Source organism: Xiphophorus hellerii, chromosome 4 (genome assembly GCF_003331165.1).
Source record: "Xiphophorus hellerii strain 12219 chromosome 4, Xiphophorus_hellerii-4.1, whole genome shotgun sequence".
Lineage (NCBI taxonomy): Eukaryota > Metazoa > Chordata > Actinopteri > Cyprinodontiformes > Poeciliidae > Xiphophorus > Xiphophorus hellerii.
Window position 1 is genome coordinate 1,854,640 of NC_045675.1, and position 144,179 is coordinate 1,998,818.

Here is a 144,179-nt window from a genome sequence, read left to right on the forward strand (position 1 = left end):
AGAGAGATGGAGAGAGAGATGGAGGGATGAAGGTGAAGGTGGAGAGATGGAGGAGAAGGTGGACAGAAGGAGGAGTTTTCCTCACAAAGATCCAAACTCATTTTATTTCTCTGTTAAACAGAAAAATAAAATTCATATTATTTATAAGAATGAATGAAAAAACTGTTTAGTGTGGAGTGTTGCTAGATTACACAGTCAAATATTAACAGTAATAATTTCGGTTATTTAGTTTAAAATGGGGTTTAGTCTTTCAAAGTCACATTTCTACTATGTTATTAATTTATAAATTAGTTTCAAAGTAAGTATTTAGTTGCAAACTAAATATTTAGTTTGCTAAGTAGATATTTAGACTGGAGTCAATTATTTAGTCTGAAAACTTTTCGTTTTTCTCTGACAGGCTAAATAACCCAAATAAATTTTTGACAGTGTAACTTTGCAAACTAGATAATAATATTAGTTAAATTTGAATTTTAGTTGTTTTGTTGTGAAGTAACAAAGCGTGTAAAAGTTAAACCTCCTTCCTGCAGCGGTGATCCATCTGACGTGATGAAGCTTTAAATTTGTTCCAAACTGAAGGTTTTAATGGCGGATCGACTAACTGTGTGCGACTCTCATTAACGTCCTGAAGAAACTCCGGTTCTGTTATCGTTTCCGTCCGTTTGGGCCGAATGTTTCGCCGATCGGATCAGCAGATTTTATTCTCCCTGCAGAGAAAATAATCAGACGTCTTTATAAGTTTATGTTTATGCTCCGCGGGGAATTACTCAGTAATGTGATACAGACATAAACTGTAATTATTTATGCTGCTTGTGTTTTAAATAGATCCAATCTTTGGTTATTTAGCGCCTGCTGTTTAAAGTTTCCAGTTAATTATTCTGCGGTTAATAAAACGTTTCTGATCTGGATTCCTGGAAAAACTCAAAAAGATGAATCCTGACTGGAAGCAAGACGATACGGGGAATCAGTACAAGTGTTTTCTTTAATCACTTTTCTTCTTTTAATGATGATGAATCACAGCTGAGTAAAAATCCAGCATTCAGTTTCTCAGCTACAAAATCACAAAGTTACTGAAAAACAGAAAAAAATAGTTTTAAACAGTTTATTCTGTTACAGTTGGAAAACTGGAGACCTGAATCCCTTCACAAAGGACAAACCATTTAACATTATAAAAAAACTGCCTTTGTTGAAGGCATCCAGACATATTACAGGAAAATTAAGTGGAAGAAAAAAGTGTGGTAGAAATGTAAAAGTATGCACTAATTTGCAATAATTGCTGCCATCTTCATAGTTTTTCTTTTCCCATAAAAGGTTTCCAAATGGTTTCCTTCCTGTTTTGTTCCTTTCCACTGTCGCCTGATGCTTCTTCAGGTTGAAGATCATAAAATGAAAAGAATCAAACCTCCTGGCTTCTTCACTGGAAACTTGATTCTGATTGAACCAGAAGTTTCCATACTGCGAATAAAAAGAATCATCCACAAATATTTTATTAAACTTGAAATAAGACAAAACTAAGTTATAAAGTATCTTTCCAGGACAATATATGATCTTGTTATAAGTAAATAATTCCTTAATATTGATTAAAAACCGGATGAGAGCGATAAGTCACTATTCGGATCATTTCTAACGATAGACAGGACTCTTTCCGTAGAAAAACGGATAAAATAATTTTTTTCCTGTCCTGTTGAAACAAAACGCTGTGAGACTTTTAGCAGATAGAAATAATTTTGCTGATTCTGAGTGAAAACAAGAGAATTTTGTTCTGATTTAACTTCAGAGAGTGAGAAGAAATGATGGACTTATCGTTTGGTTTTGGGTTTTATTTAAACGTATCTTAAAATAATCTTTTCTGCGAAGCGGCTCCATGTAAATAATGAGAACTGAGCTGAAGCGGTTAAAGTTTGCAGCTCTCATCTTCACATCAAACCCAGCGGCTCAAATTAACTCCAGCATCAAAGATTGTTTGAACTACAACAACAAAAAGGTCCAAAATATTCCCTGCCTTTGATTAATCCTCAATCTGCTCCCGAAACATCTCTGCTCAGCTTCCAGGAAGGAACAAAAGGTTTTCTGCTTTTTAAGATGATTTTCCTCAATCGATCAGGAGAGCAGAGACACTTTATTTCAGGTTTACACCTTAAGCTTTTATTCCAGTTTCATCTATTTTGTTTCTGCTGCAGCAACAATTGAAAATGATTTTTTCCAACATCAGCAGGAACCTCCACATTAACAGCTTATTTCTGAAAACATCTTATGGAGATGAAACTTATTTATCTTTTAAAAAACCAAACACTGAAGACGAGGAATAGAATCATTTCTTTGTAAATTGAGTTTTGAAATAACCAAAACACCAACAAAGTGTAAAAACTTTCAGTCAGGAAGAAGAAATCAGCTTTCTTAAATATTTTACTGCATTTCTAAAAATATTTCACACCGTTGAGTTACAGGCTTTTTATTTTATGTTGATAAAGTATTTAGGGTAAATGTTTGTTCTTGTATTTCCTCCCAGATCTTCTTCACTTCCTGGCTTCATGATGAAGATTATTCGTGACTAAAAGTTTTATAATTAACGATTAAATTTGGTGCGTCTGGCAGAGAAACGTTAACTCAGAATAAACGTTAAACGTTGTTTCACGAGTTTCGTTGAGGATTTAATCCATCAAACTGCTGGATTGATTTCCTGTGGAAGAGAGTTAGCAGCAATGAAAACAAAATCTCATTTAAATCTCAAGATTCTGATTTTTTTCTAAGAATTTTGAGTTTCCTTTGAATTCATTCTCACAATGTTGACTTTATTTTTCTGAGAAATGTTTTTTTTTTTCAGTGGCCCTAATCCTCTTCCATACACTGAACTCTTGTTTAATTTTTACAGATAAAAATGTATAAATAATGGTTAAACTATTTTGAAGTGAATAATGGGGCTATTTGTCAGTGTGGAGCTGATGGAGGAAAGTCAGATGCCCGCAGCATTGAGCCTGACTGAAGCAGTGAGGCTGAATAGGAAACCAACCTTGAGAACCTGGCAGCGTTTTGCTTCCTCTTCCTCTTTGTGTCGGTTATAACTTTCACATAAAGCCTGGTATTAAAGAGCCACTTTAAAACCCTGAGCCTCCCATCAGATTCATGTTTGGCGTGTTTCTGCCTCCTGACCTCTTTCCTTCCTCCTCCTCCAGGTTCCAGCAGCCGTGACCGGAAAATGATCTGAAACATGTTGGGTTCATAAAGGCCTTTTGTTTCTGACTGTCTTAACTCAGAAAGCCGTCAGTAAACTAAAAGCTAATGAGGATGACATTTTGCCTCTCTTCTTAGAAAACGTTTTAGCCACAAATTGATTTTCTCACAAAAGCAGATGGAGAAAATGTTCCTGGTTGTTTTTCCACTGCGGCGGTTTTCATTCAGGGCCGAGGAGCCGCGCCGCGCCGCCCGTCTGGACTCTAATTAATCGTCTGAAAGCCCTGCAGACAAAAGGAAACTCAACCTGAATAATTAATCAAAGCAGGTTTAGTTGTTAGTGCGACCATGACCAGCAGTGAGGGTGAATTAGATGATTAAACGCTTCATAAGGTGTGGAGGTAAAGATGAAGAAAAGCTGCAGGTTTGTGGATCAGGAGGGGAAGACATGAATCCTGGTTTTACGTTTTATTAAAGTTTTATGTGCAGACCTGAGCTCTCCGCAGGCTGTAACCTTTAATTATGACTTTTTTATTTTATTTCTGGTGATTATTGGAGGATCATCCCTGACCTCAGCTGAGCCCGTCGTCTAAAAGTTACCTCTGTCATGAATTATTTTACAACTTTTATCCAGAAGGATGCAGTGAAGTAAAGTAGGACTTTAGAAAAGGAGCAATAACAAGGCTGGCCTTCACAAAACATTCTGCTGAAGTAAGTTAAGGTTCAGTTTCAGCATCCAGACTTTTATTTTCACAGACAAACGATTAAAAAGTTAGTAATAAATCCTAGAATCAATCTGGAAACAGATAAATAAAACCAACCCGGTTAGCAGGAACCAATAAACCGCGGTGCGTTGGCTGGAGGACAGAAATGCACGAAACACACCGGTTAGTCCCGTTTGTCTTTGCACCAGTACAACCAGTCCAACTGGAAGTGGAAACGCTGTCTTTAATATGCTGGAGCATAAAATAGTGCAGTGTTTCTAAACGTGGGGGCAACAGCCCTTCGGGGGGCCGCTAGAGGGCGGTGAGGGGCCTCAAGTAGTTACTGATAAGATAAAAAAAAATAAAATGCAAAAATAAAAACCAATCAAATCTCAGTGTTTTCATCATAATTTCTATTATGATAAAAACATAAAAGAAGATATTTTTATTTTATTTTATTTTGTGAAATATAAGTTAAAGTATTTGATATAAATTAATTCTGATGCTCATTTTCTGTTTAACGAGAAAAAAATGGAAACTTTTCTGACAAAACAAATAGTAAAAAAGGAACCCACACTGCTGTAAAAACAAACTCTTCAAGCTGCTTTGCTTTTGTTCTCGGTAGCAAAAGGAAACTCCGATAGCAATCTGCAGGTAGCTCATGAAATTTGAAGCTAACTAGTAATTTCCACTAGCTAATTCTAAGCTAACAGCTAATTGTAAAAGCGTCTAGTTACCCAGGTGCCACTGCTAATGCTAAAAGCAACTAGCTTCCTAATTACTAATGCTAAAGACTTTTTACATGGTTACTAATGCTAATAGTTACTAGCTACTTAGCTGCTAATCATAGGTCTCTACCTGCTAATGTAACATTTTACAAAGTGTCTTATAGCAGCATTTGTTCTCTCTGTAAGTGAAGTTAATGCTAAAAGCTACTAGCTCCCTACTTGCTAATGCTTAAGGCTGGTTGCTACCTATTTCTTATTTCTAAAAGCTAATGGCTGCCTAGCTGCTAATGCTAAGTAAGTCAACATTTAGCTAGGTGTTTGGGCTTTGTTTGTGTTTAAGATGTATTAATCTACCGGTCATTTTGTGTTAAAGTAAAATAACTGAACAGTTTCTACCTGTTGGGTTTTTGTTTTAGCATCAAACCTCCTAAATTTCACCTGCTGGTCTTTAAATCTAAATAAATCCCCTTATCGTTTTGGATGTTAAACTGGTACATTTGTCAAATTAATCCTAAAACTGACGTTTCACATTGTTCTGTAGTGGTTTGTATCGGCGTGGTGGCGCTATTATTATTATACAAAAACATTTAATACATGGTGCACTTCAAGTCTAAAGTTGTGCTTTATGGATCCATTTGACATTTTGCCTCTTTTATATTTAAGAGGATTTTCTGCCCTCCAGTTCCTCTGTAAAACGGCCAAACTTCGGTGAAAGGAGTCTGAAGCTGCAGGTGGATTTCCCCTCTAATGGTCCGGTGAAGGGCATATTTGTGTTGTGTGTGATTCTCCATCCATGACATCCTCCTCCGTCCTCGGCCGTTATTTCCCGCAGAGTTTCTCCTGCCGCCGTGAGCCGAGGAGAAAACTTTGATGTTCGCCGAAGCGCCTCCACTTCAAAGTTCCACGGAGCGGGATTAACTCAGGAAGGAGATTACCGTAATTGGGGACTGTGGAGGTGGAACAAAAGGTTATTCTCTCTCTGTGTGTGTGTGTGTGTGTGTGTGTGAGAGGTGGATGCTGTACAGTGAATTCACTGAAAACACACATTCATGCAGGATGTTACAGGAAAAAATCAGGTTAATCCAGCAATTCTATAAAAAGCCCCTTTGGATGACTTTCCCAGTTTGTATTAGAAACATAACGAGGCAGAGGACACTGTGGAGCGGCTGTTTATTTAGGAGAGATAAATACCTTAATGGTGCATTAGCGCTTGGCTCACAGCCGTCACAGTCAGCTCGGCTGAATTATTTCTGTAATAATGATTAAAAAAGAATCCCTGTTTAGTTTGTGTTCAAAGTTCCTGCATGCAGTGCTGGAATCTGCATAAACAATGTTTTCACCTCAGCAGAGAGTTTGACGTTTCTCACCTCCTAGTTGTTCTCTAATTGTTATAATTTTGTAGATTTTGCGATTCTCCATCTTATATTAGTTCTGCGTTGATCCATCCATCAATCTGTCGTCTGTACTTGCTTATTAAAGGTGCAGAAAAAAATAGATTTTATTGAGAATCGCAATAAATTCAAAATACTTAAATATCGATTTCAAAATGCGGTTAAGTTGGTCGTCTTTGAAGCTCCTACTTGCGAGTCACCTGCATCTCGCATTTCTCGTTCCCTCGAGCAACAAATACCAAAATAACTCCACAGAACAGAAATCCTCCAGACCACTAGGGGGAGTCAGCCAACTGATCATACGGGACTAGACTCTCAAAAAGACGGGACACAGAGGTGAAAGTTGAAGGAAGGAAGAAATTACTTCATGTTTTTCACAACATTATAGAACAGCAGCATGTATGCGTTGGTTATGACTCCCATGTTTTTGCTATTTGCAGCTTTTTCCCTTTTGCTCTTATTGGTTTCAGTTTTTTCTCTCTTGCTGTTTGTAGATTTTTGTTATTTTCTCTAACTGCAGCGTTTTTCTGTTGCTTTTTTTCTGTGTGTGTTTGGAGTTTTGGAGTTTGCTTTGTTCATGTATTTTGAACCTGCCGGCCACCATAGAAACTCTTCCATTTTTCTTCTGCTAAATACAGAACAGGAAGTTAATTTGTTTTCTTACAGTTTGTGGGAGGATTTAAGTAGATTTTTTTTATTTGGATCAAAACGAAGAGCATTTAGAACAAACTTTAAAACTTTGATCAGTTCCAGACAGCGTCCTCCTTACCTTCACAGGACCATGGAAAAATGAAGTAAACTATAAAAACCTGGTGTAGGAAGTGTGTTCTGTATAGAGACGATACACACCTGTAAATTATGATGTCACCAGGTGACTCTGAACCATCCAATCAATGAACAGCTCGTTAGAACAAATCAATCCATTGAGGCGCCAAACTTTCTCCAGCTGAACAGAAACTGAAGTTATTATGTTTGGACCTAAAGAGGAACGATCTAGAGTTATAGATCTAGAGTTATAGATCTAGAGATATAGAGTCAACGCACAGCTTCAGTTATTACAGATAGAAACTAGAGATCAGGTTGACCTCTGACCTGAACCTTCAGAGACACATAAAGACGGCTCCAAACCCGGCCTTCTCTCACCTGAAGAACATTTCCAGGATTCCAGGACTCATAAGTGAAACATTGATTTGATTTCTTGGATTTTGATTAAATGTGTTGTTTATTTCTCTTTCATTTGGTGGCTGACTGTAGGATGTTTCTATGATGCAAAGCAGGTTGAAATGCGTTGCTTCTGAAAATGTGCTATAAGAATAAACCTGATTAGTGTGAAATGTTCATGTTTGGCTCCTGATGATGAAACAAAATATCTCCTTCCTTCTGTTCTTGTTGGTTTTTTGCTGCTGTTTGTAAAAATATTGGTTCTCATGTATTGAACTGAGTCTGGTTGTTTCAGACTCTTAGAGTTTAAAGTTTAACAGTTTAACTTCTTATAGATGCTGGAAAGATTTTGTCAGAGCTGCAGATCTTTTAAAAGTTTTTACCTTCCTGATAAAATGTCTGAGCCTCTGCTGCTGTTTGGAGGTTTGATAAGGAAGGAGGCGAAATCCCAGAATATTTCGGAGCGCAGAATAATCTCCTCATTATCGCTTCATTTTCTGAGCCCTCTGAATCTGTGCAGTGAGCTGTTGAGCCAGCAAATGAATAACGATTTCTAATTGTTGGACTGGCTGCAGACATTATCAGCTGGTTGAATTCCTAAATGATTTCTGCGCTGCTCGATTTCCACCCAATGAGCTGTTCATGTGTGAAAACACAGAAAACCAGGTAGTGGTTCTGATTCGCCCCTCGTTAGCGCCAGCAGCACCAGCTCAGTGAGGCGGAGCGATCCGATAAGTCAGAGTCTGGAACCTGGATGGAGAGGAGTGGAAAAACAGTCTGGATCTGAATCCTGTCGGCTTGTTTAATATATTTATAATAAACTGACTGGGAGAAGCTGAATTATTAGAAGAAGAAACAAAATCTTTTAATTTAATATTAACAATAACCATCTGGGATGTGAAAATCACAAGAAAACCTTTTTCCTCACTAAATGACTTTATTCCCATATTATACCTTCACTGTTGTAATATTGTGACATTTTTTGGTACCATAATGACATTATTCTTGTATTTATGCAGCTTTATACATGCATAACATTACAATTTTTTTCTGTTTATTTTGAAACTTTATTTTTATATTACAACTTTATTGCTGTGCAACTTTATTCTAGTGATATTATAACCTTATTCACATTTTTTTTAAAAAGCTTCTTTCTCAAAATGATTTTCTCGTAATTTTTGTGACTTTATTCTCATAACTAATAATTTTCTTTAAAAAAAAGCTTTTTTTCTCATTAAAACAATTTTCTTGTAACTTTATATCTTTATTCTCACAATGGTATGACTTAATTTTTTATTTATAAAAAATAATAAAATAATCTCCTGTCTGGCCATTACACTCCATCATAGTTTATCGCCTTGAAAGGTTTAATTTAAATTCTTTGATCCATTTAAATCTGACAAAAGCAGCAAAAACAGAAGAAATCTGTAAGAGGAAAGCAAAAGCTTGAAGCTTGAAGTTGAGGATGTAAAAGCAGCAGAATAACTTTTTAATCAGGCGCCTTTCCGCCACACCGGAAGCTGATTCCCGTGTAATGGCGCCGCCGGAGCGATGGATCCTGGAGGCCTGCTGACCGTAAAGGTGAGACGCCGACACGGACTGAACAGTCAGCACAGCTCGGAGGAATCACTTAGTGAAGCTGTTCGCCGGCTGACGCCTGTGAGAGGCTGCGGAGGGATTTAGACTCCCGGCCTATTTGAGATTCATAGCTTTGGGATTGGACTTTAAAAGCAGGAACCAATTCCGGCGCCTGTCTGCGCCCCGTCCTCCGGAGACCCGCTGACGAGTTTGGCCTTTTCAAAGTCCGGCGTCACAAATCAAGACCCAAAACAGCCGAGAAAGAGAGACGGAGGTTGTCTTCATCAGAGGGAACCATAAAACACAGAGGGAGCTGGATGAAGTTAATACATGTTAAATCTGGACTTAATACTTTTCTCCCTCTCACACTCATTTCAGGCTTTTGCTGCAGAAACTTTCACACCTACTTAAGAAAGTAGCAAATCATAAAGTTCATAACTAATGTAACAGAGTTACAAATGTACTTTTAAAAAAACATTATTTCTAATTCATTTTATATTGAGTATTTGTGAATTTTTATGTCATTCAGTTGTTTTTACTTGCCGTTTTATTATTTTTGCCTGCGGGAATCACCTTTGTGCCTCTTGGGCTTCCGTAGCCCCCCTAGCTTCCTCCTTCCGCCTTTTTTCTGCGCTGCTGAAGGTAAAATGTTTGTTTTCTACATGGTAGTAGTTGTTCGTGTTGAGTTCTCTTGCACATTCTGTTTATTGTTGTTTGTTAGTGTGTTATGTAGCAGTTTTGACCGTTATTGTGGGTTTTTATAAACAATTTTATTATAATTTTCTTTTTTATTTTGGCGCGAACATGCCTGTGCTAGTCCTGCGCAGCTCGTTGAACATTGAAGTGCAGGGAGATTTCTAAATCTAAACATTTCCCGTCATACATGAACTCAAATATCACAAATATTTCTAAATTCATCCCAGAAAAAATTGACGAGTAAAAATCTAAATCTGATGGCTGGTTCTGAAGCGATTATTTGGATCAATCGATTATTGAAACGATCGTCAACTAATTTAGTAATTAATTCAGTTCTTTGTTTGCTGAATAAGAGAAAGCTTCACTATAAGGAGCAGAATGTTAAATATAAATGAGATAATTTAGAATATTTCTGGCTATTCCGGCTGACCTGCAGCTTTTCAGCTACTTTATTTTTGGCTTCAGTCAGATTTTATTCCAGTCCTGTTTCTCTCTCTGTGTGGGAAGCTGCTGACGGGTTTTCTTCTCCTCCTTCATGTTGTGCTGCAGCCAGACATCTCCACTGCTCATCTTTACACAAAACGCAGATTCCATCTGTCCTCGGCTTTTTATTACTGTCATCATTTTAAAACCGACGTGACAAAAACGCAAACATAGAAAGATTCATATTAAAATCTGACTTTCTATTTAAACCACAACCATAGACGATGAAACAAAAATGTATGATTCTGTAAATGTTAGTAACACTTTACAGATTGGAGCACAAAAAAAAAATCACTTTTTTATTTACAAAGGAATCAGGAACAAGCTGAACCATTTCTAATCTCACTTTTAGTACATTATCTGTTTAAAATGTGAGGAAAATGGAGATTTAATTAGTGAGACTAAAAATCTCACAGATCAAAAAGAAGGAAAACTAAAATATCTGCAGACCCCACACATGCTGGACGCAAAATGTTTAAATTTTTACCTTCAGACTGGCGCTAGAGAGGACTACCAGCAGAAACCAGTTGCCATGGAGACAGTTTCTTCCCAAGTCAGATTGATACCATGCATGTATGCCTTCCTCTCTTGCAAAAACACTATATATTCATATATAATAGAAATAGGTAATGAACAAAAATGTTATAATTAGCTAGTGCTTTGTTGCTCCTGTAAGGGAGACGTGTTATGCTGTCTTGTCAGAATAGATCTATACAAACGCATTCATTAGAAAATCATTCTTAGAGAAGGAGTTTTCAGTCTGCTCACTTCTGCCTATTTTGACCTCCTATCAGAATGGTCTGTTTTAGGGGCTCTGTCACTTTAAATCCAAATAATCTGCTGCTGGAACTCAGCTTGTGTTGCTAGGTAACGGGCGGAACTCCACTGGGGTTGCTAGGTAACGGCGCAGTGCTTGTAGAATGTGACTCAACAATCAAGACGTCTTTGAAACGGCTTCTTTTCAGACACCAGAAAACATGAACTTATTGCCACAAAATGTCTGGATGTTTTTTAAGCTGCTTTTAGAATCTGCTGAGAAACAAACAAATAAAATAAAAACGTAAAAGAAGTGAATTTTGCATAATATGTCCCCATAATGTAATTTAACTTCATTTAGTGTTGGCTTGTTACCCACATGTATCTGCAGTTCACCATCATATAACTATGCAACAATTCAATGCCGACATTCAGTACATATTTCTATGTAATTAAATAAATTCAGTGTCTTTATTTTAGCTTTAACATCTCCTGCTGAACAACATCGTTTGGATTCTCTGTGGCGCTGAAAGCATTGAAACGAAACCAAACAGAATAATTTGAATGGAAAGATTAAAAACAGCAGAGAGGCGACGTCATGATCACTACTTCACTCTGAGAGTCTGAGCTGTTCTGCACATAATGCAGAATTTATCTTGTGCTTTTTACAGCATCTTTCTACATTAAAGGAATTTCACACTTTGTTAGGATTTGGCAGCAACATTTATCGAAGCTCATGATTGTTAGCGTCATTAACTTTTTACCATCGATCCAAATTGAACTGGTCAAACTGGTTTTTATCAGAGTTTATGGAGGGCAAAGCTTGAACAGTTTATACACTCCAAAAACACAAAACCTTACTAAAATTTGGTCCAGTTTCTAGTGCAAATATTTTGGTACACTCAAAAAAAGACAAAACCAAATCATAAGTAACTTTTCAGCAAGATACAGGAGCTTCTTTTAAGCCACAATTCCTTAATATTGATTATAAAAAAAAGTACCAGTTCCATTTATAATGGGACATTTTATGGTAGCCCATTGCTGCCATAAAAGAAAAAATCAAAGCCCAACAAGAAGTCATAATTTCAATTTTCAAAGTCATAATTATGAGATAGAAAATTATAATTATAAAATGCAAAGTCATGAGTGTGAGATCCCTTTTAGATATTCCATATTAGACAGATAAAATGGAACGCTGTGTATATCTCAGACAGCATGCTATCTGGAAAAAGAGAAACCGTTTTGGAATGTTGAAATTATCACTTTATATCCCGTAGTTATGTCTTTGGATCTCATAATTATGACATGAAAGTCACAATTCTGACTTTCTGTTGGGATTTTATTTTTTCTATCATGGCAGAAATGGGCTTCCATACATTTTTCCATGTAATAAGTTAAATGATCTGCTGACTACTTCTTCAATAATATTAACTTTCTCTTGACTTAAAACAAGCGCCTGTGTCTTGCTGAATAGTAACCAATAAGTTAGTTTTGTCTTATTTCATCAACATATTTGCATTTGAAACTAAACAAAATACTTGGTAAGATTTTGTGTTTTTGCGGTGTACATCTTTCCTGCTGATGTTAAATCTATAATCTGATGGGAAGTACATTTATCTATCTAGTTTTTAAACAAATACTCTGAAGGCTGTGCTGCGTGTTTGTATTCAGCTCTTCTCTCCCACTGCAGGTCTTTTTGGATTTTTATGTCTATAAACTGAATTTTTTGCCCATTTTTCTTGGCAGGATGTATTTGAGTCTCTGGCTGAATCAGATTCTGGAAAGAAACAACAATCCTGATGATATTATCGAATTAAAGCAGAAATTCAGAGAAAAGCACAGTTCTCCTGCTCGTGTTTATGCATTCGCTTCGACTCCACAGCAGGGAGTTTTTATTAATATTGATTTTTTTAAGCTTTTTCTCTTAAATGAAAATTCCCCTTGAAACTTATTCACTTTGCATTTCAATATTATATATTTCTCTAGAGTTCTTATATTGGGTTTTATGACTGCAACGTTTAGGGAATCATCTTTTAGTAACTTGCACTTTATGCACCAACACTGTGAATTTGCCGTTTTCTGCGTATTCTCTGGTATATTTATGGTTAAACTTGAGCATTTAGGAATAAAGCCGTGAACTTTAACTTACCTACAGCCGGCTGTCGCTCTCGCCCTCCATCCACCTCTCAGTTTCTGTAAAAAGCTGTACCATCTGCCCTGCTGTCCATTAAGAAGCATTTTATACCGCTGCACTCTTCCCATTAGTGACCTATAGTGGAGGATAAAGTCCTGGCGTCAGGATGTGCAGACGGTTTCTGCAGGAGGGGCGGCAAGATTCTCTCACCGTCCCAATTAAACATCTTAAACCTTTTTCTCTACATTTCGCTTAGTTATTTTCTTTGTGCAAATATCTTTGTACACTTGAAATAAGACAAAAATAAGTTAAAGTAACTTTCCAGCCAGATATAGGAGCTTGTTTTACATCAATAACTTCTTAAAGTTGATAAAAAATTGGCAGATTATGAAAAAAATCTTGTTTCATCAATTTTAATTACTTACTTAAAAGTCTGATGACGTGTTGGGACTGTTGGAGATAGAAAAACAGGAAGAGTACTGCAGAAGTGGCAGAGCTTCACATCAGGACTTTGCAGCTCCAGTTCCTAAAAATTACACCTCCTCCGAGTCCCTTTGTTTTAGCTTTAATATGGAGACGGGAGAGTATTTAGTGACTTATTAGACTGTTAAATATTCCTACAGAAGAGTCGCCCTGCAGGGCTGTTAGCGTCAACTGGTTGCTAAAGCAGAAAAGACTCACATCCATGTGGAATCATTAACTTTACATGTTTGTCCATAAAGCCTGAAGAGTTCCTCCTCGTTCTGGAAACAGAATGAGGTTTAGAGCGAATCATTGGTTTGATTCAGAGCAGAGAGGAGAACCACAGAGCTGGAGGTGGAGCAGATGATGGAGTTTTAGTCTCTAGTCGGAACGAGTCCGTCGGACCTCAGTGTGTTTTCACAAATGTTTACTTTGTTCAAAATGAACTCTGATTTGTTTCTCTCCTTGGCGCAGTTTATTTGTGTAGATGTGAACAAAGCAATCGCTCCAGGTTGCAGAACAATCCTAGAGACCATTAGGAGGCGATTGTCTCAGTTTCAAATCAGCTTTGAGCGATTCATTGAAACAAACTAATAAACGAAGGCCAGCGTCTTTTATTAAAGTTCCAACTCTCCACAGGTTCTCAAAAGTCTGATCGGTTTACTTCCTAGATCATTTAAAACCCAAAAGCCAAATAATGGCATGATTAAATTCTCCATGTTTTCTACTGGATCAGAACACAGAATCTACTTCCTGTGTTTCCGTTTGGTTCTCCACCAATAACAGACTGAACGCTCTCAAAAGGTTTAGCTTGTTAGAAACCAAAAGCTACTGGAGTCATTTTAGTGGGAGATTTTAACATTATGAGTCCATGTTGACATGAATCCTTTTCTCTAAACACAGACCTGCACACGCCGCCTTGATCCTGAGTATTGAGTGTGAATAAATAATCGTATCTCCTGTAAACCATCATAACCGAGATACATTTTAGCAGACTGACACTAAAAGAACGTTTAATTACAGAAAACCAACTTTAACATGTTTAAGGTGATATTTTACTGCCTTTGTGATCAAAAAAGGTCTAAAACTATTTTAGAAGAAAAACCTGAAATGCATTTTTAGTGTTTTCACAGCTGAATATTACAGCTTTCTGTGTCGTTGTGAGGCTGAGTCTGATCAGGAGTCATTTTAATGCGTTGCAGCAGAGACTCGTCTAAAACATGCAGGACCGTCCACCTGACTGTGGTTCACCATCAAATATTCAAAAGACGCTTTAAATAATGAAAAGCCTCTTTGCGAAAGGGGCAAAGAGGCTGAAAAAAGCACAAAATATGTTTCCCATCATGATGATAAAACTGCATTTCAACATTTTGCCCTTAGATACATTTGACATTGACATAGAGATTATTTAAGGTTATTGTTTTAGTCTTTCTGCTTTACAAAATATGTTGAGTAGAAACAAACATGACGACAGAGGATAATAATAGTTTATCAGTGCTGAGTGGATCAGTTTGCTCAGTAGTTTTAACCTGCAGCGTCTCTGTTAGAGTGGAACATGAAACCCAAAAATCTGCTTTTTTTATTTACACTGATTCTATCATAACTTTAAAACATCTTTCTTCTTCTTCTCTTCTTTTCTTGAGGATGAGTCTTTATTTTAGCTGCTTGGTAAAACAGTGAAGTGTTGAAACAGCTGGTTGGTGAGCCTGGATGTCTTTAATGTCTCAAATTTGATTTAAAAATGTTAATAAAATTTTCCTGTGGCAGAACGAAGAATATAGTTTTTCTTGCTGGACTTTTCTGTCAAGCGAAAGTTTGAGTCACATGCAAACATCCTCATTGCATTCTGTGACTGGAGGAGGTTTCAGCTGCAAGATGCTAACTGCTAATATACCCTTGTTAGCTAGCTGGCAAAAATCATGTGTACAACGGCAGGTTCACAGGTTTTGCTAAGCTTGTCTGTAAATTGTGCCTTAGATTAATAACTTTTCAGTCTTAAATTTAATTCAAAGGGGCATTAAAAGGTCATAAAAAGTCTTACATTTGAGCCAGCTAGCTTTTTTGTTAGCTAGCTAGCAAAAATCATGTGTACACAGGAGCGACTGTGGCTCTTTGGTAGAGTAGTTGTCTTGCGATCGGAAGGTTGTAGGTTCGATTCCAGCTTCCTCCTGCCACATGTCGATGTGCCTCTGGGCAAGGCACTTAACCCCAAATTGCCTACCGATCTGCGTATCGGTGTATAAATGTGTGTGTGTTAGTGAGTGAATGTGACTCTAGTGTAAAGCGCTTTGAGTGGTCAAAATGACTGGAAAAGCGCTATATAAGTTCAGTCCATTTACAAAGGCAGGTTCACAAGTTTTGCTAAGCTTAGTTGTAATGCAGAAAGTTACCCCAACCGTGGCCTAGAATAAAAGCTTTTTCAGTCTTAAATTTAATTTAAATCTGAGGCTGATTATTAACGTTAATACAGTTTAATGCAGATTCATTTCACTACAGTCACCCACAGATTCACCCTCTGAAAGCAGATCCAGACCAGGATTTTCTGACGTCACCCAGTAAACAAGATAATAACTGTGCAGGACTATAACCATGGTAACCGCTGTCTGTGTTACTCAACTGATTTCTTTATTTTTTTTAATTTTATTTATTTTGTTCTCTGACCAAGAATCTGTTTAAAGAATAAAAGTTGTATTTAAGTGGAGCAGTAAAACCTGATGTGCTATTATCTCGTCCTAACACTCGTCTTCCTCCGGCTCTGAACGCAGCGTCCAGGCGAGTTTCCTCAGGCCTGCCGGCTGATACCATCAGTGATTTATAGCTCTTTGTTGACGCCGGCTCTAATGGCTCAGTGCCACAATGAACATCTCACAGTTTCTCTACATCAGAATAAACACTGAGCAGCTCTTTTGCTTTATTAGTTTTATTTATGACATAAACAGCGACCGCCAGAACCAGCGTCAGTCAGCCTCATGTGGAGGCATGAAACTGTTGTTGTTGCGTGTTTGTTTTGCTTGCATGCTTTTAGTTTGAAATGCAACTCTGTCCCTTTTCTTGTCATCTTGTTGATGTAGCCAAAGGGGGGCAGCATGAGTGACAAAAACCAATAGGGAAACATCATCAAGGCTTAAATCCCAGTGGAGGGAACAGCTAGCTAAGAAGCTAGCTGTGCTAACCCTAAAGCACTAATCTTAAGCATTAGTTCTGTCAACATTAAAGCGCTAGGCTAACATGCTAACATACTAAATTCAACCATATCGATGCCCACCATGTGTCAGTGAAACATGTCCTACTACGTAGTATATCACCATCAACAGGGTCAGATTTGTTATTGCAACCCCACCTGAGCGATTAGGTGTTGCTAACTATGCTGCTAATTTTGGTTTATTAGCCACAGGAGGGATTCAGTCAGAAACACGCAGAAGATTTTAAACTGTTTGCAATGCATTCTGGGTACGGGATTAACTATGGCAACACACCTGAGGAAATTTAGGAGAGGAAACAGAACTGCTGCATAAACAGACTCCAGTCACTTCAAAATAAGAGCATGAATGTAAATGTCTGACTGCTTGAATAATCATCAGTCGATAACCAAAAATTCAACACAGATGCTAAACTTTATTCAACTGAAAGATTAACAAACAGGCAAGAGGATTACCACAAATTACCACCATTTATTAAGAAAAAATTAAATCCAACATTTCTGAGTTTTTTCTTGCATTTTTATTTTACTTTGGCGCTCAGGAACTCCCTTGTTTTTTACTAGGAAATTTCAGAGATTAATCTAAAAATTTCTGATTATTTTCTTGCAAATGTTTGAGTTTTGCAGCCAAATAATTCCCTTATTTTTTCTAGAAAATTTATGAGGCAGAAATACACTTCTTTTTTCCCCTTAACTATATTAGATTAATCTCACAATTTTTGAGTTTTTCATTGCAAATTTTTTACCTTCGGAGCTCAGAAACTCTTGTTTTTTCTAGAAAATTGTGGCGATTAATTTCAAAATTTCTGAGTTTTCTGGCGAAAATTTTCTCCTCCCTTTTTTTCCACCTGCAGAGGCCCTAAACCGCAGTTCTAGATTTCATCTGTAAGACGGAACTGCATCGGTGCGATTAGAAAAGACGAGGTTTTGTGTTTCTGTTTACTGTTTTCCTCATGTATAGTAGACTGAGTGGGAGGGTGTGTGTGTGTGTGTGTGTGTTTTATATGTCCAAGGTTGTATGAGTGAGTAGGTGTTGAGGAATGTGAGAGCAGATGGAGGCAGATGGCGCCTCACGCTGCAGTAAAACTGCGTCTCGTTAAATCTGCCAGTTTCATCTGCCACCAGGAAAAACCTTTAAATGTCCCAAAATACAGAAAAACACAAAAAACGCAGGAGGAGAAGAAGAACGAAGGAGGAGCCATGACAAGATAAACTGGTCGGTCCGTCCGTCCGTCCATCCATCCATCCATCCATCCATCCATCCATCCATCCATCCATCCATCCATCCATCCATCCATCCATCTCACCAAATACCCATTTGGTTCTTACTAATCAAGTCTTATTCATTTTATATTTTATTTTTTTTATTTGTTATATTTTGTTTACATTTAAATTTTATGCTTTACTTTTTTCTTATTTGTTTTACTGTTAAAAGTATATTTTGATCGGTACTGACCCGATGAGGCTCCTGTTAGCTGGACCCAGCTGGTGCTGCAGACTCATCAACGTTCCTCTCATCTTTCTGTTTTTCGGTTTTCCTGCTCAGCTCTTTGCTCTGTCAGGTATTTTAAACTCTGAGCTGTTTCAGAGGCGCAGTGACGTTTCAGAAAACTTACAGCAGCTGCAGTGAACCTCCAGTGCTGCTGCCGCAGGTCACCTCTGACCTCTGTAGACACGCCTCCAGAGCTTTGAGCTGTTTGTCCCTCAAACTGCTTCATTTGGACCAGCAGAACCAGGACACTGCTCCAAAACCTTCAGAGGAAAAATTCACAACACAAGAAAAACTTTTTACAGGTTTCAACCTGCATCAGTGGTTTGATGGTGATGAAAACTGTTTGGTTTAGATTCACTTATCAATAACTGATCATGGTTGGATGGATGGATGGATGGATGGATGGATGGATGGATGGATGGATGGATGGATGGATGGATGGATGGATGGATTGATGGTTGGATGATTTTTAATCGCTCCATCCTGTGAAAAACAATCATAAATATTATAAATTGATAATAAAAGCCCAAATAATAAAAAGACGTTCAGATTCCCAATTTTTCAGTTTTATTCTTTGACTAAATGTTCAAGTCAGACTAAACGTCATTAAACCCCAGAGACGCGGCTCTTAGTCTGAACTTTAATTATTTTCATCTTGTGAGTTTCTGAGGCTCCAGTGGCCATGAAAAGTCCTGCTGTAATTAAATAAACGGCTGTTAAATGTTCCTGATTTTGATTTTTTACATTTCTCTTATTGCTGAGTTCGTCTGGTTTTATGCTGTTTCTGAAAATAAAATCTCAAACACGTTTTAAATGATGCATATGATGAATTATTTTCAGTTTTCTGTGTTGGAGATGATCGATTCCACCTGTTCTGACCCGTTCTTAAATAAATGCTCAATGTTTCCTTCTGCAGACAATCTGCATTTTAACACTGATCTGATCTGAAACAATAGCAAGTAACTTGCTCTGCTGGTGATTTGCATTCATTGTAATAATTATATGCAGGATTCCCTCTAAGCGAATGCATAAAGCTTCATTTGAATGTGAAAGCATTGTGCTAAAGCTCTTTCATGAGCCGCGACGAGCCTCCTGCTGTTTCCTCTCAGTTTACATCAGAACTGTTGAATCACTCTGGAGTTCTGCAGGGCTCCGTGTTCAGCCCTCTGCAGTTCAGCTGCTGCGTTTCGTGGTTCGCTAGTTCTGTTATAGTTCTGTTTTAGTTCTGTTTTTATGTTGTTTGATGCAAACCCATGAGAAATTTAAAATGTTTGACTTAACAAAGGCAACAGGCGGAGTACATTCAGGCAGTTTGTTTTTTAGTTTGAAACCTTATCTTGCTTTTTTGTTTTTCTTTTAACCAAAATGATAAACTGGATAAGAAACGAGCAACTGACACACTTATAATCATGACAGGCTTTATTTTCTTGGAGATGAATTAGGAGTGAAACCATAAAATCCTTAAAGTCAGCAGAATGTTTTATATGAAGTTAAATATTTATCTTAAATGAATAAACTGAATCAAATCTAATCCTTCCTGGATCAGGACAGATGGAGCAGCTGAACACAGGAACGTTTCTCATGTTTTTGTTTCATTTTAAGCATTATATTGTTGCTTCAGTAGTAAATAACTTCATGTAAAAAGGTTTTTTTTGTCTACAACAGTAAAATATTTTTATTTGAGTTTTCTGTTATTAGGATTAATTATAATGCCTGAAGTTTTTTCTTGCCCCCTCTACCTCAGAGTATTTTTTTCAGTGTATTTAAACCCCTTCTTGCCTCTCAAACACAGTTTTCTATTTTGACTTTGCTTCTGGTTTAATGAAATGTTTCAGATGACATAAATGAAAAGTTTGCAGCAGGAAACTGAGGGAACATCATAAACCTGCAGACGGAGGATTTTGGCCAGTGAGTTCAGATGTTGATGTTTATCCAAAATGCCTTAAAGATTCAGATTTAATTAATTTATGAAATCAACACACTACATCAGTTGTATTTGTGTGTATTTGCCATAAAAATAGTAAATTTTCTATTTGTCCTGTTGTAAAACTCAGACATTCCCTCTAAAGCCTCATCAGTCTCCATCTATATTGAGAGTTTTGGCTCTAATAGAAAATTACATGTCATATTTGGCTGGATCCTCCTGAGACAGTGTCACATTCATGCATAAATAAGTTTGACTCCATTGCTCAGATCAAACCGGGAGCGAACGCAGCTCCGCTCTCCCAGCTCACTGCTGTGGCCTACATGAGGAAATGGCTGCCAATGGCTTGGCCCACTTTCCTGTTTATGTGGGTCTTGGTATTTTCCATGCAGAATGCCTCCTGGTTGGAAACTGAAGCTCACAGATGAGCCGCGCGAGTCAAAAGTTGACTGGAGGAATTTTTTGACTTGTTAATGGGGCCTTTGGGGGCATTTCATGGAATATGGATGATAATCTGATGCAAATCTAGGATAGGACGGCCGGCATGTCTTAGCAATTAGAAGAACTGTAAATGTTGCTCGAACAGAAACCGGAGGAAACGATCACAAACCGACAGTAATGAGATCCAAAGCCGGGCTGGAAGGTCGCGCCTCATCTCTACATCCAGAGATGTTTCCCACAAAGTTTCACCAGCAGCAAAACATTCTGGTTGTGCAGAATAATCAGAGGCAGATTATTACATTTATGAAGTTACAGCAGCAGCAGTGATCTGGGTTATTTAGTCTGTAATAAGAGACAAAAATGGGCAAATTTTTCTGTTATTTTTTCACCACTTTTACCAATTAGAGAGTTTACAAATTCATTAATTTATAAATATCAGCTTCAAAATAAATATTTAGTTAGTAAGTTAAACATTTAGTTTACAAGAAAAATATTTATAATATTTGCTTTTTAGCTAAACAATGAGATCTGATGAAGCTAAATATTTAGTTTGTAATATATATTAAACTAGTTCATAACTAATTACATATTTAACTCAGAGCAAAGTACAAATTACATAACACGCTAAATATTTATTGTGCTAAATACATAGTTAATTTCTAAGCTATATATTTAGCTTGCCAAATATTTACTTTATTTATCAACCTATTTTATGAATGAAATAGTTAGTCCAGAGCTATGTACTAAATATTTAATTAGCTCAGCTAAATGTTTAGTTAGCTCTCAAACTATTTAGGATGAATAAATATTTAGTTTGTAATATCAGCTAGCTCAGACCTAACGACAAATATTTAGTTTGGTGCTAAATGTAGTTTATGAACTGAATATTTATCTAGCTCTAAGCTAAATATTTTGTTAGCATGTAAAAATTTAGCATGTAAACTAATATTTAGGTTGGAGCTAAATTTAGTTTGTAAACTAAAAAGCTATCTTTAGCTAAAATATAAGTATTGATCTAATGTGTAAATATTTGAAATAATTACTCTGTAATCTAAACATTTAGCTTACTAAAAATTTAGTTTGAACCTGAAACATTCATAAATTAATGAATGACATGGTGAAAATGACGCCCCATTTTTTCTCTCCTATGACAAAATAACCCAAACTACTGCTGTCATGTGAAGGTCATGTGACTTTACAAACAGGATCCTGTAGATCAGCTCAGCTTAAGGAACCTAAAGTTTGGTTTGAATGTCAAAGTTTGATGTTCAGAAAAATTATTTAAATATTAAACGATTGAAAAGGAAATTAAAAACTTAATATCTGCCGTTTATCGCAGCCATTTCACCTTCAGCAGCCGAGAACTTTCAGAGACTTTTAAAGCCCTGATGCCACCGGGGCAGAGCTTGCTCTGCTGGCAGCGGGTGGCTGTGAGTGAATCTGCAGAAACTCAGAGATGAAGAGCGGCTGCTGAAGGAAACGGCTGGAGAAGGAAAGAAAGGAAACAGTGATTCTGCAGAAACATTCACAAATGAAACCCTTAAAAATACGAGGAAAAGTTTCAACTGTGGCGTCGCTCTGCGGAAACTTCTGATGAAACTTCAGACGTTCTTACAGAAGACGACACATTTTGTGGCCGTCGCTGATTTCATGTGGGTTTTATGAATAATTGATGCTGCGTCTGGCTCTCAACGTTTGCCTGCTATTTGAGTCGGATTCTTTGATCGCAGGAATCCCTCACACACACACACACACACACACACACACACACCCACACACACACACCTCTGATTAAAGACGGTTATTAGAAGCTCTACGGCACCATCTGGAAGCTTATAAAATATTGAAGGTGTGCCGGTCTGCTGCAGCCTGTACACACGCGGCTGCGCGGCGGGAACATGTTGTGTTCCTGCTGCATGCGGCGGCTCTTTCCGCAGCAAAACATCAACAAGGTGAGCGGCAGAAAGTTTAGAAAAACTCAGGAAGAAATAGATTTACTGGTTTGGCATAAACAAATGTCTCTCATGTGTCAAACAGAAGGTCTGGGGGCCAAATCTGGCCCGCCTTTGCTTTTTGTGTGGCCCTCTAGACTCCAGACACCAAAACACATCCGTCACTTCCTCCAGTTTTCTGTGGAAATTCATTCAAAATCAACAGAGACCTCCATGTTTTCAAGCTAATGTGACTTTACTGCAAATTTTCCACAAAAACAAAAACGTTGAGCTTCTTTATTTAAATTTTCATGTTTTATTCTAGCATATCATTTTATTTATTTATCTATTTCTTTTCTTTTTCTCTCTCTTTCCCAATTCTACCCAAAATGTTTGTAACCCTACATTAATAAAAGGCAAAGAAAAGAAAAACAATAATGCAAATCAGAAAATATCTGCCAAGATTAAAGAGAAGAAAAAAAATCACCAAATGTTAAACAATTTTATTGTTTTTGTTTTGACACCAGTTGGTTATATTCTGTTTTGTTTTTGTCCTGAATGAATCCATTTTAATGCATTCCTCTTGTTATTGTTTGTTTATTTTAGTTAATTTTTGTTGCTGTTATTCATTCTCTGGTTATTTGTTTTGTACTTTAACACCTCTTTTTAAAACTGTAATGTTTGTTTTACATGCAAATCTAAAATAAAAAAAATGTATTGGTGATGCTAACTCCCACCTGCAGGTGGCAGTGTTTCTCATTTCTGCTCCACTGTTGCTTTAGCTTTAATAGTCTGTGGAGAAACAAAAAGTCACATTTACTGTCATACAGAAGCGCAAATATTTTGAAATTAGCACAAAATCTTTGCTCAGAATCACAGAAACAATCATGAAATCCTGGAGGTTCAACATTATGTAATTTTATCGAATAGATTTTTGTGTCTGAATTGATGTAAATAAACACCAATTTAGCTAAAGATAGATTTTTATTTTGCAAACTAAATTTAGCTCCAACCAAAATATTTAATCTACATGCTAAATTTTACATGCTAACAAAATATTTAGCTTAGAGCTAGATAAATATTCAGTTCAGGAATTGAATTGAGTGCCGAGGCAATATTTTTATAATTTATTGGGTTTTATCAATACATTCTGGAACACTAGTTTCTGAAATTTATTCGTAAATATTTTTACGTTGTTTTAAACTCATAAGTTTGCATACGGTAAGATTACTGTGCTGTAAACATTTAGTAAAAGCCCAGATGATGACATCATGGCTTCTGGTCCAAAACTGGTGAAATAATGATGAGAAACATTTCTGTGGATGTAAAGCGACAGTTTTACACCAAACAGTTTGTTTTCTATCTGCTGCTGATTCCTGGGAATCATCAGAGCTCAGACAGGATCAGACATGAAGAGGAGCTTTAAATCCAGATTCACGGAGGAAAAGAAGCGAAAAGCAGCAGGACATAAATTATTCAGAAACAAGCTGGTTTTTTATAGATGTATAAAAAAAGAACAACTTTTAGTGAGTTTCTGTTCAGTTCTGATTCTCTAAGAACTGAAACTCAAGGTGATGACACTGCAGAAACATCCTATGCTAATAACCCATATGCTGCTGCTGTCAGTTTGTGGAGCTGCTCAGGACACACACCCACACACACACACACACCCCCACACACACACACACACACACACACAGAGGAGGTGAGAGCTTTCAGGCTAACATCTGGGATTAGCTTCAGGCTGGGTTGGGATGAAGTTTCATCAGGTTTGTTTTTGTTTTCAGTTTTATTTTTATTCTCTTTGATTCTTTTACTCGTTTCCTACAGAAATCAACATATTTAAAGTGAACATTTGCTGGTTTGTTTTACATTTTTGATAATAAAAATAAGAAAAAGAAAATGCTGATTTAAACTAGATTCAACTGGATGGAAACCTGATGCAAACTGTGAAGCACGGAGGTGGAGGTGTCATGGTGAGAGACCAAAACAACCCAGTAAATCCACAGAATTAAGAGCAGAAAAATCCTGACCTAGTCAAAGCCCAGATATTTATCTCATTAGGATACTTAGGCTGTACATTCAAGATGTTGTTGAGCTCAAAAAGGTTATTTTTATGTGTTTATATCTAAGAAAATTTTCTTTTTTCTTTCGTTTTCTTTTTAAAACCTAAAGGAAAAGGTTAGAGATTGACTTGAGAACTTTTTATTTTATATAAATTTAGGATGTTTGAAAGTTTTCTTCCAAATCGCTGATTTTCCAGGAGATTTCGAGTCGGTTTGCATGAACCGGGTCGGGTTTAGTTGTGCTAAATGCGGCTCAGACTGGAAGGATTTGAGTTTTTCTCTGTTTATTTTGGGTCTCCGTGTTTTCCTGTCTTCCCCCTGATTGTTCCCAGCTGTGTCTCGTTCCCTGATTACCCTCTGTGTATTTAATGTCACCTGTGTTTCTGTGTCGGGTTCTTGTCCATCCTGTCGTACCAGTTTGTTTCATCTGTCTTGCTGTCCCATCTAGTCTGTTGCTAGATGTCTACTAGTTTGCCAGTTGCTACCAGTGTTGCGCCTTCGCCTTTCCGCTCAGCTGTGCTGCCTGGACTTTGGATTGTTTGTGCTTATTTTCATTATTAAACCACCATCATTCATTTCAACCTGGTTCTGCTGCGTTCTGCCTCACCAGCTCTACCAAATATCATGACACAGACTGCAGAGTTTTGTGTTTTAATCTTAAACGCTCTGAAATCAGCAGACGAACAGCAGGAACCTGAAGTGTCGCCATCTGGGAAGTTAAACAACCTTTTATTTCTGCTCTCCTGCAAAATCTCCCGATTAAAAGCCGAGGAACATTTCGGATGTTTAAATCAAAAGATCCGACGCAGCTCTACTGTCGACCTTTTCACAGATTCATTAAGATCCGGGTTCGTCTGTTTTTCATGTTCAGAACCTTTTCCTCACTAAACTGCCTCCTGTCTGCGCTTTACTGCCGTTCATTAAACTGTTGAGGTGGTAAACCAGGCTGTCATGTTATGGGGAAGATGCTGTTTGACTTGGAGTTTTGAAGGAGAGCTGCTGAAATTTAAATTCTGCTCATGGCTCCCCGAGGATCCGAGCTGTAAGGTTAAACTGATGCAAGAACGAACAGTCGCTTGCAGCTGAACGCAAGAAAAAATACTTTAACTTCCATTTATGTTGAAGATTCACGGTAAAAATGGCCTTTTGGGTTAAAATGGCGTCAGTAAGAATGTTAATGTGAGGATAAAACATGCAGGTTTAGAGTTCTGATCCAGAACTGGACTGTTTTATAAGAGCAATGAGGAATCACAGGGTTCATGCAAAATGTAACATTTCTTATTTATCTACACAAATTGCAGCAAATATATAGTGATAAAAACATTTGTTTTGAGTTTGGAGAATCAGAAAACTTTAATTTGTTGGTTTGCGTCTCAACAATAAGTCTGCGTCTCTCCTTCAGACACAAACAGATTAATTATTATTTTCATTCAACCAAGAGGTTTGTTTCGGAAAATTAGATGTTTAATAAAACAGCTTATAAAGGTCAGTTTAAAAAAAGGAAAGTATTTATCTGCTGTTATTTGTGTTTTACTGAAAAACATTTTATTTTCTTTGGCAATGAAACTATAAAAACTGAGATTTTTGATTTTCTTACATCCAGGAAAGTCCAAACTTTTCACCACATGAGTCGAAATACTCAAAAGGTTTTTCATCAAGCAGGCAAAGAAATATTAGAAAATAAAAATAAAAAAACAAACAGAAAAATTGTCCTTTTTCCTTTACTTACAACGGCACATTAGGGCCAAAAAGAGCACATTTCTGCCAAAAAACTCCAAGAAAAATAAACAGAAAACTGAAAAATGCACATTTGCACATTTTTTCTGGCAAATTTCAGAAATTAATGTCAAATGTACGTAAAAAAAATGTAAGAAGTGAGTTGCTTTTGAATAAATTTAATAAATGTGTTAATAATCCCTCCCTCGATGTTTATTCAGGTTAGACAAACTGAGGCTTCCTGCAGTCAGAGAGGTCAAAGTTCAGCCAGAAAACTCAGAAACAAACCTGATTGGACGAACATCTGGAATCCACAAATGAAATAAAACGCTGATAAATGACCGAAAACAAAGAAACGGCAGATTGACTTGTAATTGTGCTTCTCTCAACGTGGTGATTGTGTATTTATTTAATAAGTTTTTATTGATCTGAGCTCTCCAGGCGCCGCGTCTAACAAGATTCAACAAGTTTTAATTGGTTTTTGAGCGGCTTTGGTGAATGTAGTACATTTCTTTGGTTCCACAGTCGCATTGTGAAGTTTTCCTTTCAGCTCCTGTCGGCCTTGGAGGTTGATTTCTCAGAAACATGCAGAGCCGGGTTCCTTTTATGTCTTCAGACGTGTCTGCTGTGGCTAATGCAAACATTTACTGTGTTTCTGTCCTGAGGCCATCTTTGCTTTGTTAAATGTTTCTGAGGAAACCGACCAACGTTTGTCTCAACTCATTCTTTCCAACAACAAAAGTTCAGACTAGTTTTCATCCTCAGGCTTTTTGCACAATAAAACAGTAAAAAGGGTTTGAATTGGAGCATTTAAAGTTTACACCATCAGAACCTGAAGCTGGACTGGCTTCCAGTTCAGAGGAATTAAACATGAAGCTGTTAAGCTTTTAAACCTGAGAGCTGCTCCAGCTGTAAGGCACGGTGGTGGAGGTGTTATGTTGAGGGTGTGACTGCTAATCTGCCTGTCTGCGCTTTTACATGTTTGTTATTACAGGTTTTCATGGTGAATGCAGAAGCAGGTTATGCTTATTACTGTTTAACTAAATCCTCAAATCATTTTTTTTTACCAGCTAATTTGCATAAATTAGTCATTAAAGCTGCAGCATGTAACTCATAGGGGAGCTACAATAATGATCTGCACAAATGTAAAAAAACAAACAACCAATCAGAGCCAGGAGGCGGGTCTTAGCGCTGTCAGTCAGGCTTGTGTTCACGCTGCTACATGCGCTCTGTTGGAGAAACAACTCATTATTCCAGGAAAACTGTCCATCTAAAGCTAACTAGCTTTAGCATTCATGGCAGAGTACACTGTGATGATGAACCAGCGAAATAAAGAAAGCGGTGGGATGTAAGCAGCGTGTACACGAGGACGATTGACAGCACTAAGACCCTCCTCCTGCCTCTGATTGGTTGTTTCTGATGAAGTGGTTTATTTTTTTCAGATAACAGCAGAATCACAGAGAGACGGTAGAGGAGACTGATCTCATATTCTACTGTCACAACATGCTGATAGTTTTAATAAATGTGTAAAAGTATATTTTTACATATGGCAGCTTAAAGGATATCTTTATATTTCTTTTCAAATGTTGACATTTTTGTGTAATTTCTGCAATATTTAGCCTAAAACCCTCTCAGTGCTGCCCTCTTTAGGTTGTACAGTGTAGTTGAATTTTATTATGTTATTAATCTCATCTTTATTAAACCAGTTAAACTGACTGAGAGCAAATTCTCATTTTCAGCAACGATCTGTTCAAAAACATAAAAATATAAAACAGAAGAAACATCATTAAACAAAGAAACACGCCCCTCCTTTCTGCCCCACACGTAGCCACGCCCCCAGCGTCTCTTGGCTCCACCCACTTTGACATTTAGGGGCGGGGCTAAGCTTTCAGTTACACTTTAATATCTGATTTAATGAAGATTTTAAAGTTATCTTTGATGTCCAGGATTCTGTTTTGTGCTTATTAGTGTTTAAAAAAAGTTTAATAAATACTTTTTACACAGATTATATGACAAAAATCCTACAATTGAACTTTTCGTTTTTAACCACATGCCTGCAGCTTCCACAAAAAACAACATAAAATATAAAATAAAAATAAACAGCCTTCAGTTCAGTAGAACTGTGTCAAAGTGGACAGAATAATAAAAAAGGGCTGAAAGTTCAGTCCAAGGTTTCCACCTTCCCCTCCGATCAGCAGGTTTATGGCTGAACCTTGGCTGGAAAGAGATTCTCTCAAACATAAAACAGATTTAATCCAGCCAGAGCTGCAACCGGCTGAAAAATGTCGAGTGCAGGAACCTTTCAGCAGACGTTAAAGAGTTTTTATGTTTGAGCCAGTTTATATCATTTGGATCCTCTAAGTTCTTGGAAAAATAACTGGTCAAATGCAACATCAGTTAGAAGCACAGGTCAAAGGTCAAATTCACTGGAAGTACTCAGAGTTTACATAACAGAAATGTTCAAGGTGTTTAATTATCTTCTTTATATTAAATAATGATTTTTGCTGAATTGAGTGAACTTTAAATATTTACCATTTCAGACAGGATTAACATAATGTTTTTAAATTTGCTGCAGGTGTAAAAATTCAACCCAATTATACAAACTCTATCTTATAAGCCTGATTAAAACTTAGAAAGCGGCTGCATAATCACCACCAAGGACACATGTTTGCATGAATGCAAAGGGTTCCTTATGAAAAGCTGGATGTTTTTTAAATATCAAGGCTCCAGAATGAAAAATGTTTCGATATTTTAAAGCAGCTGAAACTTATTTCCTCAGTTATAAATACTTAAGACCCATCATTGGGTCAGTAGTTGGAAACAAGGACACAGAACCTCCACTTCTGATCACTTTGAGTTGGAAAGCAAATAAATAAGAGACAGAACACAAGATTCAGTGACAGAAGTTGATATTTGGCCGTTAAATTGGACAACGTTCACAGTTAGCATCAAAATCAACAAACAAGTCATCTAGGAATTTGATTGGCTGATGGAGTCATGTGACACAAGTCAAAGGTTATCACATAAATAAACCTTTCTTAGCTCCAGTGGAAGGTCTAAACGTTGACCTCTGAACTATGACACCTTTGTTGAGTTTTTGCTCCACATCTGCTGCTGCTGATCCAGATGTTCTGACTGGACATTCTGGTTCAGGTTCTTAACGGTACCGTCCATTAAGAACCAGCTGGTCCACCTGCTCTGTTGGTTCTGTAAAACATCTCCTGTTTAACAGACCCGATAAGGTTCTTATGTTCCATCTATTTTTTTCATTTGATTTGATCAATAAAGTTAAAACTATTCAGCTCCAGCTGTTCAGGTCAGTACATCTCCACAACTTTTTGTCTTTGTGATCAATTTGAAATCCAGTTAATTATGTTTGCTTTATCATCAGGAGAAAATCAGGCAGTTTTATTCAATATTTAATCTTATTTGTCTCTTCAGCTTTGTCTTGTGGAATAAAAATGAGAGGCTTATTGTGATTTTTTGTAGTTTGCTTTAACTCTGGAGCTTTTGAAGGTATCACTGGTTCGTCTATAATTTGCCTCTGTGAGATGTAACAGTGAAGACTCTGTTAGTCAGGCTTCGAGGATTTTATTATGAACAAGCCTGAGTTACAGACCAGTGAACACGATCTGGGGAAATCAAACCAATTGAGAGATTATCCAGACAGCCACCGCGTCACTGGGGAAAGATTTGAGAAAAAAAAAATCAAATCAAGGTCTCAGTGACTGAATAAATCAGTTTACTGGAGGAATTAAACCTTTTTATTAATGAATTGTGTGTAAAATGAGCTTTCGGCTCAATCTTCCTTTGCAGAATAAGTTCCAGTCTCAGCTAGTGTCGATCATATTTTCTCTTTTGTTCAGAATCCTGTTGGCTAATTAGCAGCAACTGAAGGTCTCACACCGCCAGCAGGAGGCATCGCTGCAGGAAATCTGCTCCGTCGGCTTTGATAAATGTGTCGCCTCAGGGTTTACCTCCAGCCAATCGGAGCAGGTTATCATGAATGATGCAGACCAAAGGTGGACTTGTTTTTTATTATAGGTACACCTCACTGGAACCACTTTTCACCCTCTGTCTTCAGAACTGCTTCAATTATTCATGTCATTAATTCATGAATTAATTCCTCATCTTGAGAATTTCCTCAACTAAAATCCAGAATAAATTAGATTCTGTTCAAAAACACTTTTAACTGTTTAGACACCAAATGTACCTTTAAATGCATCAATAGACGCCATCTTGGCACTGCTGCAGAAGCTAATGTTTACAGTTTTTCTAAATATTTTTGTTGGGGTTTCAGCCAATCAGCACCAAGCAAAATGAATGGTGCTCCTGGATTGGTTGGTTTGCAAATGCCAGCCAATATCGTGCCAAATAGCATAGTACTAAAGTACAATGTTCAGTTGTGGACGTGTGAATCAATTCAAAAAAGTGAACTCTGGTCCGCCTATTCAACCGAACTCACTTCAGTTGAATTCATATGTTTGAATGCACATGTGAACGCCAAGCAGACTGCAGACCGCTCCAAAAGCAGTGCTAAAGACTCATGCTACTCCATTTTTGTTTATGTTTTGTGAAGAAGGAAGTTGAACTTGTCTTCTTTGGAGGTTTTCATGTTGTTTTTTTCTATAGTTTTTGGTGCAGTGCCCCCACAGGTCAGGAGGAGAACAAATTGTTCAAATGTTTGGATCATTTCACTCAGTGCAGTGTGAAAGTAAACCATACCAACTGAAAATGTCACAAATGTTGCAATTTTGGTCCCCAAACAGACCGAGTCTACTGGACTATATGGTCTGAAAACACCGTTAGAGTTTAGGAGCATCAAAAGTGTCAAAAGTCATTCAATGGCAAACCATTTTTACAGTTATCAGGTGTGAAAACACATTAAAACCTGTTAGAGGTTGTCCCCATGATTTTGCCGCTCTGGGCATTGAGCCACGTACTTATACATTTAACTTTGTATTTTCAGACTAAAATCAGTGGTTTGGAGCGTGTCATGGTGGCGTAGGGGTTAGCGCGACCCATGTTTGGAGGCCTTGAGTCTTCAACGTGGCCGTCGTGGGTTTGACTCCCGGACCCTGCGACATTTGCAGCATGTCTTCCCCCCTTTTCTGTCAGGAACTTTAAAAAAATAAGGGACACTAGAGCCCACAGAAAAAAAAATTGGTGGTTTGGGTTTTTTATATGAAAGTGTTTTAAACTGAGCTGAGCTTCGGGAGGTGACTCAGTTTTAAAACACTGTGAAATGCCTTTAATGTGGTTCAGTCAGGTGTGGACAGAAGTGTCTCTGTGGCTGAATAAGCTTGGCGGAGAGCGTGTCTGTTCGTGTTAGAGGGTGAATGTGCGCTATTGGCTCCTGTTGGGAAGCTCCGCGCTGCCAAACTCCCTGCATCAGAGCTGGGCGGAAGAGAGGGAGAAGGGGCGGGGCGAGGAGACAACAGAGCCGCTGCCATTGGTTGGTTTCTGCGAGGGGCGGGGCTTTAGGGACAGACAGGCGGTGCTTCTGCAGTTTGCCTCATTTCTCCAGAAGGAGCACAGCGGGCGGATCGGAGAGAGGTGATACTGACCCAATCTTAACGGAGCCTCAGACCGGGGCAGACCGCGGCCAGATCGGGGCGAGCTGGCACTAACTGTCCTCAAGAACCAGCGGAAACCGGATCTGACAGCTGCTGGCTCTGCCACACCGGCTAGGAGTCGACCGTCCGGGGCTGAACTCCGGGACGGAGTCGGCCTCTTTCCCCCCGGAGCTCCGCAGGACTTCGCGGGGGTTTGTGCTCCTTCGGCCGGCTTTGCTCGCGCGCCGCCTCCCTGGATGTGCTAGCATGACCGCATGAAGGCGGCTTTTGGGAACCTGCTGGAGCGGAGACCGATCTTCTGGATCGGAAACAGTGCTATCTTTATCTTCTTTTTATTTCCCGAGGTTTTTCCTGTGATTCCACATGGATTTTTGAACGTTTTACCGACCTCCTTGGATTAGCATATGGATATTCTGCGCTGAGGACACAAGTCGAAGGAACAACCTTGAGATTTTCAGGTGAGGTTGATTTTTTTTTCTTTCTGTTCAGCCTCCCATCTGAGCGAACAGAAAGCAGTTTTAGCCTCTTATCATTCAGGTGATGTGAGCTGGTAACTCTGCTGGTGATGTGTGTGTGTGTGTGGGTGTGTGTGTGTGTGTGGGTGTGTGTGTGTGTGTAAGGTCCATGTGATCTGTGTGTTTGTTGAGATCTAATTGAGCTGCATTCTTATCCAATGAACCCTGCTCAGTACTCCCCACGATCCCGCACATTCACGCGTCTTTATTTAGCTTTCTTTCTTCGGTCTTAAATTGGTGACTGATGACCCAGTTCTGTTTGGATTGAAGATAAATCCTGGGAATAATCTTGTACAGATTCCTACTTTGTTTTCCATCTTATATTAAAATACATATATTAAGTTTTCCAATTGAAATCGGCTGTATGGAGCAAAAGATCATCTTGAATATTGTAAAAAAAAAAAAAAACTACTATGAATTAATCTGTTGCAGTTTATATGATAATCCAGTACCACTGATTTTATTTTTTTTAATCCCGATGTCAAATCTATTTGTACAATCTGTGCTCACCCTGACTTGCTCTATATAAAGGATCATATTTTTTCTCATATTTAATCTAAGAATGTATTTTGTATATATTTTTAAAGCAGTAAGACATTTAAATGTTTCCAGAAATGACTGAAAATGCAGAACCGCACACAGATTGGGGCATTCTGAGTCATGCTGGGGTTTAGTTTGACCTCCTCAGGATGACTGGTCTTCATCTTCAAAACATGATAAATTATCTTGGACAAACTTCAGAAATAATCCACCTCTGATTTCTAGTTCTCAAGCTGTCAGTTTGCTTTGAAATCTTGTGTCCAAGTCTCTTCCACTCATGCATCAGTAATGGTCTCCATTCCCTCAGTCATGCTGTTTTTCCTGGGTGGAGACGGGCTCTCCGCCTTACGCTCCGTTACACCGCCACGTTTTGGGCCGAATCTTCCAAAGTCAGAACCAAGCAGAGCTGAAGGAAGCGGCTCAACACGGATTGAGGCAACTTGAGATTGATGGACTCTGAACGAAGCATCATCCAGTTGTCAGACTTAGGCTACGTTCAAATGCGACTCATGTCCGACATTTTCATGGATTTCTGAGCGACCCAATTCTGATCTTTTTACCAATTTGTATCACTTCAGTAAATCAGAAAGGTCAAGTTACATTTTATTCAGCTTTCACGTCATTAATGTGAGACATACGTCACGACTCTGCACCAGAAGAAGCTAGCTATTAGTTGTATTTGGGTTTTTCTTACCTTCATTCTTGTTACAGTCTTTTCACAATACGTCTGGCTCAAATTGGATTTTATTTTTTGTCCATACGCCACTTCCATATGTTGCATAAAATCAGATATGTGTCCAGTAGTTTTCAGAGAATGGCCATCTTGACTTTTACATCATTGACGTGAGACATGCGTCATAATTCTGCATCAGAAGAAGCCAGCAGCAGTAGATTCAGACGTAAACAGTGGCTGAAGCCATCTGAGCCAAAACCAGATGGCGGCGGCCATTTTTACTTCCATAAACAGCTGTGTGACGTCAGCGTTCTTCTTCTGCGCATGTGAGTTGGGGTCATAAACTGTTCACATAGAAGAGTAGTATGGCGGTAGTATGAACAACCATGCAAAAAATGTTATTTAAATTGAAAAGAAAATCAGAATTGAGCATGGAGCTGCAGTGTGAGCGTAACCTTAGTGTGACCTCTAATAGCGCTCTTGCTAGCAGTTTTGTTGTTTGTTTCAGTGTTTCCTTTTAACTGTAGCGAATCATTTTGGGTTGTTTTTGATGAACATAAAAAAATCATGGAAAGGATTTCCACCTGATTACTTTGCTTTATTTCAGCACCATGTAATTCTGTTACTTCAGTTTAAAGCAAATCTGTTAGCTCAACTTAACTTTTAAGGTTGATTCAACTCATTTACTATAGTTGGACCCAATTTAGTATAATTGAGCCAGCCCAACTAATTTGCAATGTTTTGGACCAAATAATTGACTTTACTTAATTAAGATGAATGCAAATTTAGTTGAAACCAACTTATTTTACAGTGGTTCCTTCACACTACTTCATTAAGTTGATCCAACTCATAAAAATTAAGTTAGCTCAGTCATGCTCAGTCATGCTTCATGCTGAAAGAAAGCTATTTAATCGTGTGGAAATCCTTTCCATGATTGATTTACGTTAATTCAGACATTTTTTTAAGTGCTATTAAATTAAGTGTTTTAAGACATCACTGGGTAAAAGGGTAGAAACAATTAAAAAAGGTACAACAGAATTGCATTTTCAAAATTGTTATCCATTTTCATTTACATGTGCAGTGCAGGCACTTTACTACAAAAGATATAAACTCTTTCAACATGCATTTAAGCTAGTTTAAATTAATAGTTTAAACAAAACCTTAACTGTCAGTTAATCTTAAAGTCATTGTTTAATTAGTAACAAGAAACTTCAAAATAGTTCAGCCTACCACAGTTCTTAAGTGCCAATCGTGCCCTGCAGAGAAAAACGAATAACACAGCACAAAAAAAACATTCCTAGATTTGCACAAACATCTGTAGTTTAATGTGTAACTAAAAACAACAAAAGGTTAAAGTTTTGTTTTTCCAGCCAAAACTGGGCTGTGTTGATCACTGTTGAGCACAGAAATCAAAATCCTAACAAAATAAAAAGTATCAGTAAATTTGCTCTTCAACATTGAGAACTGTAACAATTTAAATCTTGTTTTCGACTGCAGTCTTTAAAGACTGATTGGTCTTATGAAGCTTCCCTCAAGTTTGGAAAACCATGTAGCAAGTTGTGTTTTGAGAACTTGTGCTTTGTTGGATAGTTTGTTTCCATCCAATTGCAGAACAATTTTCTGCAGAACTTCAAAAGTGTACTTGAGCTCCTGAGGGTAGCTCAAGTTTAGTGCATAGATAAGACCCAGCAACATCACCACTGCAAAAGATACATCGCCCAAGTTGTTCATCACTTCCACCCCCTCCAGGATAATCCCAGCATCCACATCGCCAGGCTCTGCATCCTCTGGTCGAATGACGAAGATTCCCAACACAGTCTCGGCTACGGCCATTTGTGCACCTTGGTTAACGTCCTATGGGAGTTATGGTGGGATATTGGGGGGGGAGAGATTTCATATCTCATTAAATAAAAAATTAACGCTAAAATTGTTTCTCTGACTCATGGTAAAATACTTCCAACAACTAAGGTCCACCAAGGACCTGTCTGTGTTAATTGTTTTTCAAATTAACTAGATGCACGCCAGGAATATTCCCGCTTCTCTTGAAAAACAGCCCTTGAAGTTTTCCCAGGCACAAAACAGTTGTCCTGTGATCTTCCGTAATCTCGCTAGCATCTCGCGTGATCTCCTGATCTCACTAGACCCTCTTCGGCGGGAGATCAGTCTGACTAAATTCAATCACGTTTTCTCAACTTGAATACATTTTATAAATGCTAGGTTGTTGAATTTTATGTTTATCTGACATGATTTGATCAAGTTTGTCTTTAAAACATAAAATTATTTTTGTTAAAACAACATGTTTTTGTAAATGCAATGATAACCTCAACTCATTTTTCTGACACAAGCATGGAACAAGCAGAAAATGGTGCAAATGGTAGAGAAACGCTGATTAATTGCCAGCTAGCCATCACTTCATATGATGTTAGCACATGTTAGCCGTTGAATGAGTACATCAATTACATAAAAACGTGATCAAACATAGCAACATTGTTCGTATATATGCTGCCAGAAAAATTTAGTCTTCTTATCACTGCCACTGGAGTTTTCCCGGGCTTGAAAAACGATTGTCTTGCGTGATCTCGTGTGATTTCCCATGATCTCGTGTGATTTCCCATGATCTCGTGTGATTTCCCATGATCTCGCGTGATTTCCCATGATCTCGTGTGATTTCCCATGATCTCGCTTGAGTTCCCATGATCTCGTGTGATTTCCCATGATCTCGTGTGATTTCCCATGATCTCGTGTGATTTCCCAAGATCTCGTGTGATTTCCCATGATCTCGTGTGATTTCCCATGATCTCGTGTGATTTCCCATGATCTCGCGTGAGTTCCCATGATCTCGTGTGATTTCCCATGATCTCGCTTGAGTTCCCATGATCTCGCGTGATTTCCCATGATCTCGCGTGATTTCCCATGATCTCGCGTGAGTTCCCATGATCTCGTGTGATTTCCCATGATCTCGCGTGAGTTCCCATGATCTCGTGTGATTTCCCATGATCTTGCGTGATCTCGCATGATCTCGCGTGATCTCGCTCGTCGTCTTCAGCACCAGATCAGTCTGACTATAATGAATCATGTTATCTCAACATGATTAAATTTCATTAACGTTAAGTTGTTGAATTTCTTGTTTATCCAACATGATTTTATCACGTTTTCATTTGAAACATGAAATTATTGTGTTAAAAGTACATGATATTCTTTTGTTAATGTAATAACCCCCAAAGTTCATTTTTTTCTTTAGTTTTGTGTCCTAATCCCAGTATTAAAAACATGACTTTATCTTTAACAATGTTTTTAAGTGTAATTTAATTACGTAATCTAATTTAAAAACTGCATAGTCACAGATTTTTCTATGGAACGTAGCTCCAAATTATTTGTGGAGAATTTGCCTATATGTGGATTTTTGTTGTATATCTAAAGTATGTTTTAAAAAACTGCAGCTTAGGAAGCTGAAATACCAAGACACAATGCTACCTAGCGTGCTATTAGCCAATCCCGGAGCGCCATTCGTTCTCCTTTGTGCTGATTGGCCGTATCTTAAGAGCTAAAGAAGACAGTAGACGTTGCTGCGGTAACGCTGAGAAGGATTTCAGCGAAGTGGTTTTTTTTATGCTTTCTCAAAGAACTGGATTGTATCAGAACCTGCAAACTGATGTGATAAACAGTGTGAACATCTGTACAGCTGTGTATTGATTACAATTGTGCACAATCTGCTAATGTTGTAAAAACACAATTTGGGAAAAAATCACATGTGTAGACTTAGACTTAGACTTAGACTGACTTTATTGTCATTTTGCATACACAGGGTGAATACAGAACGAAATTTCGTTGCATACGGCTCAGGACAATGTTTTGAGCTTTCAATGTTGTTCATGCGATAAGTCATTAAAAAACATGCAGCGTCATCGTCATCCTACCACTTCCTGTTGTCTTCTTCATCATTTCTGCCAGTAGTAACATTTTGTTGATCACATAACTCCTGTGTTTCCATTGCAGTTTTGCTCATTTCAATACAGCAGAATAACCACTTCATTCAAGCAAAAAAATTTATTTATTTTTTTTATCACAAAGTTGTCATGTTTCTATTGTGCAAATTAATTTTCTTAATTCCAATCTGTGCAGTTTTATGGCCAATGGAAACTCAGCCTCTGTTGGCCTCTGCAGTCCTGATTTAACCGCTGCTTGTCCTTTAACGCCTGTTTGCTCAGTTTGCCATTTGTTGCTGTTTCCACGACAAACCTGCAATAATTAAATCAGCTGTTTGTCCCTTTTCTCCTTTCACTCCTTGTAACACCACTGCTGGAGTTTCCACCTCTGTGCCCGCCACAGTGTAGTTTAAATATTTATCAGTTGTTGGGATGTGTGCCGGAGCACTTTGCCTTATTTAACCCATCCAGGACGTGTAAAAAAAATAAATAAATCAGAGTCAGGAAATGGAAAAAGTTCCTTTTTGCATTTGCTCAAATCCTTCCAAGTGTGAGTCTGAAATTCCTGACGAGTCCCCAGAGTTTGGCCGCCAGCTGCAGCAGAACCATTTCACACTTCACCTCCAGCACTTGATGTCGATGCCGCGGTTGGCGAGGTGAGCGGAGGGAGGCGGCCATGCGTGTCGGGGAGCGCGGACCAGGCCGACGCCGGGCTTTCCGAGGCTCTCCCTGACATCCAGGCGTGAGTTTGCATATTAAGGTGATTTTATTTGCTGCGTGGAGACCTCTTCAGCTTAAAGAGCTTTTAGAAGATGTGTGTTGAGGATCTGTTGGTGTAAAAGGAGAATTAAAGCCCAGGCAGGAAAAGTCTGATGTCACATTTTTAAAGGAAGGATGGAGCTTCTTAATCCACATTTAGAGGCTTAAAGTTAAGATTTAAGATCTTATTCTGGATCCCTTGACTGCATGAAAGTCGTGTTTTATAAAAAACAGATAAATCTGGGATTAAAAATCTTGTAGTTGTGTAATTTCTGCCTTTTTTTCTGTTCTGATATATTTTAGAGCTTTAAACCCAACTGGAGTCAGTTTAGACGTCCCACATGCCGCGCCAGAAGGATTACAAAGTTTCCATCTAAGAAAACTCATCAGTTGCATCGAGTCATCATCTGCTTTCCCACAGAACATTTAACTGCTACATATTGTCAAAAATAAATTTGTTTCATGAAAACATCAATTTCGGGAAAAAAAACTTGTTTTTCAATACAAAATTTTGCCGATTGGATGAGTTTTCTTTTTTTTGCCATATTGAAATTGGTTTATTTTGCAAAACTGCAATGAAAACATTTTTTTTGAGTCACCGGATGTTTCCACTTTCAAAAACTATGAAGAAGAAGACAGGAAGTTGGAAGTTGGAGGATCGTGGTGCAGCATGTTTTTTAATGACTTATCACATAAACAAGGTTATTCACGTGTCATTTTAATGACATTTCATATTTAATAGAAACTCTGCAGTTGCGAAATTCTTTTTTTTGACATAATCGGAATATTGACAAAATTTGCTAATATTTGTAATGGAAATGCAAATATTAGCCGTTTTCCACCAATGTTTTTTATGCTCATTTTAACGTATCGCATTTGAAAAGGTTGATGGAAATTTGAAGTAACTTCCTGAATTTTGCAAGAAAAGTTTCTACGCTTGCCTGAGATTGACCAAGTTTGGCTTTTCCAAAGAAAGAGTTAAATTGCTAAAGGAGAGATGGAAACATGTTTGCTGAATAAGTTCTGATGTAGCAAACGCTGCCATCCACTGGCGGGTCTGTTCCTTACCAGAGCCATGAAAAATTCTGAAAAATGTCAGAGTCCGAACCCCCAGACATTTTGTCCATGCAAGTTAGCAACATGTTATAGACATTCACAGTGTCAAGATCTGAGGAAATTACGCTTTGCGAAGCCCATTGATTCACTCCAAACCAGTAGATGGAAACATTCCTGATTCAGTTTTTTTCTTTTTTGTAAGATCTTAAAAGTTTGGTCAGAATTTGCATGGAGCTTGGATGGAAACTTTGCTCCGGCCTCCTGGACGAGCCTGTAGCATCAGTAGAAAGTTGTGTCATCAGCTACAAATGTTCAAAAGACATGTGTGCAAGTTTCTGCAAGTAGTAAAATCCAAGTTTGTTTTTTTTTTTTTTTTTAAGAAATTGACATGTTTCCCATAAGCAAATTAATTTTCGAAATTCCTGCGATGGACTGGCGACCTGTCCAGGGTTTACCCCGACACTCGCCCGACAGCTGGAGAGGCACCAGCAACCCCTGACCCCAACGGGATATATATGGATGGATGGATGGATGGATGGATGGATGGATGGATGGATGGATTGATGGATTGATGGATTGATTGATTGATTGATTTTCGAAATGCCAAATTGTGAAATTATTCAGTGGAAATGGAGCTGTTGACTTGACAGCAATCCTTCATACCGAGTGTACATGGTGCGACAGTGGAGAGGAAAAACTCTCCTTGAACAGGAAGAAACCTTCAGCAGAACCGACTGTGGGTTTGAGAAGACAGAGCAGAAACAAAAGAGACAGAAAACTGACCCAGGAGTCACTTTCTATGTTAGTGAAAAGTTAATAACAGGAGAGAGAGAACCACTAGGTCATGGCAGCATTATGTCAGCCGATGCGCTCCTCCAGGTAGGAACCTCCGCCAATCAGAACACCAAACCAGAAGTAACAGCAAAAAATGCAAATTGGAGAGTAGTAGGAGAAGAAAGTGAGGACAAATGGTCCTCCTGGAGCCTTCCTGTTATCTTCTGACTTGTTGGCTATCTTCCTATTATCTGGATGCTTCTATTGCTGTCAGCTGATTGGCTGGTAAAGGTCACCTGACGACCAATCAAGCTGAGCTCCGCCCACTTTTAGACACCACCCAGTTTCCTGCTATGATTCAAATCCTCTTATATCCATCATGGAGCGATCAGATCAAAGCAACAAGGTTTTCCTTCCCTTTGCTTTAATATTTAAAAGTATTTTGATGAACTGAATGGAAAAGATGCACAGAAAGTGAAACATGGCAGAGATCAATATTCATTATTTGGTGATTATTGCAAAGAAATCAGTAAAACATGAATGTGTTAAACCGCCATGCTTTGGCTTATTCATCATAAACCTCATGAAAGCTGCATTAGTGCCTGAAGCTAACTCATATTTTACTGCTTTTCTGTGGATAAAGACTAATGAGAAACTAGACCTTGTCTGGTTTCCAGCAGGTAAATATTTCACTTCTGAGTTTTATGTTGTCAGTTTAAGCAGATGGAAGATCAACGATCTAAACGATTATTAATTTCTTTATTAATGTCTCTGTTAATCACAGCCAGTTGTTCGTTTATGACCTCTGACTATTTTTCTTAAAATCAAATTACAAATGATTGGATATATTGTTAAAAACTCGCTTTTTTCTCAATCGTCCCTTTTGGGAGTTGACCTGAATTCAAAGTTCAACTAAATTTGAACTTGTAAAACAAGATGGCCGACCCTGCCGATGTGAACAATGAAAAAAGGGAACAGTAAATGTTTGCAGGCGGGTTCTGTGAGCTGCTGTTAGCTTTAGCAGGTTTTACAGAGCAGCGTTTCTCCAACGCCGTGGTTTGTTTCTGCTTCAGGTGTTGAGTAAAAGTCGACGTTTGTTTCTTTAAGTCTGAAGTCGTGAAACCGAACCAATCTGGACCTTTTTCTGCTTTTCCAGGTTTTAGTTTGGTCTCGTTCTCCTCTGATAACTGACGCTGTATGCAGGTGTGTGATCCAAAAAGCTAACAGCACCCCTCCCCCCGCCTGCCACCTCCAGCCGGATGCGGTATAATCTGCTTCGGCACCGTTTAGCACGTTTGGGATTAGCGGGAATACTAACAGCAGCAGCAGGACGTAATCCCTGCAGCGAGGCGCTTCCTGCTGGGACCGCCGCAGCAGGCGGGGAGCCGGCTGGGCGGCGCATTTCTACACCCAGACTGAGGTAAAGACCTGGTGATGACGCTCCTGATGACCGGATGACTCACTCTGAGACATGTCATCATGGTCAGTGTGACCTGTTACCGTGGCAACGCGTGGCTGCAACGTTAATTAATCATGAAGAAGAGGAGAAAGAATCTGGAAGGTTCATTTAATACTGCAGCAGTTTCTCAAAAATCCTGGAAACCTTAGATATGGTTATGTTATGTCTTCATCTGACAGCAGGTTTCCATCCTGCTGCTGATCCGTTTCTGGTCCTGTTAACCAAGTAGTGGCAGCTGGGAGACGGTACTGTTAAACTGGGATCTGTCCATATTAAGGGGGCACCGATTTATCTGCCGGCTAATTTATTGGCGGCAGATTTCCTTAATTTTGGGGGATCGGTAATCAGCTGATGTTTATATGTGAAGGTGATGTTTTCAGCAAAGGTCTATAAATCCTCTCCTGCTCTGCAGTGACAGAGGTTTGACTGACGGACCGGCCCACCAGGTCACGTCTGCACGTTCTCAGTTAACAATATCCACCCCACTGTTACCAACTCAGTGACTTTCATGCTATATTTAGCAACAGTTCAGACAATAAAATTGGTTTCGGCCAAAATCGAAAAGAAAAGAGATTTTGTTTCCTAACTGGATGGTAAAAGATTACAGAACTGAAAAATGTTGAACTGGATGCGTTTTGCTGCATTTTCATTAACATGTTCTGCATTTCTTATTCTTTTATTTTATAGGAGCTCTTAATAAGTAAACAAGGATTTATTTCAGTAGGGTTAATAATTTACAATTTTACATATTTCGTATGGCTGCCTGCTATTTCATTTGAGTTTAAAATAAATAAACTAGAATGATGAAGCTAAGAATTAAATAACGTTTATTGCTTTAGATTTATTAGACACATTAGGTGTTTTTGTATCGGTATTGGATCAGTACCACTGACACCAGCGTGAGTGTTACTGAGTATTGGATCGGAAAGGAAATCAGTGGAAAATCACTAATGGGTACAGAGGCCCGCAGTGGCCAAAATACCTCAGGAACTGCTGTGTTGGCTGCAGACATTTGTTTCACGCGTAAAGACCAGGAGATGTTGTCTTTATGCTAAGATATGATATTTGTCATGAAGCTGAAAGCCTCATAGCTGTGGATCCATTTCAGTGGCAGAACAAGCTGTTTCTTTTTCTGTGTGTGGGGGGGTGTGTGTGTGTGTGTGTGTGCTATATCCTGCCACGCATCATCGGCATGCTGTTAGTGTTCCCAGATTGAGTAGGAGAGTCTGCTTTTACAACCAGAGGAGAGATTATATAACTGCCATTTGACTGCAGCATCACTTCATTGATCAGGGGAGATAATGTCTGGAATCACATTTAGAGTCTTTAAAAGCTTTTTAAGGCTCTACAGTCTGTCTGACCTTTGCAGGTGTCTTCAGCGTTTCTCTGCTTTAGATCCACCAGGAATCCTTAGAAATGAGTTTTAAGACCTGACGTTTGTTTTAAGACGACCTCATAAACCCCGACTGCTTTCTGGACCGGGATGGTCCAGGATATTTCCTGGATTTTAGCATCCAGATCAGCTCCTTCTTTGTCTTCTCCGTCTGCAGCCTGTAAACTCCTGTAATGACTTCTTCCTCCTCTATTGTGTGCGAAGCTGAAAACGAGCCATTAAAAAAAAAAGGCGATCAATAATCCAAAAGTATATCCGATACAGTTATGCAGCCTGCTTCTGTTTAATGGGCCTAATGTAATCTCTGGCTAATGCAGCTGATGGAGTTTTAATACGTTTTGTTCTGCCTCTAAACTTTTATGAATCGCATCATTTTTTTGTAAAACGTTTAAGTTGTTCTGCCTGCAACGTCTTAGGGAGGTTAACATGGGAGAGAAAAAACTCAGCATGTTTATCAGTTAATATCTGTTTTCTATTTAAAACATATTTAAAATACTGCTTAGAATCGTCAGTATGGAAATGGTGTCAGTTTATCCTGGTGCCTGAGTTTTTAGTTTGTATGCACGGTTTGCCATATTCCTGTCCTGGTGCAGGTTTCTATGTTTTGCTGATGACTGTTTCTTAATGTGTCTGCACCCATTTCAACTCAACTGTTTTGGCATTTGGAGTCCGTTTCAACCAAATAAAAACACACGATCTGGATTTACTGACCAATCCGGATTATTTAATGACCTTTTTAAAATGTAGCGAACATCATTCATGTAAAGTTTGTTTGAATTAAACCAAACGACGCACCAAGCTGAACTGATCATAAAGATCCCCACATATTCACAGATCCACATATCTACCAGTTTTACTCTGATTTTCCTGTAAAACATATTTGACTCAACCTGACTTTAGTTTTCTTGTTGCTTTGACTCGGTTAAGTTGAATCAACTTTAACTGTCAAGTTCAAAATACATAAATAAAAGCTGTTGCTTTAACTTCAGTTAAAGGTCTCTAGTAATTATGTTAAACTAAAAATGATTAGTTCAGAGACATTTTTAAAAGCTTCCCCCAACTTATTTAAGTTTTTACTTTATTAAATCAAGTCGCCTTCAAATTCAAACATCAAATTTTACATTTTTAAACTAATTTGTAAGTGAAATCAGCTTTTTAATTTTTTTGTAACTTTAAAAATGAACATTTTTTTTATTATAAATTATGTTATGGAGGTTAAATGAGATACAAAGTTTTATGGTATTTATTCAAGTAAGAACATTTTTCACAATTCATACAAAGTTAAAATTTTACAAATTTACAATTAATGACCCAAAATATTAGAAAATCATATATTTTTTAATAAGTTCAAAACCTTCTTTGTTACTGTTGAGCAGGTAAAACAAAAGTTAAAAAATACATTTTTAATTTTTAATTTAATGAATTTTGTGGCCCACCAGTAATTTAAGTGTAAAGTCTACTAACCTGGTACGTCAACAAGGGGAACATTGACTATGAATCTTTACAATCAAGGTATCAGAACCAGGTTCAACTCAGGAGGAGCAGGAGAACTAAACATTTATTACACATTCTGGCAATAACAGAACAAAACAGTCAATGTTTTCTTATAGAAGTCCTGAGTCAAGTTCAAGAGTTTTTCCCCCTTTGATTTGTTTTCAGCTCAGTTCAGTCTTCAGATCTGAATATTATATCGTAGCCACCCGGGTAGTGATAACATGTGACACAATGTGAATCCGCTCTTTTGGATCCTGACTCGCCGTTCTTCATGCCTTGTCTCTCAACAGAAAAAATACAACAACCAGAGATTCACAGCAAGAAAAAAAAAGAAATTGGGTCTCAAAAACTAATTTTGTCCTGGTCCGGGTACACAGGGGTCAAAAATCAACCATAGATGAAAACGAATTCTTGAAAAATATTCAAAAGAAAAAGAGTGACCACAAAACATTTCTTTTTCTTCTTCTGGTTGTTCTATCTGGAGCATATCACTGTAGCTTTAGGCTATTTTGAAGCCATTTACTGCCACCTATCGCCAATATGTTGTATTACAGGCTATAATTGATATTCGCTAAAATAACATGGGTTACATAAATTTTCCGGTTTTGGCCACCAGGGCAAAAAGTTTGGGATATGGAACCAGCGTTTCTGTGTTGACATCATCAACAAACCTACCTGACCTGTAAATAACAATAATAATAATAATAATGACAATAATGACACTTTCTCCTCCAGTGAACAAATGTAGGACAAGTTAGAAAGTGTCACAATATGTTAGTATTGATAGAAAGTCATTATTGTCTCTTCCAGACTTTTAATGACCATTTTGCTGTTGTAGTTGAGTGCGATCCGGTTTGAAGTGCTGGCCCGGTCCAGCAGGAAGCGGGCCGGCAGCTGGATGTATAAATAGCAGAATTAATGACTTATATTTGCTGATTATGCCCGTCTCTCCTTCCACAGCCTCTCTAATGCAGTTTCCCCTCTGCGCCTTCATCCATCCACTTTCTATCTGTGCTAATGGCTTCTCCATTAACCCCACCTGATGGCAGTGTGGGTAATTACAAACATATTTACGGCCCGTGGACACACACAATGAGAAATAAATAACGTGTTTGACCAAGCAGAAAGAGACATTAGGCGGGCGGGCCTCAGATTTAGCTCGGCGCGCTGCACTCACTCATCCAGCCTGACTTTGCTCTTTAATGGAAACGGTTGCCAGAAGGTGTAGCTGTCACGTCCTGAACGCTCTGTTCTCTGCAGCTGAGTATCTACTCCATGTTGGGCTCACTTTTTAATGGTCTTGTGCCTCTGCTGTGTTGTGTAACAGGATATTTAAAAATAAAATCGATGTGGACGGTGATGTAAGACGAGTGGCTCGCACTTTCCACCTTCATCCACCGCTTCTGTTCCAGCATCCAAGATGTTTGTGATGCTTGTGTCCAGGTTTATCTGCCAAGACATTTTACATCTGAAAAGTGATCAAATATCTACCAAAGTTGGTTTAATAATCCTGAAATTTGAGTATTTTGATAACCTGAAAAGGTGACCAGTTCATCAGAACTCCACTTCTGTGCATTTATGGTTCTGTTTGCCTAGAAAGTCCGGTTCATTTGGGACTAAAATCGCACTAAAAAACAAACTCCGGTCCGCCTTAAAACCTCGCTCTCTGCTCGGGTTGAAGTGGACTCTGCTGCGGTTTGAATGCATATGTGAACAGAGATCCCTCCAAAAGCAGGAAGCAGACTGCAGCACAGGGAACTCTGGGTAAATGCAACCAAAACAAACGTGTTAGTTTAGTGCTAGGAGGAGAAATGAGAAACAAGAGAAATCCTCCAACTGCTAAAGTCTGACACCACTCCATTCTGTCCTCCATTTGGTATTTATTGGTGTCTTTCTTCTTCAGAGGCTTTAGTGTCGTTTCCTTCAGTGGTTCTTGGTGCAGCGCCCCCGCAGGCCAGGAGGGGAACAGGTTGGTTTGACTCAGAGCAGAGAGAGAAAGAACCACAGCAGCTGGAGATGGAATAAAAGTTTCTGTTCTGGTTCCTAATGGAACCGAGTTTACTGGATTATCAGGAGGGAAATCAGCCTTGGTGTGTTTTCACAAAATGTTTCCAAAATTAAAAATGATCTCTGAATTACTTATACATTAACAGTAATTAAGCTTTTTAGTAATTTTTTATTCTTTTATGTTTTATAAAAGGCAGTGAAGTTGTTCTTTTCCTTATCCTTTGTCTTTTCTTGTAGGAATTTCCAGTCAGGTGCAGTTACTGGTGCTACTGGAGTCCCACAAGGCTCCAGTCCTGTTCCTGCAATATATTACTAAGTAATAAAAAAGTTGATTTTAGACCAGATACTTTTGCCTCCAGATTGCTAATCCTGAATTAGCTGCCTTTAAAACTCTGCAGAAGCATAAATCACACATCAGAGTAAAACTCTGAGGAATTTCTCATTTATTTACAGGAATTACATAGAATGAGGTTTTTTATACAGTCCAATAGTGAATCACAAACAGTTTTGTCTTGTAAAGTTTCCCCCTGTTGACTTTCTAACATCAGATTGGATGAAACCTGGAGTCTGAGGTGTTCATGCTGCTGCTGATCAGCTGTTCTGCTGGTTTTGGTTCAGATATGTTGCTACGGTTTTCACCTCTAAGCATTTCGTCTTTTCACTGCATGTCTGAGTCACCAGAAGGTAAAAACCCGGAGCCTGGACGCTGCGTTGTGTTCAGGGAGGAAAACCCACCTCAGGTTTGTGTTTTCCTGTTCGGCTGAACGGGAGTCATTTCCCCTCAGCTCTGACTGAGACCCGGCTCCTTTCCGCTGGTTGTTTGTTTTCTCTGAGTTTTATTTTAGCCTCAGTGAGGATTAAATGTTAACAAGCGTGAGTCAAGTGCTGCTGTTGGAAGCTGTTTATCGGCGCCTTAACGGCACGTTGATCTGCTGCGTGTCGTGAATCAGAAACTGTCCAATGATTCTTTATCACCAAAGGTTTTCTCTCAGGTTGGAAACATTATTTCATTTTCTGTGTAAATTATTGGCAGTTAGCCACATACAGGAAGTGATTACAGTTTTGGTTACAAAAGAAACTTCCAGAGTTTAAACTGAACTCTAATGTAATTTATTATAAATGCTGTTTGAAAGCCTGTTGCAACAAACCACTAATCAATTAATCGCTTGATAAATTAAAATGAGCTCCACAGTTTCTCTTCTGATGATTAATATTTTTTGATGATGGTCAGTTTTAGTTAGAGACTTTATAATCCATTTTATTTATGGTTTTGGTTGTAAGTGGTTTTTATTTCTGTTTTATTTATTGTTTTTGATTGCTGGATATTTAAAATGTCTTCCAGTTAAATCTTCTGTACAGAATTAAATTTTATTAGTTGCTTAATTAATGAAATACTGACCAACATTTTTATGTTTAAATGACGACACTTGGAAAAATGTAATGTTTGTTGTTTTTTGTGTTTTTATGATGTAAACAGTTTGTTGCTGAAATGTGATATACAAATAAAATTAGATTTTATTTCATTATTACAAAGTTATTGATATATTACTTTAAGATGGACTCAAAATGACAATATTATTCTTTATTACTGTAATTACTGGGGCAGTTTATCATCCAGCAAAATTTGTTGTTGTTGTTTTTTATTATAAAAATTTAACCCAAAAACTAACAGAATGTAGAAAAACGTTAAAGATTGTTGCTAAATATGTACAATAATCTTATGATTATCTTCTTCATGAATGTAAAACTAAATGTTTGTAGATTAAATTTAATTTCTTATTCAAAACACAAAGTATTTAGTTTTTTCTATGCATGAAAAATATATTTTAAAGACATTTTAAGTCTTAATTGGATGTAAATCAGGAGTTTTTAGACTGTTGAAGCCAGCAGCTGCAGGAGGAAGAGCGACCTTCCTCCTCTTCCTCGGTTTACCTGATGCTAATCAGACTGAAGCTTCGCAGCAGCAGCTGATCAGATTCAGCTTCCAGCTGCTTGTTGGCGACCAGCTGCTGCTTTCTTCCCTCCAGGCCCGGTTCTGTGTCCTGGCAGCACCTGTAGCTCATCACCATCACTACGCTGTAAAGTAAATCTCAGCTTTGTTGGAGGGAAATGCGTTTTGACATCTGATTCCACGTACGAGCGTCTGTGTTCCCTTCATCTCCAGCAGAACCAGTCATCCTGTTTCTGTTGGAGATGTTAAATTGGTACCAGAGGAAGAGGAAGATGTCTGAGTTACACCTGGTAGTGTGCTCTGTGTGGCGTTTTATTAATTATCTGTGTTACAATGTCTATTAATTAGGGGCGGGACTTTAACACATTAATTTCAATTAATTAAAGGCGCAGTACTGTGTTTTCTAGACTCATAGTGCCATTTTATAGCATAATTAAGTAACTATTCTAACTTCAGTCATCATAAAGATGCTATATATATCAAATATGACTTATAAGAAATTTTACTTCCTCATTTAACACCTTGAAATTGGGTCTCTGTCTCTTTCTGTAACTCCAGGAAGGCATCCCAACATGGCTCCTCTATTAACCCTTTAATGTTTTTACCAGCGTTGCTCTGAGAAGCAGCTCCTATAACGAGCTCAGCAGTCCCACCAGCTGTTTGCTAATTGCTGCTGGCTAGTCTGAAGGAGCTGAGTGAGGGAGGAGCTGCTCTATTAGGCAGAAGCTTGTTAGCTAATGGGAGGAGCTGCGCCTCAAAGGCGGGGCTAGATCCTCCCAGGAATGGTTGCCATGGAGATTATAGGATTTCTCAAACATGCATGAAAGAATCAAAGCAACACTTCAGGTATGTTTTTCATGCAGGGATAAAATTATAGCAGCTAATGCTAATGACTGTGTCCACAGTTCACTTTTAGCTCCTGAAACTCTGGAAAGTTGAACTTCACTCCAATCTGGTGGCTGAATAACCTGAATATCAGATTAAAAACATGAGATATCTTTGTAATTGAGCTCATATTCAACAATTTAGCAGCAAAGATACTTTGAATTGAAAATGGTGTTCATTTTGTTGATGTATGGTAACTTGATTTTAAAATGTAAATCTTTTCCAACTCTGATATTAATGTTTTAATGTGGTTAAAATGTTTGGCTTTTATTGCGTACAGTAGCAGATGATCAGGATTATTTTTCCTGAATGTCGGGAACTAAACGGGTTCGTCTGTCAGTGGAACAGGACAGGCCTGTCGCAACAAGCAATAAATCAATTACTCAATATCATAATACATTAAATTAACTCAATAATTTCCGCTTTCTTGATTTTTTTGTTTCTCTCTTTCTACCAAAAACTGAATAATAAAAGTCTAGTTCATTTTCTGAAGGACAGTTTTGTCTACAGAGATTTCATAGTTCATTTTGTTTGTTGTTTGTGTTGTTTTGTTTATTTATTTTGGATATTAAAATATCTTCCAGTTCCGATGTTAAATGTTTATTAGAGTTTGAAGCTTATTGATTTTTTAGGAGGTTTTCTTGCATTATTATGCCATCATGGTTATATTACTCAAGAATGGTCTGAAAATAACAATGTTATCGTTTATCAGAATAATTCCTGGGATAATTTATTAGTTATGGTGACAGATCAGATCTGAACTCTGATCGATTAGATTCATAATATTTTATTTATTATTTGCATGTGTTTAGTTGCTCGTCCAGCTGCGTGTCTCTGCAGCTGGACGAGACACGTCGTCGATCCGTTCCTCCCAACAGGAGTGGGGGTGTTTGCCCTGCAGGGTGGGCTGCTGACTGCGTGGCCCCCTGCAGGGCCTATGAATGCCCCGCGGGGGGCCAGGGGGGGCGGTGAGGTGTTTGAGCTGCACTGGGAGGGTCTTTAGTCAGATTCACATCAGCTGCTGCTGGACGTCGGCGTGAGAGGAGAAGCTGCAGCTCTGCAGGACCTTCAGCTGGTGAGGCGTCACTTTAACCCGCTCACTTTCTCCGTTTCTCTTGAATCCTCACTTTCTCCGTTTCTGTTGAATCCTCAGTTTCTCTGTTTTTCTCTTGAATCCTCTCAGTTTCGCTGTGTATTTTGGTGAGGAACAGGCAGGAATTAAGCTCAGACTGAACAGATCTGATCCAACAGATTCGGTTTTGTTGGGATTCCTCTGCCTCGTTTGGATCTGCAGAAGAGTTTAGATCAGATCTGAAGAGTTCTGGCTGTTCTGGAGTTCTGTTGTTTAATGTAACTTTAATAGCTGCATTGCTGCAACCAGAACAGGCAGAGGCGAAGCTGCTGCAAGCGGAGCAGGGCGGAGGAGAAGGCGAGTGGGTGGGGGAGGAGGTCAGAGGTCGACGGTGGTTTCGGAAAGTTACTGGGAGTGTCTGATCTGATGGAGAGATGGAGACGACTCAGGATCGGGAGCTGCAGAGGTTGTTTGGCCGTCTGAGCTGTGTGTGTGTGTGCATGTGTGTGTGTGTGCATGGGTGGGTGTGTGCATGTGTGTGTGTGCTCTGGTCTCTACATAATATTCACAGAAACGATAAACGTGGCACTGCACAGATGTTCATGCTGTGGTTTTCTGGTGGTTTATTTCAAAATAAAAGGCCAAGCTGCACTAAAAAACAGATTTTGGTTGAACTTTGGTTCAAAAAGTCGTTCTGATGCCTGAACAGGATAAGAACGTCCTGAGATTCTTCAGTTCTGATTCAGTCATTCTGTCTCTAATGTTTTTATCTGCAATTGTTCTTCCTGGCTGCAACGCAAACTGCCCCTTGGGGACAGTAATGTTTTGAGATAATCCACAGGATTGTTTTTAGGGATGAATGATATATCGGAACTAAAACCGGTTCTTCCTTCTCTACGGTTCTGTTCTGTTGGGTCTCAGTGGGTCACAGGTGTGTGACGGTTAGTTGGCTGGCTGGATATTCAGGTCAAAGGTCAGATATTTGGATGTGTTGCTGTGTTTATATTGGAGCAAACGGAGCTTGTGTTGGATGAGTTCTCTAACCACCTTATAGAATCAGGTAGTAGAAATAAAACAGAAATTAAATATGTAAATATTTATGTTTCATGGAGGATTCAGGTGGTAATAATGCATTTTAATATATTTTTTTCTAATTAATCGTCCATATTATTGTAATTGCTATTGTGGCGTCTAGAAATGGACCAAACGGTTCAGAGTGGTTCCTCGGACGTGTTTCAGCCCAGGAGGAGCGAAGCGTCTCTCTTCCTGTCTGTTTCCGTCTCCTCTGCTCTCGTCAGTCCGACTGGACGCGAACTTTGCTCCCAGCATGCCGGCGCCGGACGGGGCTGTTGGGTCCAGACTGACGGCTGCTGACGGATCAGCTTGAAACGATGCCGGTTCGCTATCTACCTCCAGGTGTTCAGGCACAGAATGGATGCTGGAGCCTAAATTCATCTTTCTGCTTTCTATTTAAACCATGTTTAGTTGTGAATGACTAAATGAATCAAAGACAAATTCCTAAATTATACGCACATCTATGGTAAATTTAAAAAAAACCCAAACTAAGGAGTTCAAACTAAGCACAGGAGGCGACCACAGCGGCCCTATAGGTGACCTTAGCGGCCCTGTTGGTGACCTTAGTGAACCTGTTGGTGACCTTAGTGGCCCTGTTGGTGACCTTAGTGGCCCTGTTGGTGACCTTAGTGAACCTGTTGGTGACCTTAGTGGCCCTGTTGGTGACCTTAGTGAACCTGTTGGTGACCTTAGTGGCCCTGTTGGTGACCTTAGTGGCCCTGTTGGTGACCTTAGCGGCCCTGTTGGTGACCTTAGTGAACCTGTTGGTGACCTTAGCGGCCCTGTTGGTGACCTTAGTGAACCTGTTGGTGACCTTAGTGGCCCTGTTGGTGACCTTAGTGAACCTGTTGGTGACCTTAGCGGCCCTGTTGGTGACCTTAGCGGGCTAAGTGACTTTTATCATCCAGTTTTTGGTAGAAAAAGAGAAAAACTGTAAAACATGGAAATGATTGAGCTCATTTAAATTTATCATGCGATTAATTGATTTATTGTTTATTGCGACGGGTCTAGTTACAATGATTGATGCTAAAGTTATTCCAGCACTAAATGAGACTTCGAACAGTATTGATTGGTCATCAGCTGGTCCAGGTTTCTCTGCACATGTTGCCGTCCAGCAGGTTTTCAGGCTGTGTGACAGAGATTGACCAAATGTGATACCTGGGATGAATGATGTGCAGAAAGCACATTTTGGTCGTTGATCAAAAACGAAGCGTTTGGATTCCTGCAGGAGGATGGAGAGTCTGAGTCGGACTGTACAGTAGCAACCAGTGTTGGTTTGGCTCCATGCAGCCATCATGGAGTGTGCAGAGTTTTAACACCGCCTGGCCCAGAGGATGGTGTGTGTGTGTGTGTGTGATGTTAATTAGCTAATTTAGATAATTTAAAATTAACTAAATTAGCTAATTTTAGCTAACAATTAGCTCATGCTGCTACTACTGAATGCAAACAGGCTAACTTCCTGTTTATTATAAGATAAACAGGAAGTGAGCCAGTCGCGGTGAAAACTTAAATTTACATGACAGATTATTCTTTGTTCTCAGATCTATATGCTCACATCAGTCTCACTGCTCGCTCAGGTTGGCAGCACAAATACAACGTCGCACACAGAAGGCTGTTCTTCTTATGGCCTGCTAATGCTCATGCTAACTAGCATCTGCCTCGGCTAGCTGCGTCTCCGGTAACGTAAACATTAGCTTGGTGGCGCGCTCCAGTCAGCCAGCAGCTAATGGTGTTTAAAAGTCCCAAAGCTGTTCGTTTTGTCAGGATTGTTAGTTTTATTTTATTTTCTCCATTGTTTCTGCAGTGAGAGTTTAATATAAAATATGATGAAATGCAGTTACTGTGTGCAGTTTAGTGATATGAATCACACTTCTCTATAAATCTGAATGTTTCTGAAGAGCAGTGTTGAGTTTTCTGTGCCATGCAGTCACAGCCATATGGTTACCTGAAAAGATAATAAATAGTTCAGTTTTATCCTTATCACAACAGTACCACGAAATCTGGTGATAAAACTTTAATCCATGTTTCCCATTGCTACTGTTTAGTGATAAAAATCACAGCAGAGCAAACAGTCTGTCACCAAACACAGATTGATTTTATCATTAATAAATGTTACCAAATAACACAATAACACACAAGTTTCAGGATCATATCCTCAGCAGCCGCTGAGTCGTCTTCATCTTCATCAAACCTTCCTGCAGGAGACCTTGGATTTATTCCCAATGGGAATTCAGCCACCTGAGCCTCTCCTGCTCCTGAAGGCCAAAAATATATATTTTTTCTCCTCCCCACATTTTCTTCTTCACATTAGCTAAATATGAAGTCAGACTCCGTCTTCAGAGAAACCAGGTCGCCCAGGGAAGCGGCTCATTTGCATGCTCTCTCCTGACCCAGTAAGTGAGGATTCAGACATGAAGGCACTCAGCTGATGATCCGGCGGAGCGCTCCGCTTCCTGCCTGGTGACGGTTCCACTGAGCGGCGGCGCAGAACGGAGAAAACCACAGAAATCACCAGGGAGCCTCATTACAACCCGTATTAATCTAATATTCATCAAACTGTTGTGTTCACTTAATTACCAACAGATGCATGCAGCGATGCTGGACCGTTAGAGATGAATGATAAATGCAGAATCACTATTTTATGAAGGTCTGACTCATCGTTCACGTAACCTCCTGATGAACAGACAGATTTTTATCAATTCCCAAACTAATGTTTCATATCTAATCAGTCAGAATAAAACCTTTCTAACTCATCTGGTAGAGACGTGTTCACTGCAAAAACACATTTTTAGTCTCGTTTCTGGCAAAAATATCAATTAAGACAAAACTAACTTAAAAGTTAATCTCGGGGGCGTGCTGTGGTGGCGCAGGGGGTTAGCACGCCCCACGTTTGGAGGCCTTAGTCCTCGACGCGGACGTCGCGGGTTCGACTCCCGGTCCCGACGACCTTTGCCGCATGTCTTCCCCCTCTCCTCACCCTCCTTCCTGTCTGCCTACTGTCTAAAAAATACGAGCCACTAGTGCCGCAAAAACTCTTCGGAGAAAAAAAAAAAAAAAAAAAAAAAAAAAAAAGTTAATCTCATTTCAAATGAAAAACTACTAGTTCCTTTGTCAGATTGTTTCATTAAAAACATGAGGAAAATATCTTGTAATAAGTGAAATATTCTGCTAATGGAACAATTAGTTTTTCATCCATATTAAGGAATTATTGGCCTTAAAACAAGCTGGTAATTCTTGCAGAAAACTTATTTTTGAGTTAGTTTTGTGTTATTTCATGTGGTATTAAGATATTTGCATTAGAAACTAGACCAACATTAGCTGGTAAGATTTTGTGTTTTTGCAGTGAAATTATTAAAACCAAAATAAACCAAAGTCTTTTCATCGTCTCCTTCCTGTTCCAGACTCCTGTTTCTGGAAGTCTTTCCTCTCTGTGTGCTTTCCCAGCTCTTTGAGCGTGTGTGTGTGTGTGTGTGGGTGTGTGTGGGTGTGTGTGTGTGCGGGCGGGGGTGTGTGTGTGTGTGTGTGTGTGTGTGTGGGAACAGATCTTCACTGCATGAGCGCGCCGCTCCACCTCTGCTCCCACTGCAGCTCAGGTTGGTGATGAGCGCGGCAGATTGGGTTTGCACCGTTTTGAAGCCCCCTCATCGTCTCCATGGAGACCATAAAAGGCGTCGGCTCGTCGTTTGGAAACAGGCTAATGAACCAGATGAGAAGAGCCGGCGCCGAGTCCGATCACTTGGTTCGGTCGGAAACAAAGAGGATGGAAGAGAAGACGGAAAGAAGAATCTGGTTTAGATCTTTGATCCAGTGGAAACGTGTTGATCTAACCGATGAATTATTAACACGGCTGAGCAGAAACTGCTTACATACACTGTAATTTTTACCTTTACTTGAGTAACTTTATTATGAAGTATTTCTACTCTTGAGTAAAATTTGTGTATTTTCTACCCACTGAATGAAAAACAAACATGTTTTAACCAAAAATCCACCAGACATAGACACACACACTGCAGCTTTTGTTAAAGTTTTATATTGAAAGAATCTGATTTGGAAACATTTTCTTTTGCATGATTTTGTTAATCATATGAATTATTGTCATTTTCATCCTTAAAATACCAAGATTTCCACAGAACTTTACACTTTGGTCCTTCTGATGATGTAGTTTTAAATATGAAATGATCATTTGATCAGTTACTCAGTACATAAGTAGACGACCAAATCCTTTTCTTCTCTTACTTGATTATATTTTTCAGGTATTCTGACCTTTGATAATTAAAAACTCATTGAATCCTGAAGTGGGTGGATAAAACTACAAACCTTTGAACCAAACAGACCTGTAGGATGCAGGTTTAAAGGGCGACTCATCACTTTGTTTGCTGATGTCATATTTTTACCTTTTTTTTTAAACCAAATTATTGTCATTTTTACAAAGTTTCCCGCAAAAGTTACAGTAGATTCTTGCTGAATTTTCTAAAGTTTGAGCTTCTTGAATGTGTGAATCTACACCCGGATGTTCTGTTGTGATCTGTACATTTTATTTAATTAGATTTTAGATTTTGACAGAAAGTTTTAGAGAAAAAATTAGAATTTTAAAAAATAAAACTGTTCTTGGTATTAATGTAACACTAATCATCTTAAAATGAAGCTTTTTATTTACTTAGTTGATGTTTTTATTCACTGGCTTGGTGATGACATAATAACTGTATGAAACAGAGACGTGAAGCTGATGATTGCTTGGCTGGAAACTCACTGAAACAAGCCAGACTCATGATTTAAAATAGTTCAGAACCGTCTGGAACCGTTCTCATGTTCTGCACAAGCTTCAGGTTTCACATATCAACAGTCAGAATGACTATAAAGGTTGAAGAATATCAGCAGTTATGGTTGGTTTAAACTCAAATATTAGATTTTATTCCAGATTTAAACGGGCTCTGATTGGACGGCAGGAGGTTGCGGTTCAGGAAGTGGCGTTTGGATTTGGGCGAAGTGAGTTTAAAGCGGGAACAGAGACGCTGATCCGGCCTCGGTCGGACTCATTTCCTCTGACAGGTCGGCTCACTGCCTTGGGGCTCAAACTGCGCTCTGTCCATTTTCATTTCACATGTGGAGCCGCGGCTCTCCCCCGGGTCAGACATGATCAGCTCACGCTCAGCTGCCAGGGCTGGCACCAAACTGGCTTCAAGACAGAAGCTCTTAAATACCAGAAGACACCAGCGAGAACTTTCCTGACAGTCCGTCTAAATGATGTAGAAACTTTAAAACGTTCCTGATGGAGCAGTGCAGCCTGGAATATTATCGGAGCAGGATTTAGGAGTTAAACCGCCAAGTCTCAAAGTTATCCACCTAAAGTTTCATATCTGTGTGTTTCTACTTATTTAGTTTAGATAATAATGACTCATCTTTGGTTATTAGGTGTTTGTTCAGCTCTGTTTGTCTTCCTGTTTCCATCTGAGCGGGGAGTCAAAGCACTGATTGACGAGGTTTATCTTTGTTTAAATGTCAGAGGTTGTCAATGTGAGACGTGTGTGTGTGTGTGTGTGTGTGTGTGTGCGTGTGTGTGGGTGGGTGTGCGTGTGTGTGTGTGTGTGTGTTCAAGCTGAGCAAACATCCAGCCTGTGTGTCAGGTTTCACCTCCACCTCCTCCTGTGTTAGTCTAACACCGCTGTGCGATGTTGAGCGCCGGATTAGCCCACATCCTGCCTCAATCACCAGAAAAGCTGTGGACAAAATATTCACTGGGAATTTAAGAGTTCAATCTAAAATATGATGCAGGTCATCGATGAAACGAAGGAGGAAGAATGTGACCGGATATAACCAGAGCAGAGTTTATCAGAGCATCGGAGTGGAGAGGCGTGTTGCAGGATGTGATGTCAGAGCGACGAGCGGAGAGACGTGTTGCAGGATGTGATGTCAGAGCGGAGAGGCATGCTGCAGGATGTGACGTCAGAGTGGAGAGGCATGCTGCAGGATGTGACGTCAGAGCGGAGAGGCATGCTGCAGGATGTGACGTCAGAGCGGAGAGGCATGCTGCAGGATGTGACGTCAGAGCGGAGAGACGTGTTGCAGGATGTGACGTCAGAGCGGAGAGGCATGCTGCAGGATGTGACGTCAGAGCGGAGAGGCGTGCTGCAGGATGTGACGTCAGAGCGGAGAGGCGTGTTGCAGGATGTGACGTCAGAGCGGAGAGACATGCTGCAGGATGTGACGTCAGAGCGGAGAGACATGCTGCAGGATGTGACGTCAGAGCGGAGAGGCATGCTGCAGGATGTGACGTCAGAGCGGAGAGACGTGTTGCAGGATGTGACGTCAGAGCGGAGAGGCATGCTGCAGGATGTGACGTCAGAGCGGAGAGGCATGCTGCAGGATGTGACGTCAGAGCGGAGAGGCGTGTTGCAGGATGTGACGTCAGAGCGGAGAGGCGTGCTGCAGGATGTGACGTCAGAGCGGAGAGACGTGTTGCAGGATGTGACGTCAGAGCGGAGAGACGTGTTGCAGGATGTGACGTCAGAGCGGAGAGGCATGCTGCAGGATGTGACGTCAGAGCGGAGAGGCGTGCTGCAGGATGTGACGTCAGAGCGGAGAGGCGTGTTACGCGATGTGTCTGTCTGTTTCCTCCTGACTGCCTGAAACTGACGGTGCAGGTGCAGAAACCTCCTCCATTACTGAGGCAGCCATGTTGAAACGTTCATGGAGACGACGGGTCGAGTGAATACTTGACCCAGATTCTGGATTCTGTGGGTGACGACGAAAAGAAAGGAAAACAACCCAAAAACACAACGTATATTTCTGCGTTTGTTAGAATCTGACAGATGAACCTGAAGAGATTGATGGAGCGACCGCAGCTACACATTTGGGTCCGAAGCGTCTGAGGGGAGCAGCGATGACCCGGTTATTCTTCAGAGCTCCGTCCAAACGGCTCGGTGTCGGCGGGTTCACGTTTGTTTCCTGAGACATTCTGAGAGGCCCCGATCTTTATCATAAAGATAAAACAACGTTTTCCTTTCTCTGATCCGTCCTCAGAGGAACCCGCTGGTGATCGCCGCCAGGAGTCGTGAGAATCGGCTCCAATTAATGAGAATATTTTAAAATCTTCATTGTTTTAACCTGGGAGGAAACACAAAGCCGCTCCTGCTCCTTCAACGCCGAACGCAGAGCTGGAGGTTTGAACCTCCTCCCTCTCCTGCCTCCAACCAAAGTCACAATCTCTCCCCAAGTCCCCGAACTCATCCCAAAATCCGTCTTATCTCCGTTCCTCCCAGTTTTTTATTTTTTCTTCTTCAGCTGTTTGAGCTGCTTTGAGAAATCAGAGTAAAAGAAACAGATTCATATTGAGCCGAGCTTCACTCCAACAGGCTGAGCAGCAGAAAACACCAGGAGACCAGTCTCACCTCACTGGTTCTAGACAGAACCTACTGCTTTCAAACATTTTACTGGTTTGGTGATTATTTTCCTCATGTTTACAGTTTAGAGTTAAAAATAGATAAATGAATCCCATCCGTCTGATAAAGAACCAAAAATTGTTTTCATTTGTCACATTCAGGTTTTGACCCTTTAATCTCCAGATGGCTGCTGGATGATTTATCAAACTAAAGTAATTTGTTCGCATCAGCGTAAAACATATAAAAGATATTTTTTAGGAAAAAAAGTTTTTCATCCAACTTTATGAAAGTTTCTGTTTTATGATGTAACCTTATGAGTTAATAAGGAGAACCTGTAATGAGCCAAAAAGCAGAAATAATGATGTTTTTAATGAAGCCTTTATAATTAGATTGATCAACTAATGTCTGCCTCTAGACGATCCTGCAGTTCTTCAGCTGCTGGCTGATCAAACTCCAACAGGGGAAGCCTTCAGTGTTCTCTGAATCATTGACTTTAATGATCAGAGTACATTCAGCTGCAGATATTACAAACAAGCAGAGCAGAAAATTAACACCAGGGTGGCTGGAGGATCCCAGTCTGTGACTGGGAACGCTGCCTCCGCCTCCACCACCTCCGGTCTGAAAGCATGTCACCCTCTGGAACCGGTTCAAAGCTGCCCTGTTTGCCCATTTAAAGGGGCAGATTTATGTAAAATCAACGTTTTTGAGCGTGCCATCGTGTTAAAATGTTTTTCCCTCATCAGAAACAAACCTTAAATGTTGCTTTGATTATTTTATGCATGTTTGCATAAAATAATCTCCATGGCAACCCATTCAGCTGTGCAAAACGCCTGGGTGGACCTAGCCCCGCCTTCGAGGCGTAGCTCCTCCAACTCTCTGCTCCTTCAGACTAGTCAGCAGCAATTAGCAAACACCTGGTGGAGCTGCTGAGCTCATCGTAGGAGCTGCTTCTCTGGTAAAAACGTTGCTAAAGGGTTAATAGAGGAACCATGTTGGGACGACTTCCTGAGCCTCATACAGAGCAGGAGCTTCTTAAAGAGACAGAGGCCCAATTTCAAGGTGTTAAATCAGAAAGTCCAATTTGTTTTAAGTCATATTTGATAAATAACTGATAGATTCTATGTTGCATGACTTTTGTGTTTATGATGTAAAGCACTTTGAAATGCCTTGCTGCTGAAATGTGCTATACAAATAACATTTGATTGATTGATTGATTGATTGATTGATTGATTGATTGATATAACATTTGCATAACAATATAATTACATGATTGTGCTATAAAATGAGAAAATGTTCCTGAAAAACTGGTTGATTCTCACTTGGATTGAGGTCTGAACTTTGACTAGGCCATTCTGTCAGATGCATCTGCTTCGATCTAAACCATCCGTTGGCTGTATTTTAGGGTGGTTGTCCTGCTGGAAGGTGACCTTTCACCCCAGTAACGGATCTTTTGCAGCTTTTCAGAATTTTTCTTCATAGTTTTCTTGTATTTCGCTCCGTTCAGCATTATGTTCTAAATAACCCCTAACTCGCACACCGGAGGAAAAGCTTTGCTGCCATTTTGTTTCCTGATGTTTGGAAGTAGAGTTAAAACTGAACTTCGTGGATGGAAGACGTTGGTTTGATGCTGTTTACATAAACTCCAAATGCTCCCTGAAATCCTTTCAGTTCCCTTTATTTTTTTAGAAAACAGAATCTCCAGCAGTGTGATCGGGATTTCTCCTCGTTTGAGTTCTATGATTTGTTTCGTGGTGCTTTGAAAATTCAAACATCAAAGCGTTGACTTTCAGACTGTCGCTCTGCAACTCACTAATTGGTTTCAGTTTGATGACGTCTCTTTGTTTCTAATCTCTCTGCCGTGTTTCCCTCGTCTGTTTCTGCCTGGTTAGCGTTTCAGCGTCTGATTTTATTTGTTTACATCAAAGACTAAAGAGAAATTAGGAAAAAACTGAACAAATGTGGCTTGTTTGGAGAGACTGTTTCTATAAAAATATAACAGAATCACTTTAAATTGCAAAGCTGCACCTGAATGAAGCTGGAACTCCAGGATGTCCTGCAACAGGAGCTCTGGTTTGGCAAACAAGGAATGTTTACTGAGGGTTGTTTTTTATTTTTTAACAAAAATAATATCTTAGATGAAAATTGGCAAGTTTGGATGCCTGATTATTAGAAAATATTAGCCTAATATTTCAGCCTCAGTTATTATTTTTAAATACACGTTTGGAATAAACACAAAATACCTCCCACCATTATGCAAGAGCTTACACTTAAATACTTAAATCAACAAACTCACTGAGCTACAAAGACAACTAATCTCAGTAAAAATGATGAAACTATTAAACTACTAAAAAGATAAAATTGTGATAAATATTCAAGAATAAAACCAACAGAATGATGTAAGTTGGTTGATTTAAGAGGAATTTGGAAATGAGGCCAACTAATTCAGATTAGTTTATACTTTGGATTCTGCACAGAGCAGCACCGAAATGTCTAAAAATCAGCATGAAATAAAATACAGAATTAAAGATGGCGGAGATATCACAGAGAAATGGTATAAACAAAGGCCGATGTGGGATGAAAAGCGCTTCTGTTTAAAAATATAAACACTCTAGGTTTCACCATAATGCCACTCACACAGCTGATCTGCGTCAAATTCTCAACCAGAAATAAGCCGAACATTTTTCTGTTTCTGGGGAATTTAGTGTTTCACATATTTTATTCTTTTCATCTTTTATTTTTCTGTCCAATAACCTAACAACTTTCTGTTTTGTTGTTTTATAAATATCTAAGTTTATTAATGTGAGAAAACTACAGTTATCTGTTCATTCAGTCAGTATTTACTCAGGTTTCCCTCAGAGTTTTATCAGCCTGGCGGGCCACCAGGCTGACTGGAGCCCTGCCAGACTGAGCGCTCCTTGTTTATATATTTTAGGATTATTTTTCTCCTTTTTAAGACTTTACAGTTGATGTATGGGAATGGTTAATAATGTCTTCAAATAACACACAATTACTTTGTGATATTTTCAAATTTCCTGTCAACCTTAAACATTTTTTAACTGAAAAACATGGCCGCTCTGGCACCGCCACCACCAAGCAAGTTTTCTCAGGGCATTAAAATGTTAAAATATAAAGTTTTTAAAAAGAATTCACCATTATGAAAGACTTCTTAAAATATGGCCGCCATCTTGATACAAAAGAAAAGATGACTGCTTACCAATTAACTTCAGATGAAGTCATTAATCTGTAACTTTAATCCGTAGTTTTTATCGTTGCATCATGTTGGTACCAAAAGCTGCAGATTTATCAGTGAAAATAAAACGAAGCTGCTTCTCTCCGGTTCAGTTTGCTGCCATCTGAAACAGAAAGAGCCGCCCCACACTGGGCCCGACCCGTTCCGTATGGGGCCCCTCATCGCCTCAGGCCATATGAAGCAGCTTTAATGGCTGCTGCTGTTTCACGCTACGAGCCAATCTGGCGGCGCTCCTGCAGCCATCAGAGAGCTGTTGGTTCACTACAGCAGCAATAAAAGCGTCCCGGACCTCCTGCGGTGCCGGATCGTTCCAGAACCTCCGCATCCCACCGCATTGATGCAGATCAGAGCGTTGTTTATCTCAGAATATGGATCCGATCTGGAGTTATCAGGGTTCTGACCGCTGCGGCGCGGAGCGGCCATCTGGACCGGAGAAACCAGAACAAGAACCTGCTTTTATCTGCCCCTCCGTCCAGAGAGCGTCTCCTCCCCAGACGTCGCTGCCTGCAGAATGGAAACGACCTTCGACAGAAACAACCAGTGAAGTTTGTTATGGTGCAGCTGCTTCCTTACAGCTGATGGCTCAACAAGATGGCTGCCGCTGCGCTCCGGGTCGGAACTGTCTGCAATTCCAGGACTGAGATGGAAAGTTTGGCGTTTCCAAACTTTATTCCTCATCTCGGTACCGACCCATTCAGAATGTTTCAGAATGATTTTCCAGCAGCTACTCATGCTGCATTCAGGTACAGCTGGGAAACTAGGCTTTTTGCAAAAATTAAAAATGCAAACCTTAGTTACTGTGATTTATTTTCTGGGTTTTTTTTTTGCTTTTACCTGCTCAACTATAAACATTTTTAATGAAATCTTTATATTATTAAAGATCTAAAAATGGCCTCAGATTGTTGCAGTTTCCTAGTTTTTTGGGTCAACGATTGTTTTCTGTTTCATTTTAGAAATTTTTACCAATTTTACTTGTGATTGAACAAAATCATTTCAAGCGCAGTAAATGGCCCGCGGGCCACATGTTGGGCCCCCTGCTGTAAACCCTGCTAACTTGGCCTCGCCTGGGTTTAAAATCTTTGAAGTCGTGGCGTTCTTCTTCTTCTTCTTCTGGTGACGTGTCGTTGACATGGCGGCGCGCTCCGGCAGCAGAATAAAGAAGGAAAGCTGATGGATGTTTGCTGTGATGATGAGAGGAGCAGCGGCTCCGTCTGCTGCTCCTCTCATCCTCTGAGGCCTTCACCGCCTCACATTCAGCACTTTTCTGCATCTTCTCCTGTTTTCCAGTTTTTTCCAGCTTTTCTTTTTAAACCGTCTGATTTGTGTCCGTTTCCTCCTGTGTGTTCTGCAGGCTGGATTTTCTCCTGAAGTCTTCGCAGAGGCTTTTCGTCACCGCTCATCGGTTTCCTCATGCTGGGATTTACATTAGTGAATCTGGTAAAGACTCTGTTTCTCCCTTTAAATTGGCTTCCAGGCTATTAAGGTGTGCTCTCACCGTGTTCTTATCATGTCGTGTTATTTGTTTGCTTCTCTTTTCTGCGTCAGCCGTTGGAGGAGTTGCAGAGGAAATTATTTATATGTGCTGGAGGCATTTTTTGTTGGGATTTAGCTCAGCGTCGGCGCCTCATTCAGAGGAGTGAGCTCTAAAAGAAGCACCACAGGCAGATCGATACTGCAGAGCTTCTCCTTTATGCTCTGAGGGACCATATTTGTTAAATGGAAGAAACTGGCTTCACACAAATCAGGCCTTCCAGGTCGGATTGAGACGCAGGAGCTCATTTCTGTGGATATTGATTTGTTTCCTGACAAACATTTAACAGGATTTGCTTTAGAAAGGTTATGATTTCAATCTGGTTTTATCCTGATCACAATATCTCTGTGCGTAGGATCAATACTTTAATCAATATTAGTCTGCTTTTAATCATATTTATGATATTTATATAAATAGTTAAATACTCTCAGTGGTGGGCACCGCTAGCTACAAACTTAGTTGTGCTAATGCTAAAGCGCTAAACCAATATGGTATTTAGAAGCTAATGCTGAAGTGCTAATGCTAAAACAATGGAAGACTGCTGAGTTACACAATGCTATATTTAGCTTCCCACCACAGAGTCGACCAATCACGTCTTGTTCTTGACTCAGTTTTCTTTTTTTGGCAATCTTTATTTATTCAACTGAAAGTTTACAAAACAGCTAAATAAATGAGTGTTTTAAAGATTACACAGAAAAATTAATTTAGGGGAAGCTATGTGTGCTAATCACTTTCAAAGTTAGCAAAAATGCTAAAGCGCTAACATGAGAAACTAGCTGCGCTGTTAGCAGGACTCTTCCATAACTGCATCCAGATCTAATTAGTATTTTTATTTTTTTACCTAAGAAGGACTTGATAAAAAAACATTTAAAATATTTTATTTAATATTTGTTTGTTTATTTAAGGATCCCTGTAGAAACTATTCTACAAACATCACAAAAAAAGACGTAATGAAATTCCTGAAGCCACAAAGTCAAAATCAAGCGTTTCAACAAATAAAACATTTAACAAACATTACAGAAGAACATCACGAAATACCTTCAAATGCAAAAATTCACCAATTTCAAAGATTAAAAACAAACTAAAACGATCTTTACTTTCGGTGTAAATTTACCCATTTATAAATTCAATATTATTTCATTATTAATTTTTTAAGGTTCTTTTTAAAATGTACATGATTACCTGGAGTTATGGTCGGCCTCCTGCTGAACCATGAAGTTTTTCTTTTCAGTGCCTTTTTATCAGCTCAGTAAACCAGTTTGTTGGTTTATTAAACATGTAGAATATGTGCGGTCCGGTTTCAGACGAGTTTCCTGGTTTCTGGTGCTGAAGCTGCTCTGACTGGAGCTGGAGACCCAAACTGCTGATGGGGGATTTTAGCCCAGTTGTCACCACTTCCCTCATCCTCCCCTCAGACTTTCACACCTTGCTTTCGATTAGCCGCCCCCCTCCCCCCTCCCCCGTCCTCAGCGCCGCAGTCTGCTGCAGCGGAGTCATCCTGATGAAGATCCGCCCTCCGAGTGACGGATCGGACCAACCCGTTGACTTCATGAGACAGAACCGGCTCATGAGTGCCCAGCTAACAAAGCGGCGCTAATGAAAACTCCCTGCTGGATGAAACCGAGGTCTGTCTGACCTGCGGTGGTTCTGCTTCAGTAAGCGGCGCCGCCAGCAGATAATAATCATAATAAAACAGCAGAATAACGCAGAGCTCAAGGTTTTCACGCCTCCAAAAACAAAAAGCTGCCGCAATAAATCAATTAATCAATTAATCGCATGATAAATTAAAACGAGCTCAGTAATTCCCATTTACATGATTTATGGTTTTCTCTCCTTCTTCTAAAAACTGGATGATAAATGTCTTCCCTGCTGGATTCTGCCTTTTTTGAAGAACAATTTTGTTTACAGAGACTTCATAATTCATTTAATTTTTTATGTCTGTTTTGTTTATTTATTGTGAATATTTAAAATCGCACCAATCTTTTAAAAGCCTAAGCTGATTTTGGCCGATACCAATTTTTTTTCTTCTGAAATGTTGCTAAATGGAGGAAGAAAGTTGCTGAGTTGGCAACAGTTGAGCAACTATTGTTAAGTGCAAATATGCAGACATGAGGTGGTCTGTCAGTCTAACCTCTAAAGGTGAAGCTGCAGACGACAGTCGCTGATTTTTAGACCTTTGCTGAGCTGAAGAGGATCGGCTTCATGTTTTCTCAACTATCCCGTCTTTTGAAGGACAGTTTTCTCTACAGAGACTTCATAATTCATTTAATTTGTTGTTTGATTTATTTATCTATTGGATATTTAAAATATCTCCCAGTTCCAGAGTTAAATGTTTGTTAAAATTTAAAGTTTCACATCTGTGAGAATGTGTTCTTGCATTATTTTGCCATTATTACTGTAATATTACTTTAAAATGTTCTCAAAACAACAACCAACAACCTTACTGAGCTTTCCTCCCATCTACCCCACTCCCATTCAGAGCACCTCTGACCTCTGACCTCTGCCTCTCATTGGACGGTTCAGACACACTGGAGGTCTGAGCTGCTGGAGGCTGAGGAAACCTGACTAAAATCTGACTCTGACTAACCGCTGTAACAAGGTAATCCCTGTTTCAGAAACACTCTGACCAAAGCTTTGATTTCTGGGACCGGGTCAGAACATTTCCTGAATCAAAACCCAAATGTTCAGCAGGGTGTTGAATATGTGTTGATCCTCAGTGAAACGGTCTCAGCTCCGGTAGAGGAGCCGCAGCCGGAGGGGAAAACGCTGCAGAGTCAGCAAAACAAAACCTCCAGGTCGGATTATCAGCTGAAACCAAAATCCTGCTCCCATCATGCTCTGGGGAAGGAACATGAACCACATGCTGCAGCATGAAACATTAACGTTACATTAGTTACAAACCTAATCTCAGATGTTCCTTAATAAATCATCACTGTAGACTCCAGAGGTGCTCATAAATACCAGATTATAAACCAATCCCCAGTTTGTTGTTATTATTTTTTTAAAGAACATGCTGTCAATCCTGTAAATAAAGGAGAAATTTTACCCACTGTTTGATTTCTGCCTTTGCAAAGATCTTAAATAAAAGAGTCAGAGTGTAAAGTGGTTTTTGGAGCCAGATGTTGTCGTTCAGCTTGTGGTCAGAAGGACTGGCCGTTTCATTTCTCATATGGCATTACATGCATTCATTCAACAGAAAGATGTTTTTCAACTATTTAATGTTCATATTTATAGTGAACAGAAAATAAAAACCTCACATTAAGTTTTAGAGAAATGCGGAGCGTTACATAAGACCACTCAACGCCTCGATGATGCAATAATTCATGCAAATTAACGAGCAACGAGTTCATATCTTGTGCAGCGTATGGAAAACCGTCAGAGTCGGCCCACATTTCTGTCTTTAAAAACACGGGTTTTATGTCACACTCTATATTTTCTGAGTTATTAGATATAAACTTGATCATTATAATGGCATAGATTCACCGTTTAAACTGTTTAAACTGAAACAAATGATTGTGCTGCGTTTGTGGCGAACTGAGACTTTTACTGACCAGTACTGATATCCAGTTAGTACTGGTTCCTGTGGTTTGTCCAGCAGCAGAAACGCATCCAAACCTGAGTGTTTTACTGGAGTGGGACTCATTTTCAGCCCTGGAGTTTCCTGTCTCAGACTGGCAGGGGAAACCGGCCCAAACGTCCCACAGGCCCACCAGGACATGATCCAGTACTCCCAATTAACCAAACTGGGCCGGTGCTTAGACTTTGTTTTTATCCAGCACTTAAAAAAAGAAAACATTGACTCTCCAGGTAGTTTGGAATCTGATGAGTTTTATGGATTTAATGAACAGGAAAAAGAAAAGTTCATTATTCCACCTGTTGATTCTGTTAACATCCATGTTAATAATTAGCTGAATTGTTGGCTAATTATCTTTTATTCACTTTGGGTTTAAAAACATCTGTTTCTTTGTGGTTTAGCACGATTTTGATAAAGACTAAAAATGTCGGGATGAATATTTCAGACAGCGCTGAAAACATAAAGCCGCCATAGTTATGCATAAATATAGTTTCCTGTAAGAACAGCAGCTAAATGAGAAGTGGTGGTAAAAAGGCCAGCCGACTGTAAACCGGTGGCAGATTGTTTTCACTGCAGCAGTTTTCACGCGGCTCAGTGTGCTGAGTACGGCCCGTCAATGAGTCGATCGGTCAATCAGCAGTAAACAAATCAGCAGCGTATCTGGTTATTGATTATCTGTCGGCTCACACAGACATAAACAAACTGTTTGGTTGTGAGACAAAAGAGTTTTGTTCTGGGGTCCAGAGGGGAAACATGGACCCGTTTCTGCTTTAACGGCCTGGAAACACCGACACCAGCCTGGCTCATCGGGCCCAAATGCTCCACAGTGTCACCTTGAAGTCTGTGGAAATGTGAAACTGGAGTCGATCTTGAATTGATCCTGACTGCTGAGTGTTGATGAGGAGATGAAATCCCTTCCGGTTGGTTTTCTGTAATAAAACCACTGATGATTCTTTACGCCGTTTACATTAATAACTTGTGTAAAGTTGCTCCAGACCTGATGGAAACGCGTCTGAAACAAATGAAAGGGGTTTTCCTGCTGCAGCGTTCTGGTCAGCCGCCATGATGTCTGATTGTTTCACCGTGGTTACACTGTAAAACTGAGTTAAAATCACTTCTAACTCAGAAGATCTTAATAATCCAGACGCCCTCCCTGCAGCGCCTCGGTTTCATTCAGACCAATAATCAGTGGACAGTAAACAGTTTGGGGTAAAGCTGATTGCTTTCTTAATGTCAGGACATAAACACTGAGAAATATCCGAACTTTCCCAACTAACGTCTCAGATTAACTCTCACCCTCCGTTTCCATGGAGACGATGAAAGCAGAAGTCGGTGCTTTTTTAATTGAATATTTCTGCTCATGTCGGCAGATTTTATTAATGTATTGGAATGTAATCTCTGTAAGACAGCAGATTCAGCTCAGACAGGATTGAATGTGTTTGCAAAAAAAAAAAGCACCCAACAGAAAATGTGACCTGCAGAGGAGGAGCAAAGAAAAATGCTGGAAATATTCAACCAGTTAGAAAAGTCCAGCATCCTCCCACTGCAGAACCAGTTAGGAGATGAGGCCCAACTGGTCAGGTTTTGGGTGACGAAGGTTTTCCCAGTGCAGAGTGTCGGCACAGACATCTGAGGTCCATCAGAGCTCCGTTGACTGAAAACGTTTCTCTTTTTATACACAGACATAAATGCACTGAATTACACATTTATTTGATAACTCAGCTCCAGTGCAGCAAACCGACAAACACCAACAGCTTCTGAAGTAAAAATAACACAACTCCACTGGAACAGCTAATGTAAAATAATTAATAAGTTCTCTACATGTAATAATAAACTGTCACATGGTTCAGAAAATGCAACTAGGAATTATAAATGTAGGAGGAAATAAACAATAAAGCATGACGTCACTCAGAGCACAGAGCATAGAAATACACTGAACAGATCTGCCCTTATGGATTGGGCACATTGTCACCAATACCCCATCTAGAATTTTTTTTGATATTGGGACCGATATAGATATTAATATCTGATTGGTGGAGGCTTGAAGTGATTATCTGCAGTTTCTCCGGTGCAGACGGCCGTTGGGCACCTGGTTGTGGATCTGAACTCAGAAAATCCGGCTGAATCTCCGTTTCGCCAGCAGCACATTGAGCTGGACCTTCGCCGGCTTCTCCATCTTCCCTCGCTGTCCTCTTCTTCATAGACAGTAAATGATGAGGCGCTCCAGAAGAGCCATCTACTACATTTGTTATGACTGGCAGAGAAATGAGGGGCGAAGATTGAAGGAGGGAAAAAGTGACGGACGGAGATTGAAAGAGACAACATGTGATTGGTACAGTGAGAAGCTCTCATTAATGGATGTCTGCTGCTGCTTTTCGACTCGCTCCGACCTCACAAACAACAACACGGGCCTCCTTCCTCCGCTGTCAGGGAGATGAATCTCCTGCTGGCGACTGGAAAGAAATGGAGCTCTGCTGGGGAAATTAAGTCACAGCTATACTTAATCATTTACCTCCACTCCTTGTTCTTGCCGTCTTCCTTCTCTCTGCTCTTTCCGCCTCTCTGTTGTCCTCTGCCAGCTGACAGCTGAGGTGAGGAATCGCTCTGGTCTCTAAACAAAATCCCGGAGCTCCCAGAAACTGACGCCTCTCAGCACTTTGTGACCCACATGAGCGGCGCTGAATTCCTGCGCATCAGCAGAGAGGAGCAGGACGGATTTCACTGCCTGCTGTTGCATAAGTGCTGCTGGAATGAGGAAAGATGGTTCATAACAACGAATGGTTGTGATTTTATGAGGCAGTCAGGACAGAAATATGGCACAACGTGGCTAATTCAGTTAGCTTACAGTTAGCTTACCCTCTGGGTGGTTAGCTGATTAAAGCTGGGAAAGCAAAACCCAGCAGTCCGTCCATCCACCTGTCCCAAATGAATTGATCCATCCATCTGTCCCATTTCAATCATTCTCCTGTCCCAGTTGAACTGAATCATCCATCCGTCTGTTTCCAGGACAGACGGACCAGTTAAAGCACCAGTTCGTTCTGCTTTTGTTCTTCCAGCTTCAGTAAAAACTCCTGTCATCTAAAACCTCTGAGACTCAGAGACACATTTAGGCCCAGAACGGAGAATTCTCCCTCTCTGTCCGTAACGGTCAACATTCAGTCCAAACCTTCGTTTCCATAGAGATTAAAAGCAATATCAATAGATCAGAGATGCAGATGATCGTCTTTATTGCTGATGACTGTGAACCTGAATGGATGCAGCATTTTATGGGTAAAAGCTGCAGAAGAAACATTCAGAACCACTGAGGCCAAAGTCTCAATATTTAACCAGTTAGTCCCAGTAACTAACCATTAGAACCAGTAATCTCTGCAGATCTTCACTGGGAAACCAAACTCCTGCATAATTAACACATAAACGTGTCTCACATCTGTCATAAATAACTCTGCACTATGGAGAAAAATGTTATTTTTTACATTTTAACCAGAAAAGCTGTTTGAATGTTGAAATATTTTATAATTAATTACTATTTTCCAATCACAAAAAACAAATTTTTACTATTTTTTTATTATTTAAATGGATTCAGAATACAAAATTAAAAAGCATTTAGAAAAGTGACAGAAACGAAAGCTGCGGGTCTGAAGTCAGCGTGAACTAAAATCTATTTAATTCTTTTCCTGATGCATTAAAGGAAAGTTTTTACCCAGATTAAGATTAATTTAAAATAAACGAGTGCATTAGGGAGAAAGCGAGTTATTTTTCCTGCATTTTGCAGCAGATTATTGATGACATGTTTGGGCGTGTGAACGTCGGCTCGGCGGCATCATGGCCGCCTGACAGCGGCGTCCTCAGCTGACCTCACATCAGCTGAGGTCAGCTGTCAGGCAGAAACTGGGATTTAAGTTTAAACATGAGGCAGATTCTGCAGTCATTCACGTTTCTCAGATTACAGATTAAAAACAATAGACCAACTTCAGCGACAAACTCTGATATTTACTGCTTTATGTCTGTAAATATCCAAAAACATAAAGATTGGAAATTATGTCTTTATTACTTACCTTTTGTTATTAAATAATTGCTAAAAAATGATTAAAATAAATAAAAGTAACTGGGAATGAAACTGAAATTAGATAAAAGTGTAATTAAAACGAGATTAAAATTTTAAAATGTAATTAAACACAATTAAAAATCACATTCAAAGGAAATAAAATAAAAGTTAGATGGAATTTAGATGAGAAATGTTGAAATAAAGTTTTAAAAATAATTTGAAAGTAAACAAAGCAATAATAAATTAAAAAAAAAAGAAAATAACATTAAATTGGTTTTTAAAAAATCTTACAAATCATTTCCTAAAAAAAACTAATATTTAAGATCATTTTCTAAAAAGATTAGAAGTTAATTTCTGTTAGAATCAAATTTTGTAGAAAATATCCCAGTTTGATTATTTAAAGCAGTAAATAAATATAATTGGATATTATTTTACCTGTAAAGGTTTCCACAATCATTTATCAGGAAACTTGACGTTCTCATCTGATCCACATTCACAGCATTTCATTCAGGCTGAGGTGTGGTCTTTAACTAGGCCGTCGGCACGCCTTTTCTCCTTTAGCCGCTCTGTGAACAGTTAAAACCCATCAGACTCCCTCATGCTGAACAAGCAGGAACATCGTTTATTTGAAGAGCTTTCCTCCCGCCTGCGGGTCGGTTTCCTTCTGTCGTCTTGATTGGCTTTTAATCAGAACCGACGCGTCTTTTTAAAGAGACATCGCTCCACCAGCAGGATCCACATCCTGACTGACATGTTGGCGTTTCTCCCGCCGGGCCGAGGCTTCCCTCCAACCCAAACACATTCCCACTTCGGACTCGGGCCAAGGCCGTCTGCTTAACCTTGATTTTTAAAATGACTGGAGGCAGCGGATTGTAACGGAAAATAAACTACATACATGCAGAACTCGTGAAAACGAACCCAGCGGTTTAAAAATGATAAGAAAACCTCCTGGTAGCTGCAGCTGCTGAGTGGACCGGGGTGTACTTACTTTGATCCAGTTTGTTCTGGTTGAACACGGTCGAACCTCAGATACAATCGGATCTTCGTGTCACATCTGTGCTGCCATCTTGTCGTCTCTCTGGACTCGTTTTTATCTCTCAACCAATCAGGATCCTGACAGCAGCGGTTAAAAGCTTCGAGTCTGTCCAGACGGATCATGGCGCTGCAGCCGCTGGGCCAGTACCGTCACGATGGCACCGGGCCACAATCAATGGAGCTCATTGACCGGACGAAGGGAAGCATGGTCCAGCCCGATGGTGCTGCTCTCCGACCCGATTCGGTCTGAGACGTTCTGGTGGAACGACGTCGTTCCCATCCAACAGAGAAACCAAACATCTGCTCTGGATCCGTCCAAATTCTGAATAGTTTGGATCCTCTGTGGAAGAGGAAGCTGTGGGCAGGAGGAGACGGAGCCGATGGTTCTTCAGTTTCCTCCTGCTTTGGCTTAAACACAAAGTTTAGATGTTTTATACAAAAGTTTTATTTTAGGGGATATTGAGGTAAATTTCAGATTGTTACTCCACCAATGTTTATGGATCCATTTTTATGCCAAAATAAACAGTCAGTCAAATCAGATAAACAGCTAATAATTATTTTAGTAATCAATTACTCAATGCTAAGGAAAGTAAATGGTGCTCCTGGATTGGCTGCCTTGGAAATGTCAGCCAATCGCAGGTCAGCTAGCATTAGCATCAGTATTTTAGCTTTTAAGCTGCATTTACGTTTGACTACTTTAGATATGCTCTGTTAAAAACTCTGTGAACATTTTGGAGTCACATTCCACATAAAAATATTCACATAGTGAACCGGAACAGGCCGATATCATCAGAAGCCCTTTGGGTTGTGGCAGAACATTTCGGACATTTTGTTGAATCCAGGAAGAAAGCAGGCGGTTCTGTCAGAAAACATCATGAGTGTAATTAAATTCTGCAATGAAACGTTTGGACCCGGTCAAACATGTCCAAGATAAAAATAATCCTGCAGATAAAAATGCTTTTCAGCTTCGTTTCTCCCATGTTTTCTGCTCCAGTTTGGAGCGCCGCCTTCATGTTAGCTTAGCTGCGTTAGCTGACGGGAATAAAGTTCGGAGGAGTTTGAAAGAACCCAAAGGAAACTTGTTGGACGGACAAAGTGTGGGCCGTGGGTGGTGCTGGACCTGTTTGTCGCTCCGGGCTTCTTGTTTCATGTTGCTCCCACTTTGAAGAGCTCATTTAAATCCTCTGTTTTCCTTTTCCAATATTCATTCGATTATGTGGGCGTTTCTTAAGCTAATTACCCAGAAACGATCCAATCCGGATCCTCGATCTCCCCGGGAACGCGGCGTTCCGGGGGGAATTTCAAGTTTCGTGCCAGAAAGTTTTAAAAGTCAGAATTCTCCAGTTTAGTTGGCGTATTGATCTGGAATGAAGGCGGCTTCGTCTCCAGGACGTTATGGATCCAGCAGCTAAACGCACAGCGGCTGATAATAGATTCCCGATGCGACCTCTGACCCTCTCTGCTCCTGAAACCGATTCGCTGTGGAAGGAAGTGGAGTGTGTGGGCAGCCGGAGCGCAGCGGCACACAGAAGAGCTGCTGTGTGTGGCTCAGAGCGCTGTGTTGTCGTATTATTTCTGCTGTCCGTGTGTGTGGGCGGCGCGTGTTTACACTGAGAGAGATGAAGAACGGCGATCTGGATTCAGAATAACTCGACTGATCTTCGTCCTCCCACTGCAGCTGCAGCTCACTTTTCTTTACGTTTCTCACAACGCTGAATATTCACATTATTTTATGTCAAAAACACAAACTTCATCGGGTTTTATGTTAGGCAGAAGTTAGAGCATCATTGAAAGTGAGTTGAATAAAAATCTGAAAAGTGTGGAGTGTATTTTTGGAGAGCCATCTTGTGCTGCAGCTGTTTAAAGGTTTGTCTCGATCAGTTCTGCAAATCTGTAACAGACATGTTTGTCTGTTTCGTTCTGCAAAACGGTTCAAACTCAGTCACACTGGATGGCGAAGGATGACTGGCGGCCTAGTCAAAGCCAACTGGGCTTTGACTAGGCCGCTGTAAGGCTATGTTCACACAACAGACAAATGAGACCCATATTTCAGACTTTATCTTGGCAGTATGAATGATCCAATTTTGATCCTTTCACAATAAAATAAAAAAATAATACACTTCCATATGTGGAACAAAATATTTCCCAATAGTTTTTAAAATGTCAATCAATCAATCAATCAATCAATCAATCAAATTTTATTTGTATAGCACATTTCAGCAGCAAGACATTTCAAAGTGCTTTACATCATTACAAACACAGAATCACAATGCAATATAGAATCAATCATTAACTCAAGTTCCATCAATAAATTTGTAATTGATTACATTTCAAACACAATCCTAAACAGGTGGGTTTTCAGTTGAGATTTAAAGGAAGTCAGTGTTTCAGCTGTTTTACAGTTTTCTGGAAGTTTGTTCCAAATTTGTGGTGCATAGATGCTGAAAGCTGCTTCTCCTCGTTTGGTTCTGGTTCTGGGGATGCAGAGCAGAACCAGAACCAGAACCTGAGAGGTTTGGAAGGTTGATACAACAACAGCAGATCTTTAATGTATTGTGGTGCTAAACCGTTCAGTGATTTATAAACTAACAACACTTTTTATTTTAAAGTCTATTCTTTGAGCTACAGGGAGCCAGTGGAGGGACTTTAAAACTGGTGTTATGTGCTCTATCTGTCTGCAGTCTGAACGGTCACATTTTATTTGACTTTTCAATCAATTAATCAATCAATCGATCATGTTTATCTATTTAACACATTTCAGCATCACAGCAGCTCAAAGTTCTTTCCATCATTAAACTATGAAAAACATCATAAACACATCATATAGTCAGAATGTGTGAAAACCAAAAACAGGCATTACGTTTTGTAAAGTTCCATCGTTAAAATCAAACATGTTGGTCAATGTTTTGTTGATGTGCGTCATAGAACCACAAATCTCCATGGCAACAACTGAATAGCTGCGCAAAACGCCTGGTTGGACCTAGCTCCGCCTTCGAGGCACGGCTCCTCCTCTGAGCTGCAGTTAACGAGTTTCTGCCTCACAGAGCAGCTCCTTCAGACTAGCCAGCAGCAATTAGCAAACAGCTGAGCTCATTATAGGAGCTGCTGCTCAGAGCAACGCTGGTGAAAACGTTGCTAAAGGGTTAATAGAGGAGCCATGTTCGGATGACAACATGGAGGCGGAGCTTCAGAAAGAGCAGGAGTTTTTAAAGAGACAGTGGCCCAATTTCAAGTCACTGAATTACAAAATCAAATTTCTTTTAAGACATATTTGATATACTGTATATAACGTTTTAATAAAAACTGAAGTTAACATAGTAACTTGATTGTACTAAATACAGAAAGACCAGGCAGAAAAAATATTGTTTTTAGCATCCAGACTCGGTGTGTGTGTGTGTGTGGGCGTGGGGGGTTATGTGTTTGTGTGTGCGTGTGGGGGCGTGTGTGTGTGTCCCGGTTTGTGTGTGTGTGTTTGGACTCTGGCGGTAAATGTTCCCGTCTCAAAGTTAAGCTCTTTCAGCTCCAGACGTTACAGGAAACGATCATCAGTGGATTTCTGAGATCAGACGTTTATTTATAGTTCAGAGTCGGTAATGGAAGAAGCAAACAGCCGCAGGTCCAGGGAACCTCCCCCCCCCCCTCCCCCCCGCCTCTGTGGGACGATAGATCTGACCTTTGACTCCATAACAAGCAGCGAAGTGTCTGCGCTGTTCTGTTGGGTCGTCTGGGTATGTTTCCTGATCTGGCTCCCAGCAGCAGGCGGGGGAGGGGCGTGTCGGGTCAGTGTTCCTCTGAGTAAACAGAGGAAGGTGTTGTTGACCTGCTGACCTCTGCTGGGTGGAAAGGAGGATTCGTTTCCACTCGCCACCTGGACCCGAAGTGTGTTCTGTAATGGTGGAGCCGTCGCTGCCTCATGGTGTGTTTATGGTGCAGAACCTCCAGACTAAACCAACATGGTTCTGCGGGTTCCTGAGCAGGTTCTGCATGAAACCTGCAGCCGGTCTGAAGCTTCCACAGAGGAGGAAATCCTGACTGGAGCGTCGCTCGGCTCTGATCTCTGAATGTTGACTTCAGGTTAAAAACCTGCAGCTCTGAGGAGAAGAGCTGGACGCATCGATCCTAAATATCCATAATATCGGTATTGGGTCGATACTTTAGATTCAGATTAGATCAGTTTATTTAAATAGCACATTTCTTCTGGTACTGGTTCTGCTCTGCGTCCAGAACCAGAACCAAACATGGAGAAGCAGCATTCAGCTTCTATGCACCACAAATCTGGAACAAACTTCCAGAAAACTGAAAAACAGCCAAAACACTGAATTCCTTTACATCCAGATGAAACCCAGCTGGTTGCAGTTTCTTTTGATTCATAATAAATGAAACATTTTGATCTCTGATGATGGAAGAATTTAATGTTTCAGTTGATTTTTGACTTTGAACTCACTTACTGCTGAAACAAACTACACAAATAAACCTGATTGATTAAAAACAGAAAAATACTAATTTATAAGAGACACCACACATCAAAGGTTTCTCTAACAATTCTTGGTTTATTACTTTAATATGAAATGCAATGAAAACAGTGAGATTATTGTTAGTAAATGGTCAGATTTGGTTTGGAATAAAGGTTTTGTTCAGAATCGCTGGATTTAACCTCCTTTAAGGAGCGTTCACAGACACCACCTGTTGCATAAAGTGGCATTTATAAATGATAAGGTGTCTTTTTCCCGGGATGAGGAGAGGAATCCTTTAATCTGTCTGGATAAACGGCCTTCCTGCCTGAACAGAGGAAGGATCAGACTGTTCTTCAGTCAAATGTAAAGCGGAGAAACGCTGCTTCCAGAGAAAGCCGCGTTTCCTGGAGGAGACATAAACTATTTAACCGTTTATGATGCTGAAAAGAAGCGAACGAGGCCTCAGAGGGGACCGGTGCATTCCACGGTGCAGGAAGAAAACCCCCACAATGCCCCTCTGTTGTTCCCGACAATGTAAGGTGACACCGCTCCCCTCCTCCTCCCCGGCAGGGATGATCCGTTCTTTTCTCCATAAAGTGGGAAAAAAGGGAGTGGGGCTGAAATCGGAGCAGTTTCCTGGGAGGTGGAGGAGATTTATGGTCTGTTTGTGTGCGAGGAAGAGGAGGAGGACGAAGTGGGACGAAGGTCTGCAGATCCTGGACGAGCCTGGGCTGAGGAAGATCCTGAGGAGGAAGAGCTGAGCTCTCTGAGCGGCTGGACTTTGACTTGTTTCTGTTTGGATCGCAGGACGGGAAATATCCAGGTGGGAAGGTGGGGACAAAGGTCACTGCTGCCATTTCTGTCCTCTAAAGCAGTTTACTCTGGTTTCTTCCTGTTTTCACTCACCGAGCTGCAGAAACGAGCGAACCCTCTGCAGGTCTCCTGAGCGCCGCAGAGCCGACCCAGCTGTTTGAGCTTCGATCCGTTTCCACACATCCAGCAGGTCGAAACGCCGCCGACGGTTTTCCTGCTGCAGCTCCGTGCTTCTCCGAGTTAGAAGCGAAACAAGCGCCGCCGCTTCGCTCTCGTTCCTCTGCAGGCGGTCGGTGGATTTGTGGCTTTTGGAGGGTTTTTTTTTTTTAGCTTCTTTGGCTTAACTGGAAGTCAGGAAGTGAGGATCAGCCGACTTGTCCTCACACGCTGAAAAATGATTCACTGGACGAACTCGGCTCAGTTCAAGGCAGTTTCTCCATCCAACCTAATCCACACGCATCAGAAGGACAAAATCACCTCAGAATGTGAATAATTTAGGTTGGTCCAACACAATGAAACTCAGTTGAGTTAAATTTTATTATTTGTGTTCAACTAACATCACCTAAAAGAATCAACTGTTTTATTTAACACTTGAATTCAGAGCAGAAACGTTTCGTAGGTTTTTGTGAACAAACTTACTTTTCATTTGGTCAAAAATTAACAAGATCAAACTGCAAACAGAAAAATGTTTTTCTGCATTTTCAATAATTCTTCTCTAAGGAGGATTTGTTTTTGTATTTTTACACAAAACAGATCATAAATCTTCTTTTTCTTAGTATAAAATGAAAAAGTATAATCTGATTTTTCTTTGTTAGTCAAACTTCACTTAAGTCGTGTGAATATTTGCAGCAAAGCAGCAACATCAACATGTTATAAACTGTTGATAATAAAACTTAAAAACTATTTTTATTATTATTATTAAAGACAAGTTTTTTTTTAAGACTTTATATCCAAAACCAACTCAGACATTCACAACCTTACAGGTTAATAAAAACACCTTTAGTAAATCTAAGTTCTCAAATTTGCACTTTGATTTCTGGGAAAGCTGCAGCTTTTCCTAACAGGAAGTGGTAGTTGTTACGAAGCAGTCTGATTGGCTGCCTTGGGTTCCAGCTTTGCGCTGCGCTGCCCCCTGTGGGTGTGGCATGTTTAAAACAACAGATTTGTTTCCTGTGGATGAAAACTTCAGAAACTGATCCCATTTACAATGTTTTTTTTAAAACAATATTTCAGTGATATTTAGTTTTTATAAAGACGCGGCTACATGTGGACAAGCTTTGAGTAAAATCCGACCTGGATCTTCCGGATCAGACGTTGTTCCTTCCTGTCCAGCATGAAGTTTCTCCACTGAGCTGTTTATGTACTTGGATCAGGTTTTCTGTCATATTTTGATTATTTTTGCTATTATTCTAGAGATTATGACCAAAGCTCCACTCCGACTGACGTTCCTCATTCCTAAGCTGTTGTTTTGAAAAGTTGACTTTAGGGTTCAAAAATTGACCGCAGTGGAAATTAGAAACCAATCAGAGATAATCCAGCTTCAGATGTAACAGATCCTGTTCTGCAGGATCCTGCTGCATCGTTTAAATATCTTAAAACTGGATTTTAGAGCCAGGACGGGACGGAGACGGGCCGATAAGAACCGTGTCTCAGCCGAGCTGGAAGCTTTCTGCGCCGTTTCTTATGATTTTTATTCTTCATCGTGTTTTTCCTGTGAAGGATTAAAACATGGAGACATTCAGCAGAATCTGCTGCCTGGACAAAAGACGGGAAGCAAAGATTAAATTCTGCATCAACAGGAACATCTGGAACATGCTGATGAAACGTCAAGATAATAAAAAAATTAATCAAACATTTTAAAAGCTGGAGTTTTTTTGTCAAAGCTGTAGTTACTTTAAAATAATAAAGAAACATTAATATGCTAATTTAAAACAAATAAAAAAGTTAGCATCTGTATCTGTATTTTTTGTAAGTATCAGTAAGTAAAGCTGGGCTGACTTTAACTGATGTTTATTTCCACCAATATACAAATATATGTATAATCTGTAAATATCAGTTATTGTCGTTAAGTGAGGTTGAGGTTTTGTGACCTGAAGGCTTCAGGTTTCTACTGAACAACCCGAGTTTTAATGTTTTATTCCAGACTTGTTTTGCTGCAGAAATATCTGCTGTAAATTCACAGTAAACTTTAAGATTAGAGTTTTTAAAATGGGTCAAACATTAACTGGAAATAAAAGTTTGGAAAGTTGAAATTGGAAAAGAAAACTTCAGAGGAAGGAGGTGTTAGTGAGGGAGACGGAGGATCAGGATGCAGGAGGGACGTTTGGGTCGGATCCCGACTGATTTGTCTGTAGAGCTGTTATTCAGAGATTACTTCTCTGAAAGTCTTGACCCGTCCCTCGGCGTGACCTCTGAAAGCGGGCCGACTCTTCAGCTTGTCCGGCTTCGTTAGCGGCCTGGAGGACTTGGACCGTCACGGTCGCTTTTAACTCCAGCTGCCTGTGAAATTCAGCCTGACGTCTCCGTTCAGATCAAGGCAGATAATTAAGGGTCAGAGAGAGAAAGACCTCGTTGCGGCGCCTCCTGCTGGCACAGAAAGCAATGATCCGAAGACAGGAAGGATGTTCTCAGGGAGTTTAATCTGTAAACGGGTTTTTCTGTGGAAGCAGATCAGGATGTGATGGCAGCCATGTCAGGAGGCGGAGCTCCACTTCAGAGGTCAGGGAGGTCAACGCAGAGCGTGAGGGGAGTTGATTACGGCTCTGCTCTCTTATCTGCGCTAATGGAAGAAGCGCCTGCTGATTATTCTGCTAATCAGAACCGTCCTCTCCGTGATTAGCTCTGTGCTCAGAGAGCAGCGGTGCCGGGAACGGCCGCGGCGGTTCAGGATCGTTTCATTACCATCCCGTTCGTCTGCTGCTGCAGCTCGGAACGCCGGGAAAATCCCAGGCGGGAAGAGGAAGTGTGTGAGTCCGTCCTCTTCATCGTCTCACCACACACTCTCAGTTGGACTTTGACTGGGCCGTTCCACTCGATTGCTCCGCATGTCTGGCTTTTATGGAAGATGGTTGAAGAGATGACCTCAGACCAGACCATGTGGCAGGGTGATGGCAGCGTCATGCTGTGGGATTCTGGAAGATGGATGGAGGATCCAAATCACAGATTTATTTTTTTCTTATTTTTGAAAAATGGTTAAATATAACCAAAACATTGGTGACCCCGTCCACCGGGTCAGTCAGTCAAAAGGAAACCGTCTGATTGTCAGACCTGTGGAGACAAGATCGAGACTAGGCCCGGTCCGGTCCAGTCCGGCAGAACTTCTGCCTCCCTGCCCACCTGGGTCCGGTCCGGTCCAGTCCGGTCCGGCAGAACTTCTGCCTCCCTGCCCACCTGGACATTCTTCCTTTGGATCTAAACTCCGGAGAAAACGAACCCACGTCAGATTTTCCCTCTGTGTTTTCGTCGTTCCTTTGACCCGACTCTCTCTGGGTTTCTGGGTTTTTCTGAGCTCCGTGTTCTGGTACCGGTCCGGTCGTTTCTGCGGCGTTTCCAGGATTAGTGAGCAGAACCCGGCCGCTGCTGCTGCGTTTTAACTTGGCGCCCCGCGGTGCCGTCCTCCGCTCTGCTCAGGTTCTGTCAGCCAGTCGTTTGGGTTTTATGGTCGTAATTAGAGGCGGGTTGTCCGGGTTCTGTCCCGACCCGGTTTATCACCTCCACCGTCTCCTCTCTGCTTATTTAATCTGCTGAACAGAATCTTCCTGTTTATTATCTCCTCCGGTTTATCGCTCCCTCTTTGTTGTCGTCTAATCTTTCTGCCTTCGCTTAATCTTTGCTTTTCCTTTTATCGCCTCTCCTCCTTTCACCTTTCCTGTTTGCTGTATTTATCTCTCCGCTCCCTTTATTCTCTTTTTCTCCACTCTTTGTCCTTTTCTCCTTCCAGTAATTCCCGTCACCTCTTCACCTCTTTCTCCTAATCTTTGCTCTCCATTCGTCTTCTTTTCTTGTCCGTCTCAGCAGCTTTCATGGCTCCTGACGGCATCCAGCGCATACATCAGCCTCTCTAATTAACTCATAAATCATACTTGGGAAGTTTAAATGAGCGTTGGAGGGCTTTCTGCTCTCGCTTTGAGCCACTAGACAAGCAGATATTTGTGCTGCGTTTAATGCTGCGTCACTCTGAAGGAACTCGTGTTCCTCTTTGTTCTCCAGTTATGACTGATTCCAAACCTTTATGTAACCTTTCATATAAAATAACCATGTTTAGTAAAACAAAATGAACAATTATGATGTAAACAGTGACATGTATGAAATGTTAATTAGGCTCAAATTTGCGTAAACATTAGCTCATACAATGATTAAATTTAAGAATCTAATATTTCCAATCTGTGGAGTTTATATCTTTAAATCAAGAGCAGCAATAATAATATTACTGAAGTAAAAGAGAAAAGTGCAGTAAAACTACTTGTATAAGTAAGTAAAAGTATCCAGTATTACCAACTTCTGAACGTAGATAACAGCAAAATTAGCAGAATGGTTTTGTTAAGAACAAGAACAGGCTCTTATCTATAGTTTAAACATCAAACATCCTAAAATTAATCAACAAGCTCAGTGGAAACCGACTCAGCGCTAGCAAAGAGGCTAACATCTACAGACGTCCTTATCGCCGCTCTGGGGGCTCAGCCAACAGAAAACAAACTCCTGGACTGGAGGCTTTATGCAGAATTAAAAATCATTTTAAATACAACAACTTGTTATTTTTCCTTTAACCTCCAAAAATCTGATTTATAATCTGAAATTATCTGCCTGACAGTCCCTAATTTTTTATTTAAGATTTCTTGTTTCTGTAATTTTTTAATAATTTTTCATTTAAATCAATCAATAAAGTTTATTTGTAAATCACCTTTCAGGCATTTCAACGTGCTTTAATAATAAAAATACAAAAACTGTCCGACTGTTTTTTGTTTTTTCCAACTCTGTTTCTTCACTACTTTAAAACTCTCATTCCAACATGTTTATATTAAATATGTCCTAAACTCAGGAGGTTTTACCAGCTTAATCTGTAATCTGTGGTTCTGTCTCAGAACCGGATCAGTACCGATCCAAGAATCCACCAGAAGACAAATGAAACCCCAAAGTTTCTGTAAAATCCCACAGTGCGTGTCTGCTCTGCTGCCGCTGGGGGTTCTGGGTAATTTAAGAGGGATTAATAATCCCGCCCCCTTGACTGGGCGACGATTTACCTGCAGCTTATCTGGATTGTTTACCTTCAACATAGCGACTGTTTCTGGAGCTAAACGCTGGATCTGACGCTCAGCGGGTCATGTGACACTCAGCGGGTCATGTGATGCTCAGTGACCTGCTCTACGCCGCCCAGTGGTGGCAGATCAACCATAGACCTGACCAGTATGACCCTTGACCTCTGGGTCAGAGCCTCAGCGTCTCCTCAGACACCATCGTGTCTGAGGAGCAGACACGATGCAACTTATACATGCAAATAAACAAACAATTGAATCATTTTTTAATTAAGAAGATCAACATTTTATTTCCTGAAATCATGAAATGCAGCGGCGGCAGCAGCGGCATCATTCCTTCAGTGATTGGCTGTTTGCAGCATCAGCAGCTTAAAAATCCTGCTAACATCAACATGTGGGAAACTTTCTGTTCGATCTGCTGGTTATTTGTTTAGATTAACTGATTACTGATTGGATAGTAAAAGGGGCTTAATGAGAGATTTTTACAGAATTTGAACCATTTGAGGCTAAAACTGCCAAAAGCTTTGAGGTGAACAGATTACAGAAAAACAAGATTTTTCATTTAAATTGTTTATATTTAATTACTGCTCTGAATATGTTGTTTTCACTAAATGGCCTTTTTTGGAACTCTACCCTCCAGTTAATGATGAATCAATTACTAAATTATCTGAGGATTATTTCATTAATGGTTTCTCTCCTGTGACTCTTTTACTTTCTCTGATCCTGAATCTCAAATTTCCTTCCAAACTTTTGTTTGAGGTTTTTTTTTTCAACATAAACTCTAAAGTTTGTTGGTAAATCTCCTGGTTTTGGTTCATGCGTGTAAATGTTGTCGGTTTCTGTCTTTTGGCTAAAAGAGATGTTTAATCCCAGGGATTATTTTGAATTCCCAGCCGAACTGGGAGGAAACGTGTCTGATGAGCCACTTCCTGTGTTCTGACCAGAATTATTTAAAAAGTTTTGGGTTTTTCATTATAGTTTTATTTTCTTTGTCTAACTCAGTTGGTTTAAATGAGTTTTTACAGTGTGTTTGTTTTAGGTAAATATTGTTTCATTTTTCTTACAGTGGTAGTTTTGGTTGTTAGTTTTGTGATTATGTTTACATGGATTGGGTTGAATGCTCAACAAAAATGTAAAAAACATTTATCCAATTAATGTTGAACAATCAGCTGCAGTTTTCTCCCTTCTTCTGTTGCCGCCATTTTGCAGATTATTTTAGATTAGCTGCTTGCGTGGCGAAAAAAAAAAAAATTTCCCATCAGTTTGAAAGTTTAATAAATGGATTCATAAACACAAAAAAGGATAAATATCTGTAATTTCAGCAGGTTTTAGTTTTATAAACACAGTTTAGCTTAAAGCTTCATTCAGTTACTGAAATGTTTGGGTCGTTATCTCTGGTTCTGACCCGTTGTGTCTCCTCAGATGAAAGGATGCTGCAGGGAGCTGAAGACGGACTGAGCCCCACCTGAACCCCCCGTCCCGACTGCCGCCGCCGCCGTCCCATCATGCACCTGCTGTGCCGCGGGCGCCTCAAGCTGCTGGTGGCGTCTCTGACCGCCGTCGTCCTGCTCACCTGGCTCTACCTGCTGGCAGGAAACCTGGAGAGTGAGTAGGAGCGGGAAGTGGTTCTGCCGGGTCGGTTTGGGTTGGACTCGAACTGAGACAAACTTCTTAATATTTTTGGTTTTGCAAAAACTATTTTACTGAACATGATGGCGGTCACATTTCTCCGGGCTTATTGAAGATTTAAAACATAAGAAAGGTTTTGCAGGTTTGCCAGATAAAAAAAAAATCTTATTTTTTTCATCTTGATCATATTATTCTATATTTTTATGTTTTTGGTTCACTCCTGCTTTATTTTGAAAGGTTCATTAAAAGGGAACGCCCAAGTCTTCATTTAGTAAAAGTGATTTGTTTTTACAAATTAAATCAAATTAAAAACTAAAACTTGTGTCCCGCCTTACATTTTAGGAGTTAGGGCCGCTCAAACTCACTTCAAGGACCGCAAACGGCCCCTGAGCCGCACTTTGGACACCTTTGCTTTACTGGAACTGGTCCAGTTTTTAATCCAGCTCAGCTCAGTTTTCTTTAATCTCACCACAAAGTTTGATTCCTCAACTCATTTCTCATCCTGACGCCCAGCAGAACCAATATGGCCGCCCAGCAGTTCTGTCTGTTGACTGGAAGCTCTAAAATCCCACAGTCAGTAAACGCAGCAGCTGCAGATCACATAGATTACCCATAATGCCACAGGGGAATCTGTGTGTTCAGAGCCAGAATTAAAGATGCACTTCTGCATTTTATTTACATGTAGCAGGAAACTAAACCAGTAAAAACTGGAGCAGCAGCTTTTCCTCTGTGTGGAGAAGAAAGTGAATGTGGCGTTTTTCCTCCCTCAGACGGGGGAGTGAACATTCCCATCATGTGAACATTCCCATCATGCCATCAGGATCAGGAGGGAGGGAGGATGATGATGATGAAGGGAAATGATCCTGCTAGTTGTTCAGTTCAGTCAAAGTCAATAACATTCATTTTAATAATGAATCATTTTCTTTATCGAGTCGTTGCAGCAATTCCTCATGCTGAGCCTGCAGGGGGCGACAGTGGAAAGGAAAACCTTTAACAGGAACCTGGATCAGGACCATCCATCCATCATCCATCCATCATCCATCTATCCATCCATCCATCATCCATCCATCCATCATTCATCCATCCATCCATCCATCATCCATCCATCATCCATCTATCCATCCATCATCCATCCATCCATCCATCCATCCATACATCCAAAATCCATCCATCCATCCATCCATCCATCCATCCAAAATCCATCCATCCATCCATCCATCCATCCATCCATCCATCCATCCATCCTCCATCCATCTTCCATCCATCATCCATCCATCCATCCATCCATCCATCCATCCATCCATACATCCATCCATCCATCCATCCATCCATCCATCATCCATCATCCATCCATCCATCCAAAATCCATCCATCCATCCATCCATCCTCCATCCATCCATCCTCCATCCAAAATCCATCCAAAATCCATCCATCCATCCATCCATCCATCCATCCATCCATCCATCCATCCTCCATCCATCTTCCATCCATCATCCATCCATCCATCCATCCATCCATCCATCCTCCATCCATCCATCCATCCATCCATCCATCCTCCATCCATCTTCTCTACGTCCAACTGCCATAAATTCAGAATCTTTTTTACTTAAAATTTGACAGAAAAATAATCAGTCTTGTAAAAATGTTTTCAGCATAAGAACTGGATCTTGTGTTTAATCCGGTTTAATCTGAGAATAATTTCTTTGGGAATATTTTCAGCTGCTGCTTGTTGGTCTGAGTGTTTCTGCTGCTAGAACAATGAAAGCGATCTTTGGAAGGAGGGCTTGTGTGTGGGTGTGTGTGTGAGTGTGTGTGTGAGTGTGTGTGTGACGCACTGAGCCGCTTCCAGAGTTAAGTCTCACCAGGAAACTGGAGTTTTTCATGTTTTCTGTTTTCTGTCTGCTGATGCTGTTTTTACGGGATGTGACTATTACCTGGAACGCCGTGATTAACACCTTGTTCTGAGCGCTGCTGTTGGTTTTTATGATTACATTTCATATGCGAGAGGAAACGTACCGATGAGTCAGCATCACGCAGAGCGATACATGTGATTCACTGAGCGGCGATAAGCGGACTGGACAAACAGGACAGGACGCAGCGTTGGCAGATGCTGCACACATTTCCATTTCTGAAGCGCTGCAGTCGGCTCCCAGTGTTCAGGCCACCAGGCGCGATTTGCATTTCTGTGCTTTTGGCAGAAAAACAGCCAAAGTGAATTAGATCTGGCTCCTAACAGACACGCAGTTCATTTATCGTCCTGATTCTGGTTATCTTTGAGTTTTCTCTCAAAGGTCAGAAACGACCTGATTATTCTCCATGACTAAACTCAGATTTTGGCAGTTTAAATGTGGAGATGAGGAGGAAAATGAGTCTTCTTCTGCTGAAAGGCAGAAAAATGGTTGTTCAATTAATTAAAATCCAGATTTAAGGAACATTTTCCCCAGAAACCTTTGTGAAGTAATGTGGAAACTACCTCAAAGGGTAGAGCTTTAAAGCTGCAGTAGGTAACTTTTATTAAAATATATCCTTTTTACAGTTAAAACTGTTTTGACAGCATAGCATGAGACATAATCTGTGAAAAAATCGATTTCCTCTGCGTTTTCCTACAGCCAGAAAAGCAGAACCAGAGCCAGGAGAAAGGTCTTAGTGCTGTCAATCAATCTGCGGTTCTCTTTCTCTCTGCTCTGAGTCAAACCAACCAAACCCTTAGAGCAACCTGTTCCCCTCCTGGCCTGTGGGGGCGCTGCTCCAAGAACCACTGAAGGAAACGGCATGAAAACTCAAAAAGAAGAAGTGCAAAGAAAACTAGCTTGCCTGCTGTTTCTATTTTGTCGTTGATAAAACGTCACGAGCCGTTTCCCTCTTAGCGCTACACACGTGCGTTTGTTTTGGTTGTATTTACCCAGAATGCCCTGCGCTGTATTGCACTTCCTGCTTTTGGAGCGGTCTCCGATCTGCACCAGAGTTCACTTCAACAGAACCGAGACCGAGGTTTGTAGACGGACCAGAATCAGTCGATTTCTTCAGTTCCTTTGAACATTGAACCAAATCCTGGTCAGACTCGGTTGTTTTGATTCGTCCACCAGGCCCTCAAGTTTAGATCATATGTTAGATTTTAAAATCTGAATTAGTGTTAAAAACTGATAAAAATCATTATAGTTTAACATTCGTGTTGACACTGAGGGTCCAAATGTAGCATTTAATGCTTTTCTCAGAGAAATCTCAGTCCTACCGACTCGTCATTCTTCAGACCTTCTGCTACAACAAGAGAAAAGAGCTTCAGTGAGACCGAAAGGAAGGACGCTGCAGACGGAGAGGCCAGCAATAATGTTGTTTGGTTGGACGATGAGGAGAGTTAAGTTAGAGAGACAATTGGTGGAAAAACCCAAAGAGAAGAAGATGTTAGTCCAGTTCTTTTTAACACCAGCTGCGTCTCATTTTCATTTAGTGTGATTTTAGGGTAAACTGTAGGTTATCCTACCTTAACGTTCCTTCAGTTTTGGAGGATTTTCTTTCTTAGCAAAGACCCACCAACGTTTCAGACAGAAGCGAGCCTCCTGGGGAGGAAGAGGAGGAGGAAGTGCGATGAGCCAAATTTGAAGTGTGAGACTCTGGAGAAGGTTTAGCTCACAGATTCGCAGTCTGTTTGTGTCGCAGACGGGAAAAAACAATGGCGGCGGCGACTCTGATGGAGACGTGATGATTGGAAGCCCAAAGTTCAGCCTCACAGATTCTGGTTCTGATGTTTGGCTGCAAAATAAAACCAGACAAAAAGAAGCGTTTTATTCTTCATATTCCACTCTAGTCTGTTAAGTTGTTTTTAGTAGATTTGAAACCATGTTGGTGATGAAAATCCAGTTGTTGTTTTTATTTTATCACAGCTGGTAAAGTATCTTAGAGTTTAAGCTAAAGCCGGTTGCCATGTCGTTCCTCCTAAGATGGCCGCTCCCTCCTCTTGGCGCCCTGCTTGCCCGACACGCCCGCCGCACAGGTTCTGGAGCGAGCCGTCCTGGAGTCCCGGGTCCGAGAGGTGGAGGAGGAGAACCGGCAGATCAAGCTGCAGCTCAGCCAGTCGCAGGGCGCTGCCCAGCTCTCTGACGGTAACTACGGCAACCAGCAGTGGGGCGCGTCGGCGGACACGGTGCCGGAGGACGGCGACAACACGGCGGAGGAGAAGAGCAACCACACAGACTGCTCCCGATCGCCGCTGGTCCAGAAGTGTGAGGTCAGGAAGTGTCGCCATGACGAATGTTTACGATAAACCGTCCCAGAAATTATTGCGATACGCGATAATATTGCTGTTTTGACACCATTTTTAACCAATATGGTTCTGTGTCTCTGCAGCTGATCCATGTAGCCTGTGTTTGTGCCGGTCACAACGCCAGCAGAGACGTGGTCACTCTGGTCAAGTCCGTCCTCTTTCACAGGTGAGTCCGTAGAACCGAACCGGCGGGCGGATGGTTGGTTGGTTGGTTGGATGGATGGATGGATGGATGGATGGATGGATGGATGGATGGATGGATGGATGGATGGATGGATGGATCGATCGATCGATCGATCGATCCCTTTCTCATTCTCGGCTCTCGTTTCCTGTCGTTCGGTTCCAGGAGGAATCCTCTCCACTTCCATTTCATCACCGATTCGGTGGCCAGTCGGATCCTCGGCTCCCTGTTCCGGTCCTGGATGGTTCCGTCTGTTCAAGTCAGCTTCTACGACGCCGAGGAGCTCAAGGTGAGGCGCCGCATCGTATCGCATCGTATCGCATCGCATCAGGCGCAGCATTTTCCTGATTTACCTCTGGAGCCGGATTCAGGTTTAGGCTCCGCTCTCGGTTACAGGATACATGACCATATTTGTGGAATCAGTCAGTCTCTGGTTGCCATGGCGATCAGGGTAAGATGGACCTCAATCAGTTTCAGTCATTTGAACATGAGATTAAAATCTGCGGCTTCTAGTTTTGTGGGTTGGAATTTGGAAAGTTTGGATGGATAATATAATATAAATGTTCTGGTGTTGTTTTTAATTTGTCACAAAGAGAAGTTACACTGTAAAAACACAAAATCTTACCAAGTATTTTGGTCTAGTTTCTGGTACAAATGTCTCAGTACAGTTGAAATAAGATAAACTAATTTACAAGTGACATTTCAGCAAGAAATAGGAGCTTGATTATTACTTAATGTTGACTTTAAAAAGTTCTAGTTCACTGGCAGATTATGTCAATTATAACATGGGTAGAAATCTTGTTATAAGTTCAATAATCTGCCAGAGGAACTGTTACGTTTTGATTAATATTAAGTAATTATTGCCCTAAAATAAACTCCTGTGTCTTGCTGATAAATTACTTCTAAGTTAGTTTTGTCTTATTTCAATATTTGCAATAAGCAATAAATCAATTAAATCTCATGATAAATTAAGATGAGTTAATTGATTTGTTTCTCTTTTTCTACCAAACTCTGGATGATGACGTCGTCAGTCTGGTGCTTTGGCCTTTTTATGAACAACAGTTTAGTTTACAGAGACTTCATAATTGATTTTATTTGTTATTTTTATTGTTTTGTTGATTTATTTTGGACATTTTAAATGTCTTCCAGTTCTAGTTTTAAACATATTGGAGTTTAAAGTGGATTGATCTCTGAAAACGTGTTCTAGACCATTATCTTCATATTATTGTTTATCACAATAACTTCTGGGACAGTTTATCGTCTATCTGCATGTGTTACAGCGACAGATCCATCCAAGACGTTTGCATTGGAAACCAGATCAGAATGCGTTGTAACAGGTTGTGTTTTTGCAGTGTATCTGAGTTGGACTCTTAAAGCCGTCAGAAAGAGGCTGACCAGTAAATCCTCAGTTTGATGCTGATGGATGTGGTCTGAGTGGAATAAAGAGGATCAGGCATGAATCGGTGTTTGTGTTTAACGTTCTCCTCCCGCGCCGCTGCCGCGCCCAACAATCGGCCCTTTGTGCCGTCGCCGTGCCGACCTGCAGCCGCTCCTCACTCTCCATTAAGTGGAGGAAAACGGCGGCGACTGTAAGCCGCTTATGTTTGCAGATGATGCACTTACGCAGATCCAATTACTCTGAATTGAGAGAATTAATTAAAGGACACTGTTTGCAGATTGATGTTTAGTGTTTGCCAGAAAACTGCTGAAAGCGTCTTTGTGCGAACCGACCAATCAGAGCAGAGATAATCTCCGTCTGCTTGCCGTTTCAGTCCGAAGTCTCCTGGATCCCCAACAAGCATTACTCAGGTATTTACGGCTTGATGAAGCTGACGCTAACCAAAGCTTTACCGGCCGACCTGGCGAAGGTCATCGTCCTGGATACGGACATCACCTTCGCCACCGACATCGCCGAGCTGTGGGGCATCTTCAAGAAGTTTACCGGTGAGAACGGGCTTCGCTTCATGAACACAAACCTGCTCACTTCCTGTTCAGAAAGTTTACAATCTGCATAAAAAGACAGGTTTATATGGAGCTAAATTAGTGTCAAAAACATTCACAACAAGACTTGTAAGTGTAAAACATTACTTATAAATGCATACATCAACATCAAAATCTTACCAAGTCATTTGGTCTAATTTCTTGTTCATATATCTTGGTACACTTGAAATAAGACAAAATAATTTAAAAGTAACTTTTCAGCAGGATAAAGGTTTGTTTTACGTTAATTTGTGTTTTATTGGCGCATAAATTAACTTATAACATGGAAAAATGTCTTGTTACAGGTGAGATAATCTGCCAGTGGAACTAGAACTTTTTCATCAATCTTAAGGAATTATTTGCTTAAAGCAAATTTAAGCAAATAAAAAGCAAATCTTACTGAAAAGTTATTTCAAGCATAGTTAAAATATTTTCACTAGAAACTAGAGCAAAATTACTTGGTAAGATTTTTGTTTTTCCAGTGTAAACAGTTTCTCAAATGTACACAAAATCAGAGAATTATAATTATAATGCTGCGTTTAAGGCAGAAGAAAAGCTGGGATATCTGAGCATCACCATATTTCTGACTTGGTCCAGTTGCTCAAAACCACAAAGATAAAGTCAAGTTACTGGATTCAGCTGGTCTGAAGTTTAGTTTTTACGTCAGTCTGATCATTTTTTCAGAAGACGATGCTGATACTGAGACTTTCTCCTTCGATCCTTCTGACCTTTAACATCCTAACTGATCTGTTCAGAAAACGGCTGCTGCTCTGTAATCTAACAGAAATAAAATGTTCCATGAAAACATCCAGGATGTAAACGGTTTCTCTGCTGCAGGCAGAGCCGATCACTTTCTTCTCTCCCTGATTGATCAGCAGCAGCTCATTTTTTCTGTGTAGTTGAGCCGAGTTTATCAGATTACTGGGGATCTGACTAGATCAGCCTCCATCTCAACATGATAAAGGCAAGAAGTTGACTTGATAAAAATCAACTTCCCTTAAATTCCCTCAGGCTGGTTTTTGAACCAGAGGAGTTTAAGTTTGTCGACTGAAGTTTTTCTCCTGTCTCCAGATAAGCAGGTGATCGGTCTGGTGGAGAACCAGAGCGACTGGTACCTGGGCAACCTGTGGAAGAACCACAAGCCCTGGCCGGCGCTGGGGCGGGGCTTCAACACGGGTAGGCAGCGGTTTTGTTTCCTGTATGTTTGGTGAACGTTTTAGCAGTCCTCCGGGTTTCATTTCCTCCTCTGCTGCCGCTGCAGGCGTCATCCTGCTCTACCTGGAGCGGCTCCGGAGAATCAGCTGGGAACAGATGTGGCGCCTGACGGCAGAGCGGGAGCTGATGAGCATGCTCAGTACGTCGCTGGCGGACCAGGTGAGACGACCTCCGAATCAGAATATTCTAACTGGCAGCTGAGGTCTGACCTGAAGGAAAAGCTTTCTCTTCTAGATGTTTTTATCAGAGCGTTACTTTCTCTGTAAAGCAGCGATGACTCAGAACGCTCGATCATCCAGTTCTGCTCTGGCAGCAGGAGCGTGTGGCTGACACCGCGTGTGTGTGTGTGTGTGTGCGTGTGTGGGGGTGTGTGTGTGTGTGTGTAGGACATCTTCAATGCCTTCATCAAGCAGAACCCGGTCCTGGTGCACCAGCTGCCCTGCTTCTGGAACGTCCAGCTGTCGGATCACACTCGCTCTGAGCAATGCTACACCGAGGTGTCCGACCTCAAGGTACGGTACCGAACTGGACCGGACCGCCGTCGGCCTTCCTCTGGTTGGGCTCAATGACCGTGTGCAAGAAGAACCCAGAATGAAACCTTTTAACTGTTATGCAGCACTCACATTTTGCATGTTTTTTTTCTACTGCTTCTAAAAACAGCCAAAGATCTTAAAAATCCCCCAAATGTTTGAACCGTTTAAAAAACCTCCATAATGTAACGACATAAATCAGCAGGTGCCGCGGCGTCACCTAGCAACCCCAGCAGAGTTGAACCCGTCACCTAGCAACCCCAGCAGAGTTGAACCCGTTACCTAGCAACCCAATCGGAACTCCAGCTGGTTTTACTGCTATATGGCTTCTACAAAGCGTTTTGTTGTTGACATCCATAGACCACTTTCCACATTCTTGCTGGTTGTGCAGGAGGCTCCATTTCTGCTTTTCAAAGCTGTACGGTGTATAATTTTGCTTCTGTTTGCGGACATTTAAACGTGTGAGTAGAAACATTGGTTTTGGGGGCGTGGCCAGCAGCAGCTTATTTGGATTTAAAGTGACAGAGACCCTAAAACAGCTCAGAACTGAGCACACTGAAATTAAATGATCTAAGAGGATTTTGTGGAAAAAATGTAATGAACATGTTTTGTATAGGCCACAGATATGATAGGTCACCTTCATATCAAAGCTATAGATTTGCTTGACCTATAGCTGAAGAAATTGATCAGATTAATCGTAATGAATCGATTATTGAAATGATCATCTATTAATTTAGTAATAAATTAACCATTAACTGGAACAGAAAAAAGGCCATCTACTGAGATGTAATTAATTATGTTAATTACAGTCAGCTGTAATTAACATAAAGCATTTAGGATAAAAAACAGTTTGTCAGTAAATACATTTAACCAAAACTTCTTTGTAGTTTTAGTTCAAATTCAGTGAAGGAATGCTGTTATTGCATTTTATTCAATTAAATGTTTATTTTCTTATTTAAAAAATTAACTGTATTATTTTTTTGCATCTTTTCATAAATTTCTAATATTGGTTAAATGAAAAATATGTAAAAGTGGCAATTTTTTATCAGATTAATGGTCAGAATTATGAATGGGAAAATAGATTACTAAAATAATTGTTAGCTGCAGCCGCAGCTTGATCTGATATTTTGTGTTTCTTTAATCCAGTGTGAGAAACAACCTGTTGTTGTTGTTGTTGTTGTTGTTGTTGTCGTCGTGTTTTCAGGTGATCCACTGGAACTCTCCAAAGAAACTGCGAGTGAAGAACAAACACGTGGAGTTTTTCAGGAACCTCTACCTGACCTTCCTGGAGTACGACGGCAACCTGCTGCGGAGGGAGCTGTTCGGCTGCCCGAGCCAGGCCAGTCCGGAGAGCGTCCGGGTACGGCACACACACACACACACACACCCACGCATGAATAAACACAGGAGCTCGTTACGTCTCAATAATCCATTCCATCATGAAAATTAATCACCCTGCGTTTGTTTAAGTATAAAAAAGGCAAAGAGTCTGTTAGAAGCTGTAGTTCCTCTCCTCAGCTGCAGGCGGCGCTGGAGGAGCTGGACGAAGACGATCAGTGCTACGACTTCCGGCGTGAGCGGCTGACGGTGCACCGGGTCCACCTGTACTTCCTGCAGTACGACTACACGCCGGCTGAGGACGACACCGACGTCACGCTGGTGGCTCAGCTGTCCATGGACAGGTGGGGGAAGGAAAACTCAGATAAAATCATCAGTTTTTAGTTTTGTCTGCTAAAATTAACCACAGAGGGAAGAACAAGACTGGGCCCAGAGCAGAACCTGGAGGAACTCCTTATGTTCACATGAATAAAACTGAGAACTGAATAAAAATACTTATTTAGTAAATGTAACATGAAATAAATATATATTTCATTAAATATTTAAAATAATTTATTTAATGAACAGCTAATTTATTAAATATAACTCCACCCACCTTTTCACCCCGCCCACTGTTTTGCTTCTCCGGTAGCCCCGCCCCCAATTTTTTATATTATTGCTACAGTATGTCTTTTATTTGTATTATTATTATTTTCTTGGTATTTTACTGCAACTTTTTTTTTTGTACTCAAACTTCATTTTGTTTCTGTTGTCATTCTTCTGTCTATGATGTTGTAGTTATTGTGAAGCTCAGATCTTGTAAATGTTCTATATAAATAACTTTTGACTTGACTTGAATGACTTATTTAATAAATTAACCATCTATGAAATCAATTATTTATTTCATGACACATTAAGATAATGATGTATTTATTTATTGAATTTTGTCCCTTCTAGCCCTCCGTAGAGTTTGATTCCTGCTGCTCTAAGCTGTTTTCCTCCTGTGTCCGTCAGGCTGCAGATGCTGGAAGCCATCTGTAAGCACTGGGAGGGCCCCATCAGCCTGGCGCTCTACATGTCCGACGCCGAGGCGCAGCAGTTCCTGCGCTACGCTCAGGCCTCCGAGGTCCTCAAGAACCGCAAGAACGTCGGCTACCACATCGTCTACAAAGAAGGCCAGTTCTACCCGGTCAACCTGGTGAGGAACGTGGCCCTGAGGAACGCCAACACGCCCTACGTGTTCCTGACAGACGTGGACTTCCTGCCGATGTACGGTCTCTACGACTACCTCAGGTGAGAACAGCGATCCTGCAGGTTTGGTTACAAAACATTTAGCTGATCCTGGTGTCTGTGGTTTCTACGCTAAATAAGAAGATATGTGTGCTAATCAAAAACATTATTTTCGCTAATGCTAATGTGCTAAACCAACATCATGCATATTGAAAGCTAATGCTAAATCTCAAAACTAACACGGCAATTAGTGGATGCTAATGCTGAAGCACTAAACAAACATGGTATGTAGCGGATGCTAATGCTAAATCTCTGAACTAACACAGCATTTAGTGGATGCTAATGCTGAAGCACTAAACAAACATGGTATGTAGCGGATGCTAATGCTAAATCTCTGAACTAACACAGCATTTAGTGGATGCTAATGCTGAAGCACTAAACAAACATGGTATGTAGCGGATGCTAATGCTAAATCTCTGAACTAACACAGCATTTAGTGGATGCTAACCTGCTAAACAAACATGATATTTAGTGGAAACTTATGCTAATTTGTTAACCAACATGGTGATTAGCTAAGCAACAACACTAACGCATTAAACCAACATGGTATTTAGCAGAAGCTAACGCTAAGGTGCTTAACTAGCTGCTAACCAATTGCTAATGCTACATATTTAATGCAATAAAATGCCAGTCAGATTTTTTTCCCTCACAGTTGACCTTTGACCTCTCCATTCTTTGTCACTTAATAAATCTGCTGAGTATTAAATACTTAATGCTCCAGCTGTTTCTCAGCCAAAACGTCACCTGGGAAACGAAACCCAACGACCTTAAATGTTTTGGGTCTTTCAGAAAGTCGATCGTCCAGCTGGATGTGGCTCACACCAAGAAGGCTCTGGTGGTCCCGGCCTTCGAGACGCTGCGCTACCGTCTCTCCTTCCCCAAATCCAAAGCCGAGCTCCTCTCCATGCTGGACATGGGGACTCTCTACACCTTCAGGTACCAGAACCAGAACCTTCCAGATGAGCGGAGCACCCAGCTAACAGCGCCCCCTGTCCGCAGGTACCACGTGTGGCCGAAGGGTCACGCTCCCACCAACTATGCTAAGTGGCGAACGGCGACCACGCCCTACAAGGTGGAGTGGGAGTCGGACTTCGAGCCGTACGTGGTGGTGAGGCGGGACTGCCCCGAGTACGACCAGCGCTTCGTGGGCTTCGGCTGGAACAAGGTGTCCCACATCATGGAGCTGGACGCTCAGGTGCGCCACCGCCTGGAACCAAACGGGACTGAACCTAGTAAACAAAATGGAATCCACAAGAAAGCAGGGATTATTATGGAAGAGCGCTCACTTTTACTTTTAGCAAGTTTTTTATGTGATAAACATTTTGATCTTCACTTTAACCTTAAAGTATTTTTAAAATGGAGATTTTGCAAATAATGTTTGAGTTTTTTAAAAAATTATGTGGAAGCAAATGTTCTGTTAAACCAACAAATTAAAACAGGTTTGGCAGAAGCTAATGCTAAAGCGCTAACCCAACGTGGTATTCATAAAGAAATAACAGTAACAGTTATATATAGTATATATATGCTATATATATATAACTAAATATTTAGTGAAAATGACACTAATTGACTAAACCAACACAGTAATTAGCAAAAGCTGATGCTAAAGCACTAAATTAATACATTTAACAGAAGATAACACTAAAGCGCCACACGAACACAATAATTAGCATAAGCTAATGCTAATGCGAAATCAGTCAACCAACATGGTTAGCATAGATAGAATGTTGACCTCCAGCTACTGATTTAATTTTTCTTCCATTTACATCATAATTTCCATTTTGGGTTCATAAATGTAGTTAAAGTTTTTCTATTCAGTAAAACTGGAATAGAAACCGTGGAATAATAATCCGGTTTCTGAGCCTTGCAGGTAAACATCCTGAGCTTTGACTCCGGTTCTCCGTTTTTCTCCTGCAGGAGTTCGACCTCATGGTCCTTCCCAACGCCTTCATGATCCACATGCCGCACGCTCCCAGCTTCGACATCTCCAAGTTTCGCTCCAGCTCCAGCTACCGCAACTGTCTGAACACGCTGAAGGACGAGTTCCACCAGGATCTGTCCAGGAAGTACGGCGCCGCCGCCCTCAAGTACCTGACGGCCCAGAGGAACATGTGAGCTCCAGACGGAGCGCTGAGGCCCGGAGCGCGTCTGGCGGAACCGTGAAGCTTTATGGCCCCTCGGAGAGCGGCGGCGGCGGCGAAGGAAAACAGGAACCATAACGGTTTTCACTTTGTTCTGACAATCAGGGCTTTTCCCACTGGGAACCAGTCCGGACCCGGCGCTCCGGGTCGGGGGAAACCAGTCGCGCTGGAGAACGATTCAAGCCTTATCAACTTCATGACATTTACAAAGATATTTAATAACACTTTTTTTGTTTTTTAAGGCATAAATCTGAACCAATGATAGCGAAACATTTGCATTTACAGAGTTTTGATTACGGCTTTATATTTCTGGACGGGTTTAAGGGAAAAGAACCCGACGGTTTCCGGATCAGATCACGTTTCCGTGTGCTTTAAGTGTGTGTGCGATCTGTCGCCGCAGCGACGCCACTCAGAGTCACGTCTGCTTCGTCCTGCATGTAAACCGCTGCACCAGGTCCTCATCTCATCGCTCGGGTTTCACAGCAGCAAAGAAGTTCTGACCGGACCGACCGGGACCAACAGGAAGCTGGACTTTACGTCTGAGTCACTGGATGTCTGCGCCGTCTACTGACCGTTTCATTCTGCTGAGTTTTACTCATCCAGCTGAAATTAACTCGTTTTTCCTGCTGCTACGTCAAAATTCTTCATATTTAAGGAAATTCTGTGTTTTTTAGACCCAAACACTGAAAAAACACAAAACTTTACCAAGTAACTTCGGTCGAGTTTCTGGTGCAAATATCCTAGTAAACGTTTCAGCAAGACACAGAGGCTTGTTTTAATAAATAATTCCTTAATTTTGTTCCAGTGGCAGATAAATGAACTTAAAATGCTGTGAAACAAGATGGCCGCCATGGGCGTGATGACATCACTCTGAACGATGGAGACCCAAGAACAGCATTGGTGGGTAAAAAAACCAAAAATAAAATCAAGTTATGGCCCAGTCCTAGATTCAACTAAGGTCAGAGGTCATGATTCAACGATGACAGAGAGAACCTGGTCAAAGATGGCCGCCGCGGGAGGAATCTGAGACCAGAACCGGCGCTGACCCGTCTCAGAGATCACCCCGATGCTCTCCACGGTGGTGGCAGCATGATGCACTGGGAAAATAATAACAAACATTTGAGCAATTCCTCCTCTGATTGGCTCAAAAAAATTTATTTAAAAAAAGACATTTTAGGAAAGTTGATGAAGTTGTTCTGAAAATATTCAGTTTTCTCTTCGATCCGAAACATTTAAACAAAACAGGAAATAAATTTGTGTGAATGGAAACTTTTAGGTCCCACCTGATCGCCTGACTATAAAAAGAAACAATTTGAATTCATTAATCTATAATTAATCATAATCAGGGTAAAAATGAAGAATTCATAAACAAACGAGCAGCAAGAAAAACATCTTAATTCCAGCTAGATTTCCTGTTTTTATTTAATTTTTTATGAAAGTATTTAACGTTCAGATTTTCTCCTCTGGACTTTGGTTTAATTAAAATTGTTATTTTATTTTTTTAATCTTTGTTTTATTTTGAACCGTTTTGTTTTTACGCCGCCGCCATGTTGAGGGAAGCGTCGTCGCTGCGGCTCCCCGGCGGAGGAAACGTCCCGGTACCAAACGTCGGATCGCGTCTGGCGCACAGCGACTGGACCGTTGCCATGGAGACCGTCGCCATGGAGACCGTCGCGGCTCCGTCCACGCCGCCTCCACCCTCTTGTTGTTGATTGTGGTAAATGCTAGTGCCTTTTGCTGTATTGTGAAACTGGATATTGATTGTACAGTCGTACGGACGGCGCGGCCTGGAACCGACAGGCTCTATTTATTATTGTTGACTCAAATCAATCATATTTTTCTATGTAAGTGCTTTAAATAAATTTGCCCTTTTCTAATTACTCCGCCTGCTGCGTGTTTTGTCCTCAGGAAGAGCTAATTTTATTTTCTGGATTACCCTGTGAAATTATTTATATTCCTCCCTCCGCGGGCTGAATGTCGGGGGAGATCCAACGTTTATATTTATCGGGGTCAGCGGTTTGAAGCCGAGCGACGCTTCCATGTGTGTAATTGGTCCAGTAAGAAACTTATAATAGAAACACATTGTTTTGGAGAAATGGGTCCCCTGGCTTCTCCTCCTGTTTAAATGCTAATCACTGAAATAATTGGAGAAATAGTTTCACTGAACTTTTCTCCAGAGTTGGCTTCACTCACAGAGGAAACAAATAAAAAACTGAAAAACAACAGAAAGGAAAGGAAGACTGAAGACAAGGAGAAAATCTGCAAATAAATCAGTAAAATCTCAGTTTCATAACTTACTTTTTGTTTCATCTTTTTGAGAGATCGACTCATCAGAAACAAACTTCTCAGTAATCTGACTGCCAGGAAAACGGCTGCAAATTTTGTTGATTAATTTCTGTAATGAATTATAATCATACAGTTTGTATCAAGGAATTTAAATGTTATTTTCTGGAGGTGGAAGAAAATTTGATTTTCAAAATTTCATGTTCAACAAGCATTCATATTCTGATATAAAATATTTCCTAATATTAATGTTTTGATCTATTTTTAACAAAAAAAATTCAGAACTTAGCAAAAACAGCCCATGGATCACTTCTGTACGGTGGCCCAGAAGGTCAACTAGCCACCACAAAGCTATGCTAACATGGACGTGATAAAAGCTAAAGCTAATGTTGCTAGCACAGCTTATGGTTTAGCATCGCTTAGTGGCTTCTGCTGCTGTTGCTTTGGATATTATTATCCCTTCTGGGCCACCGTAGATTTGAAATAAAACACCTTAAAGTTATAAAAACATGATGCCAGCTCTCATTTGTTCTTCTTGTAGACTTTGAATCATCTTTTCTTGGTTGAGGCATTTAATGTTTGTTGGTCTGGATGTTGTGCAGCTGGAAGGATTTTTCATCTTTTTTTTTTTTAACTTTTGGACCGTTGTTATGATGCGTAACTATGACAACAAATGTTTTTACAACTGGGAGTAGCTGATTAGCATCTGAAAAGCTCAAGTAATACCTGAACTTTGACCCCAATCTCAGATGTTGCTGTAGAACGTTGATTCAGTCAGAGGGTTCTTCAGATGTGTAGCAGCACTGACTGGAGGAGCTGCAGGATTCTTCCTGCCCACAGCAAACCTCCCAGAGTGACTCTGACTGGATCTGTATGAGTTATGACATCAGATTTCCCTTTGGGATAAATAAAGTATTTTGAATTGAATTATTGATATTTATCTACTAAAATAAAAATGTACAGATTTGTGTTCAGTTTTAAACGACAGTAACTTCATAGTGTTCCTGTTTCCATTTAATGTTTTTTCTCTAACTCAAACTACAGCCGACCAGGTCAGAGGTCATTATTAATATTTTCTTTATTTTCTGTAGATTCAGAGAGCAGCAGCAGATCTGGACCGACTCACGGTTTCTCTCCAGAGGTTTCATCATGAAGAGCAGCCCATCCCACGCTGCGCAGCCGGAGAACCCTCCATCTCTGGGTTCACAGCAGGAGGTCATCCTCTCCACGCCGGCAGCTGTTATTCTGATGGAAACTCACAGAAATACATTATTTATCTCTTTCATTAGCAGAATCTCAACCTTTAAATAAACCTTCATGAACCACTGAAGCTCATTAGCTGTTTAGATGTGAATGCAGCCAAGGAGACGTAAAAATACCAAAAATAAAAAAATACTAAATAATCGTTAACCCTGAGTCAGATTGTGAAATAAAATATATTTAGGTTTACTAATGTCATTTATATATGATATATTAAAATAGACATGTGACCAGATTTATAAAAGTTATTTGTAATTTTAGGTGTGAAGCTTTTTAGCGACACTAGGCAACTAAGGAACAGAAAAAAAGTTAAATTGAACTTTATGTGTCATGTATAATTGTAAAAATAATAAATTCTATGAATCTAATTTGATTATACAACTTTGAATCAAATTTTACAAAAACATTACCTTAAAAAAACAATAATTATGAATAAATATTTTGTATCAACTGGTACCTGATACAACATTATGTTATTATGAAACCCAGGAACCATATAGTAAATGGATGTTTCATTACTTTAGCTGTATTTAAGACACTGCAGCATTATATATATAAAAATAGATGTTGAAATTTAATCTGTGAAACAGATTTTATTTTACAAAAAAGTGTCTGAGAGTTCATGAGTTAAAAGAATTAATACACAGAAAAATAAAACCAAATCAACACACTGTTCAAATGTTTACGTCTGAAACTTAAAAATAACATTTACAACTTAAAATACCAACTGCAATTTGAAAACAACTTTAGTTTTAGCATCTGATGAAATCAGTGTGCAGTTTTACTCAGTATGTAAAACAGATTTATTTATAGACATACTTTCTGCCTCCATCACAGAGACTGCTACTGTTAAGACACGTTGCATCAACTTAATTTATTTACACATTTTAACTTCATTTTAAGGTTTGTTTGATCAAAAGCAGAATCTATAAAATAATAAACATCCTGAGAGAGAAATGTCTGTTTCATTCCTTAAAAGCCTAGTGTGGCTAATTAGCATCATACCTAAATTTACACTAAAGCTAGGTGCAATTTTAAAATTGATAGTTTTGAATTAATTTAGTGTCTGAGAGCAAAAACTCAAGTAGCTTTCCACAAGGCTACTTCATAGAATGTCTGTTCCTTTCCATAAAAGCCCAGTGTGGCTAATTAGCATCATACATATATTTACACTAATGCTCGGTGCACTATTAGAATGTATAATAATTAGTTTAGGGTTTGATGGGAGCAGGAACCGGTATCAGTGGGATGGAGCCGTCGCAGTCCAGCCAAAGGCCGATCATTAGTGTCAGAGCTGCGGCAGGATCGATGTGTTTCCAACACAAACCGAGTCCCAGCAGCGGCTCCGGGGACTCGTCGCCTTTAGATCAATGGCAATAAGCGCTGCGCTCCCGGAGCTCGATAAAGGGGCGGCCCGCGGCCCGCAGCCGCGGCCCGCGGCCTTCTCTCCCCGGCCGTGATTAGCCGCTCAGACGGCCGGCAGACGCAGCATTAACTCCGGGCTGTTATTGTCCCGCCGCTGCTCCACTGACCGCTGGATCCTCGGGATTCCGGACCTCCTGAACCGAGTCAGAGAACTCTTCAGAATGATGACTGGAGTTTAATGCATTCAGAAAACTGCAGCCGAACTCGGTTTAGAAATCCGGATAATAAAACGATGGACCTCCATGTCCATCAGGTCTGGTGTTTGATCGCCTGCTGACGTTTGTCTAATTGTGACTTTTGACACCATCGGTGCTCCGATCTCTGCTTCGGAACAAATTAAGAGCTGTGTAATCTGGTGGGACAGTTCAGATATTAATTGAGAGCACGTCGTTAAAAATTCAGAGCTAATTAGTTTCGTGCCTGGAGTGTTTTTCTGTCAGAATGAAGAGATGCCTGTTGGTCAGTGATCTGTTTCTGTCCCTGGTGAGAGACTTCGTGTATTCTCATGGAATAATGATCAATCTGGCAGATTGATCATTTCAGATGCTTTTGTTGGCTTGCAGAGACTCCCGGCTCTTAGCTGCGTGAGAATAATAGAGGGATTTATTTTCTGCTGATTAAAAACAGGATTTCTAATCTTATGGTGCAACTCTTGCTGTTTTGTTCTGACTTGAATTAAAATCTTCAAGTGGATCCAGGCGGGAACTGGAAAATATGGACAGGAGTTTGCAAACTGTAACCCAGTGGAGGTTAAACTTAACCATAACAATAATTTGGGTTATTTAGCCACAATGAGGGTTCAGTTTGTCAGTCATATTTTCACCATGTTATTCTGTCATTTATAAATGCCACAATTTACAAACTAAATATCTAGCTAGCAAGATAAATATTTAGTTTGGTAGCTAAATATATAACTCCAAACAATATACTTGGTTTCTTAGCTAAATATTTAATTTGGAAGCCTGGTAGGTAAATATTTAGCTTGTTCATCACAAAACTGAATGTTCAGTTAGGAAGCTAAATATTAATCATCCATCCATTTTCTTACACCTTTGTTCCCAGTGAGGTCAGGAGGTGCTGGTGCCTCTCCAGTGGACGTTTTGAGCGAGAGGCGGGGTCACCTGCACAGGTCGCCAGTCTGTTGCAGGGCAACGGCGAGACAGACGGGACACACAACACAACTAGGGAGAATTTAGAGAGCCCAAATGCTAAATAATAACCCAGCAAGCTAAATATTTATCTCTAAACTAAATATTTAGTTTGCCAACTATATATATAGCTCTGAGCTAAATATAGCTCAGATATTTAACTCTGAGCTAAATATATAATTGACAAACTAAATATTTAGTTTAGAGATAAATATTTAGCTTGCAAGCTAAATATTGAACTTAGCTAAATATTTAGACAGTCCAAACCCCAGACTGTTTCTGTCTAGGTGGCTGTTAGCTGTGTGCGTTAGCATGGATGGCCGTTAGCTGTGTGATCTAGCATGGATGGCCATTAGCTGTGTGCGTTAGCATGTTTGGCCGTTAGCTGTGTGCATTAGCATGTTTGGCCGTTAGCTGTGTGCATTAGCATGTTTGGCCGTTAGCTGTGTGCATTAGCATGTTTGGCCGTTAGCTGTGTACGTTAGAATGTTTGGCCGTTAGCTGTGTGCGTTAGCATGGATGGCCGTTAGCTGTGTGCGTTAGCATGTTTGGCCGTTAGCTGTGTGCATTAGCATGTTTGGCCGTTAGCTGTGTGCATTAGCATGTTTGGCCGTTAGCTGTGTACGTTAGAATGTTTGGCCGTTAGCTGTGTGCGTTAGCATGGATGGCCGTTAGCTGTGTGCGTTAGCATGTTTGGCCGTTAGCTGTGTGCATTAGCATGTTTGGCCGTTAGCTGTGTGCGTTAGCATGGATGGCCGTTAGCTGTGTGCATTAGCATGGATGGCGTCCCTCGCCTCTCGCCCCGTCACAGGTGGATGGATGTTTAGGTTTCAGCTCGTTAAACAGGCTGCTCCCGGGCCTGGCGCTGGTCGGCTGGCCGGCCTCTCTCAGACCTGCAGAAACAAAACATGGATCATAAAACCGCGCTCTCATTCCAGACATCCATCTCTGCGGCGGGAGTCGTGCTTAATGAGGGCGAAGGGGTGAGCACACATTTACACAATGGATTCATTAGAGACACACGCTGCAACATTTGCTAAATGAAGCCCAAGCGGTGCAGCGTCGGCGCTCTGAAATATGGATGTGTGTCCAAAACAACGTGACCTCAGGTCTCCAATTACTGACCAGCTTCTCATCTAGAACAGCAGCACAAACACCTGCCCTCAACATCTGCTCACAGCAGAGCACTTCTCTGCAAATTCACAGCCACAGGTGAGATTCCTCCTGATCAGAGCCAACAAACTGGGCTGGAGAAATCCAGATTTCATCACCGCTTGGGGAGAAAGCTACTGCTTACTGCTGCAAACGATGATTTACAGCTCATCAAATCCAGAATAAACATGAAGCTTTTCATATTGAGGACATTCAGAGTGAATACCAGGCGACTCCAGCAGCTCATCTGAAGCAGCATTAGCGAAGGTCTGATGATATTCGCACAGCTGGATTTGACACAGTTGGCATGTTAAAGTCTGACAGAAGCTTGAGCCAGATGAGATTTAGACTGGTTTTAATGGACAGATGTCAGTTCATTCATGCTAACAAGTCTTTTACATCCTCCAGCGTTAGCTAAGGCAGTGGTTCTCAAAGATTTCCTTCTGGTCCCCCTATGGATTACAATAAAATCCCCCCAAAAAGAGAAAAGAATCAACTGGGCTCACATCGTTCAACCAGACATAAACCTAAACACATATTTTGTTTTCAAACTCCACTGAAGTTTATTTCACACTTCAGGTTGCAACAAAACTACAAACCATCTTTACAGTGAAACACTTTTGTGTTACTGTTTTTTTTTTTTTTTCATTCATCCATACTGCTTCCCGCGCCCCCCTGCAATGACACTGCGCCTCCCATAGGGGGCGCGCCCCACACTTTGGGAACCACTGAGCTAAGGAGTTCCACCTGGTTCGGTGCGCGGATCAAACTCTTTGCTTTAGATAGACTTTCATTTAGTAAAATAGTTAAATGAGGATCTAAAATCAGGTGAGTAATAACCAGGGATGGTTATGAAATCAAATAATTTAATAACATTTGGTTAAAGTGGCAGTATAATTTGTTTTCCAGGAACATAGCGCCATTTTACAGCATAATCAAATAACTACCATCAGTTATTAAAAATGCTGTATATCTCATCACTTGAAAGATATTTGACTTCATAATTAACATCTTGAAATTGGGCCTCTGTCTCTTTAAGAAGCTCATCCCAACATGGCTCCTCTATTAACCCTTTCATGTTTTTACCAGCGTTGCTCTGAGCAGCAGCTCCTATAATGAGCTCAGCAGGTTCACCAGATGCTTGCTAATTGCTGCTGGCTAGTCTGAAGGAGCTGAGTGGAGGCGGGGCTAGGTCCACCAGGCGTTTTGCACAGCTGAATGGTTGCCATGGAGACTAAAAGATTTCTTAAACATGACTCAAAGCAACACTCCAGGAATGTTTTTATAAGACGATGTAAAGTTGAAAACATAATTTTTACATCCGATTTTAAATGTCTGAATCCACATTATTATTATTCCCCCAGTTGAGTCCAGGCGTCAACCGTGTAGCTGTTGATCCAACAACGTGCCAAGAGTTCACAAAATCAGGACAAACAACCGAACTGAAACCTAAAGTTAAAGCCCATCGACACAGCAGGAATGTTTCTGGACTGGAGAACCCAGAGAGAACCCGAACATGACCAGAACCTCCAACCTCCATTCAGAAAGCCAGCACTCGGCTCCTTTCCCATCCGTCTGGAAAAGAGCGGTTCCCTTTTATACTGATGATGCACCGATGTATTTAGATGTTTGACGGTTTTGTTCTCTCATTCTGTCAGAACAAAGTATATTACCTTTTACAATCATAGATGGAGTCCAAGACTTAACAAACTAGCAGGGAACACAAAGGAGTTTTACTTTCACAGCCGCGCTCTAATCCCGTCTCCTGCGTTTTACCTCGGATTAACGTCCGGCGGGGAGAGATGTTCTCACCAAGTTAATCTCAGCAAACGGGATTTCCCTCGGGGTCTTTCTACATCCTCCTCTACTTCCTGCCTTTGTTTACTCCATATTTTAGTCTTTGTTTCCAAAAGAAGAGCTTTTCTTACTAGAAAACACAAAAAAATCAGCGACTGCACCGTCAACACAACCTGCAGCCAACGATAAATAGAAAACACTGAATAAGGAGATTTATTTTTCTGCTGAGACACTAATGATGGCTTCATTTGAAGGTTAATGACTCAAAATGCTGTTTTTTAAATTATTTTTAGTGCGTCACAGAGAATCTGTGATTAGCCAAATGTGAGATTCAGAGACGCTTTGAGTCGCGTTGAGATTCAGCCGTCTGGCAGAAAACAAGCCGTTTAACCCTGTAATCACAGAAAATCTGGTTATGTGAGGATGAGAAGGGAGACGTGATCGTGTTTCCTGGCTGGGAGCGCAGACTGAAGCAGCACAGCGTCTGTGGGCTGCAGACGCTGCAGACGCAGCTTCTTTGTTCTGCAGTTAAATTTTGGTTTTTACAGTCCGGAAATTCAGGATTCGACAATAAATGTTCAAACGTTACTCCATTAAAGGCATAAGGTCTTTTTGTCAGATGATATTAAGTTAAATAATGAAAACTTTATTAGTTGTTTTAATTATTCATTGAAACAAAACTTATAGCTTTTTAAAAGTGTAACAATTGTGGAGTTTTCTGGTTCAAACTCCGGTCCGTTTGTTTAGAAAGTCCGGTTCAGCTGCTGAGGTGTGAATGCTGATCGATCTCTGGTCCGCCCAAACCTCTGTCTCAGGAAGTGGACCACAGCGCAGGGCGTTCTTGGTGAATACAACCAAAACAAACATGTTAGCCTAGCGCTAGCAGCAGAAATGGATCCTGGTCTTTAGCCAAAGACAAATGAGAAATCTTACCACCGCTAAAATCTGACGCCATTCCATCTCTGTCTTCATTTGGTGAAACAGGAAGTTGCGTTTAGTGTCTTCAGAGGTTTTTTGTGTTGTTTCCTTCAGTAGTTCATTGATGCAGCGCCCCGACAGGCCAGGAGGGGAACAGGTTGCTGATAATGAAACAAATGATGTGATTTTGGTCCTCAGTCAAACCGAGTCTGTCGGACTATAAAGTGGGAAAACATCTGAAAGCATTGATGAACAATTTGTCTGATGATTTGAAGCTTTTTAAGTACAAAAAATAATAATAACAGAAGAAATGGATAAGGAGAAATTGATGTTTAATGACGCAGCTATAAAAAACACATAAATTACATTTAAAAAACTATAGTTTCTGAGTTATGTTTGCTGTTTTGAGTGACATATTTTGCATCTCCGTCAGTGACTGGAGGAAGAAACTCAAACTGTGACCCAGCCGGACCGTGAGAAACAGGTTCCTGAGTCCAGGACGTTTCCAACAGTAAAAAGGAGTGAAATCCTGAGTTCCACATAAACCTGTTAACACCTGACAGTCAAACCAACCGGAACCGTTCCTGGTTCCAGGAATAAAACTGTGGTGAAAAACATGGCAAACGAAACAACAAAGGTTTTGACTTTTGGATCTCCTCCACCGAAAATCAAAAACCAATCTCTGGATTTCTAAGTATCGGCTTCACCTTTGGTTCTGGGTTTTTGTTTCTCCAACACTAAAAAAACCATGAATAAATTCAGCCTAATGATAAACAGCCAGTTGCTCCTCGGCTGAGAAGCGGATACAATTGGTGTCGGTGGCACATTTCATTAAAGCTAAAACAATGGCTGACAGTTCATTGACGACCGTCATTAATTACTCTGGATCCAGCTCTTTCTCTCCAGCCTTTGTCTTCGCTTTCACTTCAACTCCATTCAAGTCGAGTCTAATTTTATTTTCCAGTTACCACCGAGAGCGACCTCTATTTTTAATCAAGAACCTCGGGACTAAAGATAGAGCTGCTCTTCAATGCAGTCAAAGACTTTTGGTTGCGTTAGTCGGTTAATCTATCAGCTCCGTCTCAGTCATGAAGAACGAACCTTTTGTTAACAGATATTTCCTCCTCTGGCAGATCTGACTGGGATTTCAGAGGAAGAATAGCTCCGTCCTCCATTGTCCCGCCTCCTTCGTCTTTTGTTTGCTCTGGATAACATCGTGTCAAAAGCAGAGCAGTTTAATTTAAAAGTCAGGATGAACTCAATTTATCCCCAAGAAGAAGAGTAAAGAGTCATGAATTAGATCCAGTATCTGAGGGAAACAATCAAACTTCAGGAAAAAGGGAAGACTGGAATCTATTAAGTGCCTCATTGTTTGGTTTTTAGGTGCATTCAAACTTTAGTTGGCTGAAGTTAGCACAAGGTTTCACCACCTTCAGAGGCGCTACGCCTCCAACAGACACTGATTTATGGAAAGTTTGGACCAGATGCTCCAATAACAAGGAAAATCATCACAATTTCCTGGCTTTTGTCCCAAATGTTCTGCAATTTGTGTGATCTACCCAAGATGGTTTTTGGTTCCTACAATTAGCTCATTCCTTGGCAAATATCTGACTGCAAAAGCATCTTGTTTCTGCGGTTTCTGGAGAAATTTAGCTTCCACCATCTAAGAATACAGAGGAGTTTCAGTCGATGAGCCGTAGATGCTAACATGTTGGTCTGAGCTGCGTTGGGCCCCTTCTGCTAATATGCTAAGGCGCTAATAGCGGAGCTACATTTTCGTTTAGCGGTTTACTGTTTTGCTTTTAAAATGTTTAGCGCACTTAGCTTCCACAAGGTTAATTTTCCAAATAAATGCTAGAATTTATAAAATATTAGATTTCATAAATTAAAAAAAAAAAAAGTAAATCAGCGTTTAGCAGATTTTTTTGTGATGGATTAAATGTTATAAGGTGAACAGAAAACTTGATCAATATTGAAGAATAATTACCAAATGTTTATCTGAGGACAAACAGGATTCCTAACCTAGAGATTCAGAACTAGAAGTGAACTGGATATTCTGGATTTGATGGGAAAATGTTTATTTCTCAAGTCTGCTTATTTCAGCTCTGTTTATTTTCTGCTTGTGTGAAAATAAACGGAATTTACGAAGATATAAGCTTAAAATGAACTGCTGGATGTAAAATTTTACACGATCCGTAAAACAGATAAAACCGTGAGGGACAAATAAAAGGAGGAGCGTCCCGTTTCCCCGGTTTAGACCGAAACTGTTACTCTACTTGGGTGAGGCCGCAGTGACCCTCTCCAACATGTCACCTGCTGACGTCAGCAGCGAGCCGCGACGGGGCTGTCCGTGCAGATGCCTGATTGGGTTCTGGGTTCGCCTTAACTTCATCATATTTTGATTTCCTGGATGTTACGGCCCGATTCTGATGATAACGGGCTTCTCTGTCAGCAGTCAGCATAAAATGCTCCGGTAAGCTTTTCTGCCTCAGTGCCACACGCACACACACACACCAACGCACCCCCACATACACACACACGCACGCACACACACACACACACCCACGCCTACACAGCTCACACACGCACAGATATTTCTCTAGTTTGTGGCAGCAGCTCTACAGTGACACTATCTTTCTGCTCTCCAGGATTATTGTCATTAACTAAAACTAACAAAATAACAAAAACTGGTATTAAGAAAACATTTTTATAAGATGAAATAAATTATAACGTTAAGCAAAGAGGAAAAAGTATGACTAGCTGGAACTAAATTATGTGTTTATGAAACTAAACATACTGAAAATATGGATATAATATTCTTTGTTTTCGTGTTTATGAATCTTTTTAGTTTGTTTTTCGAACTGATGTGAAATTTATTTTTCCCCCGCCCCCACCCAAGCAGTTTACGTCAGCTGTCGGCAAATTACGGCACCGAAGATGGTCCGCAAAATGGCCACAGCAAAAAAAGTTGGGAGAAAACAGGAGAATCAGCTGGTTCAGTAACAACCAACCAATTTATGTAAATATTCTAACAACATTTTGACATGTCACAAATCTGCACCTGAAATGAACCAACAATGTTTAACTAATAAAAACGAGCAAATATGCTCTTAAAAACTAAGTAAAACGAACTGAATGAAACAAGCAAAAAGTCATAATTAATTAAAATTAAACTATAGTGAAAAGCCCCAAACTATCATAACCCTGCTACTCTCCTGCTACTGCAAACATCCAACAAGTAAAAATCTATACATTTATATTTCCAGGGTAACTCCAGTGCTCCTCCTTGTTGCTGTTTCCACATATAAATCCGTTCCTGTGGTATTGTTAAGGAGAATTAAATGTTAAACTTTTTCATCCGCCAGCTGCTGACTCTGCTCTTCCAACATCAATACTGAATGCACATTTTAACAAACCCAGTGGGTCTAAACATAAACTCATCGCATGGAGCTGCACAATATATTGGTGCAATATTTGGTATTTGGAGCTTCATGCATCCATTTTCTGCTCATAACAAATAAATCTGACCAGTTTAATGAACAAACCTGATGTTTGCTTTTAGTGACTGGAGTGTAACACTGAGTGGTTTGGACAATGAATCATGAAACGGAAAGAAAACATTTAGGATAATCGTGATTGCTATAGATTCACAACCATATATTTTCCTGGTATTATTCGGTTTCAAATGAAGTAAGTGGACTACAGTGCAGGGCATTATGGGTAAATACAATCAAAGCAAACGCGCTAGGCTAGCGCTAGCAGGAGAAATGTCTCGTGGTTTTTGCCAAAGACTAAAGAGAAATCCTCCAACTGCTAAAATCTGACACCGCCATTTTTGTTCACATTTCATGAAGAAGGAAGTTGTGCCAGTTTCTCATGTTTTTGTTTTTCGCTGTGTCTTTTGCAGCAGCGTCTCGCGTTCCTTCCCAGTTATCGACCAGACCAACAGGCGGCTGGACGGACGGACGGCCTGGTTATGCTCAGGGCGCCGCTCGCTGTCAGGTTTCGTCTCAGCGGTAATGTCAAACGCTCAGATCAAAGACAATGGATCGGACCGATCACTTTCATCTCTTTCTGTCTTGTTGTCTCGTTTGTTCTGGAGATGCTTCAGCTGGAGGTTTAACCGACTGGAGGTCCAGGCATGATGGGGGAAATGATGGAGATGCATTATTTTGGATTTCAGGGATTTTTAAAAGCTATTTATTGTGTTTTAAAGATTCACCTGATTCTTCTGAGTGAGGATTGCTGCAGTAAACAGTTTATATTAAGTTTTTTCTGGTGTAAAATCAAAGACTTAATAGCAATCTGGACGTCAGATGGAAATTACAGATTGAAAGAGTTTTGCAAAAACTTATGTTAAAAATTAGCTAATTAACTCCAGTGCCTGAGAAGTACAATATATTACGACAGAATATAAATGAAAGGACGAGGAAAAAGATTACTTGGAAATTTTCAAAAGTTGAACATTTTTGAGTTTTAAAACTCCAAGTTTTTCCTAGAAAATTTCTGAGATTAATCTCAAAATTTCTGAGTTTCTTTATTTTATCTAAAATGTTTTAACATTTACTTTTAGTAAATTTTCAACTTTTGGAGTTAAGAAAATTTCATTGTTTTTCTAGAAATTTTATGAGATTAGCCTAAAAATTTCATGAATTTTTTCTAGCAAGTTTTCAACTTTTGGACATCAGGAATTTCTTTTTTCTTCTAGGAAACTTCTGAGATTAATCTCAAAATGTTTGAGTTTTTTAACAAATATTCAGCCTTAGAAGTTAAAAAATGTTCAGTTTTTTTTCTAGAAATTCCACGAAATCAAGTCTCAAAATTTCTGAGATTTTTTTCAATCAGTTTTTCAACTTTTGGAGCTCAGAAATTCCCTCGTTTTTTCTAGAGACTACAGAAAACACTGGAAGCCTTGTGGGGAAATTTTCGGTGAAAGCATCAAATTCCACAAGATATAAAAACAGATCGTATTCTGGAGAAAATAAAATAACATCATTATTTTCCCCGGCTGTCTGCTGGTTCTGGTGACACGGAGAGCAGCCAGGCCTCATTTCTGTGTGATTTATTTCCAGGTGTGTTTGTCTGCTCGCCGGAGACGCGGCTCGGTCCGACGGCGTCACGTCGGCGGTCCGGACCGCTCGTATTTATAGATCAGCCTGTCAGCAGCCGGAGCCGGCAGCCGGAGGAGTAATGATGCGCCGCAAATGGGCCTCATCCAAAACTCATCCACACACAGGAACACATGCAGCACTATTAACCTTCACACCCGCACAGGAAGCAGACAACAAACAGACACTAACACATTTATTACGATTTTAATAGATTTAAACCCTCCAGGCGCCTCGTTCATCAGCTGCGAAGAAACAACATAATTACTTTAAGTGTCTTAAAAATAAACACTTTTAGGCTGCAATAATTCACCAGAAACTCAGTCCTGCAACATGTGATGCACGATTTCTAAAGCAAACACTGAATATTTATGTTTGGTTCATTTTTATAAATAAGACATGAGGGAGGCGGTGTTTGTGGTGGTCGACAAGTAAAAATAAAAATAAATAGAGATAATATAAATATCAGTAAAAAAAAATTCTTGTAATGTTTGCAATCATTTTTAGGAATAAAGCTAAAAAATTCAAAGTGCCTTTCTCAGATCAACATGTGTTTACAATTACAAAATGAAGAAATTAATGCTACAATGAAGAATAATTCAAATTTAGGGGGATCTGTTATGCAAGATTAACTTTTTGTGCTTCCATTTGGGTCTCTGGTGTTTCTTACAATGATGATGTATTGGGGTTGAACGAAATAATAATAATAATAATAATAATAATAATAATAATAATAAAACAGTACATTTCTGCCAAAAAAATACCCAGAAAGAAAATTGAGATTAATCTCAAAAATTGTCTAGAAAAAAAAATAAAAAATTTGAGAAGTTGAAAAATTTGCTAGCAAAAATTCTGAAATTTAGAGAGAAATTTCAGAAATTGTCTAGAAAAAGAACATGGACATTTAAAAAAAAAAATTCTGAGTTTGTAAATTTTTTAATTTACAAACTAAATATTTTTGTTTTTTTATTTACAAACTCAGAAAAATGTTCATGTTTTTTCTGAGTTTGTTCGTATTTCCTTCACCTTTTTTGTTTTTACAAAGTGCCTAATAATCCTTCTTGGTTTGTAGAAACAGACCAAGTGCTAAAAAAAGTTTTTTAGTGTTTGGAAAATGAGCCGTTTCAAAAATGTTTTGCTTTTGTAGATCAGAAATTTCCGTGTTTTTTTTCTAGAAAATTTCTGAGCTTAATCTCAAAATAACTCAGTTTTTTTGGTGGGATTTTACTCTTTTTTTCCATCTGCAGCAGTTGGACACCAACACAACAGACGTATCACAGAGACTCACACTGACCTGACCTCGTATTTCCTTGTTGATCAAAGTTGACCAAATTAAAGATATATTTAAAATCTTTCACATTGTTCTGCAGATCTGTGATGAAGCCAGTGTTAGCGGGATTATTTCTGGCTCCTCAAGGAGAAAATCCGCCCCAAGCACATCTTCATCATCTGCCGCTGTGAGCAGCCATGATGGCGTCTTCCTCCTGGCTCAATGTGAAACCGGCTCTTCCTTCCAGCCCTAATGACTCCGCCGCACGCTGCCGACGCTGAACATGAGCTTCATGAATTAATTTCCTGCCGTTTATTTTGCATTTTAACCCTGGAGAGTCGTAAATCTGATGGATACAGAGATAATCTGGATTCTCAGCGTGGGATTACAGGTGGCAACATCAGAGACAAAAAGACAGAGATAAACCAACGGAGAGGGTCAACAAGTCATTCATCGTTTTCCTGCTTTTTCTCACAGAATCCTAAATTTTACAGACCTGAAATATGCAGCAATAAATCAAACATTCACCTCATGCCTATATTTAAAATAATTTAAAAATATGATGCATAAATGAACAATTTATCAGGTTGTTTTTCCGTGTAGCTGCAGGCTAAAAGCCAAATGTACGTCATGAGGGAAAACACAGAACATCACAGCATAAATAGCTGGAGGCATTTTGAGTAAAATTCTCCAACCTGAAAAAGAAAATTAAATTATAGCAAACAGAAGTGAAACGGAGCGATGAGTTGTTTTAACCTGGTGACTGATACACCGACTGCAGAGGAAACCCAACAGATCATTTTCACCTGTGAATTGTTTTTTCTTCATATTTTTGAGTTTTTCTGCGCTGACAGATCGTACCTGCTTCATCTGCAGCCGCAGCGCCGCGTCCCGGTGATGATTCGGTGGAAGTGATAAGCAGCTGTACACTGTAAAAAATATCCGTAAATTTTACAGTTAAATAAAGTAAACCATAAAAATTTAAAACCGTAAATTGGAAATCAGTTTTAGACTGTTTCTTTAACAAGTAATTACCGTAAATAAGATAATTAGGAAAAAATGTAATTTTTACTGTTTTTCTTCAGAAAATTTACATTGCCCTGCTGTTAAAAAAAATCTTGTAATACTTTTAACAGTAATATGCTGTAGTTTTTCTAGTAGTATATACTGTAGTTTTTGCACTCATCCTTCTTAAGTAATACAGTTAGTAGCTGTTAAAAATGCATACTGTTGTGACAATTACAGAAACATACTGTAATTTTCCTAGCAATGTATACCGTAGTTTTTGCATTCAATAATTATAAAGTATACAGTTCGAAACTGTTCAATATGCATACTGCTGTGGCAATTACAAAAATATACTATAATTTTTCTAGCAGTGTATATCGTAATTTTTTACATTTAATTAATCTAAAGTATACAGTTCAAAACTGTCAATATGCATACTGTTGTGGAAATGAAAAAAAATTTGCATTTAATTCTCCTGATAGCCCAAATTATGTAAAAATAAACAAATACTTGCAATCGTCTTAAGTTGTGGGTCCTGAATCTGGAATCTATTAAAGTTTGACTTTTTGAATGGAATTATGGAAATTAAATATCTTTCCATGAAATGTTCTGTACTGTAAATTATCTTGTTGCCAATATTGGATTTTTTTTTCATTAACAAATAAATTAAAATAATCTGTACTCAGTCACAGAAAATGTTTTAGAGATATTTGTAGTCTATATTGTAATATAATTTATTCGGTTTAACAAAAGTCATGTAAGTCAAGTTTCCTGCCTGTAGACCTGGCAGGCAGCCTGTAGTCAGTCTTAATTAATGGCCCAACAGGGGGCCATTAACAGGGCCCCTGCACCTGGCCCGCGCGGACGGGCGAAGTGGAGTTCTGGCGGTACTTTGGAAGCTGTGGATTTGAACGGACCAATCAGCGCGCTGCATTTGAGGACCCGTCGCACTCGGTGGTTCGCGTTTTTGTCCAGCTATTCCGCTCAGATTGTGCAGAGACTTCATCATCCAACCTTCTCCGTCTGATCGTCTCTCTTTCTCAGGTAAGGAAATATTGCGGAAATTTTCAGAAAACAAATAGTTTGAATTGCATTCGGTTGGTTGAAAAGAAATTTCAGGGGAAACGAGGAAAAAAAAAAGTTGTGGAAAGTTAGCCTCTCCACAAAGCTATTGCTTACATCTGTTTTGTATCGCCATTGCTGTAAGCTATCCATCGAAGTAATATATTTAAGATGTATTCATGCAACCTGTGTGCAGAAACAGTTAAATCTGTTAAAGCCTTTGTTCTCCATTGCAAACTGCATCGCAACGAACCCAGGCTATGTTCAAGTGTGTTGCAGCCGGTTGCAAGCAGGTGTGTACTGGTTATGCAGCATTAAAAGCACACTTCTATCGTCATCATAATAGCATGCCAACAGTTGCTCTGGACACAAGTTTAACAAAATTAAAATGCACAGTTCCACTTTGTAACTGGCAGTGTGAAGGGATAAAAGCTTTGGTTGTTCACTTGAAGGAGCATATAGTAGAGGGGCGCCAAGTAACTTGCCCTGTGAAAGGGTGCACCTCTGTGTTTCGTGTAAAATCTTCCTTTACCTCTCACATCTCCAGGAAACATAAAAATTATTTGGAAAATGTGATTTGTGAAACAAGTAATGAAGATACTCAGAGTGCTGCAAGTGCTACCACAAAAGATTCCAGTGTGCCAGATGCAGAAGACACAGTCATAGATGGACCAAATTTCAGTGACTTGTATCTTAGGAATGTATGTATGTTTTACATAAAACTACAGGGACAGCATCTTCTTCCATCATCTACCATTCAAAACATTGTAGAAGAGATGCAGAATATACATGAATTGGGACAGACATACTCTTTAAATAGATTGAACTTGCTTCTTAAAGAAATGTCATTTGCAGATGAAGACATTGCAAAAATCTGTGACACAGTAAAACAGTCGGACTTGTTCTCAGCTTGCCACACAGGGCCAATGAGAACTGCTTATTCTAGAGCCCAGTGTTTTAAAGACATGTTCAAATATGGGGAACCCAAAAAAGTGTTGTTGGGCAAAGATGAGGACAGAAAAGATAGATTTGCATACTATGTTCCTGTGCTAAATACGTTAAAAGGTATGTTAGATTCCAAATATTGGCAGGGCCTAATGATGGCTCCTGGCGTTTCAAAAGCTGATGTTCTCTCTGACTGTGACGATGGTAAGGTGTTTATGTCCAACGTATTTTTTCAAGAAAACCAAAATTGTCTCAAGCTGGTTCTCTATCAAGATGCATTTGAAGTTGTGAACCCATTGGGATCTGCAAAAAAAAAGCACAAGATCTTGGCTGTTTACTTTTCTCTACTCAATATGCCACCCCATGTCCGATCAAATACCGATCATATGCAGTTGGTCTTGTTGTGTAGAGAGAAGGATTTCAAGGAATTTGGCCATTCCAGAGTTTTTTCAGAACTGTTGACTGACTTGAAAATACTAGAGGAGAATGGGATAACTATGGCAGATGAATCAGTTGTGAAAGGAGCACTGTATTGCATTGCTGGAGACAACTTGGGCTCTCACTGCATCGGGGGTTTTACGGAAAATTTCAGTACATCTCAGTACTTCTGCAGATATTGTCTGATTACTCGGTCTGAATTTCAGAGTGAAAATCCAGCTATCATTGGACCAGAGCGGACTCCAGAAACGTATCAATCTGCCACTGAACAGCTGGAAAGAGAGGATGTGACAGAAGTACAGGGGATTAAGTTCAGGTCAGTGTTTAATACTTTAGAGAACTTTAATGTTTGTTCACCAGGCATGCCCCCTTGTCTTGGCCATGACATCTTCGAGGGTGTCCTCTCATATGATGTTGCCCTTTATCTCAAATACATGATTGTCAAAAAGAAATGGCTGACATACACAATTTTGAACAGGCGCATCAGACAATTCAAATACAAAGCAACAGATGCTTGTTCCAAACCTTGTGCTGTCACTCCAAAAGCACTGAAACTCAGTGGACAAGCAGTACAAAACTGGAATTTCTTGAGACTGTTGCCTCTGTTAATTGGTGATAAGGTGCAGGATTCACAAGATGATATATGGCAGTTAACATTGCAGCTTAAGGATATTGTTGACCTGATTTGTGCTCAGCAAATTTCCAAGCCTCAGGTTGCATATTTGAATGTTCTCATCCAGGAATATTTGGAAACCAGGAAGGTATTGTTTCCAGATAACGCACTGAGACCTAAACATCATTATTTACAGCACTATCCAGGGCTGATTCTGAAATTTGGTCCACTCATCAGGCTCTGGACCATGCGGTTCGAGAGCAAACATAGTTACTTCAAAAGATGTGCCAGACAACTGAAGAACTTCAAAAATCTGTGTTTGACTCTTTCAGAGAGACATCAAATGTTACAGGCCTTTCTTTCTGCTGGAACAGTGACTCTCCCAACCTTGCAAATAAAAGATGGCTCACCATTTTATTTAGAACTTTACAGTGAGGAAGTTAAAGGTGCAGTTCTTCATTTTGGGTTCACTGAAAACAATACAATGACTCCCACAGATGTGCAGTATAATGGAATAACGTACAAGAAGGGCCAATTTGTAGTCAGTAGGAATGATGAGTCACTGGAGTTTGGTGAACTCATCCTTACATTGGTGAAGGATGAATCTGCACTTCATTTTCTGATGAGAGTGTATCGTGGAGAATTTCTTCCACACTACCACATGTACTTTGTAAAGGATGAAACAAGAAGATTAGAATGCAGACACATTAGTAAACTGATTGACATGTGGCCATTATCATCTTACATAAAAGATGGGAATCGGTTTGTACCATTAAAGCATAGTGTTTTGGCAGTGTAAAGGCTTGATATTAATGGTTCAGAGATCAACCTTTTTTTAGTTTTCTGTATTTCAACAGATATGATGGATACACAAAAGGACATCCGCGATGCCATTCGAGCAGTGCTTCCTGGTCTTTCACAGGAAGTTTTGGCTGCTTTAGAGGATGTGTTGGAGAAACTCGGCACTACAACCACAGATGATTTCCAGTATATCACCGAAAGAGACTTATTGCCTGTGCTGAAGCCCATACAGGCCAGAAGACTGGTTGCTGCATGGGCCCAAAATAGTAAGTTTTTTGAGATATAGTCTTGTGTAACTTTTGCATAAAAACATGTGCTTTACACCTAACTACAGATCAAAAGTGAAAATGAAAGGTCAACAAAGACACATTTCAATCATATTTCATATGTTTGTTTATTTGACAAGGACAACAATGTACAGCTTCTCATTTACACCTGGTGGTTCCTGTGCAGGGGACACACAACAGTCTGTTAGAAAAGGAAACACTCTACATTAACAGTTCCCTAACATTACTTTACACAAGTAATTTTGATATCACTAACACAATTTAAATGATGAAAAATTGTAACAGTAAAAAGTACATGTACTTGTATATATTTATGTATAACTTAATTTGATATGACCAGTCGATAAGATATTTCAAAATAATTGCAGTTGTGAGATTTAAGCATATTGTGTATATCTTGTTTTGATAAACATTTTTTTTTTCTTTACCAAAAACTTATATACTTAATGTTTTTCAATTTCATGTGTTGTACCTTTCCAGACTCAATGGCTTCAACTTCAGGCGGGGCATCCTCCTCTCCACAGTCTGTTCAGTCCTCTCAATCTGCAGCCTCACTTTCACAACCATCGTCTGCTGCTACTTCATCGCCTTTCCTGAGCTGCTCCCCAGTTTTGCCAACCTGGGTTGACAGTTTTCAGATACCGTGGCAGAAGCTTCCAGAAGAGCTGATACAGACTTTGGAACGACAGAAAAGGCCAAGTGCACGACTTCGAAGACAAATGGTGAGGATTATTGTCTCTGAAATGATGCTGATTTGCAAGAATCCAACCAAACGCAACACTACTGAAATAGCAGAAAGGATGGTGAGCAGGTATCCAAAGTCACTTAAGGATGTCATTGATGGTGACGTTATTGGACTTGGTTATCATTCCTTGGTAAAACAACTCCAGGCAAGAATTGAAAATGTCAAACGACAAGACACACCAAAGATAACTAAACGCAAGGCAGAATCAGATAATGACACTGATGAGATACCTGCTGAGCAGAAAGCCAGTGTTCAAGACACATATGGCTGTGTCAACTGGGCGCCAAAGTTTTTGCCCCTTTCTGAGACTGTAGAGAGTCAGCTTAAGAAAAAAGAAGACATGAAAAAGATGTTCAAAGACAAGAAATATGCTGCAGAAGATGTGAAAGAACTTATCAAGTCCACCTATTACACGCAACGAAAGGACATCAATAAAGGTACAAGCATCCTGAAGCTATGCCAAGAATGGCCTTTTTTGTTCCATGAAACTGGCATGGCAGAACACTTCCAGCAACTTACTGGCATCAGTCTGATGGAAGCCTTCTTCACCAATCTGGACAAAAAGGGGGAGCGCATCGTCAACTTCCTGAAAACTGTTTTTGCTCAGAAAGAAAAACAAGTTCTGGAGTCTCTCCTCAAGTTAGCAAGTGAAAAAGGTCAGTCCAGTGGTTGTACGGAGATGATTCTTCTTCTACTTGCTTTTTTTGGTGAGAAGGAAGAGCATATGTTCCACTATGTTGAGAAGACGAGCCTTGCTGAAGAGGTTGAGATGGAGGATGTGCCAGCAACACCCTGCCTTATTGTGTGTGGTATGTCTGAACCAAGTTGACAAAGTAGTTGAATGGTTCACACGGGCTTTTTGTGATATATATTTGTTCATGTTTTTTATTCAAAGGGTCCTCTTGCTACACTGCAGACTGCTTCATGTTGAGTATTGATCAGAAGATTATCAATGACCACATCACTGCCTTCTCCTGTGCCATCTGCCTGATGTTTGGCTGTTACTACTGTTTTAATATACACTACCCAGTGGGACTGCGGTCAACACTGGAGTTCCTCCAGAGGTAATTCTTATACTTACACACAGTCTATATTTACCAGCAAGATAAAGTTTTCACAACATAGATCAGAATGTTACTAGTTACCGAAATATAATAAATACAAAAGACAATTGAAATGGAGGGGAAAAAACTGCTAAATCTAAATATTCATGATAGAAATAATGCCAGTAGAAACTGTGAAAATATTTTATCATTTCTTTGCTGTTGCTGAGAAGTGTTTAAATTGTATATTTTTTATGGCCATGGAGACAGAAGAGTTCTTCAGTCTGTTTGTGAAGCAGGATAGGCACAAAAGCCTGTCACTAAATATTCCTCTGGCTCTGCCACTGAATCCCGCCACCACAAAGCTGGATCTTGTGAAATCTTTCTGTTAAGTCATTTATAAACATAACATTAAATGCAATAAAATTTCTTTTCTTCAAGGTGTTTCTTTTCAATTAATCCGGAGAGAGGAACAAAAGTTGAGCATAGCAAGAGGAGGAAGATCTTTGCGGTCAACCCAAGAGTCCTCACGCTCATCGCTGACCTTGCAGACCATGAGTGGACTTAGACCATACTTTGTGAGTCATGTGATATGATGTGTAATGTTGTTATGTTGCGGTATGTTGAAAACTGCATTTTATTGGTATTTAAGGTTTACACTGTAAGATTTCACATTTTTCATCTTCATGTTAAATTTTGCAAATTTATGTTAGACATTTTTTTTATATATATGTATATAGCAGATGACAATAACACAGATTTTATGCTGCACCACTGTCACGGCTTAATGAATATGTGGTGATTTACAAGTTTCAAGTCAAAAAACCTGACAAACGTGAACAGTTTTAGTTATCTATTTCAGAAAGGTTACAGTGGTGCCCAGCACATTTGTTAGAAAGTTCTTATTTCTGTGTATGTGCCAATTCCATATGATATGGATTATTCATTTGAAATACACTGCACCGGGGTTGAAGTGATAATGTTGTGTCATATCTGTTCAAACTTTTGCACTAATATAAGTGCTTGCTGCTTTTTGGAAGATGTTACAAGTTCTTTGTAATCAGTGTTCACAGGGTTGTGAGAAGTTTGTACAGCCCAAAAAGTTTTCATTAAATGGAAAAAATACAATAAAGTTTGGTTTTTGGATACTTTATGTAAAATTTACTTATACTTTTCCATGTTTTTACCATTAGACAAAACTGGTAACACATTATTTAGCTGCTCTAATCGATTTGATACTTTTACCAAGTAAATGTGCACTTTTTAATTTCACAATTTGCACTAACTAAACATTTCTTTAATGTTTCAATGTTAATTTTTAGCCAAAAAGTTTATTTTTCTTAGTTTTATATAACATTATGGCTTCAAAGTCAGTAATTAACCATAAAATCAGCAATACTGGTGCTCTTTTACCATTAAAGAAAAGGATGAATATCCTACATTTTTACAGTTTTTTCCCTTTGAAAAATAAAGACAAAACATGTATTAATACAGTAATTTAGGGAAATGTTAGCATGGTAAAACTGTTAAATTTACAGTAAAATGTTTTCAAATTTCATGGCATGAACCGCATCTTATATATCAATTTTAGGACAAAATATCATTTTTATAATGGTAATAATAGTAATTTTTACAGTAAAAGGTTAAAAAAACAATTTATTACTGTAGAATCAGCAACACCAATACTCATCTATCGTAATTGTAAAAAATGTCTTACTGTAATTTTGACGGTGAAATTCTGGCAACCACAGCTGCCGGTTAATTACTGTTTAAAATACAGACAAAACCCTGTAATTGTGCAGGAATTCAGTGACATATTTTATAATTTAGACTGTTAATTTTACAACAAAATACTTTCATATTTAATGGCTCTAACTGTATTTGTAATATTGTTTTACTGGTAATTTTAGGATAAAACTTGATCAATTTCAATGGTAAGAACTGTCATTTTTACAGTAAAAGGTTGAATAAAACACAATTTATTACTGTAGAATCAGCAATTGTAAAAATTGTCTGACTGTAATTTTAACGGTTAAATTCTGGCAACCACAGCTGCCAGTATTTTACCGTAAAAATGACATTTTTTTTTTTACAGTGTAATGTGATTACACTCGTCCCTTCTTTCACAGCGGGACTCTGCAGGAGGATGAACTGACTGAATATTGATCTGAGAGCAGGTCGCTGGCGCTTTCACTCCCATGCAGGAAGGGTGTGATGTGAAATGTCAGAGAAATGTCAAAGCCTTCTGGGCCCAGATTAAAGTGGGGCTCTGGGAGGGTCAGTCAGGAGTCAGCCATTACTGTTACACTTCATCTGTAGCATGTGAGAGTCTCCACTGAGGCGGAAAAGGCCAGCATTTGGATGTTTGGCACTGATCTCTCCTCAGGTCAGCTAACAGACTTTAATCTATAAAACATCTAATTTATGCTGAATTACAGCCTGTTGGTTTCTGTTTTTGGTAACTGACCATAGATTAGCCTTACAGTGACCCACCGTGCAGGAAAATCTCAAATCCAACCCAAACGGCTCAACCAACCTATAAACCAACCTATAAACCAACCAACCACACATCCATCCATCATCAGACCAACCAACCAATAAACTCTCCAAAACCCAAACAACCAACCATCTCACATGCAACCTAACCGACCGACCACCCATCTGATCAGCCAACCATGATAACAAACTTTGATTATTGGCAAAATGAACTAAAATCAACTAAAGATATTTTAAAAAACTCAAAGAAGGAAAATTAACTCTGTCAATCTCTTTATGCTCCAGAAAACTGCAAAACAGTTGAAACACAGATTTCCTTTAAATGAAGGCTAAAAGCAGCTGTTTACTTTAATTTACAATAACTGGAACATTAATTCTGGTATGGATCATAACTTTTCTTTACTTCTCTCTATTCTGCCTCTGTAATGTAATGTTGATTTTTTTTACTTCTTTTTTATTGTTTATGTTTCATTGCATAAAGTCCTTTGAACTGCTAATATAGCCTAGGCAAATGAACTTCACTTAATATGTATTAGGGAAAATATGGGAGAAAGTCAGTTTTACTTAATTAAGTAATTAAGTAAAAACTTTAAAACTTTCTTTGAGGAAATAAATTTGCAAAAACAATGTTCACATATATTTCTAAGACCAAATGTTTTATTTGATTTTCTGTTTTCATTTTGTTCGACAGCAGCTTCCAAAATATATGTTTTCTATTCTTTTTGCTTCATTTTAAGCAAACATTTAAAGCTTGTTTCTACACATAAGGCAGTAAATCCCATTTGAAATCCTTACTGATTGAAAAGGAATTAGTCTTTTATTTTGGTAAAGCTCTGTTGGAAAATATTCATTATTAACCTCAGAAGTGAGTTAATTACTGAGCGCTTTGAAGCTGGGAAGGAAACTTAAAAGACAAATAATCCCACTCAGTCCCAGTTTGGGTTCACTGAAAACCAGCATGCAGGTTTGTGGACTGTGGGAGGAATTTGGAAAAAACCAGTAAGGGACTGGGAGACAAACCAGCTCCAATCAGGAGATCAGAAACCATGCAAGAGCAACCAAGCAATTAAAATATATTCATTATTTGTGCTCAAATTAATCAAATATAGAGTCAAATTAATCAAATATATCAACCCTTGGATGTTTTTATAACATTTGTTGCTTCTTTTTCAATTTTTTGGGAAAATGTGTAAAAATGTTCAGATTTTCTCTGTGCAGCATTTTTGGGAGAAGCTCCCAGGCCATTAAAGCGCCTGACTCTGATTTATGGAAGCAGGGTGAGCAATAAGTCAACTGAGTAAAGGCCAATAAAAAATTAATAACTGGCTCCACATTAAAAACCCAGCAGCGGATGATCTGGTGAAGATCCCCATTTTTAACTTTTTTTTGGCTGGTATTACCTCCTGGTCTGTTTACAGAAAAACAGCAGAAGTGATGAACGTGTTTAGCTTTTTTTTTTAATCATCTCTCCACATTTTCTTCCATCACCCCGAGAAGATAAAATATTCTGCAGCCAGACGACTTCGTCAGGCTGAAAGGGAATTAGAGATAAATCGCCGCAGCCTCCTGCTGCGTGGATGTGGGATTCCTGGGAAGATATCACAGCATCTCCTCTGTGACCGGAGTAACAATAGACTCCAAACTCCCCTGGAATCCACAACCAGATCTGGATTCCTCAAAGTCCCCAGACTCATTAAGGCAGCACAGATTAGTCAGATTAAAATGTTTTATTCCTTCACATTCATCCCTAATGTGAGTGTTTTTATACGCATCTTTGTTCTGCTGGTCTGGTCAACGTCTGAGGCGTTGCCAGTAAAATATTTACTGATTTTAAAACCACAGAAATGACAGAGCTTGGAGAATGTGGTTTAGCTTTAACCGCTTCTGCATTTCAGCTGCAAAGACATGCAGAAGGAGAACAATGGTGAATATAGGTTCCCTGCAAAAACACAAAATATTACCAAGTGTTTCTGTTTCTACTCCTAAGATCTCAGCACACTTGAAGGAAACAAAACTAACTTTACAGAAACATATCGGAGCTTGATTTTAGTCAATAATTCTTTAATATTGATGAAAAAGTGACAGATTATTTCATTTTAACAAAACATTTTTTCCATGTTATGATTGAAAACATTTGCCAGTAGAAGTAGAATTTTTTAACCAATATTAATGAATTATTTACAATTTTAAACTTTGTACACATGTAACCAGATCTTTATAGAATCAGAAATCTCTTCCTCATTGTTTTCGAAGACAATATTATACACACCAAATCAGTTTCAGAAAAGTTTTTGTCTGCTCGTTGTTTTGAACATTACAAACTGTTTAAAGAGCAAAGTTAAAACCTGTCAGCCAATCAGATTGCTCCAAACAACTACGACTTCCTGTTAGGAATTAAACATGGTGATTAGTTTGTGTGGGAAGATATATAAGTTGAACTACTTTAAATAGCATTTTAGAAATATAAAGTCATTAAAACAAAAGACTTTGTTGATTGGGAATCACATCAAAGCAAGTAGGTGGATATATTGGCGCATTATTTGTGCCAGTATATCCACACGCATTTACTGAACACGCAAATAGAGTTTTTTTAAATCTCCCCTTAGGTTGTAGTTTTTTATTATATAAATACAAATTTTCAATAACATTAAAGGGAGTTTTACTCATAAAAATACATTATTTTCCCTGGATACTTATTAATCTGTTTTACCCGTCAGCAGGAACGTTACACCCAGAAACGTTCCCAGCATGAAGCCAACCAGAAGATGGGCCATCTTTCAGCTCTGCCCGCGGTCACAGTCGGGACGCACCCACAGGAGATTTATGTTGGAACTTTTTTTTTGCAGAACTCCAGTTTCTGTCTTTGCGGCCCGGTGAGAAATGAGACGGAGCCTTTTCTGAGCCTCACCAATAACCCCGAGAAGAGCGCAGGGCCATTACCACCACATGTGGGTGAACTGCCTTAAAATGCCTTCCATACATCACATGGCGACGGGAACACAGAGGTCTGAAAGGCTGAGCTGCGTCCTGCTGCCAGAACATACACAGCTTTAAGGTTTTCCTTCTTTCAGTAGCAGCTACTTTACTTTCAGTTTGCCTTTCTTTGATATGATGTTACTTTCATGCTAATTTGGATGTTTCTCAGGAATTCTGCTAAAAAATGGTTCAAAATGGTTAGAATCAGCGTGAACTGATTCTAAAAAACATCCCAACTGCTTAAAAAAACCACAGAGCCATTTTTATGGAAGTAAATTCATGCTTTTCTGTGTCTGGAAAATGAGCCATTTAAAAAACCTCCAGAACGTAACGTCACATACCAGCAGGCACGTCCCGTTACCTAGCAACCCCAGCAGAGCTCAGCCCGTTACCTAGCAACCCCAGCAGAGCTCAGCCCGTTACCTAGTAACCCCAGCAGAGCTCAGCCCGTTACCTAGCAACTCCAGTGGAGCCCAGCATGTTTGGTTTTAACACTGTTTGTGATGTAATTAATGGGAAATCAGAGGAAGTTTCCAATATTTGGTGAAATTCAGAAATTTTCAATCAAATGTCTTCCACCGCCTTTAAATGGGACGTTGCTATGCAAAATTCACATTTTTTATATTTTTTTTGCTTCCATTTGAGTTTGAACTGTTTCTAAAAACAGTCTAAGCACTAATATAAAAAAAAACAAACAAACAAAAAACACCCAGCCGCTTTCTGTAATAAAGTTAACGTTATTTGGTGTCTGGAAAATGCATTTCAAAAACCAGGGACTGCATTGTTACCTAGCAACCCCAGCAAAGCCCAGCCCGTTGCCTAGCAACCTGAGTTTAGTTCCCACATATTTGGTTTTACCGCTGTATGCGCTGTACAGTGGCTGCTGGAAAAGACAAGTGTTTTGTTGTTGACTTACCATCCAGAAACCACTTAATGCATTCTTGTTGACTGTGCAGGAGTCTCCACTTCTGCTTTTCAAAGATGTACGGTTGTATAAATGCGCATCTGTTTGCATACATTTTATGTGTGAGTGTAAACGAGTCAGGGGGCGTGGCCACCAGCAACTTATTTGGATTTAAAGTTACAACGCACACTAAAACTGCTCATTCTGGAACGTCCTAAAACCGGATTAAAATCTTATTATCTAAGGTTGACTTTGTGCAAAAAGTATATGAACATATTTTGTATAGGGCATAGATTTATCGTAACCTGCTCAAGGAAGCATAGTAGGTCACCTTTATAGGGTTAAGTACTTCAGTAACCCCAACTCTGTTTCTATAACAACTTTAAAAATGCCACAGAAAACTACTATAGAAAACTACTGCTTTTTAATAAGTTGCTTAGTCAGAACCATTTTGTCACTTATTTTGCTGTTTTTATTTATTCATTAATTTTATTTTACAAAATATTTAAATTTCTACTTTTTGTTTTGCATTTAGTTGTCTGAATTTAAAATTTGACATTATAAAATAGATTATTACTGGAATAACACAAGATCACCTGCTGTCTTTTTCCTGCTTTATTGTTCATATATCTCCATCCTTAAATTAATTTATGTCAGTGTGACACAGACATGTTTTTTTAAATTATGAAAACAAAGTCATAACATTATGACAGTAAAGTCATAGTGTTAGTATGAAGACAATATTACCAGAAAAAATTGTAAAATCATGAGAAAAACGTTGTTTTAGAAAAAACCTTAATATTTATCAAGTCTGTGATTATTTCTTAGAAACAGCCTCGTTGCTCAGTTGTTTCAGAGTCCCACAACTAAAAATAAATTGATTCTGGTGTAAAAGATTAAGCATTTATGTATTTCTAAAGCTGATACCAAAGTATAACTTCAAAAATTGCTCAACATTCCTCATTTTAATGTTTTAAGTTACTTTTTATGGAGGAATTCTCACAAAACTATAAAACATTTATGATGACTTTATTCTATTATTACAACCAAGATGGTAAATCATTTATAAGCCCAGAACCCTGCTTGTTCTGGGCTTATCTGCTAAGCTTGGCAGGAACACAATCTAAAGAAAACAAAAAAGTCATTACATTTCAGTCTGTAGTCATTTATCCATTTCTGATACATTCCATCCTTTCCTGTGTTTTTACACACGTTACGGCAGTGATGCTCGCTTTGCGTGAAGATTTCTGATTTGAGGTTTAGCGCCCCTAGTGGTGACTGTGTCAATAGAAAGTTCCAGCACCGTGGATGTTTACAGAGCTCCGCTTTTCCTGCTGATGTTTGGCTCACATAAGTCTGTAAGTTACTAAATGATGTTGTTCAGTTTATTTCTTGATGAAATCATTAATCTGGTTCTTGTGTGTCTCGTAAAACGGCGTTTAGCAAAGTTTACACGGACTTACGCACGCTAGCTTGTATTGATTTCATGGAAATTAGCGTTAGCATGCTAGCACACCGGGCTACTAGTTTCTCATAGGTTTATATGTTAGTTAGCTTTAACAGATAGCATTATGCTAACGTTCACACGTTGCAGTGCATCTGTATGGTCTTTTTGTGTAAGTTTAGGCCAGTCTACACCGAATAATTGAGTTTACAAACAGTATTGCGGTTAGTAAGAGAACACTTGTGAGACAATACATTAACGTGCTTTATTTTTCTCTTTATTTCAGTATGACAAAATTAAATATTTCAAAAATGTAATAATGGATGTACGTAGATCTACAGGCTGTTCACTGTCTGTCTTCAGGTCTTGTGAGGGTTGAACACTTTTAGAAAATTAGCTGATGTTGGCTTCAAGGCCAAAGGTTTCTTTAAACAACAGTTGGTGTGATAATCTTTAGGTAACGCTTTATGATTTCTGCTTGTTGTTGTTGTTCTGGTCCTACGAGGCCCAGGAGGGATTTTGTAAACTGTGTGCAAGAGAGCGGCTGAACACAATAATGCTCACACCAAACAAAGCTTAGCAGCTTTGCTAACAGCTTTAACCACTGCAGCGTTTAGGATTTGATTCATTGACCAACTTTCTTTTTAGCAGAAATTTATGAATGTCCAAAATAAAATTATGATGTCTGTACAGCAGTAATTATTCCCCGTCTTCTCTTGACAAGGTTATATTCAGACAAAAAACTGCTCAAAGTCCTTATCTCACCACTATGAACATATTTCAATAGTCTGTGTATTTTTAAACTAAGAATGACATTTTGAAACCAGTTAAACAGCTACTGCACTGCTGTGGAAGAAAATGTAACAAATAAATGACAAAATTAAAGGATAAAATTAATACAGAAATACCTTTTATCCTGTCTTACACTTTACTGTTCATTTAACGGGTACATTTATGTATTATTTACGCGTTAGGGAAGTTGTTGCATGTTTGTCTGCTAAACCCCTCAATACATCTTACCAAAGTTCTTAATTTGTTAGTTAAAAATAATCCAAAGTCACGTCCGATGATCCAGCAGCTCGTAGAACCGCCTTAACTTCAGCAGTCTGCTTTCAGGCGTTGCTCTGTGAAGGTCCCACCACAACATTTCTGTCAGGTTTACTCCTAACTTTGACTAGGCCATTCCAGCACCTTGATTCTCATCATTATCAACCATTTTGTTGTAGATTTGCTGTTTTATGGATCATCGACACGGTTTGAACCAAACTTTAGCTTTGTGGATCTGACTCTTTCATGGTCCCTCAGCATGATTCCTCCTGCACTGTAAACAAGAAATCTTCCATACTATTTAGGCAGAAAAGTTGCTATTTAAGCAATAGATTTTCATAAAAGCAGACCTGTGCAGCAGTGTAAAGCGGCTAAGCTGAGGGTCCGGGACGTCATCAGCATGACGGGAAATTATAATGACAAGCTTTGCTGCTTTAATTGGAAACTGCACACACACTTTATGGTCCCTGATAATTGCATGCTGAATGCTACAAGGTTGTTCTCAATGTCAAACTGACGGCCGATGAATAGAACGACCTTAAGCTAACTAATATGATGAGGCTGATTAAAACGTATGTGCTGAGAAAACAGATGTGAAGCCTGAGAGGATGCGGAAAGGGTCGACGGCCTCAGCGTTTCAGTCAGTGTATCGGACCTGACAGGCCTGTTGGCACACACATTACACTTATAGAGCCGTCTGATGCGTTTAGCAAAATCCCATCTCCGGGTCGGAGCAGCGAGCTAATGCTAGGTGGGCGGGCTGGCAACGCTCCTTAATGAGCAAGTTTGGCATTTTAGAGACAGTGGCTAAATGAAACTTTGACTTTAGCCGCAGTTGAGAGAAACTCTTTCACTTCTTGAATTTGAAACCAGTTTGCTTCCCAGATCAATCGTACTGTTGAGGTGGAGATAATAGCTGCATTTCAGTCACAAAACTTTGTCAAAAAAACACAACTTCACAATTTCAGAGTTTTTATTACATAAGAAACACAATTAAAATCACATATGAATAAGTTTATTCGCGTAATAAGTCATTAAAAAACACCTCGTGTTATGATCCTCTATCCACTTCCTGTTGTCTTCTTTGTAGTTTCTGTCAGTAGTAACATCCGGTTGTTGATCATGTGACTCCTGTGATGTGAAAAAAGAGTTTCCTTTGCAGTTTTTCGAAATAAACAAATTTTGATACGGCCAAAAATAATCACCTCATTCTGGCGACAAAACCTTTTATTAAAAAAATGAGACTTTTTTTAAAAAATTGCCGTGTTTCCGTTAAGCAAATTTATTTTTGAAATGTTTAGCTTTGTGTTAGTCTGTCACATTCTGACACTACTAAGACAAAAAAAATTAAATTACGAGTCATATTATTATTCCTGTTGAAATAATATCAAAATAAAGTAAAACATTATAACTTTATTCTCAAAATATTATGGCTTTATTCTCTTACAACTTTATGACTACTCATAATTAAATTTTTGAAAAACATCTCTAGCATGGCTCTGATTAAGTAAATTTTAGTTTCCATTTGTTAAAAAATCAACCAGATAATTTAAAGTTCAGATAATTTGGTATTTCTGAGTTATCTAGCAACTTAAATTCAGACAGTTTGAGGTAAAAGTTATTGTAAAACAAAGTTTTCAAAAATCCAAGCCGCACTTCTTTCAATTTTTTTTTTTTTTTTTACAGTTTAATTATCAACAACTAGGAGATTTCTCTACAAATCAAGTTTTTATTGGCTGATTTGTTTCAAGCAGCTCGTTCAATAACTGATTGAGGCCTCGTTGCAGGACTAATGCTTCCTCGGGGTGTTGGATCGACAGATGGGATGGACTAGCTCAAAGTGATGTTAATGCTGTTGTGTGGTATAAATGGCAGCAGTTAAGACTGCTGAAAGCATCAATTTGTCTGATTACTTCAGCTGCTGCTTTAACAAGGCGAGCTGCGAGTTTCCTTCCCTCTCCTTTGTTCTTTGAACAAACATATTGAGCTGAAGTTTGCTGATTGGAAAACGCAGCGTGATGCCGATATGAATTAGGAAACAAGCTAATAAAAGAGCAGAAAAAGCCTCACAGCAATCCACACAGTTACTGAGAAAAGAATAGACTGATAAAGATGAGGACATGTCGGCTTATTTCCGATGGGAGTTGGACTCAAAGTTGATCTTTGTCTTTCTGTTTTTAACCCTTCTTGGCCGAACGTATCGGCGACGACGACCCAGTCTAACCCAGTACCGTAATCCTGTGATATTTGCGCTATCTGAAAAATCCCAACGGTTTCTGAAAGGGGAGACGCTGCGCTTTCCAGCCAATAAGTGATCATCTGAACAAATCGGTGATTGATTAGCTAATTTAAACACCTGCTGGAGAGTTGGTGTATGGGCCTCCGTGTTTTAGCTGAACCAAGACGCACCGAGTTCTGCAGCACGTCTACATGTTATGGTTGTCAAAGTCAAGCTAGCACAGCTGACCTACTTCCCTCTCCCTTGTTTTTTTTTCCTGCTTAAAACTTTTTCCTGACCTTATCTGGTTGTTGTTTTGTTGACAATTAGCAGCAAATCACTGAATCTCTTTTTCTTTCATATATCAGGCATACATTTAGGATTTAGAGCTTTGACAGCTAAAACCAGTGGTACGAGCGAAACGTCACAATGTTGCAATGTGTCTCATTGTGCAATCACCAGTTATGAAACAAGCAATAAACATTACATTTAGTCAAATAGCATCATCATCAAGCAAAAATAAGTTGATCAATGTTCTGTTTTCTACTAATCAAAATCATTTCTAAAGATGGTCTGTTGCCTTGATTTAAAGGAAGTCAGTGTTTCGGATGTTTTGCAGTTTTCTGGAAGTTTGTCCAGTGTGGCCCAGTTGCTACAAATAAGCTGTTGGACACAAACTGGTGCGATGCAAAAAAAGTGTTTCCATTGGAGTTCAGCGAAAAACATAATTTTAATGTGGCTGAAAAATTTTTTTTTTTAAATTGGCAAATAAATTTTCAGCATTTTATGGTGAATAGAAACGGAGCTTTAACTGGGTCGTCCAGCCACCCAACCAGCAGAGCTCGTTTGTACTGGGATCGTTTTTCTGGTCGTCTGATGACCAAAGGTCCGACTCCAGCAGAGCCTCAGGTATTTCTGCTTTCTTAAAGCAACCAGACCTCGTCTTCACCGCATGACGGACAGCTGCGTAAAATCTTATCTGCATGCTAATTTTGACCCTTTTACCTGTCAAACCCTGTAAACGTTTCTATTTTCCTGACATTTACACTAAATGTCACAACCTTATTTTCTAAATGAAGCTATTTTCATGTAGCAGAAATAGAAAGAACAGTCAGAGATGTATTTAGAGACGAGAGCAGAAGAGGAAATGTTCCCTTTTCTTAAACTGGTGTAATTATGTTGAAAGCAGCTGCTAAAGGTCAAAGACGAAGACGCCGTCGTGTCTTCGACCCACCTCTCCAGCATCAGGTTTTCTGCTTCACAAAGGCCCAGGGGGCGCCGGCGTTCAGCGGGGCAGCAGGTGTATAAGCTGCAGTTATTTGTTGGACAATGAGGTGGAGGTGGTGAATCCATCAGCTGCACGCCGTTGACCTTTCCCTGATCTTTGGACGGCGTTCAGCGGCGGCTTATTGCTCCGCTTCACTCGGGTTAATGACCTGTCAGCCTGAGTGATCCCTGAAGGCGGCGGGCTGTGACAGCGAGCGAACACCAATCAGGAGGCAGAGCTGGGTCAGAACCAGCAGCTCAGACACAAGTAACAGCAGAACCCGGATCCCTGGCTGAGCGACTCAAAACAGAAACCCGGACCGAAACTTTGTTTCTAAAAATTAAAAAATTTAAATCTAAAAAAAATTTATAGTAACTTTTAATAACATTTTTATCAAACATTTTAGATAAAAAAAAAATGATCAAAATTTAATTTTAAATAAAACCTTTTTAATTTAAAAATGTTTAAAATTTTATATTTAATTTTTTTAGATTAACATTTTAAAGAATTTTCAATTAAAATATTTCACAGAGAAGCCTGTAAAATATACGACTGCGTATTACGGCCGTTGTAAATACATAAACAAAAAGGAGCAAATTTCCACCCAGATTCTCAGAAAATTTTAGATTAATCTCAGAAATTTCCTGACGAAAACAAGAAAATCTGAATTCAAAAGTCAAACATTTTCTGGAAAAAAACATGGACATTTCTGAGTTTGAAAGTAAAAAAGTGTTCAACTTTTGGAAACTTTGGAAATTTCTAAGATTTTTTTCGAGCAAAATGTTGACTTTTGAAAACTCAGAAATTTCCCTGTTTTTTTTATTTCTGAGATTAATCTAAAAAATATCAGTTTGTACTAAAAACATTTACTTCTCAAACTTATAAATTTTCTTGTCCTTTTTCTTACAGACAAATTTTTGATTCTTTTTTTTTCCCCCAAAAAAAAATTCTAGCAATTTTTCAACATTTAACTTCAGAAATTTCCAATGTTTTTCCTTAAACATTTCTGTGTTTAATCTCAAAATTCCTTCGTTTTTGGCAGAAATTTACTCCTCAGTTTTTTGCCGTCGTAGAAATAAACCTTGGAAATCCTGTTTTGCTTTTATTTCACCTACAGGTTGTCAAACAATTTTACTCGAGAGTGAAAAGTTTTTGTTAGAAAAGGCGACTGAAGTATTCAGTAGTTATGTAATATCATTAAAGTAACGATGCTCTAACGTCACGTCCGTCCGTCTGTCCTCTTGTCGAGGCGCCGCTGCCATTTTGTGCTGTTTTATTTCAGCTGTTTATTCTTGTAGTTTTATTAATGCACCATTTTGTGGCAGCTTTAAGTTGCGTTATGATGACTATCCACCTCACTGAAGTCTGTTTTTGCTCCATATCTTTAATCCCACAGACTTTCTGTCTGTGGGATTAAATTCTGCAATAACTCGTTATAATCTGCTGCGTTTCCTTATAGAAACTTTTTTAAATAATCTGAATGATAAATTAAGATTTTTGTGAATTGTCTGCAGACGACATATGTTGTGAATTAACGCTATATAAATAAACTGACGTAAGGGTGTAATCTCATGATAAAAAGATTTATCTTATTTTTGCCATTAAATAAATGTGCTCAAAGTTTGCTCTGTGATCTTGAGCTACAGTAGTAAAAGATGGATTTATATGCAGCTCCATTACCGTGGAGGCTGCTGTATTATGATGTAGGTTTTGCAGAAACAAACCTTTACACACACGCCCACACACACACCTTTATTCACCAACTGTATCTCTACACACACTCTCTGCAGCAGCTTTATACACCCACGCTCAGCGATAAGCAAATCTGGGACATTAATGGGAAAACAATCCTTCCCAAGGACGCCGTTTCCTCAAGTTGTGCAGGAAGGATTCAAGCCTGAGATAAGATGGGGTAAACTTTTTATTTTTTTCTCTGCGCACAGAGAGTCTTACCAAAATACAGACACAGAACGTCAAACAGCAGAAACAGTGCAAGGCGCCGGCTGAGTCAGCAGCAGACGAGGTGACACGGTGGAAACTGCTGCATCTCCGTTTTGATAACCAGCCAACAGAAGCGCTGAAGCTTTCATCTGGGGACCTTGTCAGGGTGGAGTAATGTGCTGGAGCTTCCCAATCCCAGCTCTGCTTCCCTAAGTCAGTCAGAGAGGGAAACTAATCCATCTTCATTGGTTTGCAGCTGCAGTGCAGCATGCAAGCCTCTGCAGGGGAATACACCAGCTCCATGCACGCATGCAAAACGCCCGGCGAACGCGCTGAGTCGGGCAAAATCTGGGTCCATGAAGCTACGCAAACCAGGTGAATACATAATATTACTGTAAGATGACTTACTGTGGCGCTCTGATCAGGTTACAGGATCAGGCATAACAACTGAATCAGCTGAAAAATAAACAAGTTTGATGCATACACAAGATTAATTTGGGGCTAAAACATTTTTAACATCATCAGCACATTTCAGCAACAAGGCAGTTCAAAGCTTTACATCAGAAAAACACAAAAATAAGACAGAAAAAACAATTTAAAAACCTGCGAGCAGTAACTTATTTCATTTTGGTCCATAAAATACCTAAAATTTCCACATAACTTTACATTTGGTCCATCGGATGATGCAATTTTTAAATATTAAATGATTCATGTTTCGATTAGTTACTCAGTACTTGAGTAGACTTTTTACCAAATATTTTTTATTGTAGTTTTTGGATACTTCTTGAGTAAAAATATGTTGAAGTAGTGCTACTTTTACTTGAGTATAACTTTTGGGTACTTTACCAACGTCTGGCAGTAACAAACATTACATTTGGTTGAGTGCCATCATCAAAACACATCCAATATATTGGTCAATGTTCCAATTATTATTAATCAGCATGTTGAGGTTAGCAGCTAGCATGTAGAGGTTAGCCACTAGCAAGTAGAGGTTAGCAGCTAATAAGTAGAGGTTAGCAGCTAGCAGGTAGAAGTTAGCAGCTAGCATGTTGAGATTAGCCACTAGCAAGTAGAGGTTAGCAGCTAATAAGTAAAGGTTAGCAGCTAGCAGGTAGAGGTTATCTGATAGCAACTAGAGGTTAGCAGCTAGCATGTAGAGGTTAGCAGCTAGCATGTAGAGGTTATGTTATGATATTTGACCCTGAATGTTTATTAATATATTTAGCTCTAAATACTTAGTTTCTAGTTTGTAATATTTACTTTAGAGCTAAACATTTAGTTTCAAGTAAAGTCGAGCATCAGAAGTGCACAAAATGATTTTAATAAGATTCAGGATCAAATATCGTACTTTTTATTTTTGCATCAGATACAGAAGACTGAACTGATTCGTTTCTGCAACTTTCTTTATGTTTTTCAACTTTCATTCCATCAGGGCAATTTTTTCCCAATTTTCCACACCTCTTGGTACAGATGCATCCCATTCAGCTGAGGAACGAACGTTATTTTCCTGAGAGATGAAATATTGTCACATTAGGCTAGATGGGATGAGAAAATGTGGCTGGGTTGTTCACATAGAGTATATTAGAGCACCGTAATGAATAAAGCAGATGGTGTTGACAGGATTAATTCTCCTTTTTTTGCCCTTTCTGAGGAATCCAGCATGGCTGCCTGACAGCTTTTACAGCCCAGATTTATGTTGGCTTCGCTGCTATCTGCTGCAGCGAAGGGAACCCTGAAGGATAAGATATACTGTCCAAATTTAAAGCAACGTATATGAGGTGATAGATGGCTTGCATATTAAGTTGAACTGCTAAATAAATCACCTTCCTCTGGTTTTTGGCACATCAGTGTTCTTGTGTTTTGTTCGTGAATAACGTAGAGAGATAAATCAATTCAAGCTGCTGTAATAAAGAAAACACATGAAAATTAGTTGTTTTATGATCTTTCCGGAGCAGATATGATCATATATCAGTGTTTAACTTACAGATTGTCATGTTTTCTGTCTATTTAGCAAATTTAATATTTCTGTCTATTTCATTTAATAACAGAAACATAAACATTGGCTGTTGATCGTCAAGTTGCATTTATTATTCCAATTACACCATTTTAGAGCTTGACAGGAATCAGAGCATCAAGACCAGGTTTTATTTTTTATTTTTTGCAACTTTTGACTCTTAATAACTTTTGCTAAAAATGAAAAAGAACAAATTCATGTTTTTTAAATATAGACATAAAGACATGGAGGTTTCAGCTGTTTGTTCATAGCGGCAGAATAACACTAATAGTAGCAATAATAAATCTATTTTTCTTTCTAACTAGGAGCCTTTATTTTTTTGTAATAAATTTTAAAATAATCTAAATAAATTTTAAAAATTTTATTAGAATGTTTTTTTTAACATTCTAAGTAATTCTAAGGGATTAGCTGCTACATGCTAGCAGGTAATCTTACATGCTAATTGCTACTTGCTAGCAGCCAACGTGTACTTGGTAGCAGCTAATGTCTACATGCTAGCTGCTACCTTCTAGCATGTTAGTAGCTAGCATGTAGCAGTTAATGTGTACTTGCTAGCTGCTAATATCTGCATGTTATCAACTAACCTGTACTTGCTAGCAGCTAACCTGTGAGCTAGCTGCTAACCTCTACATGTTAGCAGCTAACCTGCTAGCTAGTAAGACCCTGCATCTTTTTATAGCGTCTGGATAAATGTTCAGGTCTTTCAGAATAAATGTTAATGTCTAAACCTTTTTTTAAAAATTTGTATCCTTGTATAAATAAATGGATTTAATATCTGTTAAATTACAAAATACATCATTGCTTTTCTTATTAATTATAACCTCAAACCCTTTACAGAAAGTCTTCTCCACTTTGGCTGAAATAACTTTAATGAGAAGCTTTCTGTAACTTTCAGTTTCTTTTTAGTTTTTTTCGGGAATCGTTTTGACAGATCAACAAATATGCAAAGATTACAAAACATCCCATTTTTTCCGGTTATCAACGAACTTGATGTGTAATTTCCTCCTGCTGTTTATCAGGAAAGGCAGTTTAGTCACATTTTATTCAACTTCATCTCCGGTTTGTTTTTCAGACTCACCAGTTTGTCCTTGAAACAAATCCATTCAAAGCAATGAGGTTTTCTCTTTAAAGGGAAAATGTCAGCCTTTCCTGGAGAACAAGGCGCATCACCTGCCTGAAAACCACTGAGGGTGAAAGCTTTTTGTGTCTATTGAGCATATTAAGCACGTCTTTAAGGCCCTACATTTATGGAAATAAAAGGAAAGGTGGCACGCAGGTGAAGCAGACATCAGGAATCGCCACTTTTTACGGAGGAGCTCTAATTAGACGGCAGGCTGGACGCGGCCCTGACCGATCAATGTGCCCGGCTCTGAGCAGCGGCCGCGGCGTGGGAGGAAGATGGTGAAAAGGAAAACATTGATTATTTTTTTCTTTTAAGAATAAATAAAGCTGTCTTGTCTGTTGAGGCCGAAGGACGGAGAGATCGAAATCTCCAGCAGTGAATAAACTGACCACAGGGAGTAAAACTGGAGCAAAAACAAATTAAAAACACGTCTAAATATGAAAAACATAATTTTACATCCAGTCCTCAAAGATAACTGATGTGGTTCATTTTAGGCTTTCACTTCTTAATTTAACTTTTAAGCTATATGCCAGGCCAGGGGTGTTCAAAGTGCGGTCTGTGGGCCATTTGTGGCCCCTGGACTGATTTTATTTGTGGCCCCAGCTGCAGTTCATCACTGCAAAAACACAAAATCTTGCCAAGTAATTTTGGTAGCAGTTTTATGCATGTCTCTTCATGGATGTTTGGTGTTTCTTGGATTGTTTTTGAACTTCTCAGCCAGTTTCCCTTCATTTGAGGACCAGTTAGGATCAAACTGTTGGAGAGTCGACAGAAATTGATGATCCAGGAGGAAAAGGAAAAGCTGATTTTGTTTCATCACCTCACCTTCTGCTGCTTTTTAAATCCCGGTTTCCTGCTTTGTCCCCCAAGTTGTTTGTTCAGATTTATGTTTTTTAAAATCTGAATCCACGCAGACACCTCTCCCGCTGATTCCTACACTCTGTGCCAGTTTGACACCTTCAGATGTTTGTTAGTTTTACTCCTCCAGGCTTTTTTATGGATACAGGAATTTGCACATATTAATGGAAAATGATGTTTAATAAACAGGAGGACAATGCAGAAGGCTGAAATTAGCGCCGCGTTGCGTTTAAGGACAATATTTCGTTTGTGTGCTTGGCAGAAGGCCTGCAGCATCTAACGGTGCATTCATGGACATGAATACACTGACTGATGATGGATTCACTTAAAACATAATTTTCTGGGTTATACGGAGGACTAATCCTGCCAAAATTGGCAACTTAAATAGAAATAAACAAATGTCTTGAGAGTCATTAATGTATCAGCTGAAAAACTAGATTTTTTTTCCAAATTAATTTTCATTAATATCTTGTTGGAAGAGGTTTATGTTTTAACTGGTAGATTCCCAGTTTTAAAATTGTTTTTCTCGAGTAAAACTCTCTACACCGGCGGTTTTCAAAGTGGGAGGCGCGCCTCCCCTAGGGGGCGCCAGAGCACTTTAGGGGAGGCGCGGTGCGAGGGAAAAAATAAACCGGAAAAGAAGCTATCTGCTTGCTGTGTTGCGCATAGCGTGCGTAATTGTTTTTTCCTTTGTATGCCTCCGCTCTTTCATACTGCACGCTCTTTTAGCTCGAGATAAATTGTTTAGATGAGCCACAAAAAGAGCTCCACGATTTTGCAACTGTTTAGGTTTTTGATTTATTTTTTAATTTCAAGGAAATGTGCAACATTTACAGATGTGTTCCAAAGATCTGATCAAAATGTTTTTGTTAAGATGTAAAAACACTGTTGGTATCTCAAACATTAAACTCAGAATCTCAGATGTAACGTTTGTTTGAGAAAATGGTTGAAAAATGAGTTTGGGGTTCTTACCATTAGAATAAGAAGGCGCAGCAGGCATTGTGCTCCTTGGAGGGGGGCTCACCCTTTCATACTTTGAAAACCCCTGCTCTACACAAATCCTCTTTGTGATTACAAACAAACTTCTCAGAAAATGAATGAAGGTTACAAATTCCTTTTAGAAGATTTTTTGGGACTTTGCCTGCGTTTTATTTCAGCTTTGCTTTGACTCTTAGCTGCTCCGTGTCGGATTTCTGTGTTTTCAAAAAGAGGACGAAGCTTGAGGTCAAGTGAAGTCGGCCTCGCAATAACTAACCAAAAGAATGTGCTAAGAGTTCAGACCATTTCAATTTCAGCATCGCTTTGATATATGATTATTGAAAATTGCTTTGGTGAAAGAAGCAGAAAGTAATAACAAATATATTTCAGCAAAGAGACATAAAATGCTTTTTCTTCAATAACTTTCATTCCTATTTAGCTGTAATTTCCTGGCTTAGCTTGAATCACGTCTAAACATTTTGGTCTGAGCTTATTGAGATAATGTTGCATTGATTATGCATTAGACATAAAAAGAAGAGTAAAAAAAGGAAATGGAAATCAGTGTCAGATCTCACAGCGAACACATTCATGCTTAGCTAAACTCACAGCTATTTGTTTTGTTTCTGTACATTTATGATCTAGTTATGATCATAGATTTTGTGTTGTTTTGTCATTTTATCCATATTGACTTTTTTTATCTCCAACAAAAACACAATCAGAGATAAAACTGCATAAAAAGATAGACATTTTAGATTAAAAACTCTTATTTTCTATCCAGAGTTTCAGCTTCATCTGGTTCAAATTCTGTAAAATTCAACCAAACGGTTCCTGAAAGAGAAGTCAACAAATCAACCCTGTGCTGCATTGTGAAGCAGGAAGTGATTATTTGAGTATTTATTTAGCTGCATCATGTTGTACAAGTGACCATATTTAGGCAAAAAAAAATTATTTTCTTATTTAGAAAAAGGATTTTATTATTTATGTGTGTATTTTTTATATTGTATAAAATAAGGTTAAAGCTGAAGTATGTAACTTTTATAAAAAATATCTTTTCACATGTTTGTTGAAACTATCACCACTTATGATGTATGTTATGGGACAGATAATCTCCCAGTGCAAACTAGAAACAACCAATCAGAACCAGGAGGCGGGGCTTAGCGCTGTCAATCACAACCTCATGTGGCTACCCCTCTGCTACGCTACAGCTAGCTACCCTGCTGTGAATGCTCACGCTAGTTAGCATTAGCCACCAGTGACAGCGGATAACAGTGAGTTGTTTCTCTGCTATAGCACATTTAGCAGCATGTTCATGAGAATGATTGACAGCGCTAAGACCCTCCTCCTGGCTCTGATTAGTTGTTTCTGGTGCATTTCGTCAGGAATAAGAGCTCAGCAGGAGGTGGAGATTAATCTTTTCACAAATTATCTGTCACAACATGGCGACAGTTTAAACGAATATGAAAGAAACAAAATTTTCTTATTTAAATTACGTATGTATTTTTTAAATTACTAAAATAATCCACCTGTTTCAGCTGGATTATTCAGATTCTCACGTCCACAATCCAACATAATCTGAAAACTGTTGAAATTTCCTTCAGATTCTCACAAAGTTTCCATCGTAGCTTTTGTTTTTGTGCTCTTCTTGTTTGGTTGAATCCTTGAGTTGTGAGTTTGGTTTGCAGTAAAGACCGAGGCGCTCGGCGTGCTGAGGGTGGGGCGATGACACGTCGCTGCCAACCCGACCTCCATTTTAATCTCTTCATCTCCCCCAACGTTCATTTCAAATTAAAATCTCCGTCTCAGAGGTCGGCAGCCTCTGAAGCCGTTGGTAGTGTGTGCGGCTGGCTGACGGAGTTTGTCGACTCCAGACTTCATTAGGCAGTGATCTCTAATTTGCATCAAACTCCAACCAAATGAAGGTTCCCCTTAATGCCATATTTGTTTCGCTCACAGCAGTAGACGCCGTGTTGCAGTGGGGTATTAAAGTATCGGGTGGCTGTGTGTGCGGCCCGTTTCTGAATGACCGTCAGAGCCGGTAATGACTCTGGGACAAAACAGATTCATCAGGGCGCTGAACTCAAAGCCAATCAGGCTGCTAATGAAGCCAGCGGCATAACGAGGAGACGACTAACAGCCACCAACTCGCTCTGCGGATGACCTTCACAACTCCCTTCTCCGTTTGCCTTTACATTCAGACATGCACCCGATGGGCAGAAGGCATCATGGAGACCTCGTTTCACCACCAAGGTTAATGCTAACAGCTGTTGTTCTGCCAAGTGAAGAACTTCATGGTTCTTTGTTTCAAACGGCAGTTCTCCGTGCTACTTTCAGTGTCTAACAGTTGAAGGAAACCATTTTGTTTTTATTCTGTTTTACAAAAACAGGGAGAACAGAGGAGGTCTCTGCTAAAACGCAAAGAAACACAGAAACAAGATAAAACAGACAGTAAAAAACACAATATTAAAATAAAAGCAATATCTCATAGACCAGTGGTTCCCAACCCTGGTCCTCCAGACTCACTGCCCTGCATGTTTTAGGTATTTTCTTGCTTCAGTCCAGCTGATTTAAATCGATGACTGATTAACAGGCGTTTGTTGAACTGCAATCAGTTGAATCAGGAACATTAAAGCAGGGAAACCTAAAACATGCAGGCCAGTGGGCCTTGAGGACCAGGCCGGGGAAACGCTGTTATAGAACGTGTACAATTTGTCAAAATTACATTTTTGCTTGAAAGTCTTTCAAGGGCAGAAATGATTTCAATTGAAGTTAGCGATGTAGCGTTAGCTTCTGCTAAATATCGTGCAGGTGTAACCCTTTGCATTCGCTTACCGTGTCAAAACGTTAATCAAACAAAAACAGTTACGCTTTAGCATTAGCCCAACTAATGTTTGCATTTTACGGCTAGCACAGCTAACGCTTTAGTTAGCGGTGGTCGGCTAAACCAGTAGCTTTTTTTTCCTTTTATCTCTCCAGAGAAATGATAAAAAATCATGTTAACCTAAATTTGTTCCCTATGAAACTCAGTTAAATGTTAGCTCTGCAGTTTGAGGCGTTGTCTGTCTTTACTCACCGGTTTAATGTTCTCAAATCGGTCAGGTCCTTCTGGTTGCTCAAATGTTTGTATCAAGCAGCTTAGTGCAAGTAAGGCGATCCCATAAAAGCATCAAGTTTCTTTCCCACCATGAAATGTAGAAATTAAAGGGATTCCTGCACAACCATTATGTTTATTCCAGCATTTTATTGATGATTTCTAGGTGCAAAATAATGATAATCTCAATCCTTCCTGATTTAGAGGAGATTAAAACGAAATTCAGTCGCCTGCATTTCACCAGGACTTTTTACAGCTTCCAGTTTAACTGAGTTTAATGTTTTTCATGTTGGTAACTAAAAAATGTTTAAACTTTAAATTGAAAGCTTGAGGTGAATCTCCAATTTTAGCAGAGGATATTCAGGCCTAAAAGAAGGCTCACCTCATTAAAATATTAATTATTTTGTTCAAAAAGGAGAATATTTACAGCTAACGCCAAAATATGAACTGAAAAAGATTAGAAACGCACCAAAGAAATTCACGACAGCTTCTTCCATTAAAGTTTTGCAGAGTTTCACTGCAGCAGGCGCTTTTATTTTATATCTCACTTTTTATGTGCATTTTTAATACGTCTGATAGGATTCAGGAGCAGCTGTGAAGCAGTGCAATAAAACTAAAAAAAAAAAAAACTCCTCCCAAAGTTTGCGAACCTCCGGGGAAATGTGTCCTGACGCGGAGCAGACAGCAGCTGCACCCAAACAGAGTTTCAGGTGCAGTTTCTTCACTTCTGATGAGAAAATCATTGCTGCCGCGCGGCTACCTGCCGGGTCACATACAGAATAATGAGAAAATTATTGGTAAGTGCGGCAGGATTACAGGCTCTCTGCAGCCTCCTTTTGATCTGGCCTTGTCTTTCTGTTTGGCTTTAGGTGCCTTTGACTCTTTTGTTCGCTCTGTCGTCGCTCTTCGTGTTTCGGCTGCATTTGTTCATCCTGCTGAACCTGCTGAAATTACCAACGCCTTTCATCTGTGCACAGGAGTTATTGGCTGATGGTTTTGGCTCCACTGCAATAACTTTTGTCTGAACTTTGTGAGGAGCTCCTCTCTGTAGAAAAAAATAAATCTGCTGAATTATGGCGTTAATAACAGTGTGAACCGACTTCTCAATCAGGTTCTGCTTTTATGTGATGATAACTCCATGTTGAAGCTGTGGGAAATTTAATTCACAAAGTTTTACCAGATTTAATAAAAGCGGCTGCTCTTGAGCGAATTCACCCTAAACTTTCCAGATACCAGCAGACAAATGAATGTTTTCAGAGATATATTTGACATGTTTTATCGTTTCTCTATATGTTTTACCTGTTTTGTGTGAATGCAGCTGTATGAGATAAAAATGACTTTAACCAAGTGGTACCAGGTCCAGTTGGGAAACCCAAACGGCTCTCTCTCCAGTGAAACTGCTTCTTGTTGTGGTGGATAATAAAGTTTTTTCAGACAGAAGGTTTGTCTACTCACCTGAAA

At 39.6% G+C, this 144,179-nt stretch overlaps 2 protein-coding genes across 9 annotated transcripts; both read left to right on the forward strand.

Annotated features, from left to right (window-relative positions):
• Positions 1–31,560: 31,560 nt before the first annotated feature.
• large2 (LARGE xylosyl- and glucuronyltransferase 2) lies at positions 31,561–98,941 on the forward strand. 5 transcript variants are annotated; one of them, XM_032561748.1, is made up of 16 exons: positions 31,561–32,064; positions 63,165–63,250; positions 83,940–84,122; positions 88,085–88,371; positions 88,491–88,573; positions 88,754–88,877; positions 90,361–90,532; positions 91,640–91,744; positions 91,830–91,942; positions 92,170–92,295; positions 93,518–93,673; positions 93,832–93,995; positions 94,645–94,923; positions 95,710–95,856; positions 95,920–96,115; positions 96,838–98,941. In XM_032561748.1, the coding sequence occupies exons 3-16, from the start codon at positions 84,023–84,025 to the stop codon at positions 97,033–97,035; spliced, it is 2,250 nt and encodes a 749-aa protein (XP_032417639.1). In that variant the 5' UTR covers positions 31,561–32,064; positions 63,165–63,250; positions 83,940–84,022; the 3' UTR covers positions 97,036–98,941. The 5 variants fall into 5 exon arrangements, with proteins under 5 accessions (XP_032417639.1, XP_032417642.1, XP_032417640.1 ...); XM_032561751.1 differs by lacking the exon at positions 63,165–63,250; XM_032561749.1 differs by lacking the exons at positions 31,561–32,064; positions 63,165–63,250 and adding an exon at positions 77,132–77,283.
• Positions 98,942–114,369: 15,428 nt separating this feature from the next.
• On the forward strand, positions 114,370–121,517 carry LOC116719259 (uncharacterized). 4 transcript variants are annotated; one of them, XM_032561747.1, is made up of 5 exons: positions 114,370–115,474; positions 117,082–117,191; positions 118,346–118,555; positions 119,057–120,385; positions 120,806–121,517. In XM_032561747.1, exons 3-4 carry the CDS (start codon positions 118,348–118,350, stop codon positions 120,148–120,150), a joined length of 1,302 nt encoding a protein of 433 aa, XP_032417638.1. In that variant the 5' UTR covers positions 114,370–115,474; positions 117,082–117,191; positions 118,346–118,347; the 3' UTR covers positions 120,151–120,385; positions 120,806–121,517. The 4 variants fall into 4 exon arrangements, with proteins under 4 accessions (XP_032417638.1, XP_032417635.1, XP_032417637.1 ...); XM_032561745.1 differs by lacking the exon at positions 114,370–115,474 and having other exon boundaries at positions 115,754–117,191; XM_032561744.1 differs by lacking the exon at positions 114,370–115,474 and having other exon boundaries at positions 115,740–118,555.
• The last annotated feature ends 22,662 nt before the right edge of the window (positions 121,518–144,179 follow it).

Excerpts from the sequence above, each read along its gene's own strand:
- large2 (XM_032561748.1), top strand. The coding sequence starts at position 84,023 with ATGCACCTGCTGTGCCGCGGGCGCCTCAAGCTGCTGGTGGCGTCTCTG. Across the intron at positions 88,574-88,753 it reads AAGTCCGTCCTCTTTCACAG|GAGGAATCCTCTCCACTTCC; the intron begins GTGAGTCCGTAG and ends GTTCGGTTCCAG. Across the intron at positions 92,296-93,517 it reads CCGAGGTGTCCGACCTCAAG|GTGATCCACTGGAACTCTCC; the intron begins GTACGGTACCGA and ends TCGTGTTTTCAG.
- LOC116719259 (XM_032561744.1), top strand. The coding sequence starts at position 115,753 with ATGTTCAAGTGTGTTGCAGCCGGTTGCAAGCAGGTGTGTACTGGTTAT.